Source organism: Primulina tabacum, chromosome 13, assembly GCF_025594145.1.
Source record: "Primulina tabacum isolate GXHZ01 chromosome 13, ASM2559414v2, whole genome shotgun sequence".
NCBI classification, from domain to species: Eukaryota; Viridiplantae; Streptophyta; class Magnoliopsida; order Lamiales; family Gesneriaceae; genus Primulina; species Primulina tabacum.
The window spans coordinates 7,528,100-7,672,278 of NC_134562.1; the positions used below are offsets into that span (position 1 = coordinate 7,528,100).

Below are 144,179 nucleotides of genomic sequence, written 5' to 3' on the forward strand. Positions count from 1 at the left end.
ATAAGATAATGAGTTTCTTGGCCATGAACTCACCTTCCTAGTTACGTTGTCAATAAGATCAGTATAGTCTGCTGCACATAATCTCTTCGCCGCAATTGGTATCCCAAGATATCGGAAAGGTAGTGTCCCAATCGAGAAGCCCGTGATGTTCAAGATATCTTGCTTGTTATACTCATCAATGCTAGCCATAAAGATGTTAGATTTCAAGGAATTCATGCGAAGACCAGCCATGTTACCAAACTGATGTAGGCATTGCATAATCATCGATACACTATGTCTATCCCCATACGAGAATAAAAGCAAATCATCAGCATATGCTAAATGAGTTAATCTTAGGTTGGCACATTTTGGATGAAAGGTGAAGCTTGTGAACCGAGACATTCGTTTCAGCATTCTAGATAGAACTTCAATACATAAAGTAAACAGAAGAGGAGATAATGGGTCACCTTGTCGAAGTCCACGCCTACCTTGGAAGTGCCCATGATAGTGCCCATTAATCACAATAGAATACGACGTCGTTGTGACGCACTCCATAATCCAATCAACAAATCTGCAAGGGAACTTCAAAGATAACAAAACATCGTGTAGGAAACCCCAGTCAACTGTGTCATAAGCCTTTTCCATGATTGACAATGTACTGGCTAGGTTCATCATACAACTTTTTAAGTGATCACTAGTAAGGTCTTTCTGGCCATGTCCACTTTGTTCCTCATTCACATCGATTATAATTGGGAAAATAGTCTTTTACATGTCCATCATTGGTTAACATGTTACGAAGATTTTTGTTTTTAGTTGCAATTCTAACCCCATGTCTTGTGTTTTGCTAGTCCTAGGTTTGGCTTAGCTCACGCCCTTTGTTTGGGTCTTGCACCGTGGCTTGCAGCAGAAATTCCGATTCTTGTTGATTCTGGAATGATCAAGCACAAAGACGATGCAGCGTCATCCAATGAAACATCCTGATCATTGTCTTGGAGAGGCGATATGATAATAAGACTATTTCAAATATTTTGCTTATGATACTTTAAACTAGGCCACATTGCATTTGGCAACAAAGTGAGGTGTATGCTTGTAACGTACCGTACTTTTAAACTACTTGAAATTTGCGGAAAATAAAAATTTTCTTAAATATGAAATAAACTTTCAAATTGCGATCATCCATAATCCGTTCTAAAAAAAATAACAGCAACCAAACGTTCGAAATTAAAAATTTTACTAAAGCATTTGATTAGGCATCATGACATTAACATAAAATCAGAGTATTTGAAACTTTCATAAATTCTTAAAAATATGGCGGTCCTCTGGTTTAGCCTCCCGCACAGTCCAAGCCAGCTCATTAGTCCTCACCCCTCGTCTCCTCAAATGAATCCTCACCTGCATCGATCAAGTCTAGTGAGTCTAAAGACTCAACATGTATAAACTGGGAGTAACGAGTAATATGTAATAAAATCACATGCAACTTTAAAATAGAGCGTACGTACTTGAAACTTGAATTTGCATACTTAAAAGCCTGAACGTAACATATTTGAAACTTGTGCATACATACATAAACATAGACGTGCAATCATCATAAGACTTTTCTTAAACATACTTGCATACTTGTACATACTTGAACATTCATAAACTTCATCATTTTGCGCAGAGGCATGTTTAAAAGCAAGTGACCCATACATAAATACGCCTGATCAGACTAAACCACAGTACTGGACTGATAGGGAAGATCCACTGTCACATACATGAGATCCCCGTTCATGCTTTAACGGGTGGATTGGTCACCGTTCATGCTTTAACGCTTCCCAATCCTGATCTAAACCCGTTCATGATTTAACGGGGTGGAGAGGTCCTCGGCCACGTTCACCGACTTCCAAACTCATTCATAATTTGTTCACGAGACATTTAGCATACCTCAAAAACTTAAAATATTTTCTTTTGCTCGTCGAACATACTTACTTGGCGTTGAGGGCTTCGTTAGATCTCGCTTGGGGCCGCTGCTGCAACATACTAACATGAGTTCAAACACTTATCTTTCATAGCTTAGACGTAGGTACTCGTGCTCACCACGAAGTAAATAAATAGCTTATGACATTCTAAATCTCTCGGGACTTTACCTCGTTTAATAATCGTACTAAGCCATGATATAGAACCCCAAAATAAATCCTATATTTTTACATAAATAAATTTTAACCATCGTACTAAACCATGATATAGAACCCGAATCAAATCTAAAAAAATAAAAAAAAAATTTAATTTTTTTTAAAAGAGTGTTTACACGGACCCCATGTAGGTGTCCGTATACGGGTCCGGGTAGGCACAAAAATTTTGTATTTTTGAAGGAAAAAAGACACGGACTCCGTGTCCAGGTCCGGGACGGGGTCCGAGTACATGCTGGACATGAAAATTCACTAATTTAATGATTCATTCTTCCAACCCAAGCCTAAGGACCATGAATCAACACCTCAAGACTTATCCTAGGTTGCTATTACCTTGATTCAAATCCGTACAAACATCCCAAACATCCCCAACCATCGACAAGCAACTTCAATACCACAATAACCCGTAATTCGACATCGTTTCGCTTCCTACGACTTCTATTACATCCCAAGCCAATCCCGACCCAAACGAACCACCAAATAACACCTAAACACATCCCATAACATATCTAAATGCAGTAACACAAGCTCGGCGGTGCCCAATAAAGCCTACAACTCAAACTTCAAAACATGATGAACATCATTTTCATAAGATCGCAGGTTTGAGCAGTCACACAAAAACAACCATAACTCACTCGTTTCTTGTCCAAAAATTACGAATTTTATATCAAATCGAAGATATCAAAAAGATCTACGTTTTTTATGTTGAACATAATTTCAGAAAACAAACCGAAATTACACAGGAACCTAAATGACAGCAAAAACTTCTTTTGAGATCTAAAATGTTTCAGAAATCGATTCAATGCATAATCGCTCAAACTTTGCTCATAATAATCAAACTTTCACGCATAACATATATCTAAATATCTAATATGACAAGATCGATGCATAAAATGAAAGAATATACATGCCTTTGATCTTTGAAACTCATGATACGGTGAATATCGAAGCGACACGGTGCGGGAAATGATCCGGGCGACTTGAGGCACGATTTGTGGTGCTAAATCAACGAAGGATTATTGAAAGAAATTTGGAGAGTAAGATGGTGATATGGAGGCTGCTGAAAGAGAGTTTCAAGAAAACTTCTTTTCTCCTCTTATCATAATAGAGTAAAGGAATTGACCAAGTAATGTTTATGTGTGTGGTGTGTGGTGTGGGGTGTTTGCGTACACATAATTGGTAAGTATAAGGTGTGTGTGTTTTTTAATTAAGGGAAAATTTGTTTAATTAATTAATTAATCATGTCAATTAAAATGTTAAACCAATTATCACGTTAATAAAATTCTAATCCCATAATAAATTTACTAAAATTCTCTAATTAAAATAAAATCCACAATTGATAAACTTTAAAAGTTTAAAATCTTAAAATCACCTAATATTTAAATTAGGCTTTAAAAATGTTAAAACTTCATAAATCATTTAAAAGCGTCATTTTCTTCACTTGAAATAAAATACCACATTTTAAAAATTGCCAAAATCGTCACCGGTCTCTTTCCCTCGATCTCGCTTCGAATATTCGCCTGAAACATAAACTCGAGAAAATATTTTAACGTGCATCAAATAAACATAAATAATTAAAATAATGAAATTTCATAAATCATGCATCTCTAAAATTATTTTAAACTTAAATAATTAATTTAACAAATTAAATAAATGCACGTGTTTTACGTATACTGATTTTGGGCTCTACAGTTTCTCCCCCACTTAAATAAATTTCATTCTCAAAATTAAATCTTACCAAACAGTTCCGGATAGCGACTTTTCATATCTGCTTCTGTTTCCCAAGTGGCCTCCTCCATTGATTGATTTAGCCACCGGACTTTGACCAATTTTGTCACCTTGTTCCGAAGTCTCCGCTCCTGTCTATCTAAGATTTGGACAGGTCTTTCCTCATATGATAGATCTGGAGCCAACTGCAACGGCTCAAAACTCAAAACATGCGAAGAGTTTGCTATATACTTCCTCAGCATCGAGACGTGGAACACATTGTGCACTCCAGCCAGATTCGGCGGTAGGGCTACCCGATAAGCTAGTGTCCCAACTCTATCAAGAATTTCAAACGGTCCAATAAATCTCGGACTCAACTTGCCTCTCTTCTCAAACCTCATATCATAGGTGCTATCTTTACGAATACGTGGTCTCCTACGGCAAACTCAAGATCTCTCCTCCTCTTGTCAGCATAACTCTTTTGACGACTCTGGGTGGTCTTAATCTTATCTCGAATCTTGACCACCTACGTCTGCAATCTGCTGAATAATCTCTGGGCCAAGTTCTGATCTCTCACCGACTTCATCCTAATAAATAAGCGATCTACACTTCTTTCCATATAGTGCTTCATAGGGAGCCATACCTATAGAGGATTGAAAACTATTGTTGTAGATAAACTCCACTAGAGGTAGCTTCGATTCCCAATTCCCATGAAAATCTATCACACAGGCTTGTAACAGATCTTCCAATATCTGAATCACTCGCTCAGACTGGCCATCTATCTGAGGATGGAATGCAGTACTGAATAGCAACTTAGTCCCCATGGTTGTGTGTAAACTCTTCCAAAAGGACGATGTGAATCTAGGGTCCCTGTCGGACACAATAGAAACTGGAGTCCCGTGCAAACGAACTATCTCCCGGATATAGAGCTCTGCATACTGAGTCATGGAGAAAGTCGTCTTCACCAATAAGAAATGTGCCGACTTAGTTAGTCGATCCACTATAACCCAAATGGCATTGGATCCTCTAACTGACCTCGCCAAACCAACCACAAAATCCATGGTGATATTCTCCCATTTCCACTCGGGAATAGGGAGTGGCTTAAGCATCCCTGCTGGCCTCTGATGCTCTGCCTTCACCTGTTGACAAGTGAGACATTCAGATACAAATCGGCGGATGTCACGCTTCATACCTGGTCACCAATACAGCATCTGCAAATCCTTGTAAATCTTGGTACCTCTTGGATGGATGGATGGAATAGGGAGATGTATGTGCCTCTGACAAGATATCTTCTCTGATCGAATCAACACTAGGCACCAACATTCTCCTTCTGTATCTCACAATATCATCAGACATTGTGTAAAGTACACTGCCCTTGGTCTCATCCTTCAGTCTCCATTTCTATAATTGCTCATCTGAAGGTTGTCCTTTACGGATTCGGTTTAGCAAAGAAGATTGGACTGTCAGAATTGACAGGTTGGGAGCTCTGTCCTTAGGATAAAATTCTAAGCCAAACATCTGAATCTCTGACTGAAGAGGTCTCTGCACTGACAACTGTGCTAATATTGCTACCTTTCTACTCAAAGCATTTGCCACCACATTAGCTTTCCCTGGATGGTAGCTAATTTCACAATCGTAGTCTTTTACCAACTCCAACCACCGTCTTTGTCTCATGTTAAGCTCTTTCTGCGTGAATAAATACTTGAGACTCTTGTGATCAGTTAATATCTGGCATTTCTCACCGTACAAATAATGTCTCCAAATCTTCAACGCAAAGACCACGGCAGCTAACTCGAGATCATGAGTCGGATAATTTTTTTCCATGCACTTTTAACTGTCTGGAAGCATAAGCTATAACCCGACCATGTTGCATCAACACCGCGCCTAATCCGAGCTTAGATGCATCAGTGTACAACACAAAATTGCCTTGCCCTGATGGCATGGCTAAAACTGGCGCCGAAATAAGAGCTTGCTTCAAGGTATTGAAGCTCTTCTGACACTCTTCAGTCCATAGGAATTTAGCATTCTTCTTGATCAATGAAGTGAGTGGTACTGCTATCGAAGAAAATCCCTGAATAAACTTTCTGTAGTAACCTGCTAAGCCAAGGAAATTGTGGATCTCTGATGCATTCTTCGGCTCAACCCAATTCTTAACGGCTTCCACCTTTGCTGGATCCACCTCAATATCACTGCTAGATACTATGTGACCCAAAAATGCTATTTTCTCCAACCAGAATTCACACTTACTGAATTTTGCATACAACTTGTGACTCTGCAAAACCTGCAAAACTGTTCTTAAATGCTGACTGTGCTCCTCATGGCTCTTCGAGTATATAAGAATGTCGTCAATGAACACTATGACGAACTGATCTAAGTGGGGTTGAAATACTCGGTTCATGAGGCCCATAAAAATTGCTGGAGCATTCGTCAGTCCGAACGGCATCACTAAGAACTCGTAATGCCCATATCTGGTTCTGAAGGGTGTTTTATGAATATCTGCATCTTTCACCTTCAGCTCGTGATACCCCGATCGAAGATCTATCTTAGATAACACTGTAGCTCCCTGCAACTGATCGAACAAGTCCTCGATCCTTGGAAGTGGGTATTTATTCTTGATCGTTACCTTGTTCAGTTCTCGGTAATCGATACACAGCCTCATGCTCACATCCTTCTTCTTTACGAAGAGTACTGGTGCGCCCCATGGTGAGAAACTAGGTCGGATGAATTCTTTGTCTATGAGCTCCTGAATCTGCTGCTTGAGCTCTAACATCTCTGCTGGAGTTAAACAATACGGTGCCTTAGAGATTGGCACGGTTCCTGGCAAAAGATCAATGGCGAACTCCACTTCTCTGTCTAGTGGAAGGCTGTTACGTCATCTGAAAAGACGTCAGGAAATTCTCTGACTACTGGTACATCATATAATGACGGAGTGGTTACGTCAGGTGCAGAAACAGCGCTGGCCAAGAAAGCTTGACAACCCTTGTGCATAAGTCTCCGCGTCTGTATGCAAGAGATCATGCGAGGGAAACTCCTCCATCTAGCTGGCTCAAAGAGAAACTGCTCCATGCCCAACGGTCTTACCAACACTGACCTCTTCTGGAAATTAATAAGAACTATGTTCTTTGTCAGCCAGTCCATTCCCAAAATAATATCAAACTTTGGCATTGGCAGCACAATCAAATCGGCATACACTAGGTGGCCCTGCTGCTCCAGATCGAAGTCTCTGACCACGCTAGTAGCTGATAATTCTTCCCCTGATGGGACTGTCACTGTATAGCTCACGTCGAGTCTAATAGACTTGACGTCTAGATGATTAGCGAACGTCTCCGAAATAAAAGAGTGGGTGACCCCTGAATCTATATAGGCCTTTGTGGCTACTCTCTTTACGAAAATATTTCCTAAGAGACGTTGGTACAACACAAAAACTTATATCCCAAAAATTCTAATCTTAACCTCAAGTACAGTAGAAAAATCTCTACCCAAGTCATCCAAAAAACTACTAGCACACTAATAATCCCAAAAATCAAATTCAAAACATGAATGACAAAACTAATAATGTGCTGAAATAAATAAGTTACCAGTCAACAAGGTCGTGTCTGGGATCCGCCTCCTGAGCATGCATGGCGAACACCCTTCCCTGAGTCAACCTTCCCTGGGTCGGCTGCATCCACTGTGGACAGTTCCTTCAACATGTGGTCACTGGCTCCACATTTAAAGCATTTGCCCGATCCCCACAAACATTGTCCCGGATGTTGGCGATTACACTTCGGGCACACCGGGAAATTACCAGGCCTCTGAGGAGCCTTCTGCTGAGGGATAGGACCCTTGCCCTTCGGCGGTCCCTGAAATGGCCTCTTCCCCTGCTGTCCCTGGAAAGGTCTCTTAAACTGGGGTCGCTGCTATTGCTGCTGATGAGGCCTCTTGCCCTGTCTATCATTCTCGATATCTCTTTGGTCCTGCTCTGCCGCCAAGGCTCTAGATAAGGCAACAGTATAGGAAGTCGGACAAGCAACCCTCACATCACGGCGCAAGATCGGCCAGTAACCCATCAATAAAATGCCTCAGCTTCTCCCGGGCATCATTTGCAATTAGGGGCACTGAAGTGACAGCCCCTCTCGAACTTCCTCACAAACTCTGCTACGCTGCTGTCTCCCTGTCGCAGCGTCATGAACTCCCTGGTCAGTCTGGATCGTACTTCATCAGTGAAGTACTTGGAGTAGAAAACTTCTTTGAACCCATTCCACGTCAGTGTTTGCAAGTTAACTGACACTGATGCACTTTCCCACCAAAGCCTGGCGTCTCCTGACAGAAGGAATGTGGCACACCTGACCTTGTCTGCATCCTGCAGCTCCATGAAATCAAGAATCACCTCGATGGATTTAATCCATCCCTCAGCCACCATCGGGTCAGTAGTCCCCGAGAACTCTTGCGGATCCATCCTCCTAAACCTCTCATACACTGCCTCTGGTTTGGGCCTCGCCTCTGTGTCCACTGCAGCATTGTTCCGCGCAAACTGTGCGAATAACTGAGTCATACCTGCAAACATCTGTGCTTGCATATCTGGCGGTGGGCGAGGAGGAGTGGCCCTCTCCCCATCACAAGCCTCTCTGTCCTCATCCCTTGCTCCACGGGCAACCAAATGTCTAGGAGGCATACCGTTATAAAATTTACCCAACACATAACCCATCATACAATAACCTAATATCAGTATCGTAGGATGCACGAAATTAGAACTTAAAACATGTACATGCTGAAATCGTGACTTGATGCTTACTACATGAAAGAATTTAAAACTTTAAAATTTACAGACTTGAGGTGTGACTTCGTGAGCTTCTCGCAACTGGCAGAAGGCATAACCCTTTACAAGAACACCGCTCTGATACCAACTGTAACGTACCGTACTTTTAAACTACTTGAAATTTGCGGAAAATAAAAATTTTCTTAAATATGAAATAAACTTTCAAATTGCGATCATCCATAATCCGTTTAAAAAGAAAATAACTGCAACCAAACGTTCGAAATTAAAAATTTTACTAAAGAATTTGACTAGGCATCATGACAGTAACATAAAATCAGAGTATTTGAAACTTTCATAAATTCTTAAAAATATGGCGGTCCTTTGGTTTAGCCTCCCGCTCAGTTCAAGCCAGCTCATTGGTCATCACCCCTCGTCTCCTCAAATGAATCCTCACCTGCATCGATCAAGTTTTGTGAGTCTAAAGACTCAACATGTATAAACTGGGAGTAACGAGTAATATGTAATAAAATCACATGCAACTTTAAAATAGAGCGTACGTACTTGAAACTTGAACTTGCATACTTAAAAGCCTGAACGTAACATACTTGAAACTTATGTATACATACATAAACATAGATGTGCCATCATCATAACACTTTTCTTAAACATGCTTGCATACTTATACATACTTGAACATTCATAAACTTCATCATTTTGCGTAGAGACATGTTTCAAAGTAAGTGACCCATATATAAATACGCCTGATCAGACTAAACCACAGTACTGGGCTGACAGGGAAGATTCACTATCACATACATGAGATCCCCGTTCATGCTTTAACGGGTGGATTGGTCCCCGTTCATGCTTTAACTGCTTCCCAATCCTGATCTAAACCCGTTCATGATTTAACGGGTGGAGTGGTCCTCGGCCACGTTCACCGACTTCCAAACTAATTCATAATTTGGTCACGAGACATTTAGCATACCTCAAAAACTTAAAATATTTTCTTTTAGACGTCGAACATACTTACTTGGTGTTGAGGGATTCGTTGGATCTCGCTTGGGACCGCTGCTGCAACATACTAACATGAGTTCAAACACTTATCTTTCATAGCTTAGACGTAGGTACTCGTGCTCACCACGAAGTAAATAAATAGCTTATGACATTCTAAATTTCTCGGGACTTGACCTCGTTTAATAATCGTACTAAGCCATAATATAGAACCCCAAAACAAATCCTATATTTTTACATAAATAAATTTTAATCATCGTACTAAACCATGATATAGATTCCCGAAGCAAATCTAAAAAAATAAAAAAATTAAAATTTTTTTAAATTTTTTTTTTAAAGAGGGGTTACACTGGCACAAAAATTTTGTATTTTTGAAGGAAAAAGGACACGGACTCTGTGTCCAGGTCTGGGACGGGGTCCGGGTACATGCTGGACATGAAAATTCACTAATTTAATGATTCATTCTTCCAACCCAAGCCTAAGGACCATGAATCAACACCTCAAGACTCATCCTAGGATGCTATTACCTTGATTCAAACCCGTACAAACATCCCAAACATCCCCAAGCATCGACAAGCAACTTCAATACCACAATAACCCGTAATTAGACATCGTTTCGCTTCTTACGACTTTTATTATATCCAAAGCCAATCCTGACCCAAATGAACCACCAAATAACACCTAAACACATCCCATAACATATCTAAATGCAGTAACACAAGCTCGGCGGTGCCCAACGAAGTCCTACAACTCAAAAACTTCAAAACATGATGAACATCATTTTCATAAGATCGCAGGTTTGAGCAGTCACACAAAAACAACCATAACTCACTCGTTTCTTGTCCAAAAATTACGAATTTTATATCAAATCGAAGGTATCAAAAAGATCTACATTTTTTATGTTGAACATAATTTCAGAAAACGAACCGAAATTACACAAGAACCTAAATGACAGCAAAAACATCTTTTGAGATCTAAAATGTTTCAGAAATCGATTCAATGCATAATCGCTCAAACTTTGCTCATAATAATCAAACTTTCACGCATAACATACATCAAAATATCTAATATGACAAGATCGATGCATAAAATGAAAGAATATACATGCCTTTGATCTTTAAAACTCGAATATCGAAGCGACACGGTGCGGGAAATGATCCGGGCGACTTGAGGCACGATTTGTGGTGCTAAATCAACGAAGGATTATTGAAAGAAATTTGGAGAGGAAGATGATGATATGGAGGCTGCTGAAAGAGAGTTTCAAGAAAAACTTCTCTTTTCCTCTTACCATAATAGAATAAAGGAATTGACCAAGTAATGTTTATGTGTGTGGTGTGTGTGTACGTGAATATATGTGTGTGGTGTGTGGGGTGTTTGCATCCAGATAATTGGTAAGTATAAGGTGTGTGTGTGTTTTAATTAAGGAAAAATTTGTTTAATTAATTAGTTAATCATGCCAATTAAAATGTTAAACCAATTATCAAGTTAATAAAATTCTAATCCCATAATAAATTTACTAAAATTCCCCTAATTAAATTAAAATCTACAATTGATAAACTTTAAAAATTTAAAATCTTAAAATAACCTAATATTTAAATTAGGCTTTAAAAATGTTAAAACTTCATAAATAATTTAAAAGTGTCATTTTCTTCACTTGAAATAAAATACCACATTTTAAAAATTGCCAAAATCGTCACCGGTCTCTTTCCCTCAATCCCGCTTCGAATATTCGCCTGAAACATAAACTCGAGAAAACATTTTAACGTGCATCAAATAAACATAAATAATTAAAATAATGAAATTTCATAAATCATGCACCTCTAAAATTATTTTAAACTTAAATAATTAATTTAACAATTAAATAAATGCACGGGTTTTACGTATACTGATTTTGGGCTCTACAATGCTAGTGATTCTTATTTTTTCGATAGAGGATCATTGTTTCGCCAATTTCTGCTTCCGGTTTAACTGGTTGATCTTTCATTGCATGGCCATATGCCAGAAAGTGGTGAGCAAAATTTCGATTAAATCAAAATAACTAATCAAATCGAATTAACTCAAAAGTTCGATTCAGTTAATACATAAATTCAGTTTTTGTTTTATCTTTCATATCTTACTAACATTTCAACCCTTTAATTTACTTTTTTAATGGAACATTTTTTTCTTATGTTATTTATAATAAAGTTATATATGTGCTGTAAAAAATCGTAAATTTCAAACTTGATATATTTTTAAAATATTCGAAATTTGTAATGGATGTTTTCAAGTTTGTTTGAGATTGTATTGAAAAAATTCGAAACTTCAACTAAGATACGGGAGGTCAAATAGTGAGAATGGTTGACAAATTTTTTAGATGAAAAGTCACGGGAGATATTCATGCAGGAGACAGAGAAAAAGGTAAGGGGGGATTGAGATTATATAATTGTCTATTTATGGTATACTTTTGGATTCAAAAACTAGATTCGGTCTATTTTATTTCAAATTCAATTATGTATTTCAATATCGTTTACGAAACTATATTTTCTAATATATATTTTTAAAATACAATTTAATTATTTGACTTAATATTTTAAATTGCTCATTTTAAAAGAACTAATCTCATTTCTTGCCAAATAAAAGGATACTAAGCATGAAATCATCACACAAAATCTGGATAATTTCGGAAGTTTTCGGATGTGGCATATGCACACATTAATCAAGGAAGTTAGAACCAAGGGCATTTAAATTCATGTTTCCCGGATGGTGTGAAGGGATATAGATTGTGGTGTCACGAGAACGGAGGATCAAAGATTCTCATTAAGTTTTTTGAGAATGTGAAATGTATCATTCTTAGGTGACTGTTGCAACGGAGGGTTCATCTTGAGATGGAGTCGAGTGACACATTTGAGGATCGTGCGACTCATACTGTCGAGTATCAGATTGAGTTTTGGGTACTAACAAAACATTACAAGTTGGGTATTTTAATCCGGCACGTAAATTTTATCGATTCGGATGGATTTTTGAGGGTTTCGGCAAAATTTTCAAAAATGTACGAAAATGAGATATTTTTCGGGAGTGCTTTTGGGCTTTCTGGATTTATTTTAGTTCTTAGTAGGTCCAAAATCCTTTTTCATTCATTTAATTTTAATTAGAGGCTCATTTATGCTTAATCCTTTTATTTAAACTCACCATTAGCCAACCCTAACCCTAAACCTAGCAGCAGCCGCCTATCCCCTCCATCAGCAGCCTCCATTTTCGAGAAAATAGCAGCAGCCCCTCGGTTTCTCCTTTGGATTTCAAGAAAAACCTTCCCCCGCCTCTCCGGTGCAAGCCCTACGCGCGTATCTTCAAGTTTAGAGCACGTAAACGTTAAGGCACGCCATGTATCCACTTTTTCTCATCATTCACCCCAGTTATATGCTAATGTATATGTATTTGCATGAGAAATCATGTAAGGTCCATGAATTTAATTAACGTAATCTGAATGCATGCAATATAGGATTTATTTAATTATCTGTTTAAATTATTTTTGTGCATTTTATGCATAATTATTGCATGATATGATTTATTTCATGAAATATTAAAAGTTCATGGCATTAGGGTTCTAGACGCATTTCGCGCTCGAACGAGGAACGGAGACCAGGAGAATTATCATGAAAATTATTTTTATTACTTGATTAATTTTTATTAATTAATATAAGGTGTTTTAAAGGTATTTTTCAAGAAATGTGTCTTGTTGGGTATTTTTACACGCCAGAGCATATTTTGCAGCGGTACACAAATTTTATTGAATCAGAGGACTTTTTGAAGGTTCGGCTAATATTTTCAAGAACTTACCTAACGAAATATTTTTCAGGATTTCGTTTGGACTTAACGGGCCTACTTTTAAGCTTATTGGAATCTAAACTCTTTCTAAACTTTTAAATGATAAATTAAGTCCCATTAACTTGTAATATTCTATTTAATTAGCACTAAACTATTCCTTAACCTAAACCTAATCTTCTCATCAGCCGACACCTTCCCCTCCACTCTCATCCTCTCGGTTTCAGCAGCCATAACCAAGCAAAGTCTCGACCACTTCTTTTCTTACAAAAGAAATTCACCTGACACTCGTTCTCCGATCTTCTCGCGTCTATAACATCGAGGCACGCTGTGTACTCTCATTTTTGCATCATACACGTCATATACATGCGGTTTTGTGTGCCATGTATGAAGCTTTTGTATATCTTGCATGATAATGTATGTTTGCATTGTTTTATCTCGGTTTGTGCATGGTTCTTGTGCAACTCACGTTCTGTTGTGAAATTTTGTGTAAAGGGACTGCTGGTGATGTTTTATAGGATCGTTTATGTCGAGGATCCAAGTGGTACAACAGGTGGAGTCGCGGTTGGCCGAGGGAGTGAGGGATAAAGGTCGGATCGATGGTTTCATGAGTGGTGTCAGGTAGATCGAGTGTTAGGGAGGGAAGTCATTGGTGTCAGGGTGATTCCAGGCATTGGACCTGCCTCTGATGGGTCCGAACCATGACCTGGGAGGGTCTTAACACTGCTGGTTTGACCCCTTGAGCAGCACGAACGAACCTAGTGCAATGGAGTTCGCGGTTGAGGTGTTTCGGCTCCTAGCGTGTGTGCTTAGTGTGTAGGCTGCATGGGGCTGGAGTCATGGTATCTTTGGGTCCAGAGGAGTCATAGGATGGGCTAGGGAAAGCCGAGCCGTGGCTGGTCCCATAGGTGGTGGGTTAGGACCGCAAATAAAATGTCACACCCTTTTTCTATACTTGACATGATTAATGATACTAATACTTGTAATCAAAATAGGGTTTTGAACGATATACCAATATTGTGAAGCAATTCAAACAAGGGGCATCAATTTGACGGTTTATAAAAAATTTTGGCATGATGTCCCTATATTTTGTATAAGTCAACAACCCAAGCAACAATCTCTATACATACATATAATCATACTCAAACATACACTGTATCGTTATACATATAGTTATAAAAATTGTAAAGCTTGTTTCAAACCCTGTCATAAAATTTATTATAATACATATGCGGAAGTTATACAATAAGACATCCAGGTTCTCATTGAGGTAAGACACGTCACAAGCATCCATTGGCGAACCGACATCCTATGTATATTCATTACCTGATCCTATAATACATGAGCTATGTGAGTTTATAAAACTCAATAAGTTGGCACTTATACGTGTCAATATGAATAGAAAGAACATACATATCAAGTCGTGATCAACAATGAATCTTTAAACAATTTCATACCTTAGCATATATTCATGTTCATTTTCGTACTTGAACCTCATTAGTTGACATGTACTACTGTGCTTGCTTTATTATATAGCTACTACTATGTTGGACGTCAAGGAGCACCTTTGACAACCCCACTCCCTATGAACATATATTGGCCAATAGGTTTGGTGGACTTAAAACCACCCATAATGTCAACAATCTCATATATCATATAAAAATCAGTCATTTCCCTTTTCTTTCATGTTCGTTTTCATGACATAGGACTCATCTTCAATATTCATGAATGTCTTTCATATTAATACATAACAATGGAATATGATGGTATGTTTTCATTAATAAACATACTAACAATGTACATATATCAATAATCAATGGGAAGCATTTGAAATACATAATATTACTAGTGTATTACTTCAAGAATATGCCAACTTACTGTCCAAGCGTAAGAATACTGAGTCGAGACGATGTTTCTCGTTCCTATGCTGTCAAATACATCAATAAACAAACCACTACGTCTATACTAGGTGAAAGTCATTCCCTTATTGTCCTCTACATGTATAACAATCAAAAGAGATGAAAACTTACACCCCTAGGATGTTCTTGTGATGGAGAATACAAGTCTAGCTTCAAAATGAGGAAGAAGAAGAAGAAGAAAGGAGCTTTTGGAGGAAGGTTTCTTGGTTTTCTTTCAAGTTTTGCTGTGAAAAAGGGGAGAGAAATGTTGAAGAAGCCTTGAAAATTTCGAGACTTATCTTCTTATACATAAGGCGGGGCTCAGGTGGTAATATTTTAGCGCTCGAGCACGGAACATTCTATAAACATACTGAATTTTTTGTGCACTGGCACTCGGAGGGTAAGATCTTACCACTTGGGCGCCACACATTCTGCCTCTGCGCATAGTTTCATCGAAGATTGCTCCAGAATTGTCTCTTCTCTTCATAATTTAAAAATTGTGGTAGACATGAAAGTTGTAGCCCTGTGTCTTGGCTTGCATATGCAACCAATTTCATGTCATTTGGAGGTCTGACTAAAACGTTATGCTCAATATACCAAAATGTGTCATTGTAGGAATAACGATACATACGACACACTTCGGGACGCTTTTGACTGGTCTTCCACAATGATTTGGACAAAATGCAAAACATGAAAGTTGTAACCTTATATCTTAACTTTCTAATGGTTATAGCCTCACACAATTTGGATCAATATCTAAATCATTATGCTAAAACACGTAATAACTGGCATATTTTCATCTCATTTCCTGCAGTTCCATATCAACTTTCATTACACTATTTTACCTACACATCTTACTATCACTATTTAGACATATATCCATTCTTAATACACCATGGATAATATACAAGTCATATTCAATTCTTACTATCGAGACCTTAATCAACACATGAAACATAATGAGTCCAATAACCACATAATAAATAACATAAATGCATCATTAATCATTTGTACGAGTAACCGGGCATTACAACAAAAAGGGAAAATAATGTACTAGGGTTTGTAGATAAGGGAAGGTGCGAACTTTAGCAGCATGTTGGCCTAGTGTACGAAGGCTTAGGGGTTGGGATTGAGGAGGTTAGGACATTTTAAATGTTTATAATGTGTGGTAAGAAGTTGGGAAAATTTTGATTTAGTTTCGGGTCGATCTGGGTTAAAATCGGGACTCCGGTCCAAGTTTTAAAACGAATCGGTTAAGTTTCGAAACGGGCTCGAGTTTACGTCTCAGAATGATTTTAAATATGTTTTGGGATGTTTTAAGGTGTTTGGTAAGCTTCTGGTCGGAATGTTGAGGTCCAGAGGTAAAATGATCATTTTGGGTTTCCAGGGACAAAATGGTCATTTTGCACCCTAGTCGAGATTTTTGTCCTAGCAGCTCCCCGAACACAAATTTTCCTGCTTTTAAATGTTTATGCATCATGAATATGATTTTTATGAAATTATGAAATACGTTGCATGCTTGATTTTAAAGAAAATTTACGTATATGCATGATTTTGATAAGTGATGAAAATGATGATATTTTTGAAGGATAAGAGTTAGTTGTGACTGACGATGTATATATATAAGATGACATGAGATATGATGAGCTGAGGCCAAGGCTCAGTTGACGGGTAATGTTGTCGCTGATGTCCCTGCCGTCCGGTATTGTGGTTATACGTAGATGGATCCATCGAATAGAGCTGATACGAAAGCCACAACTAATGAACTGAATTTGATTAAATGAAAATGTATACGTATATGATGACATGCTTTGACACGATATGATTTTACACGACACGTTTATGTTATGCTTTTAAGTTCATGAAAGATATATTGAGTATGGTATTTTCACGGCTGTGTACCATGTATATGTACTTGTTATTCTTGGTACATGTGTGTTGAGTCTATAGACTAACTAGGCATGTGTTATGCAGGTGAGCCTGAGGATGAGCGGACTGGAGGTGCCGAACTCTGAGTAGGCAGACCTAGTGCGGTGACACGACCCGAGGACCGCATGTTTTCCGCATTTTGATTATGAGATTTGAGAGGAGATGAATAATTTCATACGTTGATGATTTTACGGTTTTTACTCGTTTATGTTACGTTTGATCTTGGATGATTTTGGTTAACTTAAACTGCAATATTTTTACTGTCAAATAATTATGATTATTTTAAATGTTATTTCAAAAATGTGAGCTTTTTTAAATAAAAAAATATTTTCGCACTTTAAAATGAGTTGATGTCACAAATCACTTGTTCAAGCATGATGTTACGTTTATGCAAATGTTTGGCATGAACATGAACATATATTTTATACAACTCATGTTTTTCATGTTTTTGTGTAAGGGGCTGCCACGGCTGGGTGTTTATAGGCTGAAAATGATGGGGGTCATGGTGTCATGTTGCTGGAATCATGAAAGGGTTGAGCTAAGTAGGGAACTGATATGCTTTCTTGTGTACGGGTAAGGTTGGAGGCCCGATTGATGGTTATGTTGAGGGCAGCGGTGTAAGGGACGCCTCATAGACGTGAAGTATACCCTGGTGGGTATGAGTCATGGCCTAGGGTAGCTCATGTATGCTGGTATCGGGCTAGGAGAAGATAGAAATCGATTTGACGATCAGGGTTCGGTTTTAGTGTTTACGAGTGCTCGTGTTTGGGTAGCGTGCATGGGGTTGGGGGCTAAGGCTAGGTCGGTCCAAGAGGGTCAGAGGTGGGCTAGGAGGATTTGGTTCGAGGCTGGTTCGAGTTGGTTGAGAATATGGTAGAAGTTGACTTCGAAGTGTTTGAAACACCTTTCTGCCGCAGGGTTAGCGCCACAGCGCTTCCTTTTAGGCACCACAGTGCCTGGTCTTCGAAGTAGGTAGCGCTGCAGCGCTGATGCTGGGTGCCTAGGCGCTAAACAAGCGCCGCAGCGTCAAAGTGTCAGCACCTAGGCGCTAGTCCAGAGTATACGGGCTTCAGTTTAGCACTATTGTCTCGTTTGGGTATTGATATGTAACGTACCGTACTTTTAAACTACTTTAAAATTTGCGGAAAAATAAAATTTTTCTTAATTAAATAGAAACCTTCAAATTGCGATAACAATAAACTGATCATTCAAAATATTTGCAATGAAAAGATCACAAATAAAATTTTCTAAAAAAACACTTGTTTAAATATCGTAAACAACAATGTGAAATCAGAGTATTTGAAACATTACATAACTTCTTAAAAACATGGGCGGTCCTTGGGTTTAGCCTCCTGCTCAGTCCAAGCCGGCTCATTGGTCCCCACCCCTCGTCTCTTCAAAGTCATCATCACCTGCATCGATCAAGTCTAGTGAGTCTAAAGACTCAACATGTATAAACTGGAGATAGCAAGTACTACATAATAAAACCACATGCATCTTTAAAGTAGGGCTTACATACTTGAAACTTGAACGTAATAACATAAACATACTTGAAACTTGAACGTAGTAGCATAAACATAGATGTGCCATCATCATAAAAAATTTCTTAAACATACTTCCATCATACATACTTGAGCATACATAACATCATTTTGCAGTAGAGATATGTTTCAAAGCAAGTGACCCATACATAAATGTGCCTGATCAGACTAAACCACAGTACTGGGCTGGCAGGGAAAGTCCACTACCACATATATGTGATCCCCGGTCATGCTTTACTGGGTGGATTGGTCCCTGGTCATGCTTTACCGCTTTCCAATCCTGATCTAAACCCGATCATGCTTTACCGAGGTGGAGAGGTCCTCGGTCACGTTCACCGACTTCCAAACCCGTTCATAATTTGATCATAAGACATTTAGCATATCTCAAAAACATAAAAATATTTTCTTTTGCACATCGAACATACTTACTTAGTGTTGAGGGATTTGTTGGATCTCGCTTGGGGCCACTGCTGCACATACTAACATAAGTTCAAACACTTATCTTTCATAACTTAGACGTATTAGTCATGCTCACACCCAAAATGACAAATTTCTTTATGACGTTCTAAATCTCTCAGGACTTGACCTCGTTTAATCATCGTACTAAAACATTACATCAAACCCCAAAACAATCCCTAATTTTTTTTAAACTTTTTTAAAAGGGGTACACGGACCCCGTGTAAGGGTCCGAGTAGGTGTTGAAAATTCACATTTCAAAGGAAAAAGGGCATGGACCCCGTGTCAAGGTCCGGCTAAGGGTTCGTGTAGGTGCTGGAATTGTAAACCAAGGGAGAAACACTACACTTATGGCTTATTCCTCCTAACTCGATCATACGGACCGTGAACCAATGCCTCAAGACCCATCCTAGGATGCTATTACACTATTCAAACTCAAACAAATGCCCCAAAACCACTACACATAAAACAACTGCAACCCAATCTATGAACTCGACATTTGACACCAAAACGCAGCCTACGACTTCTAATGCAAACAAATACCTATCGATGCGATCCGACACACCAAAAACCATCCCAACATCATACTCAACATACTTAAAAGCAGCAGTGATCATCCGTCAATCTCCAACGAAGCCTGCAACAATAAAACTTCAAGAATACATCAAGAACACATTTTCAGAAAATCGTAGTTTGAGCAGTCCCACGAAAAAGATCATAACTCACTCATTGCTTATCCAAATATTTTTAATTTAGTGTAAAATCGAAGGTATCGAAAATTCTACGTTTTATATGTTGAAAGTTTTTCCAGAAAATTGACTGAAAAGTCGCAGTATTTAAAATGACAGCAAATTTCGAGTTTTCATATCTAAAATCATTTCAAAACCGATCCAGCAAATTATTGCTCAAAATTTTTACAACATACATGGATTTTTACGCATAATAAACATAAGAACATATAATATAACAAGATCGATGTAGAAACAAAAGATTATACATGTCTTTTGATATTTAAGGTTACCGAAACGACTGATACCGAAGCGGTAAAGATGCGAGGTTGATCCGGAACGATTTGTGGCTCGGTTTTTTGAAGAGAAATGGCAAGAATGGCTGAAATCTTTGAAGGGAGGGGGTGGCTGCTGAGTTTTCTTAGAACCTTAGGTTTTATTTAAAGATAACTGAAAAGTTTAATATTTAAGCTAAATAAAAAAAGGGACAGACGTTACAGTTAGTATCAGAGCCGACCTCTCTTAGTACGGTGTGGTTCGGGGACGAACCAAGCCGAAGCTGGTGGGCATGTGAGGCCGGGGCCGAATAGGGCGGGGGGTGATCGCCGGTGGCATGAGGTTGCATGGACAATGAGCGGCTTTTGGCAGGCTTCTAGGTGGAGGGAACATGAATGAACCGATCCCACACCGGAATGAGAGGGATTCCGAGACTGTTCAATGTAATGGACTGTACAGTTGAAGAGGGCTTAAAAGATTTGATTGGTACTACTCATATCAAGAAGGTGCATCTTCTTTTCGGTAGTTCATCACATAAGACTCCAAAGTCAAGCATGCTTGACTTGGAGAAATTTTGGGATGAATGACCTCCTGGGAAGCTTCACAGAGTGCGTGTGAGTGAAGACACAAGCATGCTGGAAAGACTCGTCTTGATACAGTGAGGACAGTCGTCGAATCTGAGGCGTTACATATTGTTTATTTGATCTTAACTAGATCAGTTGTGCTAAGTTCAGTCGAAGAACTGTGAGATATTTAGTAAACTAAGAGTTTCAGTTTTGGCAATGTTAAGTCCAAATTGAAGTGGGTATGTACAAGTTTTTTATCGATCAAAGTTTTTTAGTGCATATCATATCCTTGTGATAGAAGGGGTGACATATGAGTTATTTCAATCTCCGAACATCCATAAATCTTTGTGTGTTATTACTTAAGTTATTTATTCTATATTTCTGTCAGTTTATTTCCGCAACTGTTATCAGTTAAACTGATTGTCATAGACTGACAAGATTCCTAGTTTTAGTTTGTCACATAACTGACACTTCATTCGAAAAGATTATAAAATCGTGAGTAAATTTATTCAACTCCCCTTCTAAACACATCTCAACCAATCAACTGATCCTAACATTTTCACAACAAAAATTTCTCAAATTCTTCCTTTCTTGATGAATCACCTGTACAAGAAGAATGAGACATAAAAAATAATAATAACAAAACTCGAAAAAAAATCTAATCTTGCACCGTTCCCTGTGCAACGGCGCCAAAATTTGGTGTGCTGTCGTCGGACTACCAAACTTAAATTCCTACTCTCCAGATAAAATTAGTGTAATGGTGAGCATGGTCGAATCCACAGGGAACGGGGGATGATTTCTTCCGAGCAAAGTGCAATTAAAAAGGGGAGTTTTTGTATATGAATTAAATAAAATACAAAACTAAATTTATCCACGAAAGGAAAACAATAATTAAAAATGATAATTAATCAAATAGATAAAATGAAGAATTTAAAATGAGAAAAATTTGATTCAAGGGAATTCGACTATTTAATTATATCATTGTTCGTTGGCTAACAAATAATTTATTCAAGTTGTTCCAAACAATTAACTTTAGAATTATAGGGATAGCCGCTAAAATTCTTGTATTTTCCTAAATTGCTTGACCGAACCCAGCATCCCATCAAAACTTATCAATAACCAACTGGGCACGATAGCGTTCCATTTTAATTAACGATAGCTTTTAGATTTGTGAAAACAGTTAATCCTAAAATCTAACAACCGAGATAGCTGCAATTGATAAATACAGTTTTTTTGATTTATTTAGATTAAATATATTATGATAGCACAACACATCTAATCTATGTTACTCGTATACCAATCATTCATGACAATTACGGACCACTGAATTCATGGTTAGCAGTAGAAAATCCTATATTGAATTAAATTGTCAGATTAATCAATATACAATATTCATATAATTAAATCATAAATCAACAAATATTTGGAATAAAAAGAATATTGAATTTAATAACGAATACTTCACAGTGATAAATTAAACAGTAAAAACAACCCTTAAATCAAAAACAAAACTTAGCCTAGAGTTGTGGAGAAAATCTTCGCGCATTTCTTTGCTGCTCTTCACTGAGTTTTCTTTGGAGGGGGTTGGGAGAATTTTTTCTTGTGGATCTTATCTTTCCGTCTCCCTTTGTACTGTACGTGAATAGTAGGCAAGAAAGCTAAAGAACAAAAAATATGTCTTCTACGTGAGGTAGGGTGGCTACAAGGAAAATTCAGTCCAACAAGTTTAATAGCCCAATAATCTAAAAAAAAGACCTAATCACTAAAATTAAAATATACTTAAAAAATATCCTCCAAGAATATAGAGTTTTTTCAATAAAAATGACTCTATGTTATATTTATTCCTTGATAAGAAAATTCCTCAATTCTCACTAAGCAGCAGAGGAGCAGTCACAAGGCGTGATCATGCTTTATCCAAAAACCACTTCTGAATTTTTCTGCTCCACGTCTTCCACTAAGATCATATCGGCAACTTAAAGTGTGATATAAAATCACTCTTTTTAGCCCAAATTTATCGCAAGAGCAGAAAATTTCATTCTACAATAAAATCACACAAAAAATGTGTCAATGAAGCACGTGGGAAGTGGTAACAATGAGAGATATGACAACAAAAAATGCAAACTATTATGAGCCTATCATACATTGATGTGTTTTATCTCTTCAAAATTTTTAAATTATGCTTTGTTATGTATTATAAGATGCATATCGATTTTATACCTGTCTGAGCTTAATGAATTTGGAATGCACTAAGTTTAAAGTTATAAATCCAAATGTTCAAACTTTTGAATTCGTCGGATGATTGATGAAAGTTATATTGTAACATATGTCGTACTTTGTGACTTGTAGATTGATGTCATGAGACATTGGACCTTCACATTATCAGTCTTACTGGCAGATGTCTCTGAACTTTATGGTTCTGAGTCTCAAATTAGCCAATTTGCTCTTCCTCTCGTCAGCAATCAACAATTTCTGATCTTTATTTTTCCTTGTAAAATCTTGTCTCGTCTTTGAACCTTCTTTTCTCAAATGGCCTTTCTTTCCGTAGTTAAAGCAAGCTTGATTATTATCAATTTGATTTTTTTACGATAATAATTGAATTTAGACCGAATTTTATTCAAAAATTTTCAAATTATTTTTACAAATAAAGACATAGTCTTATTGCTTATTTGGTCAGCAGATTTTCTGCAACAAGCTTCTTTGTTAGCGGTTGGAATTGGGGCTATGGCGGCTAGAGATTTAGCTGGTTGTGAAGTGGATGAATCATTTTCTGTCCGGATCCCCTGTTCAAACTCATAGGCTTTAAGATCGGCAAACAAGTCGTGCAGCTCGAGTTTGTTGAGATCCTTAGACTCCTTCATAGCCACCGTCTTTACATCACATTCTCTAGCAATGCTATCATAACCTTCAATGCAGTTTCGTGGTTATAATATTCTTTACCAAGAGAAGTTACTTCAATTGATACTACTAAATGTTTCATCAAACTCATTAAGAGCCTCGCAGGAACTCATCTTGCCATTATCGAACTTCTAGATTGCAACAGTCAGCTTGTTCTCCTTTGTTTGATCATTGCCCTCATTAATTTTGGTCAGCTTTTCTCATTTGTCTTTAGCTGTTGAAAAAGTTTTGATTTTGTTGAACATGTTCTTGTCCAGACTCTTGTAAAAGATGTCTTTGACCATGTTGTCAAGGTTCGCTTTCTTTTTGTCATCTGTAGTCAATTCAAACTGGTGCTTCTCGACAATCTGTGATGCACCCTCGATCACTGCAACTGCTGTATTGGCTTTCAAAATCTTGATTGGACTGTTGGTGATGACATACCACATGTCATCATCTTGGGCTGTTAAATATGTCTGCATACATATTTTTTCATTATAATAGTTTTCTTCGGAAAACATTGAAATCTTGTTAAAAGATGTCATTTTTAAAATATAGTTTTCAAAGTTAAGAAAAAACCTGAACTGATACCATTTGTTGGGATCGGATTAAAATTTCGTGGAGAGAGAATAAACTTTTTTAAAAGTTTCTAAACTTTGAACCATTCTTAACAGTTTTTAGGTTGTTAAGAAATATTTTTAAACGGCTAGTTTTGCTGGATCACCAAGAATGAGCAAATGTGGAAACAGTTTGGGCTTGAGTAGTGATAAACTATATAAAGAAGTTTGGAAGATTAACAAGAAATGACTTGAAAAATGATTCGCAATAACGTAAAGTGCATAATGAAATAACACAAATATTTTTATAGATGTTCAGAGATAAAATTCCTACATCACCTTTTTTTTAACTTGTGAAGGTTTCCGGTAAAAGATTTTTGATTTTTACAACATCTTGTGTCACTTCAGCTATAACTTATCGTTGTCTAGGCTGAAAATCTTTGTGATCACTTTAAAAATCTAGATGTTTAAGAACTTTCGGTTCACCAAAAAACAAAATAATAACCCAACAACCAGTCTTGACAGCTTGAGCTGTTTGTTGTTAGCACAAAATGTTCCCTAGTGATCCAATATAAATTGATAAGAGTGTACTAAGAGAGCGACTTGAGATTGAAAGCTTGACTTTACTCGAACTTCTTATAAAATATGTAGGCTTAAGATGAATTTGTTGAATCAATAGTTTTTTTTATTTATGTTCTTATTTTTGAAATATGAATATATAGTTTAAACGCTCCAATGATTGGATTCGTTTCTCAACGATCATCTATACTATCACCCGACAGAATGAACATGTCGCTTTCAGTTGCTGAAAATATCAATAAATTCCTAATGTTCCTTGTGCTCTTTCGACTTTAAGCTCTTGATTTTCATAAAGCTGACACACCATGTCCGAAATAGTTAACTTTGTGTTATTCGGGAGTTGGTACGATCATGTATAATCATTCTATATAGGACAGACATTGAACGGCTTGTCTTGAAGTATCTCTTTTTGAAAAAATTCATTTCTGATCGGTGACAATGCGGTTGGACTTTCAACGGTTTGAATGTGTGTATTGCCGGTCATTTTGATAAATAATGACTTGCATCTAGAGTTGAATTTTTATCAGAGCGGCTTGATCTTCTGATGCTTTTATCTGAATCACTTGAACTGATTTAGTGGTCCGAAGTCCTGAAAATACAATTGAAAATCGGCTGGATCTGAAACAACTCGATGATGTTATTTTGTAAATCACAAAAAATTAAGGTAATAGAAATATTATGAATAATTTAACTACCATCTAACTAATTCTATTCCAACTATTGTACAAGTCAAAATTAACAAACTACTCTGCCCCCTTTCTTCTACACATTCTTCTTTTCACACCTTTGTTTATAAATTATAGTGAGTAAAGAACAGTAAATGACTTGGATTGAAAACTGGATTGAACCTCCAGATGTTGTCGTTAAGTGCAATGTAAATGCTGTTGTCATTAATAATTCACCGCGATTTGGCTATGGTTGTGTTGTAGGCAATTCCCTTGGTGTAGTGTTAGCTGCAATGCATGGAACATTGCGTGTGCATTAATTCAACTCCACATTGGTAGAAGCGTTATAGTATTCGAGAAGCTCAGCTCTCAGTTGGATGAAAAGCTTTGACTGTCCCAACATTATTTTGGAATTCGATGCTCTTGTGGTCATCGAGGCACTGAACAATACGCAATCAGATTCTTCTAAACTCGGCGTTAGTATTGAAGATTGAAAAAATTTCATAGTAGGGATTTCTCTTCATGTCAGTTCGTTTTTGTCATTAGAACAGCGAATCCGGCTACCCACGTTTTGGCTAGCTAGGGAAGCTGTTTCGAGCCTGGTCAGTTAGAAAATGGTATCTCCTACTTAATTTCTTCTGCAATTATTCCAGACTCATGGTTATTTCAAAAAAATAAATACTAACTGAATATCTTATTTTGAACAAAGACCCTATAATTTTTAATCGAAGAGTCCTACAATGATAATAGTGAAATCCTCCAAGAAGACCATTTGAGGAAAATCTCGTGAAATAATCCAACAAACTTATACAATATTTCTCGCTGCTGACCTTGTTTGACACATGGATGATCCACACCTCTACCGATTGACCTCTTATGTTTAGTTTGCCACTTTCGTTCAATTAATCCCTACAAATTTGACTCAATCAGACCATAATTTCCTTTAAATAAACATCACCGGCCCTATATGCTTTAATAAGTTGTGCCTCTGTAAAAGTGAATGGGAAATGAAGGAACTGTTGTCCTTTCTTATTGAAGAAGATAAAATCAGTGTGTCACTGTTATGAGCTATATATATATATATATATATATATATATATTTACGAAAATGATACACTGCTCACCCTTTGGTGAGCGTTCCGTGAGCGACAGCCCATGTGGCTGTACAAGCTGGATTTTTTTATTTCTTTTTTTTGTTTTTTAACTTTTTGTGGACATTAATATTCTTGTATCACAGCACAGAAAAAGCATTTCCCAACCGAAACACATCGCGAAGCCTTAATCTTTGTGGCCGATTCACCAACCCTGTTCGGGTTACTCCACCGGAAATCCGAGGCCAACGCCGAACGTGAGAGCGCCACCATTTGTCGACGCCAGAAAAGGGGAACGCCGAACGTGAGAGCGCCACCATCCGAGGCCAACGCCGAACGTGAGAGCGCCGCCAATGGTATTCTGCATTTTTTCGAATTTTTTTTTTCAAACTTTATACAACTACTGTTTTAAAATGAGTTTGTTAGTTTGAAATTGATGTTCGGATGACAACAATTTGAATGTAATTCTGTGATTTGCTATTTCTCTTATGAGTTTGTAAAAGGAGTTTGTTAGTTTGTAAAATCGAGATTTCTCTTATGAGTTTGTAAAATCGAGAATAATATTCAGTTGAACTGAAATAGATATAAACTACTTATCTTACTCTCAATGGACGAGAGCAGATTTTTGCTTCCAACATCTGCATCTTCAATAGCAGAGCTCGCAGCAGAAGTAAACCGTCCACGCAATAGTGTATTGTTGCCCATTTCTCTCCTATAGTTAGGTCACATATGAACATAAAATGACGATAATGTGCAGGTGAAACTTTAAAGCTTGAATATTGGGATTTGTACTAACCTAACTATTTCATTCATTGAAGCAACATTGCTCTTCTCGAGACTATGCAGGGATTCTTGAGCATTTTTCCACTGTTGGGCACCCAATTTTGCTTGTTCCATACTGTTTAGTTTTTTAGTTGTTCAGAATGAGCAACCCCCAGTGGTGGAGGACCATGAAAAATCCAACTAGTCTTTATTGTCATTGGCTACTTTGATTATTAGATCTCCTGAGAAGTTTAATTTGTGGCAGAGATCTCATGTTATGGAGTCTTTTAATTCTTGGTCAAGAATTGAATAATATAATTTTTGGTTTAGTTTATTTGTATTCACATTCTCCGTTTTTTAAACAATTTGCGTTACAATGTAGGGCAAAACATACGTTGTATTTGTTGGGCGTAAATCTGGCATTTATGACACGTGGGCAGAAGCAAGCTCTAATGTTATCGGGTATAAGGGTGCTGTCCACCAATCATTCAGAACCAGAGAGGAGGCCGAGAAAGCTTACAATGCCGCATCGGTGAAACAATCTACGTCGACGTCCTCCCAAAATACAATAAACGAAAGTTCAAGTGCAGGTTCAAGTTCAAGAGGCGAAGTATCCCAGACTGAAAAATTAGATGAAATATTGAAGTGCTTGGAGGTGATACAAGAAAATTTGAAAGCACTAAAATTGAATAAAGATGATTAGATAAATAATTGTAATTTATTGACAGTAGTTGCAACCGTTGTATTGTTTTGGTGAAGATAATATTTGACAGATGATTGTATTGCAATTCAAAAACTTTATTGTGCAGTTTATAATATTTGATGAATGTTAGTTGTATTGTTATTCAAATAGTTAATATGAGTTATTCAATTTAAGTCAAAAATTTTGCATCCTTTATTATTCTGGAAATGGCTTCGTCTCCATGGTTTGAACTAGTTGGTTCTTTTTGTGGTGTATGTATCGATGAATTAAATGTTATGTTAAAAACAATCTCCATTTTGTTGTCTTCCTATTTAGTTTCCAAGCATGTCATTTAGACAATGTAGTAGAAGATTCAAAAAGCAAAAGCTATTTGTTTCCAAGCATGTCATTCTGCTTTGTCTACTGTCATCCAAGCAGAAGCTATTTGTTTCCAAGCTATTTAAAAAGCAAAAGCTATTTGTTTCCAGCATACAAGTTTTATGTGGAAAGCAGCATACAAGCAGCATATCTGTCATGGACTCCTGAAAAAAAAACCTTACATTGTAGATGTCTACTGTATTACATTCAATTGTTTGTATTCTTAAACACCCAAGAAAACAGTAACCAACTTGGAACTGAACTTCTTATGCTTTATTCATTTGCCATTGAGATATTCTCCAGTGAGATGACATTGGCGTCTGCTTGGATCCATTTGTTGACTGTAGAATTTATTTGCAGCAAGGTTACTTCTATCTTCGACACAGATATCAAACCAAACACTGAAAACACAGATATATGAGAACTCAGATTTATGTATATTTATGTATATGAAACAAAGCACTATAAAATGGTTACCCCCATCGCACATATACAACTTGATAAAATAATAACCTTTATCAAATCCAGTTGTTAGAACCTATAAAATTCAAAACAATTATTAATAAAAAAAATATTGATGATTAACAACATGTATTTAGAGATTTAAATTACCATCTATCGATCCAAAATCTTCGTCATCTGAGCTTTGTTGTTCGTTTTTATTATTAATAGTTGACCTGAAAAACGTTGAGTATGCCACCATATATTAATTTTGATGATTAACCAAATATATACAAAAATACTAAAAATATACATTGGTGATAAACACATACCCGTCTTGCAAATTTGGACAGTTACGCTTGTCATGCTGCACACCTCGGCGTCCACACCCACGACATTTTCTTCCCTGTGTGGTTGCCTTCTCCTTTGATGACTTTAATCTCTTACCACATCCCTTTGTTCTAATTTTTTGAGGATCAACGATACCAATAGCCCTATATGTGGCTCTTCTACATTGACTTCCACCGCTTACTGTTGTAGTCATATTCAAATCTTTCATTTCGTTGCCAATATAATCAAACTGTGCGTTCAAGAAATTTGTTCCCTCAACAGTCAATGATGCAATATCAACTAATGCAGAAGCTTTATAGGATAACCTCAAATGTCTTGACATCAAACATCTTTCTGGAGCTTCAACCACATTTTGCTCATCTGTAGGAAAAAATTCTACATTCTTTGCAGCTTGCGTCCAACGTTTCAGTATATATTTATCAGGCAAATGAAAGACTTGGTTTATACGAAAAAATGCTAACATATGCCTGCATGGAATGCCCTCAAACTGAAATTTCATACAACTGCACAATATATCATCCCCTTGTATGACATGTGTAAGCACTCTTGGTTTCGAAGAAGAAGAAGCTTGAAAATTCATCACCTTGTAAATCCCAAACTCATTTCCCACAGATTCTATTTGCACGTAATAACCATGACTCTGACTCATTTCTTCTAGAAACTCCAACCATTTCTTTTTCGTGTAAACCGTCACCATCTGAGATTCCATTGGCCATTTGGACTGTAGCTTGGGACGCTCATTCATATCGATATGATCTGCAACTAACTCATTGTGTCTTTGGTGCCGAAGTGCCTTATTGAAACGAATGATAAAATCCATCAATGAGTTCTTGCTAGATATATATCTCTTGAAAAAAGCATGTGAACTTTCGGACCGCTGGCTACTTGACATACCCGCAGAAAATACATGATTAAAATATGCTGGTACCCATTTATGTCGCAACTCAAACATCAACGACAGCCAATCATGTTGTTCCAAGTTAGCATTATACATAGCAGCTTCCCAGGAACTCTCAAATTCCTCATCTGTGGAGGAATGTAGAATGTCATTCCTTATGTTTTCGTAGTGATCACGGAAAGTCACTGGGTTTAATTTCTCAGAGAATTTGTTCAGTATATGCCACAAACAATATCGGTGTGTTGTTTGAGGAAAAACTTGTGATATGGCTTTTGTCAGAGCAGGATCTTGGTCAGTGATAATCAAGTTTGGGGCACCTTGACACATGGCTTCTAGGAATTTATTAAGCAACCAAACAAAAGAATCTGTTTTTTCGTCACTCAACAATCCACAACCAAAAAGAATGGTATGATGATGATGATTAACTCCTACAAATGGTGCGAAAATCATCCCATATTTGTTGGTGTTGTATGTAGTATCAAACACAACTACGTCACCAAAAGCAGTGTATGCCCTTCTTGACACATGATCAGTCCAAAAACACCTGGTAAATCTGTTGTCCGAGTCAGTCTCATAATCAAAAAAGAACAATGAATTCTTCGCTTTCTCAGATTCGAAGAAATCGACCAATGTTTCTGCATCAATACCCTTATGCTCATCCCTAACACTTTTCTCGTAGTTTCTGATATCTCTTTCTATGAAACCTACATGTTCAGGCCCTCCAGACTCTATCTCAAATAATCTCATTTGTTGACAAGTTGGCACATTGGCTTCTGCAAATTGTTGACTCAACATTTTTTTTGATGCAGAAATACCACGATGCGAGCGTAACAAATGCACCTTCGACGGAGTCGATAATGGATGATTATGACTTTCAATGAAGGTACTGACAACCCAACCTGGACCTGTTTGTTCCTTGACAACTGAAATCTTGGACAAACATCCGGTTCTAGTCTCACCACGAGCTTTTTCTTTTCTTGGTTGATCATTTTTTGTCTGTTTGCTCCATCGAATATCATCTGTATGCCCTTCTTTAAAGCATACAAATTTCTTCCATATAATTTCGTTCGTTTTCTTACTTTTCTTGCTATTACTCATTCTCGCGCTAAAACCGGATTCTCGGGCATATTGGTTGTAGAATGAGAATGCATCCTCTAACGAATCAAATCTCATACCAATCTGGGGTTTCTGATCATCACCGACTTGGGGGATGTACGATTGTTCATCTCCACTATATTGATCCATTTCATCTACAGTGGCGCTAGGCAGATGTGGGGTGGTGCTCGAAAATCTTTGCGGGCGGTAAGGTGTTGGCGAGGATTGTCTGGGGATTAACCGAGCACGGTGGATTAGCGATGGTAACAATAAAATCATATGAGAAACGACATCAAGTATAAAATATATTTAAAAAAAACATACATCTTCTCCAGATACATAAATAGCTAGATCATCAACACCATTTCCTAGTGCAATTAGTTAAATATGCAAACTTACACTTGACAAACATTAAAGAACCTGTATGCCAAAACACTAAAAGATTTAAATGCACCAGAAATGAATAAATTGTAGGAGCAGAGACAGGGTTGGAACAAATACTACAAGTTAGTGGTAGAATGTGAACTGAGAGAAGGGTTAGAACAAATAATCCGACGGCTTTTACAAATAGCAGGATCACTGCACACAAACATTAAAGAACCTGTATGCCAATATACCGGAAACCTTCAAAATCATAAATTGGAAATTTCTTCGGAATATGAAATTTAGAACTACATCGATTTACCTTCTGATTTCGGAATATTTGCCCGCACGAGATCTCCAAAATTACGCTCAATCTTCTTAACGTAAAGATTTGAGCGTAGGTAGGAGAAGAAATTTGGGCGAAGGTGGGAGAAGAAATTTGGGCGTACGTGGGTTATGTTTCATTTTCTTGTTTTTTTTTAAATTATTTAAAAATAAATAAAAAAATACATTCCACCTGGGCGCCAGCACAGCGCCAGCTGTGCAGGCGCCCATGTTACCCTGCACCCAAGGGGTGCATGGTAACATCCCCCTATATATTTATGCTCCCAGTTGTTCTTAGTTCACTAACTGTATAAACGTTTAGTAGATAACAACACACGACTTATGCTATATAACCAACAGCCTCCACATATGTATGCCTCAAGCTTAAAACAAAAATGATTTGATGGCCTCGGGCTTAACAAAAAAAGATTTTATAATTAAATAATATTCATTTTATTGAATAATAAATTAAAATTCAGCTAATAGACAATATTATTGAATATCATAAAAAAAAATAGGCAACTAGAATCACAATTTACTAAATTTTTCTAGTCATGTATATGATTTTAGAGATTTATTAATTTATGTACTGACGAGATCATACTTTTTTACAATAGTCTTTAGTTTTTAAAAATTATTTATTTAACACATTGGTCAAACGAAAATGTCACAGAAAAGTTATAAATTTATCGAATATTAATTTATGAATATTTTTCTATATATCGAAGGAATAGATTCATAAAAAGTAAAATTGAAATACCAAAGGAACTGTAAAAATAAAATTCAAAGCTCAATGGATAATTTTGTAACAATGAAAAGGACTATTTCATGCAAATTTTCTTTTAGTTTAAGAGAATAATAATTTATAAAAATTATCAATGCAATTATTGGAATATATTTTTAAATGATTTTCTCATTTGTATGTGTTATTTTATTTAAGGCCCAAGTGACAGAGAACTTTACCTATTAATGGAACCAAATTGTCCGAGTCAAAATCTAGTGTGTTTTAATTTAATTTTGTTTTATCGTCAGAATCTTTGTATCTGACAGAAAATTTGTTCCTATCCGTACTAAATGAAACATTTTCAGGATATTTTGTTTTTGTTGTGAAAAAGTAAAAATTTATGGTAAAAAGTAAAAATCTCAAACTCTCAAAATTTACCAAACTACACACTTTATAATATTTTTCTCTCTACTCAATTGTGATTCTCTTCACAAATGAGATATCTATTTATAGGAAATCTTTACAAATAATCCAAAAATAAAATACATCATTACCTACATCATCACACACTAATTTTCAATATTTACAACTCTTATTTTCAACATTCAAATATTCAACATTCAAATATTCAATACACACATTTTAAATATTATTTTCCAATACTCCCCCTTGTGATGATGATCATGATATGATGATGTCTTCATTACGTGTTTTTGTACTGCCTCGTTAAAAACCTTACTTGGAAAAACCCATTGGGATAAAAACCATAGTAAAGGAAAAAGAGTGCAGTCACGTAAACTCTCCCTGATGTTGACAGGAACAATTCTTCACAAATTTCGTAGATTGCGCATCCCAATATTATATATGTGCTTTCTGAATATTGACGTAGGAAGTGCCTTTGTGAAGAGATCTGATGACTTTTCACTTGATTGAATGTGACGAACATCAATACATCTATTCTTCTCAAGCTTCTTGGTGAATGCGAAGAACTTAGGAGGAATATGATTAGTTTTGTCGCTTTTTATGTATCCTTCTTTCATTTGAGCAACACATGCAGCATTATCTTCATATAGTATCACAGGCTTCTCATCAGATGATAATCCGCATGAAATTTGGATATGTTGGGTCATTGATTTTAACCACACACATTCACGACTTGCTTCATGTAGTGCAATAATCTCGGCATGATTTGATGAAGTTGTTACGAGCGTTTGTTTTTGAGAACGCCAAGATATTGCAGTGCCTCCACGAGTAAATACATATCCAGTTTGGGAACGTGCCTTGTGTGGATCAGATAAGTATCCAGCATCAGCATAACCAATTATACTTGGATTAGCATCTTTTGAATACAAAAGTCCCAAGTCTGTCGTTCCTCATAGATAACTGAATATATGTTTAATTCCGTTCCAGTGTCTCTTTGTTGGATATGTGCTAAATCTTGCCAACAGATTCACGGCAAAAGATATATCAGGCCTTGTACAATTTGTAAGGTACATAAGGGCACCGATGGCACTTAGATATGGTACTTCTGGACCAAGAATATCTTCATCATCTTCACATGGACGGAATGGATCCTTTTCTATGTTTAATGATCTAACAACCATTGAAGTACTTAAAGGATTTGCTTTATCCATATTAAAACGTTTAAGGATCTTTTCTGTATAATTTGTCTGGTGAACAAACATTCCACATTCTTTTTGTTCAATTTGTAAACCCAGACAATACTTGGTTTTTCCAAGATCCTTCATTTCAAATTCTTCCTTCAAGTATGACACAACTTCTTGAATTTCTTTATTCGTTCCAATGATGTTTAAATCATCAACATATACAGCAATAATTACGCATCCGGATGTTGTTTTCTTAATGAAAACACAAGGGCATATTGAATTATTTACATATCCCTTTTTCATCAAGTGATCACTTAGTCGATTATACCACATTCGACCTGATTGCTTTAACCCATATAATGATCTTTGTAATTTCACAGAATAACATTCCCTGGGTTTTGAACTTTGTGCTTCAGGCATCTTAATCCTTCAGGGATTTTCATATATATATTACTATCAAGTGATCCATATAAGTAAGCTGTAACAACATCCATAAGACGCATTTCTAAATTTTCAGATACCGCCAAGCTAATCAAATACCGAAACGTAATTGCATCCATCACAGGAGAATACGTTTCTTCATAATCAATTCCAGGCCTTTGAGAAAAACCTTGTGCAACAAGTCGAGCTTTATATCTTACTATTTAATTTACTCATTTCGCTTTCGAATAAAAACCCATTTGTATCCAACAGGTTTTACAGCTTCAGGTGTAAGGACTATAGGTCCAAAAACATTACGTTTATTTAGCGAATTTAATTCAACCTGGATGACATCTTTCCATTTTATCCAATCCTGCCGATTTTTACATTCACCAAAAGATTTTGGTTCATGATCTTCGTTATCATTTATGATGTCGATTGCCACATTATAAGAAAATATATCATCAATTTCATCTATATCTTTTCGGTTCCATATTTTTCCAGTATTAATATAATTGATAGAGATTTCATGATTCTCGTCAGTTTGTGGTTCTGACAGAACATTTTCATCATCATGTGTTTCTTCAGGAACACCATTCTCTATTTTGTGATCATCATGTGTTTCTTCAGAAACGTCATTCTTTATTTTGTGATCATCGTGTTTCTCTATGAATTTTCTTTTTCGAGGATTTTTATCCTTGGAACCGACTGGCCTTCCACGCTTCAGGCGTTTAATGACATCATGAGTATCTTCCATTTGTTTCTTTAGAATTTCAATTCGAGCATGGGCATTTGCAGCATGTATATATGATTTAGTTACCCCTTTTGTGTCTGCAAATGCATCTGGTATTTGATTTGCTATTCTTTGCAAGTGTACAATTTGTTGTACATCTTTTTCACATTGTTTTGTTCTTGGATCCAGATGTAACAATGATGATACATACCATGTAATTTCATTTTCGGTATGTTTCTGTTCTCCCCCTAACATTGGGAAGATTTCCTCATTAAAATGACAATCAGCAAAACGTGCTGTGAACACGTCGCCTGTCTGAGGTTCAAGATATCGAATGATTGATGGACTATCATAACCGATATAAATTCCAACCTTTCTTTGAGGTCCCATTTTCTTTCGTTGCGGTGGTGCAATAGGCACATACACCATACATCCAAAAATTCTCAGATGAGAAATGTCTGGTTCTTTACCAAATGCAAGCTGCAATGGGGAGTATTTATGATATGCACTTGGTCTGATGCGAATTAATGAAGCAGCGTGTAAAATTGCATGTCCCCATATAGAAATAGGGAGCTTTGTTTTCATAATCATTGGTCTAGCAATCATTTGCAGACGTTTAATCAATGATTCAGCCAATCCATTCTGTGTATGTACATGAGCAACATGATGCTCAACAATGATTCCCATAGACATACAATAATCATTGAAAGTTTGGGAAGTAAATTCACCAGCATTATCAAGTCTAATTTTCTTGATTGTATAATCGGGAAATTGATTCCTCAATTTTATTATTTGAGCAAGTAATCTTGCAAATGCAACATTTCGAGTTGATAATAAACATACATGTGACCATCTGCTGGAGGCATCAATCAATACCATAAAGTATCTGAATGGTCCACATGGTGGATGGATTGGTCCACAAATATCACCCTGAATACGTTCAAGAAACATTGGTGATTCAGTTTGGATTTTGACTGGTGATGGTCTTATAATAAGTTTTCCAAGAGAACATGCTTTACATTGAAACTTATTATTCTGAAAGATCTTCTGGTCTTTCAGTGGATGACCATGTGTATTTTCTATAATTCTTCGCATCATTGTTGAACCAGGATGTCCCAATCGATCATGCCAATTGGTTAATATCGAAGAATTATCAACTACCATGTTTGATTCAATGGGACTTATATGTGTATAATGCAATCCAGTAGGGAGCATTGGTAGTTTTTCAATCACATATTTCTTTCCTGATTTATATGTGATAAGACACATATATTTCTCATTCCCTTCATTCATTGTTTGAGTATCATACCCATGGGAATATATATCATTAAAACTCAACAAATTTCTTTTCGATTGTGGTGAATATAAAGCATCATTGATCAAAAATTTTGTTCCATTAGGTAACAAAAATTGTGCTTTACCACATCCTTTAATCAAGTCTACAGGACCTGATATTGTATTCACCGTTGTTTTTGTTGGTTTTAGTTCCAAGAAATATCTTTTATCTCGGAGGATAGTGTGCGTTGTACCACTATCGGGTATGCAAACTTCAGCTTTGCTCATAGCATTTTCCATATTTGAACTTCAAAAAAATATGCAATGAAATAAATTACTTGCAATATATATTTAAATATAACACAAATCATAATTATACAATAAAACATTATTCTATGAATACATGAAAAATAGATTATTGTACATTTATATTCTACCATTATATTGTTCATTTTCAGAGAAATCGTTGAGAAAATCTGCAAGCATCAATATTGTTCATTTCTATCCCACCAACATATTGATCATTTCCAGAGAAATCATTCATAAAATCACCAGCATCAAAATGAGTTGAATCACTCAAACGGTCACTGCGTTCAGTGAAGTTGGTCTCCTTTTCTTTCCCCTTTAATGATTCTTTATAAAGTTTACAAAGGTGCTCAGGGGCTCGACAAACTTTGGACCAATGTCCTGGAGTACCACATCTGTAACAAGAACTTTCATATCTTTTTGAGTGCTTCTCATTAACACTTGTATTCTCATGATGCCTTTTCTGTGGATGGTTTGGGACGTTCTTTTGAGATGAGTTATAAAAATAACTATCTCGATTATTTTCAAAACCACGGCCTTGACCACGACCACGGCCAATTCCACGCCCACGTCCACGACCTCGACCTCGACCAAAACCTTGTCTTTGAATTTGATTTTGGTTTTCAGGTTTAAATTTATTTTTACTTACAGCATTTACTTCTGGAAATGCTGTTGATCCAGTGGGTCGGGACTGATGATTTCTCATTAATAGCTCGTTGTTTTTTTCCGCCACAAGAAGACAGGCGATGAGTTCAGAATATCTCGCGAATCCACGTACTCTATATTGTTGCTGTAGAGTAATATTTGATGCATGAAACGTGGAAAATGTTTTTTCAAGCATCTCAGATTCTGTGACCTCATGTCCACAAAATTTTAATTGCGAGATTATTCTATACATCGCCGAATTGTAATCACTGACTTTTTTAAAGTCTTGGAATCTCAATGTATTCCATTCATCCCGGACGGGTCGGAAGTATAACTTCTCTTATATGTTCGAATCTTTCTTTTAATCCCTTCCACAAAGCCATGGGATTTTTTTCAGTCAGATATTCACATTTCAATCCATCGTCGAGATGTCGACGCAAAAATATCATGGCTCTTGCCTTTTCTTGTGACGTGCATATGTCATTTTCTTTAATGGTCTCGCTTAGACCCAATGACTCAAGATGCATTTCTACATCTAGAGTCCATGGCATATAATTCTTTCCCGTGATGTCGAGCGCAACAAATTCGAGCTTTGTTAAATTTGACATGGTGGTACTAAAAAAAATTACGATGCATTTTATTAGTTAATAATTATTGCAATACAAAGTAACGGATAAACAACAAGTACAAGTATTTGTAAAAATAAAGAAAACGCACGAGGAGGATATTCTCCGATAAATACAAGACTCGTGAGTATGACAACCAAAATAATTAAAAATATCCTTGAGAAAGACATCTTCTTTTTTCTTCGAAAAATTTGATGATGAATAATTTTTAGAGAAGAATAGAAAGTTGAAGTGATGGAATGTGTTTGTGAGATCATATTTATAGGGCAAAAATTAGCCGTTTTTTACCATTTATGACCGTTGGGGTACAAAAAAAAATAAAGGTATGTATTTGTATAATTTTATGGTAATAATATGATATATATAATATTAGACATGTTTAAATAATTATGTATATCATATCATAATATTATAATGAGTGTCATAATTTATTTTGTTTAAAAACCTTATAAGCTTTTATACTTGTCGTATCCCTTACCGGGAGTGTGGGATGTCGTCTTAACATCCTCCCAGGATTTATAACAAGTTTATGAAAAATTTATTTTTATTATTTCTAATAATAACATTATATTGTATATTAAATAAATACACAATAAATAAATAACAGTAAAATAAATATAATTATTTTTGTTACCTTTTTCTTCTGTTTGGAGCTTGGAAAAGTATGTAGGACTTTTAGAGCTTCGTGCTGATAACGTGTTGTGAAAAAGTAAAAATTTATGGTAAAAAGTAAAAATCTCAAACTCTCAAAATTTACCAAACTACACACTTTATAATATTTTTCTCTCTACTCAATTGTGATTTTCTTCACAAATGAGAGATCTATTTATAGGAAATCTTTACAAATAATCCAAAAATAAAATACATCATTACCTACATCATCACACACTAATTTTCAATATTTACAACTCTTATTTTCAACATTCAAGTATTCAACATTCAAATATTCAATACACATTTTAAATATTATTTTCCAATAGTTTTTATTTATTTTTTATTCTTGGTGTGTTTTTTGAGCACATGGGAGATTAGGGGCATTCGGTAATCTTATTCTTTTTGAATTTTCTTTAGTTTCTTGTTGGGTTTGTTGAACAGTCATTCGTGATCTACTCAACCTTTTCGGTGTTAAAATTTTGAGATTTTTAAAGGAAATTCTTGGTGGGTTTATCTAACATTGGTGATCTGTGGCAGCCATCATTTTATTCGAACTTTTTATTTTTCTCATACTTTTTTTTTGCTTAAAAAGCTTTATTGGTGGGTTAATTCTGCATTAGTGATTCTTGTCATTCATCATCACAATCAACATTTCCTCTTTTCTTATCTAAGATTTATTTATTTATTTTTTGTGATGGAGGAGTTGAGAGCATAAAGACTTTGGGTCATTAAGCTAGTTAAATATTGAAAAGATTTTGCTTTTTCTTTAACGATTCGTTTTTGGATTGAAACGTTTTGGAGACTCGTTTTGGGTTATTTCCCTTTTGGTGATTTGGGTTCATTTCTTTGATCTGGAGCCTTTGGGTGCCACCACCACTCGGATTCTGGAGTATATGTTAAGAAGGTAAGACAAATGCATGACATCTTTCAATGTTTTTTGTATACTTTGTATTGTTTTGGACAACATCGAGCTGTAGCAATAATTCATTTGCAGGTTTTCTTATTCACTTTGGCTTGCAGTTCTCTTCTGTTTGATTATTTGAATAATTTGGGTTTTCTAAGAATTATATTTGTTGGTAGATACAGGCCGCTTCTATTGTTGTTTATTATTGTTATTTTTTAGCTTTAACTTTCAGAAATGAAATGTTGGTTTCTGGAATTGGTCATGCAGTTGGCCTTTTGTTTATGGTGTGCAGTATAATTGCATATTCTTTGGAGATAATATGGTGCATTACCAAATCCTATCTTCCCTTAGGTTTAAATTGGAATTTTGATCTTTTTAAAATGATGACAAAGAAAAGAGGACATGAGCTCATGTTGGCAAGAGAAAATGGCACATGAGAGCTCCATTTCACCTGCTCTTATGTTATTTATTTGCTTACATAAGAAATAAATTTGATTTGTTTTTCTTCTTTTTGCTGGTTAACTTGTCTTATTCTGATTTTGATTCTTCTACCTTTTAGGAGTCTTCTAGGAGGAATCAAATACTCATTTAATTCATCGGGGAAACCTCTAAATATAATCATTTTTATCCATTTAAATGCAGAAGAGTCTATGACTGGGTGATCCTGCATCAACAATAACTGAAGGGTGTGTAATCTGGACAGTTTTCATAGTCCAATGATAATTTTGCTTAAACAGAGAACATTCTCTGCTGTACACTGAAAAGGTTCATTGACCATGCGACCACTGCAGCTCTTCTAATGGGTTGGCTTAGTAAAATTTTCAAGGGCTCAAACCATAAAATTTCCGAGGGGCGGTATGATTGGAGATATGGAACAGATACGCTGGAGAATCACCCCTCTACCTCTTTTGTAAGATAAATTGTGTTCTTTAGTGTTTCTGCCTCTATGTCATATTATGGTCGGATATTGAAGTAGAGTTACAACTTTCAAAATAAAATATGTTAATTGTGCTCTTGGCTTGTGGTACTGTTGATGCTAATGGATTTTATTTATTTTGTTCAATTTCTTTATTTTTGGCAGTTTATTTAATGGGAAAACTTTTTCATTGTGAATCTTGATACAGGATTCATGGTCGGAAATTGAAGACATTGACCATGCTATTGCTCTCTCTCTTTCAGAAGAAGAAAAAGAGAAAACTTGTATTGGTGAGTTCTACAGAAGCTTAATTGTGTGATAAATTGGTAATTTATGAATTATAGCTTTATGAAGAGCCTTTTGATATGCGATGATCCCGCCAAGAAACTTAGATGGAGCAAATCTTTTTTCAGCTTTTATTGGATTGTTATATATGGTTTTTTCAAATGTAAATTTCGTACTTGTATGATGCGACATATTATTACTCCAGTGGGATCAGCTTACCCTTTTGTACAATCACATTTTCTACAACCACATGAGTATGAGGTTTTCTCCCTTTCTCAAGTATCATGGTTTACACAAGTTAATGTTTCATTTGCAGAAATATTTCACTTACAAAAACCAAATACTAATTATTTCTAGCCATTAGAGTATGTAGCACCTAGTCATTTCTAATTATTAAAAATGGTTGTATGTGTATATATATATATATATATACATACACATAAATTCTGTTTTCTTCTTTTATGTGTAAACAATTTATATCATTTCCATTTTTTGCGGAAAACTTTTGTGTTTATTAGAAATGTTGAATATGTGATTACAATATGATTTAATTTATGAACTACAAGAGGTAATTTTTTTTCTAAAGTTTGGTTACATCTCTGTTGTGCTGATAATATATTTACCATGAATTGTGATATGAATGGGATATATCATGATAAATTGCACTGCAACAAGGATCTTCACGCAGTGATATACTTTAGCTGAAATTAAAAAATAACATTTCAAAAAAATATATGTAAAAATGAAGAGAGTGATTACAAGTGTAACGTACCGTACTTTTTACCTCTTAAAATTTGCGGAAAAATTAAAAATTTTCTTAAAAGAGTAATCAAACTTCAATTTCGATAACGTAAACCGTACGTCCCAAAAGTAGTTGCAACAAAGATCTAAAAATAAAGTTTGACAAAAGTATTTGACATTTCATAAAAACTTAAAAACTTGGGCGGTCCTCGGGTCTAGCCTCTTGCTCAGTCCAAGCCAGCTCCTTGGTCCCCACCCCTACTCTCCTCAAATTTATCCTCACCTGCATCGATCAAGTCTAGTGAGTCTAAAGACTCAACACGTATAAACTGGAAGTAACAAGTAATACGTAATAAAATCACAAGCAACTTTAAAATAGGAAGTACATACTGAAACTTGAACTTGCATACCAAAAGCTTGAACATACGTGCATACATACATAGACGTGCCATTGTCATAAAACTTTTCTTAAACATGCTTGCATACTTGAACATACATAACTTCATCATTTTGCGTAGAGGCATGTTTCAAAGCGAGTGACCCATAACATAAATCGCCTGATCAGACTAAACCACAGTACTGGGATGACAGGGACGAATCCACTGCCACATACATAAGATCCCCGTTCATGCTTTAACGGGTGGATTGGTCCCCGTCCATGCTTTAACGCTTTCCAATCCTGATCTAAACCCGTTCATGATTTAACGGGGTGGATTGGTCCCCGTTCATGTTTTAACGCTTTCCAATCCTGATCTAAACCCATTCATGATTTAACGGGGTAGATTGGTCCCTGGTCATGCTTTACCGCTTTCCAATCCCATACATAAATTGGTCACAAGACATTTAGCATACCTCAAAAACTTAAAAGTATTTTCTTTGCACGTCGAACATACTTACTTGGCGTTGAGGGATTCGTTGGATCTCGTTCGGGATATTGCTGCACATGCTAACAGCAGCGCCTAGGCGCTTGCTGGCAGCTTGGCGGCGCTGCGGCGCTAGTCCTGCGCTAGCACACCCCAAAATTCTGCACACGAGTTCCCTATGACTTCTAATGCATGCACAACTTAACCAACCCGAGACAACACCTCGAAATTCACATGATCAACCTCATAGACACTCCTAAACACAGCAAGGTACCTCCGACGATTCCCAACGAAGCCTGCAACAAGAAATTCTCAAGAACACGTCAATAACAAAATTTTTCCAGAAAATGCAGTTTGAGCAGTTCCCCGAAAAACACCATAACTCACTCAATTTTATCCAAATATTTCGAGTTTACTGTCAAATCGAAGATATTGAAATGTTCTACATTTTATATGTTGAAAGTTTCTCCAAAAAGTCGACCGAAAAGTCGCAGTATTTAATTTGACTGCAAACTTCGAGTTTTGAGATCTAAAACATTTCAAAAGTGATCCAATCATTTTTGCTCAAACTTCTTCATAACATCCACATGTTTTTCATACAATAAACATAAAAATCATTACTATGACAAGATCGATGCAGAAACGAAAGTATATACATGCCTTTTGATAATTAAAAGTACCGAAACGACGATACCGACGCGGAGAAAGATGCGAGGTTGATCCGGGACGAACGTGGAACGATTTTTTTTGAAGAAAACACAACAAAACCTTGCTGGAATTTCAAAGGGAGGGAGCGGCTGCTCTCAAGGCCAAGAACCCTAGGTTTGCTCTCCAAAATAAAAAGGAAAGTGCAAGGTAAATAGTGTGTGTGTGTAGGCGTGAACATGTGTGTGTAAAAGTGTGTGTGTGCGTGTGTTTAGGTGATAATTAGGGAGTAAAATTGGCTTAATTCTACCATTAATGTGCTAATTAAAAGTTAACTCAATTAACAAATCAAATAAAATACTATCCCTACTAATCCTTAAATAAAAGTTCCCTAATTGAAATAAAGGGCACAAGCACAAAGTCTTTAAAGGTTGTAAAATCTTAAAATCACCTAATTAATAAATTAGGCTTTTAAAAATTTTACTAAAGCTAAATAAATTATTTAAAATGCCCCAACCTAAACTTAAAATAAAATACCACATTTAAAAATTGTCAAAATGTCACCGGTCTCCTTTCCTCGATCCCGCATCGAATAATCGCCTGAAACATGAAACTCGATAAAACAATTAACGTGCATAAAATAAACATTAAAATAATGCAATTTAATAAATCATGCATCACTAAAAATCATTTTAAATTTAAATAAATGATTTAACAATTAAATAAATGCATGGATTTTACGTGTACTGATTTTGGGCTCTACAGTTCGTCCCCCACTTATATAAATTTCGTCCTCGAAATTAAATCTTACCAAACAGTTCTGGGTAGCGGTTCCTCATATCTGTCTTGGTCTCCCAAGTGGCTTCCTCTACTGATTGATTCAGCCACCGGACTTTAACCAACTTGGTCACCTTGTTCCGAAGTCTGTGCTCCTGTCTGTCTAGGATTTGGACATGTCTCTTCTCATATGACAGATCTGGAACAAGCTGCAACGGCTCATAGCTCAGAACATGCGAAGAATTAGCTAGGTACTTCCTCAGCATCGAGACATGGAACACATTGTGTACCCCGGCCAGATTCGGCGGAAGGGCAACACGATAAGCTAGAGTCCCACTCTGTCAAGAATCTCAAATGGCCCAATAAACCTCGGACTCAGCTTGCCTCTTTTCCCAAATCTCATAACACCCTTCATAGGTGCTATCTATACAAAAACGTGATCACCTACGGCAAACTCTAGATCCCTTCTCCTCTTATCAGCATAGCTGTTTTGACGACTCTGTGCGGTCTTCATCCTGTCTTGGATCTTGACCACCACATCTGCAGTCTGCTGAACAATCTCTGGACCAAGTTCTGCTCTTTCTCCGACTTCATCCCAATGAATCGGCGATCTGCACTTCCTTCCATACAATGCCTCGTAGGGAGCCATACTTATAGATGCTTGGAAACTGTTGTTGTAGGTAAACTCCATTAGAGGTAGTTTCGATTCCCAAGTCCCCTGGAAATCGATCATACAGGCTCGCAATAAATCCTCCAAAATTTGAATCACTCGCTCAGACTGGCCATCTGTCTGCGGGTGAAAAGCTGTACTGAATAGCAACTTCGTCCCCATGGCCGTATGTAGGCTCTTCCAGAAGGACGATGTAAACCTGGGGTCCCTGTCGGACACAATGGAAACTGGGATCCCATGCAATCGAACTATCTCCCTGATATAAAGCTCCGCATACTGTGTCATGGAGAAAGTCGTCTTCACTGGCAAAAAGTGTGCTGACTTGGTGAGTCGGTCCACTATAACCCAAATGGCATTGGATCCTCTAACTGATCTCGGCAAGCCAACAACGAAATCCATGATGATATTCTCCCATTTCCACTCGGGGATAGGGAGTGGCTTAAGCATCCCTGCTGGCCTCTGATGCTTTGCCTTCACTTGCTGACAAGTGAGGCATTCAGACACAAATCAACGGATGTCTCACTTCATACCTGGCCACCAATACAAACTCTGCAAGTCTTTGTACATATTGGTGCCTCCTGGCTGAATGGAATACGGTGATGCATGTGCCTCCGTCAGAATATCCTCTCTGATCGAATCAACACTAGGCACCCACATTCTACCTCTGTATCTCACAATACCATCGGACACTGTGTAGAGTACACTGCCCTTGGCTTCGTCTTTCAGCCTCCATTTCTGCAGCTGCTCATCTGAAGGCTACCCCCTACGGATTCGGTCTAGCAAATCATATTTGACTGTCAGATTAGATAGTCTGGGAGCTCTGCCTTTGGGATAAACCTTTAGCCCAAATCTCTGAATCTCTGACTGAAGAGATCTCTGTACTGACAACTGTGCGATGACTGCAACCTTTCGGCTCAAGGCATTTGCCACGACGTTAGCTTTCCCTGGATGGTAGCTAATCTCGCCATCATAGTTTTTCACCAATTCCAACCATCATCTCTGTCTCATATTCAGCTCTTTTTGCGTGAAGAAATACTTGAGACTCTTGTGATAAGTGAATATCTGACATTTCTCGCCGTACAAATAGTGTCTCCAAATCTTCAAAGCAAAGACAACGGCGGCTAACTCAAGATCGTGAGTCGGGTAGTTCTTCTCATGCACCTTTAACTGCCTGGAAGCATAAGCTATCACCCGACTATGCTGCATCAACACTGTGCCTAAGCCGAGCTTAGACGCATCGGTGTATAACACAAAATCTCCTTGCCCGAATGGCATGGCTAACACTGGCGCTGAAATAAGAGCTTGCTTCAAAGCATCGAAGCCCTTCTGACATTCATCACTCCACACGAACTTGGCATTCTTCTTGGTCAATGAAGTGAGCGACACTGCTATCGACGAAAATCCCTGAATAAACTTACGGTAGTAACCTGCTAAACCCAGAAAACCGCGGATCTCTGAATCATTCTTCGGCTCAACCCATTCCTTAACGGCTGCCACCTTCGCTGGATCCACCTCAATCCCACTGCTAGACACTATGTGACCCAAAAACGCTACCTTCTCCAACCAGAATTCTCACTTTCTGAACTTCGCAATTAACTTGCGACTCTGCAAGGTCTGTAGAACTGTACTCAAGTGCTGATTGTGCTCCTCGTGGCTCTTAGAGTATATAAGAATGTTGTCAATGAACACTATGACGAACTGATCTAAGTAGGGCTGAAATACTCGGTTCATGAGGTCCATGAAAATTGCTGGAGCATTCGTCAGTCCAAACGGCATTACCAAGAACTCGTAATGCCCATACCTGGTTCTAAAGGCTGTCTTGTGAACATCTGCGTCTTTCACTTCAGCTGATGATACCTCGATCGAAGATCTATCTTAGAAAACATTGAAGCTCCCTGCAACTGATCGAACAAGTCCTCGATTCTTGGTAATGGGTATTTATTCTTGATCGTTACCTTGTTCAATTCTAGGTAATCGATACACAGCCTCATGCTTCCTTCTTTCTTCTTTACGAAGAGTACTGGTGCGCCCCACGGTGAGAAACTAGGGCGAATGAATTCCTTGTCAAGGAGTTCCTGAATCTGCTGTTTGAGTTCTAGTATCTCAGCTGGAGCTAAACGGTACGGTGCCTTGGAGATTGGCACTGTGCCTGGCATAAGGTCAATAGCAAACTCCACCTCTCTCTCTGGTGGAAGGCATGTGACGTCATCAGGAAAGACGTCTGGGAAGTCTCTGACTACTGGCACATCAGATATAGACGGGGTGGGTATGTCAGGTGCGGAGACAACGCTGGCCAAGAAAGCCTGACAACCCTTAGAAATAAGTCTCCAAGCCTGCACGCAAGAGATCATGCGAGGGAAACTTCTCTATCTGGCTGGTTCAAATAGAAACTACGATCTAACCAACACCGACCTTTTCTGGAAGTCGATAAGAACTCTGTTCTTCGTCAGCCATTCCATTCCCAGAATGATATCAAACTCTGGCATCGGCAATACAATCAAATCGGCATACACTAGGTGGCCTTGCAGCTGGAGATCGATGTCCCTGACCACGCTAGTAGCTGACAATTCTTCCCCTGATGGGACTATCACTGAATAATTGACGTCAAGGCCGATGATGTTGATATCCAAGTAGTTAGCAAACGTCTCCGAGATGAATGAATGAGTGGCCCCGGAATCTATCAAGGCCTTAGTAGCTAATCTCTTAATGAAAATATTTCATGAGAGACGTTAGCACAACACAAAACTTATATCTCAAAATTCTAACCTTAACCGCGTGCATAGTAGAAATTATACTCCAAGTCACTCAAAAATATTACTAGCACACTATAATCCCAAATAAATTTAACACATGCATGACAAAATAATACTGAGCTTAGGTAGAAAAGTTTACCGGTCAGTAATATCGTGTCTGGGTTCGCCTCCTGAGCATGCATGGCGAACACCCTGCCCTGGGTCGGGTATGTCAGGTGCGGAGACAACGCTGGCCAAGAAAGCCTGACAACCCTTAGAAATAAGTCTCCAAGCCTGCACGCAAGAGATAATGCGAGGGAAACTTCTCTATCTGGCTGGTTCAAATAGAAACTACGGTCTAACCAACACCGACCTTTTCTGGAAGTCGATAAGAACTCTGTTCTTCGTCAGCCATTCCATTCCCAGAATGATATCAAACTCTGGCATCGGCAATACAATCAAATCGGCATACACTAGGTGGCCTTGCAGCTCGAGATCGATGTCCCTGACCACGCTAGTAGCTGACAATTCTTCCCCTGATGGGACTATCACTGAATAATTGACGTCAAGGTCGATGATGTTGATATCCAAGTAGTTAGCAAACGTCTCCGAGATGAATGAATGAGTGGCCCCGGAATCTATCAAGGCCTTAGTAGCTAATCTCTTAATGAAAATATTTCATGAGAGACGTTAGCACAACACAAAACTTATATCTCAAAATTCTAACCTTAACCGCGTGCATAGTAGAAATTATACTCCAAGTCACTCAAAAATATTACTAGCACACTATAATCCCAAATAAATTTAACACATGCATGACAAAATAATACTGAGCTTAGGTAGAAAAGTTTACCGGTCAGTAATGTCGTGTCTGGGTTCGCCTCCTGAGCATGCATGGCGAACACCCTGCCCTGGGTCGGCTGCCTCCACTGAGGGCATTCCTTTAGCATGTGGTCACTTGCTCCGCACTTAAAACACTTGCCTGACCCATACAAACACTGTCCCGGGTGCTAGCGATTGCACTTCGGGCACACCAGGTATTCTCCCGGCCTCTGGGGCGCCTTCTGCTGTGGCATAGGACCCTTGCCCTTAGGCGGTCCCTGATAAGGCTTCTTCCCTGGCTGCCCCTGGAACGGCCTCTTAAACTGCGGTCGTTGTTGCTGTTGCTGTGGGGCTTGATAGGGCCTCTTGCCCTGCTTATCACTCTCGATATCCCTTTGGTCCTGCTCTGCCGCCAAGGATCTAGATACGGCAACAGCATATGTAGTAGGACCTGCAACCCTGACATCACGGCGCAAGATCGGCCGCAAATCATCCATGAAATTCCTCAGCTTCCCCTGGGCATCATTTGCTATCAGGGGCACAAAGTGACACCCCCTTTCGAACTTCCTTACGAAGTCTGCCACGCTGCTGTCTCCTTGTCGCAGCGTCATGAACTCCCTAGTCAATCTGGAGCGTACTTCCTCAGTGAAGTACTTGGAGTAAAAGACCTCCTTAAATTCATTCCATGTCAGTGTCTGCAAGTTAACTGACACTATTGCACTTTCCCACCATAGCCTGGCGTCTCTAGTCAACAAGTAGGTGGCACACCTACCCCGGTCTGCATCCTGCAGCTCCATAAAGGCAAAAATCACCTCGATGGATTTAATCCATCCTTCAGCTATCATCAGGTCAGTAGTCCCCGAAAACTCCTTCGGATTCATCCTCTGAAATCTTTCATACACTGCTTCTGGTCGGGGCCTCGCCCCTGCACTCACTGCTGTAGCCTGGTTCCCTGCAAACTGCGAGAAGAATTGCGTCATGCCTGCATATCCGGAGGTGGAGGTGGGGGATTGGCCCTCCCCTCATCTCGAGGCTCTCGGTCCTCTTCCGTAGCTTCACAGTTAACCATACGTCTAGGAAGCATACTGTTCCAACAAATACCCAACACGTAAACCCCATATGCATGAACATGATATCAATAGTATAAGATGTACGTAAATCGAACTTAAAACATGGACATGCTGAAATCATGACTTAATGCTTAGTACATAACATAATTCAAAACTTTAAAACTTACAGACTTGAGGTGTAACTTCGTGAGCTTCTTGCGACTAGCAATAGGCATAACCCTTTACAAGAACCTCGCTTTGATACCTACTCTAACGTACCGTACTTTTTACCTTTTAAAATTTACGGAAAAATTAAAAATTTTCTTAAAAGAGTAATCAAACTTCAATTTCGATAACGTAAACCGTACGTCCCAAAAGTAGTTGCAACAAAGATCTAAAAATAAAGTTTGACAAAAGTATTTGACATTTCATAAAAACTTGGGCGGTCCTCGGGTCTAGCCTCCTGCTCAGTCCAAGCCAGCTCTTTGGTCCCCACCCCTAGTATCCTCAAAATCATCTTCACCTGCATCGATCAAGTCTAGTGAGTCTAAAGACTCAACACGTATAAACTGGAAGTAACAAGTAATACGTAATAAAATCACAAGCAACTTTAAAATAGGAAGTACATACTGAAACTTGAACTTGCATACCAAAAGCTTGAACATACGTGCATACATACATAGACGTGCCATTGTCATAAAACTTTTCTTAAACATGCCTGCATACTTGAACATACATAACTTCATCATTTTGCGTAGAGGCATGTTTCAAAGCGAGTGACCCATAACATAAATCGCCTGATCAGACTAAACCACCGTACTGGGATGACAGGGACGAATCCACTGCCACATACATGAGATCCCCGTTCATGCTTTAACGGGTGGATTGGTCCCCGTTCATGCTTTAACGCTTTCTAATCCTGATCTAAACCCGTTCATGATTTAACGGGGTGGATTGGTCCCCGTTCATGTTTTAACGCTTTCCAATCCTGGTCTAAACCCTTCATGATTTAACGGGGTGGATTGGTCCCTGGTCATGCTTTACCGCTTTCCAATCCCATACATAAATTGGTCACAAGACATTTAGCATACCTCAAAAACTTAAAAGTATTTTCTTTGCACGTCGAACATACTTACTTGGCGTTGAGGGATTCGTTGGAACTCGTTCGGGACATTGCTGCACATGCTAACATGCTACCATGAACTTTAAATTCCACAACTTAATCATGCCTATCGAATGCATCACCCAATGAATTACTGACTTATGACCTTCTACAAATGCTCGGGACTTCACCGTAATAAACAACATACTAACCCCCGACTCAACTCCGAAACAAATCTTGTCAAGAAGTATGAATTTTCTCACCCAAAAGAAGGTACGGACCTTGCTTAAAACATAGTTCAACGATCCCAAATCAGACTTCATGTTATCTATATTAACTTTTAGTATACTAGGACATAACGACTTAATAGTACCCAAAGGAAGCAAGAACACCTAGATTTAAAGCCAAAAATCTGCCCGTAGCAGCGCCGCAGCGCCAGGCTGGTGCCTAGGCGCTGCCCTGCAGCGCTGTGGCGCTGCCTGATGCGTACCAGCAGCGCTGCGGTGCCCGCAGTGCGGCGCTGGTCCTGCGCTAGCACACCCCAAAATTCTGCACACGAGTTCCCTATGACTTCTAATGCATGCACAACTTAACCAACCCGAGACAACACCTCGAAATTCACATGATCAACCTCATAGACACTCCTAAACACAGCAAGGTACCTCCGACGATTCCCAACGAAGCCTGCAACAAGAAATTCTCAAGAACACGTCAATAACAAAATTTTTCCAGAAAACGCAGTTTGAGCAGTTCCCCGAAAAACACCATAACTCACTCAATTTTTATCCAAATATTTTGAGTTTACTGTCAAATCGAAGATATTGAAATGTTCTACATTTTATATGTTGAAAGTTTTTCCAAAAAGTCGACCGAAAAGTCGCAGTATTTAATTTGACTGCAAACTTCGAGTTTTGAGATCTAAAACATTTCAAAAGTGATCCAATCATTTTTGCTCAAACTTCTTCATAACATCCACATGTTTTTCATACAATAAACATAAAAATCATTACTATGACAAGATCGATGCAGAAACGAAAGTATATACATGCCTTTTGATAATTAAAAGTACCGAAACGACGATACCGACGCGGAGAAAGATGCGAGGTTGATCCGGGACGAACGTGGAACGATTTTTTTTGAAGAAAACACAACAAAACCTTGCTGGAATTTCAAATGGAGGGGGCGGCTGCTCTCAAGGCCAAGAACCCTAGGTTTGCTCTCCAAAACAAAAAGGAAAGTGCAAGGGAAATAGTGTGTGTGTGTAGGCGTGAACATGTGTGTGTAAAAATGTGTGTGTGCGTGTGTTTAGGTGATAATTAGGGAGTAAAATTGGCTTAATTCTACCATTAAGGTGCTAATTAAAAGTTAACTCAATTAACAAATTAAATAAAATACTGTCCCTACTAATCCTTAAATAAAAGTTCCCTAAATGAAATAAAGGGCACAAGCACAAAGTCTTTAAAGGTTGTAAAATCTTAAAATCACCTAATTAATAAATTAGGCTTTTAAAAATTTTACTAAAGCTAAATAAATTATTTAAAATGCCCCAACCTAAACTTAAAATAAAATACCACATTTAAAAATTGCCAAAATCGTCACCGGTCTCTTTTCCTCGATCCCGCATCGAATAATCGCCTGAAACATGAAAATCGATAAAACAATTAACGTGCATCAAATAAACATTAAAATAATGCAATTTAATAAATCTCGCATCACTAAAAATCATTTTAAATTTAAATAAATGATATAATAATTAAATAAATGCAGGGGTTTTACATGTACTGTTTTTGGGCTCTACAACAAGGCTTTGATCTTCGTTAAAAATGGGATTTTGTAGTTTAGATATTTGAATGTTATAATTTATGTAACATTGTTATTTGGGTACAACCTTATAATATTAGTTTGATTTTTTATTATGTAATGTTGCAATTGAAACATATACTTATTGAATTAATTTATTATATTTGTGTTGTAATATATTTGAAAGTGTCAAGAAATAAAATAAAATCAAACTATTTTAGGGAACAACTCATCAAATTATGGAAAAAATATCATGGCTCAAATCTCGAACACATCAGGTTCGATTCTTTATTGTGTAAAATGTCCATTTAATATTGAATAAATTGATTTGAAATCCAACATACTGAAATATTAGTTTTAATTGCATACGATGGTTATCGGGTAGGATTTTTCATACCTGATCGCTGACCCGGCATATTCAATGCGAGCTCGCATATTACCTAAGCATGGATTCTTTTAAAATGGGCCTACCCGATTGGGTCGGGTATTGAGTACCCGTATCCAGACGCCACCCAAAGCGTCACTGTAGAATTTGGTTTTATGGGATCTCTTGCTTACTTGGCAAAGACAATGATTAACGGGATATCGAAACTCCAGATTTTTCTGACTTCAAACCCAATGCATGTGGTCAGAAAGTACCTTTCTTTACTTTTCTATGTGCTATCTAAGTACTTTTTTCTCTACTATGTATTTTGTTAGGTTGTATATACCTATGAACTTAAAGTTATATTTTTTATATCTAATGTGGCATAGATAGTGAACCACAATTGGAAGAAGGTGAACAACTTGCCAGGGCTCTTCAAGAGAGCTTGAATGTTGAGTCTCCACAGCAGCAACAGACTAGAAGTGACAGTGATGCGAGAAATGGATATGGAAATGAAAATATTTATCAACCTTTATCTTTCCCGTATTCCAATAGCTTCAGGTACATAGGTTTATGACATTGCAGTTCAGACTTCAGAGCTTGTATTCGTTGAATTTCTTCGAGTTGGCCATTTTTTGATGTGCTGTCCTATTCATTTAATAATTTATATCTAGACCGAAGTCTGAAACCCAGTATAGGAATAAATCCAATTTGAGGGCCATATGCAAGCCTATTTTGCTATCAAATGTTGTTTTCTTGAGCCTTGTAAAAAACTCGCCAAACATCTTGCCACGTATCACCTCTGTATGTATGGTTGGCATTCAAGAATTTTCTCTCTACTTAGGCTTATGCTGGTGAATAGTACATAAATGTTGTTAAAGATGACTTCAATCAGGTATATGCACAACACTTTCTTATGACGGTAGAGAGAATTGCTTATTTGAGGGACCCTAGAGGTGGATGTTAACCTTTATTTGTTGGATATTCACGATAATTTCACTTGTTCAAAATCCAATGCATAATTTTTTTCGTTTGTTTTCTATTGTAGGAATTGTGCTGGTTGTAACACAGAGATTGGCTATGGAAGATTTTTGAGTCGTTTGAGTGCGATGTGGCACCCAGAATGTTTCAGATGCCATGGTTGCAACCAACCAATATTTGATTATGAGGTACAGTAAAACCTTGGCGATCAAAGTACTTGTAACTTGTTCTGGTAGCTTATCCTTTATTTCTTTACATGGTATCAGTATTCAAGAGATTGTAATGTAAACTATATGCTTTTGCAACCTGAACTTCATGCATAAATAATTTCACGTGATGATTTTGAACTTTTGGTACTGACTCACGTTGGATGTTTTCTGGCACCTTGTTGTCAATAAATGATTTTGGTACGAATTTACCAATTTCAACTCTCCAGCAGATGATGAATTGTTTCTGTATATTTAAAATGTTGTGTGGATGATAGCAAGATTAGGTAGAGTTCCAAGGCCATGCTTTTTTATTTTGTCTAAGGAATAATGATAATGCTGAAAGGCAATATTCAAGGTGTGGTCATTGTTCGGGTAAGAGCAGGTTTTGATGAATAAATTGATGATTTTACTTTGGCGAAGACCTGCCCCAATCAAAATTTGATATCCAGCCTGATCAGTTTAATGATATTCTCAAGTAGTAAATTAATCTGCTAGTCAAGAATATTTTAATGGCAGCGACTCCTTTCCAGATTGAAAACAAATAATTTCCACTGCTCTATTTATCATTTCAGGGAAAAAATTATGTAATATGTCAATGCTTATTTTATGCTTTTATTTGATCAAAGGAACAATATATTTAGTTTAGCTGAATTCAGCAAAGTATAATCCCGGCGGATAGCTATCTATTTTAGCAAACATTGTGGACAAAATATTAAAAACTTTGTAAGAAGTTTCATGGTATGTACTAGAACATTAGAAACCGAACAAAATTTAATTGTAACAATACTTTAGCCAAATGACTGTAGTTTGTAATAAAAGGCACTATTTATGATTTACACTGTGACTAAGAAAATGATTTTGCGATTGTAGTGAACCAGATTCCAAATATCACACACGCTTGAACTTCCTACAAATTTATAAACCATATAAATTTTATTTGTATGTTGTAGTTTTATTTTCTGTTTTAGAAATTCTAGGTTTGAAGTGATTAACAAGCCAAAGAACTGAAGCTAATTTTGAGACTGCTCTAAATATGCAATTACATGCACCTGGAGGTCGATAAAAATTCCATGAGGAAATTTCAAAACTGAGGTATAACTTCTGATTTCTGCAGTGGCTGGGATGTATAGTTTTTGCATCCACTTGATAAAACAGATTGAAGCAAATTTAAAAGAACAGGATTGGATCTCTTATGGATTAAGTATGGCCACCACATTCATCAATATCTAAGATTTAATAAGATATTCTTTTTAGTCCTTTGTTAGATTTAGTTTTTATGTCATAGTAGCTCCAAATTTGATGCTTTTTTTCTCTATGTGATAGTATAATTGTTGGTAAATTATAATAATAAACTTGTAAGAATCCTGTGATATAAGGGATTGATTGCATGAATCCCACCATATATGAGATTATATGTGCTTTCCTTAGTTCCATCTCTTCTCTTTTAAGTTACATTGAATTGTATGCAGTAAAGTAGAGAATAATAAAATTATTCCAGTTTCTCTCCTTTCTTGTCAACTTACATGGTATCATTAGGGTTCGAGAATGAATTATAAAGCGGCTATGGTGGGTTCTTTCATCCACCAGTGGTAGTTCTTCCTCTACCACCAGCAGCGACTCTTCTGCAAAAGGGAACTCTACTCCTAGTGTTCCCTTCACATATCAAAACCTTCAAATTACATTTGACAAGCTGAAGATTACCTGTAGTCCATGTGCAATTGAAAATTTTGCTCTTTTAAGAGGGGCAAAAAATGGTGTAGCTCACATTATAAATAATGAAGTTAACTGAATAAATGCAATTCAGAATTAAAAAGTTGCTCTTTGTTTCCCTTTATCCTTTTTACACGTAAAGTAATTAATCTCATTTGTAAATCTCCAATGCAGTTTTCCATGTCTGGGAGCAACCCATATCATAAAGCTTGTTACAAGGAGTCTTATCTACCTAAATGTGATGTGTGCAAACACTTTGTAAGTATTTTATCCTATTGCCTAATCACGATCTATTTCTAGTCTCATTGTTTGTGTCCATGCATTTTTCAGTTTCTTAAATTTATAGTCTTAGATTTAACTGGGTCAGGGTCTCAGGGATATGAAGTGTGTGCTGGAAGTTTCTAGATATTCAAAATGGAGGATGACACGGGGGGTGATTATTTAAATATGTGTGCTTCTTGAAAGGTGGTGAAGTCTGAAGTTTGGGAGTGAGATAGTGTTCATGGTGGTTAGGTTTAAAGCTGTGAGTGGTGCTAATGGATGCACAGAATTTGACTGTTGCCATCGACTTTTGCCAGCCACCGGGTTGTGGTAGTGGATAGGATGTAGTCTTGTGTATGGGTCTGGACCATGAATAGACAGATGATAGCTATGATTCTGGTAAATGCTTCATCAAGAAGTAAAGAAATTGTGCTGCATCCTGCAGTTATAACAATTAACATGCACTTGGGGTAAATGGGCTAGATTTTGATTTAGGAATCACCTCTAGATCGTTAATCCTATACCAAGCTATTCCAATTTAATTGAAATGTATGGGCCAAACTTGGTTTATAGACTTCGATCGAGGTTTATTAGGCAACTATTGTTTGTGCGGTGATTCGTTAAACTGCATGGAACATTTCCTGTGCTCCGTTTTAGATTTCAGTTTGATCGATTTTTATTAGGCTACTATTGTTTGTGGGGTGATTCGTGAAACTGCATGGAACATTTCCTGTGCTCCATTTTACGTTAATGGTTGGATTGTTGGAGATACTTACAATTTTTTCCTAATTGGATATTCGTCATCTACTCATCTGACAAGTGATAGAATTAGCCGCAAGACAACCATCGAAGACAAGGGAGCTATTTTTGATATCATTCCTGGCTAATCTGTCTTGATGCTTTTTATTTCATCTTAGCGTTATGAGTGCAACAAAAGCTGGTGTTGCAAGTCCCACAATACCTCTAAAAGTCATTGTTGAGTGGTAATTAGGTTTGAGAGATTATTAGTATTACAAAGATTACAGCTCTTTTTTCTGAATCTGATTTTAAAAAATGTTTTCCATGGCGAGGGAAAAAGAAATTTTTTTTGTGTGGCACTGTATAGTTATCCTGCCCATAATCATGTCTGCATCCTTTCTGCTGCCATTAAAAAAAATATTTAATGTTTTAACATGTGTCAGTAGCAAGTAGATGTTCCCATATCGTGTCAAATTCTTTATTAAGCTCGGATAGGAAATCATATATGTTGTCTTTTTCAACCAATTTTTTAAGTAACAAAGTTCCCGCAACAGCTTTGTGTGAGCATGAAATAATTGTTCGACATCCATTCTAGCTAGGTCAAGTTTCGGGCCTTATTTCACAATTCTAACGGCTGAGATGCATTCCCTAAGTCTCATATTTTCTTCCCTGAAGCAATTCGCATTTGCTTGGGGGTAGTGCAACGCATAAAATTTGCACTAATTTTTTCCTCCATTGAATTGGTTAACTGAACCAACACCATTGATTTGTAAAATAAAAAATTTGGTTCTTCTTCAACAGTAATTTTGCCATGCAAGTGAAAAGACATTGTATTCTTTCTCTCGATTCACCATTTCAACTGATTGGGACCAGTGGAGATAATTTTTTAAATTTATGAGACGGTTTTTGTAGAGTATAATAATTTGAAAGGCATCAGATCTGGAAGGTGGGTATCCAGCCATGACTAAGAATGAAGAAATATAGCAGAGCCTGGCACTTGACGCCAGATATAGAAAAATAAATTAGATAAAATTATATTTTCAGATATCATTATAGCTAATAACGGGGATAGTTAAAGATTAAAATGAAGATAATCTATTTTCTAGATACATCAATGAACATTCTATTCAAAATAAACAGTTGACTAAATAAATAATTTTGTTACATTTACACATCAAGCTGGATTATCCACCTGTTCTATGAAGGCAAGATCTATTCACTATAGTCACTCCAAAATGGAGGCAACTTTTGAAAACATTAAGTTTCCAGATATATGAACTTCATGCCTACTTGAACATGTCTATGTTCCACTTCACACACACACACACACACACACACATATATGTATATGTAAAAAACACATAATATGAACCACATTACTTTTTTACTTCTTTTGAGAGTTTATTTATTTTTTGTTTTTTCCAGATTCCAACAAATGCCATTGGCCTTGTTGAATATAGGGCACATCCTTTTTGGTCCCAGAAATACTGTCCTAGTCACGAGCATGATGGAACTCAGAGATGCTGCAGTTGTGAGCGGATGGAGGTAAATTGGAGCCAGATTAAAGTACTCATTGTTGCCAAGAAAATCTTAATGGTTGTTTGTTAGGGTGCCAAGTGCTAATTTATTCGATATATTACTTGATGCTCACAGTCTAGGGATGCAAGATGTGTATCCCTTAATGATGGTCGAAGTCTATGCATGGAGTGCTTAGATTCAGCAATTATGGATACTGATCAGTGCCAGCCTCTTTTTATTGATGTACAAGACTTTTATGAAGGATTGAATATGAAAGTGACACAGCCAATTCCTTTACTGTTGGTTGACAGGCAGGTTCTGAATGAGGCGTTGGATGGAGAGAGACATGTAAGATTTGTGTCTTACATTCCAAGATATTTGTTTGTTTGTTTTGACTTTCCTTTCTTGTGAAGAAAAAGTGAGATAAATGGGAAAACTTACTTTTAATTTCCTTACCTTTTCTTTCTAGGGGCATCATCATATGCCCGAGACACGAGGTCTTTGTCTCTCGGAGGAACAAACAATCAGCACTGTAAGGGCACTGTACTATCTGTCATTTGGTCTCTCCTGGGAAAAATCATTCATATGAAATTTATCACGGTTTGCCAATGATCACCAGGTATTGCATCCACCAAGAATAGGTTCTGGGAACCAAGTGATAGGAATGAGAACCGAGCCTTATAAATTAACCCTCCATTGTGAAGTGACAGCAATACTTATTTTACATGGTTTTCCAAGGTATTTTCTACATCACCATCTTATTTTGGGCATATTGAATTTTTATTAGAATAAATTTGGTCACTCAATTGTTAAAAGCTGCAGGTTGCTAACAGGATCGATATTAGCTCATGAAATGATGCATGCGTGGTTGCGACTTAATGGTATTTTTCACACGTGGCTACTTTTTATCTTATTGTCTCCTATTATATCCCTGTGAACGGGAATACAAATGAATCGAGTCAAGCTGAATATTCCTTATATTTTATATATTTAAGCTTGAATCATCTTGTTGAAATTTAAATATTGAGTTGTACTATGCTAAGCTTGAATTGTCGTTTTAGCTTCTGAGCTCATTGTTTTTTATATATATTTATTTAATACTGATAAATATAATAAAGTTCACGAGGCTCACGGGCCATCAACCCAAATTGTTTAAGCTCAAATTCAACTCAAAATATGTCAAATATCAAATAATTTTGTGCTTGCCTGAGATGCTTGCAGACAAGTTGATTCATCTGTGCCCGCACTCCTGAGTGTGAAAATTCATAATTTATTTCGTACAACAATCAATTAATTTTAATTTAAAAAAATCAGTGAAGTATGAATAATCCGATTGATTTGTAAGCATTGTTCTTAACATGCAATATCAAATCGCTGAAATGACGTTGATTTAGGGATGTTAATATTGATTATTTATGTAGGTATGGTCTCTCTCTGTCTTGATTAGAAATCTTGTTTTCTCATAGCAACCTTTTCAATAAAAACACGAACTTCGCATATTCTTTTCACTTTTAGGTTCGATATTGAAATATCTCTTTAGGTGACATAATCCGTTTGTTCGATTTCATAATTAATCCATGAGTTGTAAGTAAAATTAACACTTCTTCCTCCTATGCATCTTTCTCTGTCCCATTCTGTTCCTGATATATCGCCATTTTAATGCTAGGTTTTCAAAATCTCAGACAAGATGTTGAAGAAGGTATTTGTCAAGTTCTTGCAAGCATGTGGTTAGAATCCCAAATTTTATATATGTCTGACACCAATGGTGCATCAACTTCGTCCTCAATCCCAATCTCTACACCATCAAGGCAAGCGGGACATTCACCATTTGAGATAAAACTTGGTGTGTTTTTCAAACACCAAATTGCATCCGATATATCTATGGTATATGGAAATGGTTTTAGAACTGGTCATGAGGCAGTTCTGAAGTTTGGGTTGCAGATGACTTTGGTTCACATACGGGAAACGGGAAATTTTCCTTACTGAGTTATGGTTTGGGTTATACATTAGATTTTTTGGTATTGTGGCACTGCTCATATTCGGGTTGCAGATTTCTGTAGGTAAAATATGCGGGATGGGTAATTTCCTTGCTGAATTAAGTGCCAAACTTGGATTATATTTTCTATGAAGGGTGTGGGCTGATAAATTATTGCTTGGCATATATGATAGTTTTTCAGAAAATATTTTGGTAGTCATCCTGAGGCCTTCTACAATTCAGGTTCTTCCCGTGTACTAGAAAATTAATCAAATTCTTGTACATTTTCTTATTCTTGTCAATTTATGGATGCTCATTCAATGTTGCATAAATCTTGTCACATTTTTTTGTTGCCTACCATATTACAAATTCTGTTCAAATGACAGTGTTTGGCATGAGATTCTGGTTTAAAGGGTCCTAAAGTGGAATCTGACCCGTTTAGTAATGGTTTGGGTCAGCGAACTGGTCATGTAGCAAGATCAAGTTAAGCTTGTCGTGTTGGTATATATCAGCTCTAAAAGACTCATTTATAAAAAAGTAAGGAATTTTTATGATGTTTATTTTGATGTAATTTTATGGTTGATTTAAACAATTCTTTCCCCTTTAAAGAAAATAGAAGGTTCAGGTTAGATGGTTTGGTGAGTTCGGACTGTGGGTTTCAGGTTTTGGGCCGTTAAAGTGAGTCAGGTTTGAGCCCTGGTTTCACAAAATCTGCCCGAACTGCTTAACGTGTTCGATCTTTTTTCCGCACATGTGATATGACACAATTTACAGGTTGACACTTGACTAGGGGAGACAAGAGTGATAAAGACTTTTACTCTTTTTGTCAATAATGAAACAATATTAAATAAGCGTGTGGGAAAGCAGGTATCTCTCATGAAACTGTTGTAATTTAACTTTAAAGTGGGTAAATGTGTTAGTAAATCTAGAATATATTTGAGGATGCATCATGTTAAGTGGAAATTGAAAATACCAACGAATTTGAAAGTCAGAGAAATGCTTTTTTGTTATTCAGAAGGTGGCTCACGAACCATCTTGGGTAATAACAGTTTCTGGTATATGAGTTGCTTATTTTAGGTTTTCTATTGTCCCTGTATCATATGAGAACTGAGAAGTCAAAACCAAGCGATTGTAATGCAACGATGGATGCTCATGCTGATAACCGGGATTTGGAGGAAAAAAGAATGGAAGATATTTATGCTTTCTTCCTCATCCATGCGTAACACGTGCATCAAGATGCATAGACTTGGATTCCTTGTTTGAGGACTAGGCAATTTGTTTCTTTATATTTTGGTATTGATCTTCCTTAATTCTATTTGGTTTTATGATTTTGGTCTGACAGTGCAAGTGAGATGAATTACTTGCGAGCTGTTTGGTCAAAACTCCAACTGAGTAGTTCGAGTACTAGATCTTGTCTAGCTCAAGTAACGTTTAATCAGGTTCTAGAAGTCATATTAAGCTACTTGGGGGCGAGTTAAAATTTATCGAGTTTTTGAAATATTTATTGAATTTTTCCCCCCTAAAATTCTTTAGTAAATGATGAATAATTTAGTCATTTACAGCTGAGTCACGTTAGAGAAAGTCCAAAATAACACAAGATTTTTGAAAAAGTTGATGGGGTCTCATGACCCCCTAATAATATATCAGCTCTGTCTATGTCATGCAAGATTTAATTATCTCTTGTTAATTAGCTTTTCTGGGTTAAGAAACACTCTTGTGGTTCTATATACATTTAATGTATGTCAGTCATATATTTGATTCTAAAAGTAATTAACATATGTCGTGCATCTTATTCTTGGGGCCATTTTGGATACAAGAACACTTAGTTTTAAGTTTTAACTGTGTTTTTTCTGTTTTTTCCCCTTCAAAAAGGTAGAAAGAGAGAGTAGTGAAAAATGAACTTTCTTTCGTTTTTTATTTTTAATAAGAAACTGAAGCTAAATCTGTGAAGCCCATTCTTTTCTTACTTCTCTATCCACACACTCTTAATAGCAAATGATGTTTTGTGAATTGTTTGGTGTCGATTTTACGACCTGAATTAATTTCAGGTCATGATTGATTTTTTTTTTAATGTTTATCTTCTATTGCATTTTATTGTGGTTATGTGAATGTAATGGAATTAAATGTGAGAGTAATTCTGCTAGGTATACATAACTTCAAAAAAAAATTGTTTTGGTGGAAATATAGAAGTGATTTAGTGAAGCCAATGGGTTCCATCAAATGATCCTGGTTAATTTTTAGATTTAAAAATCTTCAGATTGAGGGCTTTGGACTTGCAATTGTTTTTGCGGTCGGAATTGAATGTGCAACATAGACGATGGTTGGATTTACTCAATAATTATAATTGTGAGATTTAACATCATTTGGAAAAGACAATCTCTAAGCCGCAAAACTTGTTGGCCATTGTTTTGAGTGGCATTTTGGCATTGCTTGAAAGTTTTCTATCCAGGTTTATTTTCTGCTAGCCTTTTATTAATATAATATTGTTTTGTATAAAAATAAAATAAAAAATTTCCTATCGAAGCGAATTCATCCAAGTGGAGCCAGAGTTGATTTCTCAGATTCGGGATGCTCTGAATTGGCAATAGAACTATGAAGTTTAAGAGATTGGCAGCTGAGGGGCATAAATTGGGATTTCAAATTGCAGCAGATGAATCCTTGCGCTTAATTAACAGGTTTTTTTCTCTCCCCACATGTTTGTCTTGAGAAATAATTTGAGAAACAATTTCTTGTTTATGGAGTTACTTTGAGTTGCAATATGTTGTTTAAATATTTGAAGCATCTACATACTTAGCACTATGATTGTTTAGTAAGTTTGTACTGTAATTGCAAACCTTTTTATTATTTTTCGAAGAATAGTTGCAAAGCATTTTAGGGCTCATTTTGTTGTTGTGTATAATTGTTTGTTCTTTCGCTTCCAATTCGCAAAATGAATTTTTTGTATTTTGACATTTTGGCAGAAAATATGATTGGATCAACCTCAGCGAATTCCCTGCTTCTACTATGTCTACGCGGTGTTTCAATAACTGGACTTATTGATAAAACTGCAGAAATGTCGTTGGCGCTGGGAACGAGGTTGGTGTGACCTAATAACCGCAGCGGCATAATTAGTATTGAATCCGCACAGTTACTACTCAAATCAATCTATTATTGGTTTATTGTTGCTCTTTATCTATTTGTGAATTCCCTTCTCAATATACTTCCATATCACTTCTACATGTGCAGCTAACTGGTTTGGTGCTTTGTTGTCATATGATGCTAATATTTTTCCTATAATTGGCGTTGGAAATTCCATGTTTCTAGTCCAGAGGGTTGGTTGGTTTTTGTTAATGCTTGATTTTTACATTTCATTCATTCTGTCCTCATAAAGTTTAGACTACTAATTGTATAGAGCCTTCACCTCCCCAATTGTGGAAAACACTTGATTTTGTTTTCCCTGTGAATAACCCGAGCCACGACTGCCAATTAATATGTTTTGTACGATTGTTGAAGCTTTCAAATGGCCGTTAGTTGTTTTATTTCTATTTGAAAGCTTTTTGAAAGCTTTGAACAGTTTCAATTTGGACAAGAAATGATTGTTGTGATGTTTGCGACGCAAGAGGTTATATAACAACTTAAACGGTCTTGAATTTGTTATTTTGCTAACTCATTTACTACTGCCCGTGTCGGATATAGAAGTTGGAAGCTTAACTTTATTGCACCAGAGGAGAAACTCGGTCATGGATTCAAGTTATTGCTTTTTTTGGGTTTATATTTCTGTATTTCAATCCTTCGTTTATTGCTAGATGATGTGGATTCACTTTTGCCTCTCAAGGTTGAGATTATGATGCTTGATATTCCTCCACGTTTTGAGGAAGCAAGGAGTGGCATGGGACGGTTAATTTTTGTCAGCTAGTTTTCTGAAGGAATGATATCACGGACAGTCAAGCTTACCTTGTCCGCATATAATTTAGCACAACCCTGATTCGTATCTCTTGGTTTTGCAAGGTCGCTGATTAAACATGTACAGATGATTACTAGAAAACAACTCATCTTAGAGTTTAGATCTAAAAATATTAACTAAAATGGTTAGTAATTTATTTTTCAATTGATAGCACGATCAATTCATTCAAATTTTGTTTTTTGTGATATGATTGTTTGGAGTGAAAAGTTGTGATGAACTTTAATTTCGAAAAAACTTCGTTTATCACTTACTAATGTAATCAGAACAGCAAAGATAATCAACAAGAACTTGTATATTTTCTTCAACCAATTCACTACGAAACCTCTGTGTGAGTGAGAGAATAGGTTTTATAATGGTCCAATTAAATTACTACATAATAAATTTGTGGATAAATTTTTTTTATATTGGTTCTGGGAAAAAAATATCAAGCGACCTAGAAATAATAATTTTATAAATAAATTTATCGAGAGATTAGGAATTATATTGGGCACATAAAAATAATTTTTTTATAGGAAGGAATAAAATACAGGAATAGTAAATTTATACTAAGTCAATTTACGCTATTATATAATAAGTTTTTTTTAGAAAAATTACGGGCCCCGAAAAAAATACGCCCTAGTCGAACGACTCTTTTGCCTCCAAATAGGAACGACCATGGTCCCACCCAAATGCTTCAATATGTTGTCGTTGACATATTGTTCATTCCTTATCATACAAAATCTTCAACTTGGTTCCTGATGACTATATGTTAGAGGTATTATTTTCTCGCACTTAAGGCGCAATAAAAATTCAAAATTTTTGTTTTGACGTTAAAAATGTTCTTTGGGCGTCGTATGAAATAAAAACATTCACATGACGTTTAGAATATTTACCTCGTGTTCTAAACACTGTACTATTACCTATTCCAAATTTTAAACGGATATAGTCCTCTTGTTATTCCATACAAATGAATCTTTATCCTTCTTTAATCGTCAAATAAAGTCGACGATCAGAAACTTTGTATCATGTATAGATCTCACTAGGGATCTAGATGAAATTTATATCGATATTAGATCACCAGAATTTTACAAATTCGGTGGTGTCGCGACGACCTTGGGGATGCACGGCGGTGGTGGAAGGGGGGTGGCCGGAAAACCTTGCGAGGGTGGAAATATTTTTTGTGTATATTTTTCTTGTATGATTATGTTAAATATTATCAACATTCAACAGCATATTAATAAAAATACATTAACCCAATTCCACTGGGACTCAAATCCAAATCCACATTCATTTTTAGCAACTACTATTTTTTTAAACTCTTTCACTAAAAAAACACTTCTACTCTCCTCACTTAATTTACAATTAAACTAACTTCCACAACTTTCATTACATGGAAGCAACTTATAAACTCCTTTATAAGCAATCTCTTTGATCTCCATCAAACTACAGTTACCAAATTCAACTCCTTGAATTTTACTATCTCGATAGGAACACATAATTCGATACTTGTGTGACTCTCAATTGTTCAAGGATAGAGCAAGTCGTGGGTTCACAACTATATTGTTATTTAGAATAACATTTATTCTTATCTGGGCTTACTCTAATTAGCCTTATTCTTTTTGAAACGTCTGCTAGCACGTTTTAAGAAAATGAGTAGCTACGTCTAGGGGTAAAACTAGTCTTTTTTATACTGAAAATTAGTAAACGTCATGACAGTGCTCTAAATGCTGTTTTTATGATATTACGAGTATTTTAAAATGTTTATGAATTTTTACATGTTAATTTATGATTTTTAAATATCCATGGATTTTTATGATTTAAGCTTGACATTTAAAATACATGTTGCATGCTTGGTTTCAAAAGAAAAATGATATTTATGCATGATTTTATAAATTGATGAAAATATGAAAACATTGATGGAAGTGAAGTAATTGTGACTAATGAGGATATGATTGAGGATAGGCCAAGGCTTAGTTGACGATCTTGTGTCGCTAATGTCTCCGCCGCTCAGTACTGTGGTTACATGTAGATGGATCCATCGAATTTTTGAGGATTGAGGAAGGTCACAATTAACGATCTGAATTCAATAAAGAAAAATGTTTATGATCATGATAAAAGGATACATGTTATGATTGAGGAAAAGGATCAAGTGAGGTTTATGTTATACATATCATGAAAATGTTATTTTTACGTAAAAAGTATTTTCACTGTTGCTTGTGATTTTATACGTATACTTGTTATCAAGATTATGATGTGTTGAGTCTTTAGACTCACTAGGTGTGATGGATGCAGGTGGGGGTGAGAGAGGTCTTGATGCTTGATTTGGCTGGACTGAAGGTGCACACAACCCAAGGATCAACGCTTCTACTTTTTCCGCACCTATGATTCATGATTACGATTTACGTTAAAAGATTTTTAAGACCATTTTTTTATGCTTTAGAGTGGTTTTTGAGAGGATGGTACATTTCACGCTTATTGCTTTTTAGGTTTGGTAAAACATTTGACTATTTCCTTTGGATTTTCAAATATTAGTTGGTTGACATTTTACATTTAAAATGATACAAAATATTTTATAAAAATATTTTCATGCACGTCGAGGGTTTGGCCTAGTGTGAAGTTTAAAAAAAAATAAAAAATTCTAGTACTTTTAAAGCAATAAAAAGGGCAGACGTTTCACTTTTCATCAACCCCATGATCAGGAACGTCAGAACTCAAGTCTAATAGCATCTATCTGATCATGGTAAAAGTGCCTAGTAGCAACACCACATGATCCTCTAGGTATCACTGATAGTGCTTGAAAGAACTTTAAATTAGCGTACAGTACGGTCCCTTCAGCTCATATGTCTCGATCGAATCTGCAATTATTGGTATATCGAGAGTTGCAAAAGAATTTGATAATGATATGATATATGTTTGAGTAACAACAGTGACATGTTATGTGCAACTTAGGAATTACATTTCAGAAATGAGAATATCTTTTTCTGGCCAGATATTCATTGAACTATCAACTTATCAGATCACATATGATATCTTCACCCATAGGCAAATGGTGAATCCCCACCTACAATACATTATCTCCTATGTATTTAGAAACTACACTCAATCTCGCCATTTGTTGACCCTCAGTGAAGTTGGTAAATAGATCAAAGTGCATGGTAATACGTAGAACCTCTACGTTGTACCGGGTCAAATGACTAATAATGTATAACCATAACCACAGATTATTCCACTCGATAAAGTAACAACCACTTGGACGATTCGATGGAGGATTGTTCAGTGTATCATCAAATAATCACTTAGCTGTATGAATGGACATCTACATTCCCTTTTCAATGAAACATGATGTTTACATCAAATATGCTAGGCTCAAGCTCAAGCGACATTTATCCTTATGTTAAGTGGCTGATTCGACTAGGAATCTGTTTAGAATATATGGTACACTTCCTAATGAGTATCATGATCGTATGTTGCGAGAAAGACCTCATTGTATTTATTCTATATTCAAGAGCTTTATCTATGCAAGTTGTGTGAGCATACAAATAGAATAAATACCACAATTGTATAAAACTATATAATATTATTAAAATAAAAATTGTTTTTACATAAGAGTCAATAACATCATGATCTTGAAGTTTGCTAAAAAAATGGTTTAACTTCATCTGTAGGACAATGCATTGGCTCTTACATATTTCGAAAATACACCCAACATCGTCACGTGATGAGCCTTAATGGAATCAGTAAACGAGTTAAAGTGCATGCTAGTACTATAACGCCCGAAAAATCATTCCAACGTAAATCACATGCATGCAGACGATTTAAATTGATTACTCGCTTTGCTTAAATGATTTTAAATGCTTACGTGATGCATAATATGTGATTAAAGATATGATTGCATGATTAAATGATATGATATCATGAGAATTGAAGATTTTGTCCGACTATTCGATAATAGGTTTTGGAAAAGAGACCGGGGACGACCAATACAAAATGAATATTTTTCAATAAATGTTTTCAAGGCCTATTAATATGATTCAAAATGATTAAATTTTTCTAAAAAAGATTAGAGTTCAAATTATTTTACGAGACAATCACGATTTTATCTGGGAAGCCGGTTTTGAGCAAACGAAGGACTTTTAAAATATCAAATGCATTATTTTTGAAAACTAATTTTTATAAACTTTTATTTTTCAATTAAATATGTATTATTGGGCCTAATTTACCTTGGATGAGTAGGCCCAATTTCTCTTAAACTTGAAAGCCCAAAACCCAAGCCCATTATCATGAAAATTAAAATATATAAAATAAAAACCTAGGTTTCTAAACCCCTCATTCAGCCGAAAACACACAAACACAACAACCACAATTTTGAAAAATTCCTAGGGAAGAAAACTAGGAGTCTTCGCCGCCCGTTCGTCTTTTTCGCACCCCACGCTGACGATCTCATATTTTCGAGCATTCTAAAACGCAAATGCATGTATCTAAATCTCTTTGATGCATCATCCAAACAATATTATGCATGTTTTACGTTTGATGTGTTTAACAATATAATGATTATTTACAAAGTTTTGACAATTTTATGCTTGTTTATTGAACGTTGTGATTTCCAAGGGATAGACTGCTAACTTGGGACGTTTTATGGATAGAAAGAGGGTGATTTAAGGTGGAAACAAGGCTGGAATCGTGAGGGCTAGGGACGGGAAAGAGTTTATGGTTTTCCTAAGGCTACTCGATAGGTAAGGGCTCGGCACCATGCATGGCTCGGTCAGGGCTTGGGTAGGGGCTGAGCTGGATGTGTATAGGTGTTAGGAAGAGTCCTGGCATGGCTAGGACTCATGTGCGGTGGCTAGGGAAGAGTCGACGCGAGATAGGACTCTTCCCATGCAACCCGAGATTGGCTCCTGCGTCGAGGGAGTCATGGCTTAGGTCAGGGTGGTCCTGGCTAGGTCGTAGGGTTTTCCAGTGAGGGTCAGGAGGGCTAGGGCTCGGTGGTGGCTCGAGTGAAGAGTCATTGTCGAGTAAGAGTCCTAAGGATCGGTCGCGGCTCTTGTCTTGTGCAGGAGGCTGTGGCGTGGGCTAGGGGATGCTTAGATTGGCTAGGCGTGGTGAGTAGGGTCCGTAGGAGGTCATGTCAAGGGATGGCTCGAGGTGGCTCGACAATGCTTCAAGAGAAACGAGGGTTGGCTCGAGAGGAACAAGCTAGGGTTCGAATAGTGAAGTTAATGGTCAAGGGTTTGAACCATGGTCCACGGGGAGTCGATTCATGGTTCACGAGGGTTGTTTAAGTATAAAAATGCTATGTTTAAAATTTGGGAAGAAAATATTAAAGTTTGAATTAATTCGGGAACTAAACGCTTCACGGATTAGTAAATAGGAAATTAAGTCGGAAGCCTCGAATTTAAGCTAAATAAAAATTTTAAAAAATAAATTTAAACTTAAAATTTATTTGGGATGGTCTAAATTCAATAAAGGTAAGAAAAAGTCAAAATCGAGAAATTTTACGTCCAGGGGCGAAATTGTCATTTTACACCTGGGTAGTACGAAAAGGGTTGGCAGCGTCCGAAGGGTTATAACGCATGTTAAATGATATTTTATGGTGTTTATGATGAAGACATGAGATTTTATAATATATGCTAAAGCTAGTGAAAATTTTACTGTTAAAATGCTGATTTTCAAATGTGGAAATGATACGATATTTTTTGATAAAAAGGAAAAAGAAAAATATTTTGAAGGATATGAATTGACTATGACATAAAAGATCTGATATATGATTTTTGGGAATATCATGAGGGAAAAAGCCCCAGAGGGAGCCCAACGATCGTATTTTAATTTTACGTCGGTGCCTAGTGCCCGTCCCCATGTGCAATGGTGAGCTAAGACTGATCAATTGACCAGAGGATAAAAGACTAGTCACTTTCAAGGATCAAACTTCACCCAAAATGATTAATGATTCAAAGCTTTACGATTTTACGATTTGAAGATTTACGATTTATTTATGCTTACAAATTATTTTGAATAAAAGTATGATTTTAAATGCATGTGCTTGTATATGTATCATTTGTTACTCATGTTTAGAACGTGCTGAGTCATTAGACTCACTAGGTTTGAATGCTGCAGGTGATGATGATATCGAAGGAGGAGCTGACGCTTGAGTGAATCGAGTCCTACAGTACACTCCCGAGGGCCTTTATTTTTCCCTATTAGCTTGATAGTTAAAAGATTTAAAGGATTTTTGTTAATAATTTTATTAGGGATTTTTATGCTTTATTTTGAAGTAGGATGATCATGTTAAAGGTTGGAGTTGAATTTTGGTAATTTACGATTTAGGGATTTTCTTATGCACTTGAGATTTTTACGCTTTATTTTTGAAGTAGGATGATCATAGTTTTCTAATTTTAATTCTCAATTCCCGTAAATCAAGAACAATTTCTTAGTTCTTCTTAAGTACTTAAGAATGTTATTCACGGCTTTCCAATGCAATGAACCAGGATTCGAGCGATATCTTCTTGCAACATATCAATGCAAATGCAATATCAAGTCGAGTAGATATCATATCATACATTATAGTGCCTATAGCAGACACATATAGGATATGACTCATGGTTTCTATCTCATCGTAAGTATTAGGGCACATAGACTTAGATAGAGTTACATCATGACACATTGGGAGATAACCTCTCTTGCACTCCGTAGAGAATCTCCTAGTATGATATCGATATAAGTGGATTGGATAATCCCTAGCATCTTTTTGTATTCATAATACATTGGATGCTTCATCCTTACATTTCATGGAGAATTTCTAGCTAACAATACTTTAGTTTATTGTAACATCCCTATATCATTTCTAATTAGTAGTATGTCATCAATGTAAACTACTAGGAATGTCACTCCACTCCCACTAACCTTCTAGTATACACATGGTTCCTTAGGGTTATTAAGAAAATCAAACTCTTTTACAGTGTTGTCAAATAGGAGGTTCCAGCTCCTTGATGTCTGTTTGAGTTCATAGATGAATCTATGAAGTTTTCATACTTTATGCTCACTTCCTACTGATGTGAATCTTTCAGGTTGAGACATGTAAATCTCTTCCTTAATGTCACTATTAAGGAACGTTGTCTTCACATCCATCTTCCATATTTCATAGTCATATCATGATACTATGGCTAGTAATATCCTAATGGACTTGAACATTGTGACTGGAGAAAAGGTTTACTCATAGTCAACACCGTGCCTTTGAGTATATCTTTTTGTTGTCAATCTTTCTTTGAAGGTCATTAACTTCCCATCTGTCTCATGTTTCCTTTTGTAAATTCATTTTCTTTATATGTGACCAATTTCCTCAGGTAGATCTACTAATGACATACTTTATTCGAACACAAGGAATCCATCTCAAACTGCATGGCTTCAAGCAATTCAGATGAATCAGCATCCTACAATGCTTCTTTTAAGCTTCTTGGACCAAATCCAGGAATGTGCCCATCTTGGCCTTCTTTAAGAAGCATTTTCATCCTCTTAGGTGGGCCTTGAGACCCTTTCGGATCTTGTAGGATCTTGTGTTTCTTCAATTGGCTGTTAGGGTGTGTGTTATACTATTTCATAAGTGGGTGGTTCTCAAATTTATTCGGGTTCTATCATTTCTGCTTTTCTAATCTAATAGAAACTCATTCTCCAAGAAGGTGACATTTATTGAAACAAATAGGTTTTTTCATTTGAGATCATAGAAATAATATCCAGTAAAATTCCTTGGATATCCCATAAAGTAGTATAAATTTGCTCTACTATCCAATTTTTTCCTCATTGCCTGTTTCACATAAGCAGGAGAACCCCATATTTTTAAGAAAGAATATTTGGGTAGCTTTCCCATGCATATCTCATACAAAGTGTTATTCAATTCATTTTTATAGACTTAGTTCAACAACATTACCACAGTTTCAAGCACAAATTCCCAAAGGGATGGCGGCAATTTTGTGAATCTCATCATAGATCGAACCACATTCATCAATGTTAGATTACGTCGTTCTTACATACCTTTCAACTGGGGTGTGGCAGATCGGGTCCAATGTGAAAGAATATCATTCTCTTTAAGGTAGTCTTGAAATTCAATACTTAAGTATTCTCCACCTCGATCCGCTTTAAGTGTTTTAATACTATTTTCATAATTGTTTATCTACTTCAGCTCTAATTTTTTTTGAACTTTTCAAAAGTTTCAGACTTGTATTTAATCAAATTCACATACTCATACCTCGATAAATCATCAGTTAAAGTAATGAAGTAGGATTGATCATATTTCGTGCTAACACTTAGCAGGCTACACACATGTGTATGGATCAAATCCAATAGATTATGTGCATGTTCCACTTTTCCTAGGAAAAAGGCTTTAGTCTTCTTTCCTTTCTGACACGACTTGCATGTTTCAAGAGAGTTAATTTCTGACATATCAAGCATATCGTCTCTCACTAGCTTGTGCATCTTTCGTTGGAAAATTTTTCCTAGCCTAGTGTACCACAAGTGTATTTGATTTAGACTATCTTATTTTCTTTTATTTGTTCGTGATATCGTGTTTACTTGGACATCATTAATTAGGATATATTTTATTTTTAAGTTACAGATATTATTTTGTAATTGATATGTTTCAATTAAACATTCATTCTTGTAAATATTACAAACATTTTTAGCAAATAAACAAAAAAATCTATCTTTATCAAATATAGAAACAAATTTTTTTTTTAACTAAGTTATAAACATATAAAACATCTCTTAAAAGTAACTTAAAATTATTGTCTAATACTAAGTAAATTTCTTATACGGCCCTCACAACAACTCTTGCTCCATTGCCCATCCTCACTAATGTCTTTCTTAATCTTCTATTTCTAGTCATCACCTGCAAATAATTGCATAGATGAGATCCATATTTAATAACAAATACCCAATAAGTTGAATTAATTGAGACATTTATTTCAGTATAAAATATACCCATGCCAGAACTTTTTTGTGCTAGATGTTCCTTGCTATTGCGCCTCCAATTTCTAAGTTTCTTGAAGTGGAATCAAACATCTTCTATCTTATTGGGCTTTGGGCCTTTAGAAGTTTTTTGAGCTTGCTTCTTACTTGGTTTGTTTTCTTGGAAAGAGCATAACATTTCTTTTCCTTCCCTGTCGGGTCTTTCTTCGTCCCGTATGAAGAGTCCATTAGGAAAACAAGTTTTTCTCTTTTAATGATGGCTTTCATAGGTAGTAAGCATGTTGAACAACTTTTCAAGGCTGTTCTCCAGCTTGTTTATATTGAAGTTTACCACAAACCCATCAAACAATGGCGGTAGTAACAATAGTAGAATATCTGTAGACAATTCATCTGGAATAACAAGGTTCAGACCCACTAGTTTCTCGATGAGTTTTATCATTTTCACACCATGTTCATGGACTGAGGCCCTTTCTCGCTGGCATGACTTCATGAGCTCCTTGACAGTAGCAAGCCTTAGTGGACGTGTTTGTTCACCATACAACTTTTGTTGGTGACCGTAAATGTCAGTCGCATTTACAATTCCTCAAACCACCTTGGTTACTTGTTTGACCTAGAAGCCAACGTATAGCTCTTGGCTTGCAAATCATTGTCCCTCCATTTCTCAAGCCTAGCCAATTCCTCGGCAGGGGCATTGGCAGCTGCCATTTTTGGAGATGTTTTTGTGAGCATATATGCTATTTTCTCATAATTTAAAACAATTTTCAAATTCCTCAGTCAGTCTATGTAATTTGGTCCGGTTATCTTGTTTTGATAAAGTATAAAAGATAGAGGATTTCGCAATGACGTAATAAATATACGAACTAGAAACATAATAAACGTTACTAACTATTTAAAATATTTTGTTAGGCATAAAATATAGAATTTTGTTTTTATGAATTTCCTCCCACTATCTTGACATTTTCACCGCTCTCGGATAAAAACGAGAAATCTAATTTCCTTATTGAGCATGCATGACCCAATTGCTAAATTATGATCTCAATTATATTGACAAGTCATTTATTCCAAAAGATAGATCCCAATTGCAACATTTTTCATCCCCTCACGTAGTTTTGTATCACGTTTGATAAGAGCCCACTAATATGGTGTCGTTTGTCTAACGTTTCGAGTCCGGCCCGTCAATGTTGAGTCATAGTGGACAGTCGCCATGAGATCCCCGATTATCTAGGCCAAAGTCATGCGTGTTCCATGTAATTCACATAAATCATGTCAGTGGAAGTGATAGCTTTCCGGCGTCCAGACTTCCCCAATTATCTGGGCCAAAGTCTGACTGCATGTAACGTTCATCATGCAACCACCATTGATGGAAGAGAATAGAATATGAAACTCTATTTTAATTTTCCTTTTAATGACCTTGAATTAAATTTTGAATTTTATTCAAAATGAGATATTTCAATTTTGAAAATTTGTCTCATCATTAATTTTGAATTCTCGTATCATGTTTGTTTGTATGATTGCCGGATTTATGCAACTCTTGTTATTATATTAATAATAACGCACATAGTGATTATTTATAATATATCACATGCATTATAAATAATCGGATTCATACAACTCTTGTTATTATATTAATAGTGATTATTTATAATATATCACTTGAATTATAAATAATAAAAGATGATCCATAACCGAGAGATAATTGATCCATATGAGCCATATATGGATCCATGTCTAAAATCTAGGTAAATGGAGGGATGCAAATGCAATATTACAGAAGTTTACAATATTTTACATGTATTCAATCTTCAAAACTCTTAAAGATCTGGGCCCACCATCTTCTAATCTTGATATCTCACTAAATCTAATATTTACACTAAATTTTCATGGTATATTGAGACACAAATTTAAGGGGTGAGAATAGACAATAAACCACTCCCACTTATAAATAATTATTAATTAATTAAAAACACGACATATAAAATATCCTAACATACATCTGATAAATTGGTCACGATTCTCGATAATCCTTTTTCATATAATATAAAACATTATATTAAATCCATAATATCAAATATTATCAACAAATCATGTATTTATAAATTTATCACTACCCGTCATAATTAGAAATTTATTAATAAGTTAAATAATTACTTTTATTTAGCTTCAATTAATTATTTAACTTATTAATAAATACATTTATCGTAAAATATATTTTAATATAAATATATAAAATCTAATTCTAAATATTTATTTTATAAGAAAATTTTCATAATTTTAAGAAAATTCCTTGATGACGAATTTGATTAAATTATTAAAAAATATCAATAAATTTTTTAATAAAATATCAATGACCCAAAAATTTTGAAGAATCAGAAAATTACATTGAGACCTCAAAAGAAACCACGTGGGGCAGGGCTACGTGAGACCTTCTTGGGTACCCAGCCCGTGCCCCTTCTACATTGCCTTAATAGTTTGGGCAGCTTGGTTACATGTTGCCTGAACTGTTCGAGCATCACCAAGAGGGCAGGTGAAACGTCTGCTTATTCGTTTTGCTTAAAAAATACTAGAATGTTTTTTTTACTCTCATAATTCGGCCCAACACTTAAACAAATTATGTAAAATAATTTGACACAATTTAAAAATAAATCAACCAACTAATACTTGAAAATCCAAAGAAATGTATTCTCAAAACATGAAATCGCCAAACGTTTTACCAAACCTAAAAAACAATAAATTTATAAGGTCTAGCACATACTAAAACCTCTCAAAAATATCTCAAAGCATAAATAAAATGTCGTACAAATCTTTAACGTAAACATAAACTTAATTGCGGAAAGTAGAAGCGCTGGTCCTCGGGTTAGGTGCACCTTCAGTCCAGTCAGGTCAACAATCAAGACCTCCATCAAACTCACCTGCAACAATCACACCTAGTGAGTATAATAACTCAACACATCATATCCTTTATAACAAGTAGTATGTATAAAATCACAAGCAATCGTGAAAAATACTTTTACGTAAAATACATTTCAGGAACAAGCATCATCATAAAATTTTTCCTTTCATTTCATATCATAAATCTTTTCATATCATAAATCATTGCATCATAATCTTTTCTTTTCATCACAAGCATATATGTTTCCTTTATTGAATTTGGATCGTTGATTGTGATTTTCGTATCATCATAAGGTTGATGGATCCATCTATCATAAAACCACAGTACTGGACGATGGGGACATCAGCGACACTTTCACTCGTCAACTGAACCTTGGCCTATCATCATCATATGGAAACACGATCGTCGGGACTCCCTCGTAGGCCTTTTCCCATAGACAAGCTCCCTTTGGGGCCTTTTCCCACGCATGGGCTCCCTCTGGGGCCTTCTCCCAAAAATAAGCTCCCTCTGGAGCCTTTTCCCCACACATTATCCCCAATCATATCATCATAGCATCATATAGTCACAATTATTTCACCTCCTCCAACTTTCATATTATCATCACTTTAAAAAAATCATGCATATAAATATCATTTTTCATTTTATACCAAGCATATAACATGTCTTTTAAATGTCCAAATTAAACCATAAAAATTCATGAACATTTAAAAATCATAATTGAACTGTAGAGCCCAAAATCAGTATACGTAAAACTCATACATTCATTTAATTGTTAAATCATTTTTTTAAGTTTTTAAAATGATTTTTGTGGTCATGATTTATTTAAAATGAGTTTTAGCGATGCATATATTTAAATTGCATTATTTTAATTTTTATGAGATGCACGTTAAAATGTTTTCTCGAGTTTCATGTTTCAGGCAATTATTCGATGCGGGATCGAGGAAAAGAGACCGGTGACGATTTTGGCAATTTTAAAATCGAGGAAAAGAGACCGGTGACGATTTTGGCAATTTTAAAATGATATTTTATTTTAAGTTAAGGATGTGACATTTTAAATAATTTATTTAGTTGTAGCATTTTAAAAGCCTAATTTGGTTATTAGGTGATTCTAAAATTTCAGAATTTTAAAAGGTGTACCTATTGTATATTTTATTTCAATTTTTAAGATGCTAGTATTTTGTGAGGAGTTAGTATTTTAGTTAGTGTTTAATTAACTTTTAATTTGGGGTTAATTTTTAATTAAGCAATATTTTAATCCCCTAATTTGACTAAGCACACACACACACCGATACACACACACACATACACGTTTTAACACACACAACACACACACATATATCAATTCAAATTTTCATATTTTTAAGAGAAGAAAACTAGGGTTCCTTGAAGCAAGAACAGCCGCCCCTCTTCTTTTAACTCTCCAGCAATTTTTCGTGAATTTTCTTCAAAGAAAATACACGTTCGTCCCGGATCAAGCCTCGCTTCGTTTCCGCTTCGGTATCGCCATATCGTGAGTTTTTAATATCAAAAGGCATGTATATTCTGTTTTTCCTGCGTCGATCTAGTCATATTATGTGTTGCGATGTTTTTATGCGAGAAAATTCATGTATGTTGTTCATAGTTTGAGCAGAAAATTTGGTTGGATCGGTTTTGAAGGAATTTTTATATCTAAAACTCGAATTTGCTGTCTTTTTTGAAAACAACGATTTTTCGGTGGCTTTTCTGGAAAAACTTTCAACATATGAAACGTACAATGTTTCGATACCTTCGATTTGATATAAAATTCGAAATATTTGGATAAAAATTGAGTCAGTTATGGCATTTTTTGTGGGAATGCGCAAACTGTGCTTTCTGAAAATTATGTTCTTGACGTGTTCTTGAACTTTATTTGTTGCAGGCTTCGTTGGGAACCGTCGGGTGATCGCTGCTGTGTTTAGGTATATGGGGTATGAGTTTGGGATGAGTTTTGATGCTTCGTTTCGTGTCGATAGTCGTTGGTTGCATTAGAAATCGTAGGAAACAATTTGTGTCAAAATTTGAGTTTATGGGTTTTATTGCGTTGCGGGTGGTGCGTTGTTTCTTTAGGAACGGTTGGGGCGTTTTTATGGAGTCGAGTCAGTGTCATAGCGTCTTAGGATGAGTCTCGATGGATTGGGTCATGATTCGTATGTTTTAGTTATGAGTATTAAGCTTTGAGTCGCGGAGTCCAGAAGACTCGGCGCCCGAGCGGTAATATTTTACCCCCCGAGCGCCGCTCTTTCTGTCCGAGGGTAGGCTTCCAGAGATCTGGCGCTCGAGCGATAATTTTTTACCGCCCGAGCGCGGCCTCATCTGTAAAAATGTTTGGTTTCTTTCTTCTTTTCAAGTTCAATAGTTAGTTCATGTCTATTATTTTTGGGAAATGTTCACATCATCACTTTAGGTATTTTTCGGAGTTCGATGTCATGGGTTAATACGATGATTTAACGAGGTCAAGTCCCGAGTGATCTAGAATGTCATAAGCTATTTAATTACTTCGGTGGTGAGCACGAGTACCTACGTTTAAGCTATGAAATTTAAGTGCATGTAGTCATGTTAGTATGTGCAGCAGTGTCCCCAAGCGAGATCTAACGAATCCCTCAACGCTAAGTAAGTATGTTCAACGTGCAAAGAAAATACTTTAAATTATTGAGGTATGCTAAATGTCTTGTGACCAATTTATGTATGGGATTGGAAAGCGGTAAAGCATGACCAGGGACCAATCCACCCCGTTAAATCATGAACGGGTTTAGATCAGGATTGGAAAGCGGTAAAGCATGACCAGGGACCAATCCACCCGTTAAACATGAATGGGGATCTCATGTATGTGGCAGTGGATCTTCCCTGTCAGCTCAGTACTGTGGTTTAGTCTGATCAGGCGTATTTATGTATGGGTCACTTGCTTTGAAACATGCCTCTACGCAAAATGATGAAGTTATGTATGTTCAAGTATGTACAAGTATGCAAGCATGTTTAAGAAAAGTTTCATGTTATGGCACGTCTACGTAATGTATGTAAGATCAAGCTTTTACACGCATGTTAAAGTTCAAGTATGTATGTTCTATTTTAAAGTTGCAAGTGATTTTATTACGTATTAATTGCTACTTCCAGTTTATACGTGATGAGTTTTTAGACTCACTAGACTTGATCAATGCAGGTGAGGATGCATTTGAGGAGACGAGGGGTGAGGACCAGTGAACTGGCTTGGACTGAGCGGGAGGCTAAACCCGAGGACCGCCATGTTTTAAGTTTTTATGAATGTTTAAAAATACTCTGATTTATGTTACTGGTTATGAGATTTTAAACAAATAATTCTGTCAAACTTTACTTTGAGATCTTTTGTGCAACTACCTTGGGATGAAAAATTGGTTTTATCGAATTTTGAAAGTTCACGATTTATTTATAAAAATTTTTATTTTTCCGCAAATTTCAAGTATTGTAAAGTACGGTACGTTACATTAACATATCAAAATTCATAAACATATGAAATAATCATATTAGGATATAAAACAACATTTAGAGCATTGCCATGATGTTTTCTAATTTTCGGGTGTAAAATGACCGTTTTACCCCGAGAAGTAAAATTTCACGTTTTTGACTTTTTTTTAACTTTGTTGACTCTAACATGTCCCAAATAATTATTTAAGCTCAGATTAAAGTTTCCATAATTTTATTTAGCTTAAATCTTAGACTTTTTAATTAATTCGTAATTAGTCGTTTTGAAAGCGTTTTAATCTCGGAAAAATTTCAAACTTTAATATAAAATTCCTAAATTCAAAGCTTAGACTTTTTATATTATTTTAGCCCTCGTGAACCACGACTCGACCCCTGTGAACCGTATTTTGATTTAATTAGCTAGGGAAAACCCTAACTTGACCCTTGAAAGTTCCACCCGAGCCATGCCTCGATTTCCTCGAGCCATCCTCGAGCCATGCTGGGCCAAACCCTGACCAACCCCCTTAGGCACCCTACTGGACCCTTGGAACCCTTAGGAACCTTCCGAAACCAAAAACCCAAGCCCCCAACCAAGCCCATTGGCTGGCCGAGAACCCCCCAATTGCATGGACTCTATGTTACTGCTGCTAGGACCTAGCCAACGAGCCCAGCCCCTGAACCAACCTCTCAAGCACCATCCTAGGACCCTTAGGACTCGCACTAGCCCAGCCTCTGAACCACAGACCGAGCCCCTTTTTCCCTTCAAGCCAGCGCAGCCTTGCGCATGTCTTGAAGACTCTCGGGTAGGAGTCCTTGTTGGCTAGGACTCCTCCCAGGCCCTGGTGTTCAAGTCCTAGCGTTGCTAGGACTCAACCCTCAACTCAACCACGTCCCTGGCTAGCCCTGACCAGAAGCCAAGACCAAGACAAGCCCCCATGATCGAAAACCGAACCCCCATGATCACCATGACAGAATTTATGCACCAGCTTGTGTTCATGATCGTGTGTGGTGTTTCGCTCGAGTTCTAAGACTCTAAACTCGTGCAAAACAATATCTAAACATATCCTAATCATGGCAGCCCCTTTATGCACATAAACAATACAATTTGGATAAAAAATCATACTTGAATTTTCATGTCATGTGCAAAAACGAAAATAAAACAAAAGTATCACTTGTTTTCCATACTTTTCATGCATAAAACATATTATGGTGTGATGGTGTTTTGAAAGAAAGAAATATGTGTGCCTTTTCCTTTTAAACGCACGAATTCTCGTTGACGATTGCGAAGAACGGGGACGACAATCTTTGGCTTGAATTACTTGAAGCTTGTTTCGAATTTTCTCCTCTTAAATTTTGTGTGTGCCGTGTGATGGAGTGTTTTGGGAGAGAATAATTATGAAAGTTGGGCGTTAGTTTATGGGGAAAGTTTGGGGGAAATTGCACTTTAAATACTTAATTATTTTACTAACAAGGCTTAAGCCTATTAAGGGTTTAATTAGGCCCATTAGCCTTTAATTAAAATACTAAAAATAGTTATGTTTAAATAAATTTTTGAATTTATTAGCTGGATTGCTATTACGTTTGTAGTTTTGTTGAAAAACCAACATCGATATAATTTACGTCCCGACGTATAAAATTACCTCAAAACTCCTTATTTTCAAAAATATGCAAAAGCATCAATCATATTTTAAATAATTAAAAATAATTATTTAATAAAAACATTTTACGTTTTTCAGCACTCGGTCTCCGTTCCTCGATCGCAACTCGAATAATCTTTAAAAGTACATTTTAATGCATGTAAGTAGAAAAACTACTAAAACATCATGTAAGCATGCCACATAATAAATTTAGCAATTAAAATCAATTAATTACTTTTTTATTTTTCATATTTCCTAGATTTGCATGCAGTTTGGATTACGTCGTCTTAATTTTGGACCTTATAATTCCTCCCCCCTTAAATAAAATTTCTTCCTCGAAATTAGAACTTACCGAATAATTCTTGATAGCAATTCTTCAAGTCTCTCTCGGTTTCCCAAGTTGCTTCCTCTTCCGAGTGATTCAGCCACTTGACTTTGACCATTTGAATGACTTTGTTTCGGAGTCTTCTTTCTTGCCTTCCCAAGATTTGGACATGTCTTTCTTCATATGTCATATTTGGAGTCAATTGTAGAGGTTCATAATTTAGTACATGTGACGGGTTCGACATTTACTTTCGCAGCATTGAAATATGGAACACATTGTGAACTCCAGAAAGCATCGGTGGCAAAGCCACTCTATAAGCTAGTGTCCCATTCCTCTCCAAAATCTCAAACGGACCAATAAATCTTGGACTAAGCTTGCCTTTCTTGCCAAAACGCATAACACCTTTCATAGGTGCTATTTTCACAAATACGTGGTCTTCCACTGTAAACTCTAAGTCTCTTGTCAGCATAACTCTTTTGTCGGCTTTGTGCAATTTTCATTCTCTCACGAATTTTGACTACAAGCTCGGCAGTCTCTTCAATCACATCCGGACCAATCTCTCTTCTTTCACCAACCTCGTCCCAATGAATAGGAGATCTACATTTTCTTCCATAAAGTGCCTCAAAAAGAGCCATTCTGATTGATGATTGATAGCTATTATTGTAGGTGAACTCCACTATAGGTAATTTTGGTTCCCAACTGCCTTGGAAATCAATAACACATGCTCGCAGTAGATCTTCCAAAATTTGTATAACTATTTCGGACTGACCATCGGTTTGAGGATGTAATACTGTACTGAATAATAACTTGGTCCCCATCCTTGCATGCAGACTCTTCCAAAAAGATGACGTGAATCTCGGATCTTTGTCAGAAACAATAGATACATGAATCCCATGCAGACGAACTATCTACCGAATATATAACTCTACATATTGAATCATGGTGAATGTCGTCTTGATAGGTAGAAAATACGCTGATTTCGTAAGACAATCAACTATCACCCATATGGCATTAGATCCCTTAATAGTCTTCGGTAGTCCCACAACAAAGTCCATAGTAATATTTTTCCATTTCCACTCGGGAATGGGAAATGGCTTAAGTTTCCCCGTTAGTCTTTGATGCTCTGCTTTTACTTGCTGACAAGTCAAACACTCGGATACAAATCTCAGAATGTCTCTCTTCATGCCTGGCCACCAATACAACAACTACAAATCTTTATACATTTTCGTGCTTCTCGGTTGAATGGAATATGGCGAGTCATGGGCTTCCTTCATAATAAGATCTCTCAAAGAATCATCACTAGGAACCCATAACCGATCACGATATCTAACTATACCATCCACCTCAGAATATAACTTCCGGCCTTTGGTTTCATCTCTAGCTCTCCACTTTTGCAACTGCTCATCAGTGGACTGACACTCGCGAATTCTATCCCTTAAAGTCGATTGTACTGATAACGTGGAAAGATTAGGGGCCTCTCCCCTAGCATAAACTATAAGCTAAAACCGCTGTATCTCGGACTGCAACGGTCTCTGAAGAGATAATTGAGTGATAACTGCTGTCTTTCGGCTCAATGCATCTGCCACTACATTAGCTTTTCCCGGATGGTAGCTAATATCACAGTCGTAGTCCTTTACTAACTCAAGCCATCTTCGCTGTTGCATATTCAACTCTTTTTGGGTGAAGAAGTATTTCAGACTTTTATGATCGGTGAATATTTTGCACTTCTCCCCATATAAGTAATGTCTCCATATTTTTAATGTAAAAACTACTGCTGCAAGCTCAATATCATGAGTAGGGTAGTTTTTCTCATGAATTTTCAATTGCCTCGATGCATAGGCAATAACTCGGTCATTTTGCATCAGAATTGCGCCCAAACCGAGTTTAGAAGCGTCGGTATATAGAACATACAGTCCTTGCCCCGATGGCATGGATAACACTGGTGCTGATATCAAGGCTTGCTTCAACTTATCAAAACTGTCTTGACACTCGGATCCCCAAATGAACTTTGCATATTTCTTAGTCAAGGAGGTCAAAGATACTGCAATAAATGAGAATCCCTTGATGAACTTGCGATAATAGCCAGCTAGTCCCAAGAAACTACGAATCTCGGTAACAGTTTTCGGTACTGGCCACTCTTTCACTCCCTCAACTTTACATGGATCAACTTCCACGCCATCACTGGCCTAAGAATGCCACTCTATCAAGCCAAAAATCGCACTTGCTGAATTTTGCATAAAGCTTTCTGTCTTGTAGTACTTACAGTGCTGTCCTCAAATGACGACTATGCTCCTCTTTGTTCTTCGAATAAATCAATATGTCATCAATGAAGACTATAATAAACTGATCCACATACGACTGAAATACCCGATTCCTGAGATCCATGAAGATCGGTGGTGCATTAGTCAGACCGAATGGAATGACCATAAACTCATAGTGCCCATATTTAGTACGAATCGCTGTCTTGTGAATGTCAGATTCTTTTACTTACAATTGATGGTACCCCGATCGAAGATCAATTTTTGAGAATATCGATGCTCCTTGCAACTGATCAAATAAGTCTTCAATTCTTGGTAGTGGATACTTATTCTTGATAGTGTCCCTATTGAGCTCTCGATAATCAATGCAAAGATGCATACTATCATCTTTCTTCTTCACAAATAATACCGGTGCGACCCATGGAGAATAACTAGGGCGAATAAAATCCTTGTCTAGCAATTCTCGGATTTGATCCTTTAATTCTTTCATTTCAGCAGGTGCTAGACGATAAAGTGTTTTAGATATAGGAACAGTGCTCGGCATTAGATCAATAGAGAATTCCACTTCACGATCGGGTGGAATGCCAGAAACTTCTTCGGGAAAGACGCTAGGAAAATCTCTGACAATATTAACACCCTCCAATTTCTGAGTGATAGCAGCATGTGCGGTAGTGACACATGCTAGAAAATCTTGGCAATCCACGTTTAATAAGTTTCCTCACACATAGACAAGAGATAATGTGCGGCATTTGCTTGTTTCTCGCCGCCTCAAAGACAAAAGATTTACAACTAGGTGGTTGGATAGAAACTGATTGCTGACGAAAATCAATCGAAGCTCCATTTGCTGATAACCAATCCATCCCAAGTATAATATCAAATTCGGGTATAGGAAGTACAATAAGAGCTGCCCTAACCACATCTTTGAATAATCGAAGCTCAAGATTCTTGACAATTTTAGATGTGAGCATTTGATCACCGGAAGGAATAGAAACTTTGAAAACCAAACCCATATCTTGAGGAGTAATATTCAGTTCTTTGATGAAGGTTTCAGATATGAATGAATGTGTAGCTCCTGAATCTAGCAATGCATAGGTAGCTACCCCTTGAATGATAATCCTTCCTGTGGCGAAAATGTCTTTTAAATATTTTCGTGTTGAAGCTTAAGGAATTTCTATCTTTAATTTCCCAAAGTTATGTGAAGATTGCGCGTTGAACATAAGCATTTCTTGAAAAATTGCGTTTTAGCACTTCAATTTTTTGAAATTTTCATTTTAGTCCCCAAATTTTTGAATATTTGCAATTTTAACCCTTATATTTTTTGATATTTTCATTTTGGTCCTTAAGAATTCGGAAATTGCTTTTTGGTCCCTTAACTTTTTCAATTTTGCACATTTGACCCCTCATAAAATTTCGAAACTCTTATAAATCCCTTAATTATGATTTTCCTTTAATTTTGACCCTAAATACTTTTATTGGAAATATTACATCCTTCACATAAATTAAGGCACAAAATTCAATACCAATTTCTATGGTTTTCTAAAATCATATCTTAAATTCCAACTAAGGTAGAACATGCAACCTAATTTCCACTAGGTTAATCTTGATCCCAATTCAATTCTAATAACCAATTTAACATTTCATGCGAATAAAAGCAATATAAAAGTGTTAAATTACTAGGTTACCCGTAATAAGTGTAGTGTCTGCCTCCTCCTCGGCTTCTTCAGCATTCATAACATATGCTCTTCCAACAGTAGTTTCTCTTTTCTTTGGGAAATCGGCAGCTTTATGCCCATCTTCTTTGCATATAAAACACTTGTATGTCCCCCACATGCATTTGCCAAGATGTGGGCGATTGCACTCCTTGCATAGTGGCCTCTCAGCAGGTTTTGGTGCTCCTTGTTGTGGTGGCTTTTGCTGTCCTTGCTTCTTGACTTGACCTTGGAGCTTTCGAGGCCCTTGAGGTCTAGGAAGACTCATATACGGCTTCTTATTTGGCTGATTATTATTCTGATGTTGTTGCCTCTTGCACTGTAACTCAAACTCAATGTCCTTCAAGGATTGCTCAGACTGGAATGCATAAGTGGTAGCAGTAGCATAATCCAAAGAACGCATCATCATAACATTGTTTCGAATGGTAGGTCGTAGTCCATCCATGAAGTGTCTAAGCTTCTCCGCAGTATCCCTCGCAATAAGGGGTACAAAGTGACAACCCCTATCAAATTTCTTTACGAACTCAGCAATAGTTGAGTCTCCCTGACGGAGGCTCATAAACTCCCTCTTCAGTCGACCTCTAACATCAGCAGTAAAATACTTCTCGAAGAATATCTCTTTAAATCGAGCCCAAGCAAGAGTTGTAATATCAATACCGTGCTCGGCTCCTTCCCACCATAAAGAGGCATCATCCCTAAACATGTAAGTGGCACACCTCACACGGTCAGCATCCCCCATATTCAGATAACAAAAGTGTACCTCGAGTCCACGAATCCAAGCCTCAGCAAAAAAGGGATCGGTGGTGCCTCGGAATTCCTTAGGCCCTAGCCTCCAGAACTGATCATACACGTCATGCTGTGGCCTAGGTGCCAGCTGTAACTGCTGTTGTAATTGCTGCTGATGTAACTACTGCTGCTGTAACTACTACTCAAATGGGTCATACCCTCAAGTGCACGTGTAGCAGCATCCCCTAGAGGAGGTGGTGGGGGTGCATTCCCTTGATGGTTCACACTGTTCTCGGCTTGATTCTCATTAACAGGGGCACGTCTATGAGTCATTTTATCTGAATGTTTTCCAAATTCTAATGTAACTAACAAATTTAAATCTAAGTTTTCTAATCATGTGACATATCCTTATTCATTTTAGCAATTTAAGCATGCAAATCATATATACTCAAAAAGCTAGTAAACATGTGTCGTAAACATATTATTCATGTAATCATGCAGGTAACATCATATTAAATTATATAAAGCATGTAAAACTTACAAATTTGAGGCTTGATGACTGATCTTTCCCGCATTGATGGTGGCACAACCATTTACAGAACCTTTGCTCTGATACCAACTGAAACGTCTGCTTATTCGTTTTGCTTAAAAAGTACTAGAATTTTTTTTTACTCTCATAATTTGGCCCAACACTTAAACAAATTATGTAAAATAATTTGACACCATTTAAAAATAAATCAACCAACTAATACTTGAAAATCCAAAGAAATGTCTCAAAACATTAAATCGCAAACGTTTTACCAAACCTAAAAAACAATAAATTTATAAGGTCTAGCCCATACTAAAACCTCTCAAAAATATCTCAAAGCATAAATAAAATGTCATAAAAATATTTAACGTAAACATGAACTTAATTGCGGAAAGTAGAAGTGCTGGTCCTCGGGTTAGATGCACCTTCAATGCAGTCAGATCAACCCCCAAGACCTTCATCAAACTCAACTGCATCAATCACACCTATTGAGTCTAATGACTCAGCACATCATATCCTTTATAACAAGTAGTACGTATAAAATCACATGCAACAGTGAAAAATACCTTTACGTAAAATACATTTCATGAACAAGCATCATCATAAACGTTTTCTTTTATCATTTCATAAAATAAATCTTTTCATATCATAAATCAATGTATCATAATCTTTTCTTTTCTTCATAAGCATATACGTTTCCTTTATTGATTTTGGATCGTTAATTATGACTTTCGTATTATCATAAGGTCGAAGGATCCATCTATCATAAAACCACAGTATTGGACGACAGGGACATCAACAACACTCTCACCCGTCAACCGAGCCTTGGCCTATCATCATCATATAGAAACATGATCGTCGGGGCTCCCTCGGGGGCCTTCTCCCATAGACGGGCTCCCTCTTGTGCTTTTTTCCATGCATAGGCTCCCTCTAGAGCCTTCTCCCGAAAATGGACTCCCTCTGGGACCTTCTCTCCTCACGTTATCCCCAATCATATCATCATAGCATCATATAATCACAATTACTTCACATCCTCCAACTTTCATATTATCATCACTTTTAAAAAATCATGCATATAAATATCATTTTTCATTTTAAACCAAGCATGCAACATGTCTTTTAAATGTCCAAATTAAACCATAAAAATTCTTGAACATTTAAAAATCATATTTAACATATCAAAATTCATAAACATGCGAAATAATCATATTAGCATATAAAACAGCATTTAGAGCACTGCTATGACGTTTTATAATTTTCGGGTGTAAAATGACCGTTTTACCCCTAGACATAAAATTTCACTTTTTTGACTTTTTGTTAACTTTGTTTACTCTAACATGTCCCAAATAAACATTTAAGCTCAGATTAAAATTCTCAAAATTTTATTTAGCTTAAATCTTAGACCTTTTAATTAATTCGTAATTAGTCTTTTTTAGCCATCGTGAACCATGACTCGACCCCCGTGAGCCGTGTTTTGATTTAATTAGCAAGATAAAACTCTAACTTGACCCTTGAAAGTTCCACTCAAGCCATGCCTCGATTTCCTCGAGCCACCCTCGAGCCATGCTGGACCAAACCCTGACCAACCCCCATAGGCACCCTACTGGACCCTTGGAACCCTTAGTAAGCTTCCCAAACAAAAAACCGAAGCCCCCAACCAAGCCCATCAGCTGGCCGAGAACCACCCAATTGCATGGACTCCATGTTGCTGCTGCTAGGACCCAGCCAACGAGCCCAGCCCCTGAACCAACCTCTCAAGCACCTTCCTAGGACCCTTAGGACTCACCCTAGCCCAGCCTCTGAACCACAGACCGAGCCCCTTCTTCCCTGCAAGCCAGCGCAGCTCTGCGCATGTCTTGAAGACTCTCGGGTAGGAGTCCTTGTTGACTAGGACTCCTCCCAGCCCCTGGTGTTCGAGTCCTAGCGTGGCTAGGACTCCACCCTCGACTCAACCACGTCCCTGGCTAGCCTTGACCAGAAGCCAATACCAAGCCCCCATGATCGAAAACCGAACCCCAATGATCACCATGACAAAATTTATGCACCGGCTTGTGTTCATGATCGTGTGTGGTGTTTCGCTCGAGTTCTAAGACTCTAAACTCATGCAAAACAATGTCTAAACATGTCATAATCATGGCAGCCCCTTTATGCACTTAAAAAACACAATTTGGATCAAAAATCATACTTGAATTTTCATGTCATGTGCAAAAACGAAAATAAAACAAAAGTGTCACTTGTTTTCCATTCTTTTCATGCATGAAACATATTATGGTGTGATGATATTTTGAAGGAAAGAAATATACGTGCCTTTGCGTTTTAAACGCACGAATTCTCATTGACGATTGTGAAGAACAGGGACGACAACCTTTGGCTTGAATTCCTTGAAGCTTGTTTCGAATTTTCTTCTCTTAAATTGTGTGTGCCATGTGATGGAGTGTTTTTGGGAGAGAATAATTCTGAAAGTTGGACGTGAGTTTATGGGGAAGGTTTGGGGGAAATTGCACTTTAAATACATAATTATTTTACTAACAAGGCTTAGGCTTATTAAGGGTTTAATTAGGCCCATTAGTCATTAATTAAAATACTAAAAATAGTTTTACTTAAATAAGTTTTTGAATTTATTAGGCGGGTTGCTACTATGTTTGTATTTTTGTTGAAAAACCAACACCGATAAAATTTACGTCTCGACATATAAAATCACCTCAAAACTCCTTATTTTCAAAAATATGCAAAAGTATCAATCATGTTTTAAATAATTATTTAATAAAAACATTTTATATTTCTCAGCCCTCGGTATCCGTTTCTTGATCGCAACTCGAATAATCCTTAAAAGTACATTTTAATGCATGTACGTAGAAAAACGACTAAAACATCATGGTGGCATGTCACATAATAAATTTAGCAATTAAAATCAATTAATTACTCTTTTTTTTTTTTCATATTTCTAGATTTGCATGCAGTTGGATTACGTCGTCTTAATTTTGGACTTTACAGCAGGGCTGTTCCCTCCCAATTTTTTTTAATAAAAATCGGACAGGCAGCGTACTACCTGCTTTAGGCAGTGATGTCTGAGACAGCAGTGCTTTCCCGGTTACACACTGCCCAGAACTATTCTGGGCAACAAATTTTTTGTTTGTTTTCGAAAATGAATTTTTTCGGGGTTGTGATTTTCTGGAAAATTCTTATGTGGTTATAAATAAATTATTCAACACGATTTAAAAAACAAATCATACAATAGAGAATAAACTATCTTTGTAGAGCCAAAAATCAGTACACGTAAAACCCATGCATTTATTTAATTGTTAAATCATTTATTTAAATTTAAAATGATTTTTAGTGATACATGATTTATTAAATTGCATTATTTTAATGTTTATTTGAGGCACGTTAATTGTTTTATCGAGTTTCATGTTTCCGGAGATTATTCGATGCAGGATCGAGGAAAGGAGACCGGTGACGATTTTGGCAATTTTTAAACGTGGTATTTTATTTTAAGTTTAGGTTGGGGCATTTTAAATAATTTATTTAGCTTTAGTAAAATTTTTAAAAGCCTAATTTATTAATTAGGTGATTTTAAGATTTTACAACCTTTAAAGACTTAGTGCTTGTGCCCTTTATTTCAATTAGGGAACTTTTATTTAAGGATTAGTAGGGATAGTATTTTATTTAATTTGTTAATTGAGTTAACTTTTAATTAGCACCTTAATGGTAGAATTAAGCCAATTTTACTCCCTAATTATCACCTAAACACAGGCACACACACATTTTTACACACACATGTTCATGCCTACACACACACACTATTTCCCTTGCACTTTCATTTTTATTTTGGAGAGCAAACCTAGGGTTCATGGCCTTGAGAGCAGCCGCCCCCTCCCTTTGAAATTCTAGCAAGGTTTTGTTGTGTTTTCTTCAAAGAAAATCGTTCCACGTTCGTCCCGGATCAACCTCGCATCTTTCTCCGCGTCGTTATCGTCGTTTCGGTACTTTTAATTATCAAAAGACATGTAATACTTTCGTTTCTGCATCCATCTTGTCATAGTAATGATTTTTATGTTTATTGTATGAAAAACATGTGGATGTTATGAAGATGTTTGAGCAAAAATGATTGGATCACTTTTGAAACGTTTTTGGATCTCAAAACTCAAAGTTTGCTGTCAAATTAAATACTGCGACTTTTCGGTCGACTTTTTGGAAAAACTTTCAAGATATAAAATTTAGAACTTTTTGATACCTTTTATTTGACAGTGAACTCGAAATATTTGGATAAAAATTGAGTGAGTTATGGTGTTTTTTGTGAGACTGCTCAAACTGCGTTTTCTGGAAAATTTTGTTATTGACGTGTTCTTGAGAATTTCTTGTTGCAGGCTTCATTGGGAATCGTCGGAGGTACCTTGCTGTGTTTAGGAGTGTCCATGGGGTTGATCATGTGAATTTTTAGGTGTTGTCTCGGGTTGGTTAAGTTGTGCATGCATTAGAAGTCATAGGGAACTCGTGTGCAGAATTTTGGGTTGTGCTAGCGTAGGACCAGCGCCGCACTGCGGGCGCCGCAGCGCTGTAGGTACGTGCCAGCAAGCGCCTAGGCGCTGTAAAGCAGCGCTGCTGGTACGCATCAGGCAGCGCCTAGGCTCCAGCCTGGCGCTGCTTCGGGCAGATTTGTGGTTTTAAATCTAGGTGTTCTTGCTTCCTTTGGGTACTATTAAGTGGTTATGTCCGAGTATACTAAAAGTTAACTTAGATGTCATGAAATTTCATTTGGGAACGTTGAACTATGTTTTAAGCAAGGTCCGTACCTTCTTTTGGGTGAGGAAATTCATACTTCTTGACAAGATTTGTTTCGGAGTTGAGTCGGAGTTAGTATGTTGTTTATTAAAGTGAAGTCCCGAGCCTTTGTAGAAGGTCATAATTTAGTAATTTATTGGGTGATGCTTTCGATAGGCATGATTAAGTTGTGGAATTTAAAGTTCATGGTAGCATGTTAGCATGTGCAGCAATGTCCCGAACGAGATCCAACGAATCTCTCAATGCCAAGTAAGTATGTTCGACGTGCAAAGAAAATACTTTTAAGTTTTTGAGGTATGCTAAATGTCTTGTGACCAATTTATGTATGGGATTGGAAAGCTGTAAAGCATGACCAGTGACCAATCCACCCCGTTAAATCATGAATGGGTTTAGATCAGGATTGGAAAGCGTTAAAGCATGAACGGGGACCAATCCAACCGTTAAAGCATGAACGGGGATCTCATGTATGTGGCAGTGGATTCGTCCCTGTCAGTCCAGTACTGTGGTTTAGTCTGATCAAGCGATTTATGTTATGGGTCACTCGCTTTGAAACATGCCTCTACGCAAAATGATGAAGTTATGTATGTTCAAGTATGCAAGCATGTTTAAGAAAAGTTTTATGACAATGACACGTCTATGTATGTATGCACGTATGTTCAAGCTTTTGGTATGCAAGTTCAAGTTTCAGTATGTACTTCCTATTTTAAAGTTGCTTGTGATTTTATTACATATTACTTGTTACTTCCAGTTTATACATGTTGAGTCTTTAAACTCACTAGACTTGATCGATTCAGGTGAGGATGATTTTGAAGAGACTAGGGGTGGGAACCAAGGAGCTGGCTTGGACTGAGCAGGAGGCTAGACCCGAGGACCGCCCAAGTTTTTAAGTTTTTATGAAATGTCAAATACTTTTGTCAAACTTTATTTTTAGATCTTTGTTGCCACTACTTTTGGGCCGTATGGTTTACGTTATCGAAATTGAAGTTTGATTACTCTTTTAAGAAAATTTTTAATTTCTCCGCAAATTTTAAGAGGTAAAAAGTACGGTACGTTACAGTTGATATTAGAGTGGTGTTCTTGTAAAGGGTTATGCCTACTGCTAGTCGCAAGAAGCTCATGAAGTCACACCTCAAGTCTGTAAGTTTTAAAGTTTTGAATTATGTTATGTACTAAGCATTAAGTCATGATATCAGCATGTCCATGTTTTAAGTTCGATTTACGTGCATCTTATACTATTGATATCATGTTCATGCATATGGGGTTTACGTGTTGGGTATTTGTTGGAACAGTATGCCTGCTGACGTATGGTTAAGGTTAACCGTGAAGCTAGGGAAAAGGACCGAGAGCCTCGAGATGAGGGGAGGGCCAATCCCCCACCTCCACCTCCGGATATGCAGGCGCATATACTTGCAGGCATGACGCAATTCTTCGCGCAGTTTGCAGGGAACCGGGCTACAGCAGTGAGTGCAGGGCCGAGGCCCCGACTAGAAGCAGTGTATGAAAGATTTCAGAGGATGAATCCGAAAGAGTTTTCGGGTACTACTGACCCGATGATAGCTGAAGGATAGATTAAATCCATCGAGATGATTTTTGCATTTATGGAGCTGCAGGATGCAGACCGGGTTAGGTGTGCCACCTACTTATTGACTGGAGACGCCAGGCTATGGTAGGAAAGTGCAATAGTGTCAGTTAACTTGCAGACACTGATATGGAATGAATTTAAGGAGGTCTTTTACTACAAGTACGCTCCAGATTGACTAAGGAGTTCATGACGCTGCGACAAGGAGACAGCAGCGTGGCAGACTTCGTCAGGAAGTTCGAAAGGGGGTGTCACTTCGTGCCCCTGATAGCTAATGATGCCCAGGGGAAGCTGAGGAATTTCATGGATGGTTTGCGGCCAATCTTGCGCCGTGATGTCAGGGTTGTAGGTCCTACTACATATGCTGTTGCCGTATCTAGAGCCTTGGCGGTAGAGCAGGACCAAAGAGATATCGAGAGTGATAAGCAGGGCAAGAGGCCCTATCAAGTCCCACATCAACAGCAACAACGACCACAGTTTAAGAGGCCGTTCCAGGGCCATCCAGGGAAGAAGCCTTATCAGGGACCGCCTAAGGGCAAGGGTCCTATGCCACAGCAGAAGACGCCCCAGATGCCGGGAGAGTACCCGGTGTGCCTGAAGTGCAATCGCCAGCACCCGGGACAGTGTTTGTATGGGTCAATCAAGTGTTTTAAGTGCGAGGCAAGTGACCACATGCTAAAGGAATGCCCTCAGTGGAGGCAGCCGACCCAGGGTAGGGTGTTCGCCATGCATGCTCAGGAGGCGAACCCAGACACGACATTACTGACCGGTAAATTTTTCTACCTAAGCTCAGTATTATTTTGTCATGCATGTGTTAAATTTATTTGGGATTATAGTGTGCTAGTAATATTTTTGAGTGACTTGGAGTATAATTTCTACTATGCACGCGGTTAAGGTTAGAATTTTGAGATATAAGTTTTGTGTTGTGCTAACGTCTCTCATGAAATATTTTCATTAAGAGATTAGCTACTAAGGCCTTGATAGATTCCGGGGCCACTCATTCATTCATCTCGGAGACGTTTGCTAACTACTTGGATATCAAGATCATCGGCCTTGACGTCAATTATTCAGTGATAGTCCCATTAGGGGAAGAATTGTCAGCTACTAGCGTGGTCAGGGGCATCGATCTCGAGCTGCAAGGCCACCTAGTGTATGCCGATTTGATTGTATTGCCGATGCTAGAGTTTGATATCATTCTAGGAATGGATCGGCTGACGAAGAACAAAGTTCTTATCGACTTCCAGAAAAGGTCGGTGTTGGTTAGACCGTTGGGCATGGAGCAGTTTCTATTTGAACCAGCCAGATGGAAAAGTTTCCCTCGCATGATCTCCTGCATGCAGGCTCGGAGACTTATTTCTAAGGGTTGTCAGGCTTTCTTGGCCAGCGTTGTATCTGCACCTGACATACCCACTCCGTCAATATCAGATGTGCCAGTAGTCAGAGACTTCCCAGACGTCTTTCCTGACGACGTCACAAGCCTTCCACCAGAGAGAGAGGTGGAGTTTTCCATTGACCTTGTGCCAGGCACAATGCCAATCTCCAAGGCACCATACCGTTTAGCTCCAGCTGAGATGCTAGAACTCAAACAGCAGATTCAGGAGCTACTTGACAAGGAATTTATCCACCCTAGTTTCTCACCGTGGGGCAAACCAGTACTCTTCGTAAAGAAGAAAGATGGGAGCATGAGGCTGTGTATCGATTACCGAGAATTGAACAAGGTAACGATCAAGAATAAATACCCATTACCAAGAATCAAGGACTTGTTCGATCAGTTGCAGGGAGCTTCAGTGTTCTCTAAGATAGATCTTCGATCGGGGTATCATCAGCTGAAGGTGAAGGATGCATATGTTCACAAGACAGCCTTTAGAACTAGGTATGGACATTACGAGTTCTTGATAATGCCGTTTGGACTGACGAATGCTCCAGAAATTATCATGGACCTCATGAACCGAGTATTTCAGCCCTACATAGATCAGTTCATCATAGTGTTCATTGACGACATTCTTATATACTCTAAGAGCCACGAGGAGCACACTCAGCACTTGAGTACAGTTCTACAGACCTTGCAGAATCGCAAGTTATTTGCGAAGTTCAGTAAGTGTCAATTCTGGTTGGAGAAGGTAGCGTTTTTGGGTCACATAGTGTCTAGCAGTGGGATTGAGGTGGATCCAGCGAAGGTGGCAGCCGTTAAGGAATGGGTTGAGCCGAAGAATGCTTCAGAGATCCGCGGTTTTCTAGGTTTAGCAGGTTACTACCGTAAGTTTATTCAGGGATTTTCGTCGATAGCAGTGCAGCTCACTTCATTGACCAAGAAGAATGCCAAGTTCATTTGGAGTGATGAATGTCAGAAGGGCTTCGATGCTTTGAAGCAAGCTTTTATTTCAGCGCCAGTGTTAGCCATGCCATCCGGGCAAGGAGATTTTGTGTTATACACCGATGCATCTAAGCTCGGGTTAGGCGCAGTGTTGATGCAGCATGGTTGGGTGATAGCTTATGCTTCCAGGCAGTTGAAGGTGCATGAGAAGAACTACCTGACTCACGATCTTGAGTTAGCCGCCGTTGTCTTTGCTTTGAAGATTTGGTGACACTATTTGTACGGCGAGAAATGCTAGATATTCACTTATCACAAGAGTCTCAAGTATTTCTTCACGCAGAAAGAGCTGAATATGAGACAGAGACGATGGTTGGAATTGGTGAAAGACTATGATTGCGAGATTAGCTACCATCCAGGGAAAGCTAACGTCGTGGCAGATGCCTTGAGCTGAGAGGTTGCATTCATTGCACAGTTGTCAGTACAGATATCTCTTCAGTCAAAGATTCAGAGATTTGGGCTAGAGGTTTATCCCAAGGGCACTGCTCCCAGACTATCTAATCTAACAGTCAAATCTGATTTGCTAGACCAATCCGTAGGGGGCAACCTTCAGATGAGTAGCTGCAGAAATGGAGGCTGAAAGACGAAGCCAAGGGCAGTGTAGAACCCGTAATCAGTAGACATATAGGCCATGCATAATTCTAGTGTTTTAAATTTAATTGACTTCATTGCATGATTATTTAAATGCATTTCTTTGAAGTTAATTATTTTATTATCTCAGTTCAGTAGTTTGATTTTTAGCATTTCGGTTATTTCAGTGAGGCCGGACTGGAGTCGGAGTTTGGAGATAGAATTTAAGATTCGAGAAATATTTCCAGAAGTTAATTTAGCTAGCAAGTAAGTTCATTTAAGTTAAAAAGGAGGTTTGAGGATTTAATTTAAGATGCTTGAGGTGATTAAGAAATAAGCTCATTTAAGTTGCATAATTAATGGTTTTATTCACTAAATTATTTAAGGGATTAGTGAGGCTTTTAAGAGTTTTTAATTTAGTAAATAAACAACACTCCCCATTTCTTCTATTAGTGGATTTCGGCCCACCCCATAGTTGCTAGGCAATGCATTTGCCAACTCACCACCCTTTGACCCATTCTTGGTTGAATTAGCATAAAGATCTTTTTATTTTTAGTCCACCTTAATTAAGTAAATATTTAGCATCATCCTAGTCTAATAAGCTCTATATTTCGGCACTATACTCTAGAAGTATCCAACAAAGAGTTGATAGCAAACCACAATTCAAATTCAAAATTCAAATGCTTGGAGACTTGGTCTTGGATCTTCCTTATATTGTGCACCCTTCTCCTCACCTTCATAAGCACTCAATCCCTCTCCCTCTCCACCAAAATTTAGAGTATTTCAAAGGTAAAAGTCGTGAGTTTCATAGCCAAACAGAAGGGAGAAAAAACCGAGAGCAAGAAAGGAAAGAAACGTTCCACTCCTCCGTGCCGCGTCGTCGTCGTTTCGTTCGTTTTCTTTCGAAACGAAACCAGGCATGTCTACTTTTCTTTCAAAACCTCAATCAAGTCCTATTATCATCTATTTAACATTACGTGATCATCTTTTATGTGCAAAAACCGAAACATGACAGAAATTTTCAGAAAATTTTAGCATGCAGATTTCGGCCCTTCCCTTACCAAGCTTCACGTTTTTCTGAGTTTTGTGGTTTCAGGTGATTGGTTCGACTCCAGGCTCCCAAGACGACATCTATACACATAATAGGATGAATTAGGATCAGATTGGTCCGTTCGTTCAAGCCCCTTGTCGCTGGAAATTCAGAAATTGACAGCAACTTCACTTCTATACATTTACGCTTTTCGAAAATTCAGTTTGGTTGTCTAGGAGAAAGGATCTGATCTTGGCTGCCACAGGGCTCATGGCCATGGTTGGACCACTCCCCTAGCATGTCTAAGACGTGACTAAGTCGCCCTTTTAGTGGCTTTGTCCATGGCTCATCGGTTTTTAATCAAAACATCAAAACAGCCCCCTATACCCTTCGGCCCCTTCCATTTTTCAGCACATGTATTTCGAGTTGGTTGGGTTAGTGTGGATCTTGGTTGGCCTATGGCCCTTAGCCACGGTTCATACCATGTCCCTAGATGTCTAGATCGTACCATGGTCAATCAAATGGCCATTGGAACGACGCAAGACATCGATCTAAGCAAAACACTACACACGCATGCACGTTGGTTCTCGGTTGGAGTTTCAGTTGAGTTATGGTGTGATGCGGGTTGTGGCTGGCCTAGGGCCCTTAGCCATGGTTCAAATCACTCCTTGGGATGTTGGTAAGAGTCTCTGGTCGGTGGTTCACGCCCCAATGGCCAGTAGTCTCGAAAACAACACAAGTTACACGATTGTACAGTTGCTGGAATTTTACAGCAAGTTGCGGTGTTGATTCGGTGGCTCGTTGAGTTTTCGATTGGCTTTTAGCCTATGGCCTTGGACTGGACATTGCTTCTTTGAGTTGGGAAGGTCATGTTTTTGACCGTTTGTGATTCGGATCATTTTTAAGGTCGTACGAGAATTTACGGTGCGATGTGCCAAATTGACTCTCGAAAGAGCGTTTCGTGTTTTGGCCTCCATTCCACCTAGATTTCGACCCTATCATTTTAGGAGCATTATTTTATGATTTTTCAGCGTATTTTAATCATGACTATACGTCGGTTCGGTGTCGGTTCAGGTTGGCTCGGAGTCATGATTAAATGCGAAGTCATTAGGCGTCATAGTCGCATCTTTTGAACTAAATTGCATAGTTGGTCAAGTTTAAGCTATTGCATATTTTTCATGGCACAGTTAGGTTGCAACGAGCCTGGGGACGATCCAATCCAATCCAGTTGGTAAAATTACGGGACATTTTCATTATGCCAGTTAATTATTTTACGTGCATTAAATAGAAAATGATTATTTTTGAGATTTATGCGATATGGCTTGTGGTTCATTCACTATGTGTGAGTATTATTTTATACGGTCGTCAGTGACCGCTCAGTTTAGTTTGGTACCACCCGGTCGCCAGTGACCGGCCAGCTCAGTTCAGTTTTAGACTCCCCGGTAGCCAGTTACCGATCAGTTCAGCTTAGTGCAGTGGCCATAGGCGTAAAATATAATCTCAACAGAAAATTTTACCAGTTATTTCAGGACAGGCTCCAAGGAGCAAACATTTTTTTTACTGTGATTATCAGTTCAGTTATGCACGTATTATAATTGCTCAGTACAGATTATTTTCAGCATGCCTCAGGACAGGATATGTTATCACATGCATATTTTAATTCAGATTTTTACTCGTTACCTGCGATATATGCATGCTGAGTCTTTAGGCTCACTAGACTTGATTGTTGTAGGTACCGATGAGGCCAGGGCCGAGGGCGGGGACCAGTGAGCCAGCTTGGATAGGCAGTAGTGGCACCCGAGGACTTCAGAGCAGCAGTTGTTATTTTATTCCGCAAACATTTTATCAGTCGTTGGATATTTTTAAATTGTGATTTTTGGCAAACTTTATTTTCTTCCGCTGCAATATTTTGAAATATTGAACTTGATTCACCAGTGATTTTATGAATGAAGCCATTTAAGTTCTCTTAAAAAGAAAATTTTTAATTTTCCGCAAATTTTCAAGCAAGAAGTTCTAGGGCCTTTGCAATTGGTATCAGAGCGGTGGTTCTGTATAGGGTTACACTACTACTGACCACGAGAAGCTCACGAAGCCACGCCTTCGGTCTGTAAGTTTTACAGTTCAACATTTTACTTATAGCATGAATTATTTTGACAGCATGCTTCCATGAAATAATTTCAACCAGATTTTCAGTATTTCAGTGTTCATTCAAAATAAATTATGGAATTATGCATGTTAGTTATGTATGGGCTATGTTGGAACAGTATGCCCCCTAGACGTATTCTAGAGCGCAATAGAGAGGAGGAGCCTCGCCGAGAGGACAGAGAGGAGCATAGACAGGAGGGAGACCTACCACCTCCTCCACCGCCCCCACCGGACATGAGTGCCCAGATGCTAGCTGGGATGACACAGTTCTTCGCACAGTTTGCGGGGAACAATGCGGTGGTGACTAGGCCGACAGGGCCAGAGGCCGTTTATGAGCGATTCATGAAGATGCGCCCGAAGGAATTCTCTGGGACATCTGACCCCATGGTTTCCGAGGGATGGATCAAATCCCTCGAGGTTATCTTCGAGTTCATGGAGCTGGGAGATGCAGACAGAGTCCGTTGTGCCACCTATCTGTTCAGTGGAGATGCCCGCTTATGGTGGGAAGGAGCGTCAGTAGCCCTGACCTTGGCTACACTTTCATGGACCCGCTTTACGGAAGTTTTCTACTCCAAGTATTTTGCTGAGGAGGTTCGCACCAGGCTGACCACCGAGTTCATGAGTCTGAGACAGGGGGATATGACGGTTACAAGGTTTATCCGTAAGTTCGAGAGGGGCTGTCACTTTGTGCCCCTGATCGCGAATGATGCCAGAGCCAAGTTGATGCACTTACTAGTGGGTTTACGGCCGATCTTGCGCCGGGATGTTAGGGTATCTGACCCTACTACTTATGAGATTGCTGTCTCCAAAGCCCTAGCCGCAGAGCAGGATCTGCGGGATATCGAGAGGGATCGCAAGGGCAAGTGCCCAGTCCAGGTACCACACCGCCCTCCTCCTCATCAGCATCCGCAGCAGAACAAGAGGCCTTTTTATGGACCGCCTCAAAACAGAGGCCAGCAACAGCAGCAGCAGCGGGGACGCCCAGCCCCGAGGACTTATGAGCACCCAGTCTGCCCCAGGTGCTCACACCGCCATCATGGTGCATGTATGTCTGGCTCAGGAAAGTGTTTTAAGTGTGGCAGTCCAGACCACATGTTGCTGCAGTGCCCTCAGAGGAATCTGCCTACCCAAGGCAGAGTTTTTGCTCTCCATGCCGCGGAAACCAACCCTGAGACTATGTTGTTGACAGGTACCTTTAAACTTTAAGTTATTATTTGAATTTCCGTGCTTTGGGAATAAGGATTAAGATTGAACTTAGAACTGTGATAGGATTGCATGCTCTACTCAGTAGTATTTTGGAGATTTAAGTTAGAAGAACTTTGACCATTGCATGTCTATAAGTTTAGTTCTTGTAACTACTGGATTCAACTTAGAGCTCCGCTCTTTCAGGGAGAATTTTTATATCTGGTTCCGCTACCAAGGCCTTGATAGATTCAGGGGCCACTCACTCGTTTATTTCGGAGGTCTTTGCTAACTTTCTCAAGATCAAGACCATTGGGCTAGACATAGCCTTTTCAGTAGTGTTGCCGTCAGGCGAGGAGATGGCAGCCACCAATGTTATTCGAGATATAGACCTGGAGCTGCACGGTAATCTTGTTTATGCGGATCTGATTGTGCTACCGATGCCGGAATTTGACATTATCCTAGGGATGGACTGGCTATTGAAGAACAGATTGTTGATAGACTTCCAGCGGAGATCTGTCCTTGTCCGACCGCCTGGAATGGAGCAGTTCTTATTTGAGCCGGACAGGTACTTTCCTTTACCGCGCATTATTCCGTATGTTCAGGCCAGGAAGCTCATGCATAGAGGGTGTCGGGCATTTCTAGCGACCTTTTTATCTGTCCCCGAGGAACCCAGCCAGTCAGCCTCAGATGTTCCGATTGTCAGAGATTTCTTAGACTTTTTTCCTGAAGACGTCTCTGGTATGCCACCCGAGAGAGAGGTGGAGTTTTCCATTGAGCTTATGCCAGGTACGGCTCCGATATCCAAAGCGTCGTACCGACTAGCACCGACAGAGATGGCAGAGCTTAAGAAGCAGATTCAGGAACTTCTCGACAAGGAGTTCATTCGCCCGAGCTTTTCACCATGGGGCGCGCCGGTCTTATTTGTGAAAAAGAAGGATGGCTCGATGAGGCTTTGCATTGACTATCGGGAGTTGAACAAGGTTACAGTGAAGAATAAATACCCACTTCCGAGGATTAAGGATCTGTTTGACCAGTTGCAGGGAGCTTCGATTTTCTCCAAGGTTGATCTGCGCTCTGGTTATCACCAGTTGAGGGTGAGAGATGCTGATGTTTCCAAGACTGCTTTTAGGACTCGTTATGGCCACTACGAGTTCCTTGTGATGCCGTTCGGTCTGACGAATGCGCCAGCGATCTTCATGGATCTCATGAATCACGTATTTCAGCCGTATCTCGACCATTTTGTGATAGTGTTCATAGATGACATACTCGTCTACTCCAAGAGTCGGGAGGAGCACAGCAGGCATCTGACCACAGTGTTGCAGACATTGCAGAAGCACAAATTATTCGCAAAGTTCAGTAAATGCAAATTCTGGTTAGAGAAGGTGGCGTTCTTGGGCCACATTGTCTCCAGCAGTGGTATTGAGGTAAACCCCGCAAAAGTTGCAGCAGTCAGAGATTGGGTTGTGCCTCAGAATGCATCCGAGATCCGCAGTTTTCTTGGGTTGGCAGGATATTACAGGAAGTTCATTCAGGGATTCTCATCCATTGTCGTTCCATTCACAGCACTGACCAAGAAAAATGTGAAATTTGTGTGGAGCGAGGAGTGTCAGAAGACCTTCGATACTTTGAAGCAAGCTCTTATCTCAGCACCCATTTTGGCTGTACCGTCAGGATCTGGTGAGTTTGTCCTTTATACCGATGCTTCGAAGCTTGGTTTAGGTGCAGTTTTGATGCAGCATGGGAGAGTGATAGCGTATGCTTCTCGACAGCTGAAAATCCATGAGAAGAATTACCCTACCCATGATCTGGAGTTAGCGGCCGTAGTTTTTGCTTTGAAGATTTGGAGGCACTATCTGTATGGAGAGAAATGGCAGATCTTTACCGACCACAAGAGCCTCAAGTATTTCTTTACGCAGAAGGAGCTGAACATGCGTCAGAGGCGTTGGTTGGAGCTTGTGAAAGACTACGATTGTGACATTAGCTACCACCCGGGTAAAGCTAATGTAGTTGCGGATGCATTGAGCAGAAAAGTCGCAGTGATGGCTCATTTGACGATTCAGAAACCTCTTCAGTTTGAGATACAGAGGTTTGATCTCGAGACTTATCCTCGAGGTAGAGTTCCTCGTCTATCTACCTTGACCATTCAGTCTTCCCTTATGGACCGTATTCGCAGTGGTCAGTAAGCAGATGAGCAATTGGCACAGTGGAAGAAGAGAGATGAAGCCAAGGGCAGTGTTTTGTATACAGTCAGCTACGGTATTGTGAGATACCGAGATAGGATATGGGTTCCTAGCAGTGATTCTATCCGAGCAGACATCTTATCAGAGGCCCATACGTCCCCGTACTCCATTCACCCTGGGAGTACGAAGATGTACAAAGATCTGCAGGTATTGTATTGGTGGCCAGGGATGAAGAAGGACATCAGGCGTTTTGTATCAGAGTGCCTGACTTGCCAGTTAGTGAAGGCCGAGCATCAGAGACCAGCAGGTTTGCTCAAGCCTCTTCCTATTCCCGAGTGGAAGTGGGAGAACATTACCATGGATTTTGTGACCGGTTTGCCGAAGTCAGCCAGAGGATCGAATGCCATCTGGGTGATTGTAGATTGTCTTACCAAATCAGCGCACTTCTTGCCTATTAAGACGAATTTCACCATGGTTCAGTATGCAGAGTTGTATATCGAGAGATAGTCCGACTTCATGGTATTCCAGTTTCGATCGTATCCGACAGAGATCCCAGATTCACTTCCTCATTTTGGAAGAGCTTGCATTCGACTTTGGGTACGAAGTTGCTGTTTAGCACAGCTTTCCATCCGCAGACAGATGGGCAGTCGGAGCGAGTTATTCAGATTTTGGAGGATCTTCTTCGCGCTTGCGTCATCGATTTCTCAGGGAGTTGGGAGACGAACTTACCATTGGTAGAGTTCACCTATAACAACAGTTTCCAGTCGTCTATAGGTATGGCTCCGTATGAAGCGCTGTATGGACGCAAGTGTAGATCTCCTGTTCATTGGGATGAAGTAGGAGAGAGAGCAGAGTTGGGTCCAGAGATTGTTCAGCATGCAGCAGAGGTAGTAGCCAAGATCCGTGATAGGATGAGGACTGCTCAGAGCCGACAGAAGAGTTATGCCGATCAGCGGAGGAGAGACTTAGAGTTTGCAGTGGGCGATCATGTCTTTGTGAAAGTGGCACCTATGAAGGGTGTCATGAGGTTTGGCAAGAAAGGGAAGCTCAGTCCGAGATTCATTGGACCGTTTGAGGTCCTTGACAGAGTTGGGACGCTAGCGTATCGTGTGGCTCTTCCGCCGAATCTGGCCGGAGTACACAATGTGTTCCACGTCTCCATGCTAAGGAAGTATATGGCAAATCATTCGCATGTGCTGAATTTCGAGCCGTTGCAGCTTACTCCGAACTTATCTTATGAGGAGAGATCCGTGCAGATCCTAGACAGGCAGGAGAAGAAGCTTCGAAACAAGCTGGTTAAGCGAGTCAAAGTCAAATGGCTTAACCATTATGAGGAGGAAGCTACGTGGGAGTCTGAGTCAGAGATGAGGGAGCGTTACCCCGAGTTATTCGGGGAGTTCAAATTTCGAGGACGAAATTTATTTTAAGGGGGGAAGGATTGTAGAACCCGTAATCAGTAGACGTATAGGCCATGCATAATTCTAGTGTTTTAAATTTAATTGACTTCATTGCATGATTATTTAAATGCATTTCTTTAAAGTTAATTATTTTATTATCTCAGTTCAATAGTTTGATTTTTAGCATTTCGGTTATTTCAGTGAGGCCGGACTGGAGTCGGAGTTTGGAGATAGAATTTAAGATTCGAGAAATATTTCCAGAAGTTAATTTAGCTAGCAAGTAAGTTCATTTAAGTTAAAAAGTAGGTTTGAGGATTTAATTTAAGATGCTTGAGGTGATTAAGAAATAAGCTTATTTAAGTTGCATAATTAATGGTTTTATTCACTAAATTATTTAAGGGATTAGTGAGGCTTTTAAGAGTTATTAATTTAGTAAATAAACAACACTCCCCATTCCTTCTATTAGTGGATTTCGGCCCACCCCATAGTTGCTAGGCAATGCATTTGCCAACTCACCACCCTTTGACCCATTCTTGGTTGAATTAGCATAATGATCTTTTTATTTTTAGTCCACCTTAATTAAGTAAATATTTAGCATCATCCTAGTCTAACAAGCTCTATATTTCGGCCACTATACTCTAGAAGCATCCAACAAAGAGTTGAATGCAAACCACAATTCAAATTCAAAATTCAAATGCTAGGAGACTTGGTCTTGGATCTTCCTTATATTGTGCACCCTTCTCCTCACCTTCATAAGCACTCAATCCCTCTCCCTCTCCACCGAAATTTAGATTATTTCAGAGGTAAAATTCGTGAGTTTCATAGCCAAACAGAAGGGAGAAAAAACCGAGAGCAAGAAAGGAAAGAAACGTTCCACTCCTCTGTGCCGCGTCGTCGTCGTTTCGTTCGTTTTCTTTCGAAACGAAACCAGGCATGTCTAGTTTTCTTTCAAAACCTCAATCAAGTCCTATTATCATCTATTTAACATTACGTGATCATCTTTTATGTGCAAAAACCGAAACATGACAGAAATTTTCAGAAAATTTTAGCATGCAGATTTCGGCCCTTCCCTTACCAAGCTTCACGTTTTTCTGAGTTTTGTGGTTTCAGGTGATTGGTTCGACTCCAGGCTCCCAAGGCGACATCTATACATGTAATAGGATACATTAGGATCAGATTGGTCCGTTCGTTCAAGCCCCTTGTCGCTGGAAATTCAGAAATTGACAGCAACTTCACTTCTATACATTTACGCTTTTCGAAAATTCAGTTTGGTTGTCTAGGAGAAAGGATCTGATCTTGGCTGCCCCAGGGCTCATGGCCATGGTTGGACCACTCCCCTAGCATGTCTAAGACGTGACTAAGTCGCCCTTTTGGTGGCTTGGTCCATGGCTCATCGGTTTTTAATCAAAACATCAAAACAGCCCCCTATACCCTTCGGCCCCTTCCATTTTTCAGCACATGTATTTCGAGTTGGTTGGGTTAGTGTGGATCTTGGTTTGCCTATGGCCCTTAGCCACGGTTCATACCATGCCCCTAGATGTCTAGATCGTACCATGGTCAATCAAATGGCCATTGGAACGACGCAAGACATCGATCTAAGCAAAACACTACACACGCATGCACGTTGGTTCTCGGTTGGAGTTTCGGTTGAGTTATGGTGTGATGCGGGTTGTGGCTGGCCTAGGGCCCTTAGCCATGGTTCAAATCACTCCTTGGGATGTTGGTAAGAGTCTCTGGTCGGTGGTTCACGCCCCAATGGCCGGTAGTCTCGAAAACAACACAAGTTACACGATTGTACAGTTGCTGGAATTTTACAGCAAGTTGCGGTGTTGATTCGATGGCTTGTTCGAGTTCTCGGTTGGCTTTTAGCCTATGGACTTGGACTGGACAGTGCCCGTTTGAGTTGGGAAGGTCATGTTTTTGACCGTTCGTGATTCGGATCATTTTTGAGGTGGTACGAGAATTTACGGTGCGATGTGCCAAATTGACTCTCGAAAGAGCGTTTCGTGTTTTGGCCTCCATTCCACCTAGATTTCGACCCTATCATTTTAGGAGCATTATTTTATGATTTTTCAGCGTATTTTAATCATGACTATACGTCGGTTCGGTGTCGGTTCAGGTTGGCTCGGAGTCATGATTAAATGCGAAGTCATTAGGCGTCATAGTCGCATCTTTTGAACTAAATTGCATAGTTGGTCAAGTTTAAGCTATTGCATATTTTTCATGGCACAGTTAGGTTGCAGCGAGCCTGGGGACGATCCAATCCAATCCAGTTGGTAAAATTACGGGACATTTTCATTATGCCAGTTAATTATTTTACGTGCATTAAATAGAAAATGATTATTTTTGAGATTTATGCGATATGGCTTGTGGTTCATTCACTATGTGGGAGTATTATTTTATACGGTCGCCAGTGACCGCTTAGTTCAGTTTGGTACCACCCGGTCGCCAGTGACCGGCCAGCTCAGTTCAGTTTCAGACTCCCCGGTAGCCAGTTACCGATCAGTTCAGCTTAGTGCAGTGGCCACAGGCGTAAAACATAATCTCAACAGAAAATTTTACCAGTTATTTCAGTACATGCTCCAAGGAGCAAACATTTTTTTTTTTTACTGTGATTATCAGTTCAGTTATGCACGTATTATAATTGCTCAGTACAGATTATTTTCAGCATGCCTCAGGACAGGATATGTTATCACATGCATATTTTAATTCAGATTTTTACTCGTTACCTGCGATATATGCATGCTGAGTCTTTAGGCTCACTAGACTTGATTGTTGTAGGTACCGATGAGGCCAGGGCCGAGGGCGGGGACCAGTGAGCCAGCTTGGGTAGGCAGTAGTAGCACCCGAGGACCTCAGAGCAGCAGTTGTTATTTTATTTCGCAAACATTTTATCAGTCGTTGGATATTTTTAAATTGTGATTTTTGGCAAACTTTATTTTCTTCCGCTGCAATATTTTGAAATATTGAACTTGATTCACCAGTGATTTTATGAATGAGGCCATTTAAGTTCTCTTAAAAATAAAATTTTAATTTTCCGCAAATTTTCAAGCAAGAAGTTCTAGGGCCTTTGCAGGCAGTGTACTCTACACAGTGTCTGATGGTATTGTGAGATACAGAGGTAGAATGTGGGTGCCTAGTGTTGATTCGATCAGAGAGGATATTCTGACGGAGGCACATGCATCACCGTATTCCATTCACCCAGGAGGCACCAAGATGTACAAAGACTTGGAGAGTTTGTATTGGTGGCCAGGCATGAAGAGAGACATCCGTAGGTTTGTGTCTGAATGCCTCACTTGTCAGCAAGTGAAGGCAAAGCATCAGAGGCCAGCAGGGATGCTTAAGCCACTCCCTATCCCCGAGTGGAAATGGTAGAATATCACCATGGACTTTGTTGTAGGCTTGCCGAGATCAGTTAGAGGATCCAATGCCATTTGGGTTATAGTGGACCGACTCACCAAGTCAGCACACTTTTTGCCAGTGAAGACGACTTTCTCCATGACGCAGTATGCGGAGCTTTATATCGGGGAGATTGCTCGATTGCATGGGATCCCAGTTTCCATTGTGTCCGCCATGGACCCGAGGTTTACATCGTCCTTCTGGAAGAGCCTACATACAGCTATGGGGAAGAAGTTGCTATTCAGTACAGCTTTTCACCCGCAGACAGATGGCCAGTCTGAGCGAGTGATTCAAATTTTGGAGGATTTATTGCGAGTCTGTATGATCGATTTCCAGGGGACTTGGGAATTGAAGCTACTTCTAGTGGAGTTTACCTACAACAACAGTTTCCAAGCATTTATAGGTATGGCTCCCTACGAGGCATTGTATGGAAGGAAGTGCAGATCGCCGATTCATTGGGATGAAGTCGGAGAGAGAGCAGAACTTGGTCCAGAGATAGTTCAGCAGGCTGCAGATGTGGTGGTCAAGATCCGAGACAGGATGAAGACCGCACAGAGTCGTCAAAAGATCTATGCTGATAAGAGGAGAAGGGATCTAGAGTTTACCGTAGGTGATCACGTTTTTGTAAAGATAGCACCTATGAAGGGTGTTATGAGATTTGGGAAAAGAGGCAAGTTGAGTCCGAGGTTTATTGGGCATTTGAGATTCTTGACAGAGTTGGGACTCTAGCTTATCGTGTTGCCCTTCCGCCGAATCTGGCAGGGGCACACAATGTGTTCCATGTCTCGATGCTGAGGAAGTACCTAGCTAATCCTTCGCATGTTCTGAGCTATGAGTCGTTGCAGCTTGCTCCAGATCTGTCATATGAGGAGAGACATGTCCAAATCCGAGACAGACAGAAGCGCAGACTTAGGAACAAGGTGACCAAGTTGGTCAAAGTCCGGGGGCTGAATCAATCAGTAGAGGAAGCCACTTGGGAGACCGAGACAGATATGAGGAACCGCTACCCAGAACTGTTTGGTAAGATTTAATTTCAGGAAGAAATTTATATAAGTGGGAGAGGAACTGTAGAGCCCAAATTCAGTACACGTAAAATATATGCATTTATTTAATTGTTAAATCATTTATTTAAATTTAAAATGATTTTTAGTAATGCATGATTTATTAAATTGCATTATTTTAATGTTTATTTGAGGCACGTTAATTGTTTTATCGAGTTTCATGTTTCCGGAGATTATTCGATGCAAGATCAAGGAAAGAAGACCGGTGACGATTTTGGCAATTTTTAAATGTGGTATTTTATTTTAAGTTTAGGTTGGGGCATTTTAAATAATTTATTTAGCTTTAGTAAAATTTTTAAAAGCCTAATTTATTAATTAGGTGATTTTAAGATTTTACAAGCTTTAAAGACTTAGTGCTTGTGCCCTTTATTTCAATTAGGGGACTTTTATTTAAGGATTAGTAGAGATAGTATTTTATTTAATTTATTAATTGAGTTAACTTTTAATTAGCACCTTAATGGTAGAATTAAGCCAATTTTACTCCCTAATTATCACATAAACACATGCACACACACACTTTTACACACACATGTTCACACCTACACACACACTATTTCCCTTGCACTTTCATTTTTATTTTGGAGAGCAAACCTAGGGTTCTTGTCCTTGAGAGCAGCTGCCCCCTCCCTTTGAAATTCCATCAAGGTGTTGTGTTTTCTTCAAAGAAAATCGTTCCACGTTCGTCCCGAATCAACCTCGCATCTTTCTCCGCGTCGGTATCGTCGTTTCGGTACTTTTAATTATCAAAGGCTATATACTTTCGTTTTTGCATCTATCTTGTCATAGTAATGATTTTTATGTTTATTGTATGAAAAACATGTGGATGTTATGAAGAAGTTTGAGCAAAAATGATTGGATCACTTTTGAAACGTTTTTGGATCTCAAAACTCAAAGTTTGCTGTCAAATTAAATACTGCGACTTTTCAGTCAACTTTTTGGAAAAACCTTCAAGATATAAAATTTAGAACTTTTCGATACCTTTTATTTGACAGTAAACTCGAAATATCTGGATAAAAATTGAGTGAGGTATGGTGTTTTTCGTGGGACTGCTCAAACTGCGTTTTCTGGAAAATTTTTGTTATTGACGTGTTCATGAGAATTTCTTGTTGCAGGCTTCGTTAGGAATCTTTGGAGGTACCTTGCTGTGTTTAGGAGTGTCCATGGGGTTGATCATGTGAATTTCGAGGTGTTGTCTCGGGTTGGTTAAGTTGTGCATGCATTAGAAGTCATAGGGAACTCGTGTGCAAAATTTTGGGGTGTGCTAGCGCAGGACTAGCGCCGCAGCACTGCGCAATGCTGCAGGTACGTGCCAGCAAGCGCCTAGGAGCCACAGGACTAGCGCCGCAGCGCTGCGCAGTGCTGCAGGTACGTGCCAGCAAGCACCTAGGCGCTGCAGTGCAGCGATCCAGCGCTGCTGGTACGCATCAGGCAGCGCCTAGGCGCCAGCCTAGCGCTGCACTGCAGTGCTAGGCGCTGCTTCGGGCAGATTTTTGGCTTTAAATCTAGGTGTTCTTGCTTCTTTTGGGCACTATTAAGTCGTTATGTCCTAGTATACTAAAATTTAATTTAGATGTCATGAAGTTTGATTTGGGAACGTTGAACTATGTTTTAAGCAAGGTCCGTACCTTTTTTTGGGTATGGAAATTCATAATTCTTGACAAGATTTGTTTCGGAGTTGAGTCGGGGGTTAGTATGCTAAATGTCTTGTGACCAATTTATGTATGAGATTGGAAAGCGGTTAAGCATGACCATGGATCAATCCACCCCGTTAAATCATGAACGGGTTTAGATCAGGATTGGAAAGTGTTAAAGCATGAACGGGGACCAATCCACCCGTTAAAGCATGAATGGGGATCTCATGTATGTGGCAGTGGATTCGTCCCTATCAGCCCAGTACTGTGGTTTAGTCTGATCAGGAGATTTATGTTATGGGTCACTCGCTTTGAAACATGTCTCTACGCAAAATGATGAAGTTATGTATGTTCAAGTATGCAAGCATGTTTAAGAAAAGTTTTATGAAAATTGCACGTCTATGTATGCATGCACGTATGTTCAAGCTTTTGGTATGCAAGTTCAAGTTTCAGTATGTACTTCCTATTTTAAAGTTGCTTGTGATTTTATTACGTATTATTTGTTACTTTCAGTTTATACGTGTTGAGTCTTTAGACTCACTAGACTTGATCGATGTAGGTGAGGATGATTTTGAGGAGACTAGGGGTGGGGACCAAGGAGCTTGCTTGGACTGAGCAGGAGGCTAGACCCGAGGACCGCCCAAGTTTTTAAGTTTTTATGAAATGTCAAATACTTTTGCCAAACTTTATTTTTAGATCTTTGTTGCAACTATTTTTGGGACGTATAGTTTACGATATCGAAATTGAAGTTTGATTACTCTTTTAAGAAAATTTAATTTTTCCGCAAATTTTAAGAGGTAAAAAGTACGGTACGTTACAATCTTTGAGACAATTGTTGGAGTATCGTTTACTCGCACCCAAGTTGCAGCTAAATTTTTGTTTTGACATTCAAAACGTTCCCTGGGTGCGGTATGAAATAAAAACATTTATAGAGCATTTATAATATTATGTTCTAAACATTGTACACAAACTATTCTGGACTTTAAGCGAATATAGTTCTTCTTGTAATTCCCAACGAACGGATCTTCTCCTCCTTCGTTCGTCAAATCAAGTCCACAATCAGAAAATCTATTCCTCGTATAGATCTCACTAGAGATCTAAAGGAAGTTTGCGTCAAGATTTGATCGTCGGAATTTTACAAATATCATGGAGTTGTGGCGACCTCGGGCCGGCACAATGGTGGTGGAAGGGTGGTCGAAATTTCCTTGTGAAATTAAAGGGGTGGCTGGAAAACCCTGTGAGGGAGGAGAGAATTTGTGCGAAATTTTCTTGTATAGTTATGTTTCATGTTATCTACCTTGGATAACATATTAATAAAATACATTAACCCAATTCTATTAGGACTCAAATCCTAATATCTTTAAGATTCATTTTTTTTCATTAATTATGTAATATGTGTGTGTGTGTATATATATATATATATACATATTTAATACATCTATATACACACAGACACACACACACATATATGTATAAACACACATATATGTAAAATTAAATAGCCATTATTTAAGTTATTAATTAATTAATCAATTCTATACCCCTCTAGAATATTCCATGAGAACCATGCGCATAGTAGTCACCATTACTAAAATTATTATTTTATTACTATATTCTAAATTTAATAAATAAAAAATTGTGAACTCATTTTAACCCCGATCGACGATCGTACTGTGTTGATGTATCGAGGGTACAAATCTTGTTCATATAATGAAAAATGAAAAATTCGATCGACAAAATTTATGCTGATTCATTTTTTGCAGCTGCAAGTTTTGTGAAATTCCACTCTCCTCACTTAATTTGCAATTAAACTAACTTCCACAACTTCCATTGCATGGAATCAAGTTATAAACTATTTTATAAGAACAATCATCAAATAACTCCTTGAATTTGAATATCTCGATGGGAACACATAATGATTCATAGATACAGCTAACATTGGGCACACAACTACATAGTGATTCAGAATAACATTTATTCTTATTTGGGCTTACCCTAATTAGCCTCATTTTTTTCATCAACTGCTTGATCGAGAATGTCAGAACTCAAGTGATAGAACTCAATGGATCATGGTAAGAGCGTCTAGTAATATCAACCCATGATCCTCTAGGTATCACTAGTAGTGCTTTCAAGAACCTTAAGTTATGATTTGCGTACAATACGATCCCTTCAACTCATATATCCCAATCTAATCTGCAACCACTGGTATATCAAGAGTTGTAAATGAATTCGATAACGACGTGATATATCTTTAAGTAATAACAGTGATATGATATGTGCAATTGGGGAAATGCCATTCCAAAATGCATATATCTTACTCTTGCCAGATATTCGTTGCACTATTAACTCATCAGATCATATATGATATCTTCATTCATAGCCAAACAGTGAATCCCCGACTACAATATATTAGCTCCTATAAATTTAGAAACTACACTCAACCTCGCTATTTGTTGACCCTCAATGGAGACGGTAAAAGGATCAAAGTGCATGGTACTACGTAGAGCCTCTACGTTGTATCGGGTCAGATAACTAATAATTTATAGCCATAACCACAGACTATTCAACTCGATAAGTAATAACTTTAGGATCAGAAAATAGTTTAGAGGGGGGCGAATAAACTCTTTGAAAATATTTGCTTTTAAAATCTTTTTTCAACTTTTTTTAGGCTGTTGAAAGTTTTTCTCAAATAGTTATAAATATGAACCACTTGAAAAGTGCGGAAAACAGTTCAAGATTTCTAATGATAGTTTCAACCGATTGGCAGTCTAATCAACAAAATATGGTTTGAAATAAAAAAGCTTGCGAAAAGTAAAGACACGGGATTTTTATGGATGTTCGGAGATAAGACTCCTATGTCACCCCTTTTTTCGCTGTAGGAAGGATTCCACTAAAAGACTTTGGCTTTACAAAACTCTTTGCAACGGTCCACTCCAATCAGGACTTATCACATTGCCTGTTTTGGAACTCTTTGTAATCACTTTACACTTCAAGATTTTAAGAACTCTCGGTTAACACGACCCACTATTAATCAAATAACCAAAGGTTACTGATGTAAGTAAAACAATCTGTTTTAGTACCACGAATATGATCTTGGAATGATCAGATATCTTTCTGTTGAGTGTTTGCTTGATGAGCGATGATGTATATGATCTTTGATTGCGCTCAAATTATTTAAGTATGCAGGCTTGTAGTAATCGCACTGTTGAAAGCTTGAAAATTATGTGTATTTCTCGCATACTTCCTGTTAGAGTAGGTGCTCGTCGAGCCAAGTGTTGGCCGAGGGTTCATGTTGAAACTCTATGTACAAACGATCTTTATTTTAATAATATTTGAAATTATTGTTTTGGCACATCTTTATCTGTATATCCATGCATGTTGCATAGATAAAGTCCTTGAATATAGAAATAGTAGAAAGAATATGAGATTCTCATATGATGAGTATCATGAAACTCATATTTGGAATACTGTATATTCTAAACAGTTCCTAGTCGATACAACCGCCACTGAGAAGGATATAGGTCGCTCGAGTTTGAGACTAGTATCTGCGATGTGAGCACCATGTTTCATTGGTAGGGGACATTGTGATGTCTGAGCATGCAGATAGGTGCTCCTAGTAGAGTGCACTGAACAACCCTCCATAAAGGACTTTCCAAGTGGTTCTCACTTATCGAGTGGAAACGTCCTAGTTTATGGTTGTACACCATTAGTCCTTATGACCCGGGACAACATTGAGACTCTATATGCTAGCATTGTACTTTGACTTGTTTACCGACTCTCATGGGGTCATCAGGTGGCAAGGTTGGGTGTTTTGTCGAAACATATAGGAGTCGATGCATTGTAGTTAGGGATTCACCGCTTACCTTCGGGTATGGATATTCTATGTGATCTCATGTATATGTAGTATGAAATCTCTGATCAGAGTATTATGGTAATTATGAAAGGGGTTTCATAGATTACACCATCGATGCAACTACGACACGACACATAGTATCGATTCTTTGACAGCTCTCGATATACCAATAGTTGTCGAATCGGTCGAGATATATGAGTTGAAGGGACCGTACTGTACGCTAACCATAATTGAATGGTTCTTGCAGGCACTATCATTTGATACCTAGGGAATAATGTAAGCGATGCTGCTAGGCGTTTAACATGATTTGTTGGGTACTATCAGACTTGAGTTATGACATTCTTATTATCAAGGAGTTGATAAGTAAGAATGGAGAAATTGGGGTATGCTCATATAAGGACATGTTTAGTCCCGAATCATATGGAGATGTGAACCCACTGCTAGTTGTATCAATGAACCATTAAGGGCCACACAAGTACTAGCTTACTAGATCCCGTTGAGAAGAAAAATAGTTCAATGTGTTGAACGGCTTATAAAAAAGTTTATAAGCATAAATAAAAATAGAAGTATATAACTTCTATACTGAGAATGTAACTTTTAATTTATGGAAGTGTTCCTAAATTAAAAGTTGGCCAAATAAATAATGTATTTGAATATTATGATTTTCATAAACATTATTATGGACTAAATTATTAATTCAAGTGTTGAATTAATTAAACACTAGTGGGCCTAGTAGTGTCCAAATAATTAAATTAATTCAAGTGTTTAATTAATTAAATAACATTGGGCCTTATAGAGCCCAATTAGAAATAATTATTAAACTAGTGGGCTTGAAAAAAATCAAGTAAAGGTTAAATGGTCTCTCAAATGTGTTTGAAACATTTAAATAAAATTCCATGGGCCTTGTAATTGTTACAAGCCCAAGTAAAATTCATGTTTGGAAGGTGAAGGGTTGGAGACAACTTTTGAGTTAATGGCATAGCATGCACATGCAACTTTTTGCTTTAACTTTTTCCACAACCAAGAAAAGTCTTCCTCCCTTCTCTCCCACAAGCACTTGGCCGAAATTTTGTTCAAAAAATTCTCTCAATTTTCTTCATCAATTGTTGAGGAAAGAAAACACTTCTCAAAGAAAAATCATCTAATTTTCTAGTGCAAAATTAGAGGGGAACTAGCTTGTTGGTGGTGGGCTTTATTTTGAGCAAGGAGTGCTCAAAGGAGGCTTGTAGATTGTCATCCTTTGAAGAGCTTAGTTGTTTGACAACTAAGTTGGAGCCACAATCAATCTTTTAAGATTGATAGTTATATTTCTCTAAACACTCTATGAATGTCATTATGTGTTTTTATGTATTTGCTACACACTATAGTGGTTGAGGTGCTCGGTTTTTGCTAATTAAAATTTTGAAACTTCCGTTGCGTTTTCGGGCACCTTAATCAATCGCTTTTCAAGTAGTATCAGAGCTAAGGATACTATTTTGTGTAGCATATACATGATATTATATTGAGGTCAATTTCTAACCGCATGAGATAAATTTTTGCAACAAAAAACAAGGCCATGAAAGGGGCATTTCGGGCAGCTTGTTGCTGCCCATTTCGGGCAGCTTAGGCTGCCCGTTGGGCTGCCCATTTCGGGAAACAAGGGCAGCCCGAGGGGCTGCCAGAACACCCCATTGAAAAATTAAAAAAAAAAATTGTTGGGTGGAATCCGACGATGGAGCTCCGGCGACGACGATGACGACTAGGGTTTTCAAAATTGTTTTAGAATATCAAAGTGTCATGGACCTTGAAGTGGGCCATTAGATGGCTAACATAATTTGTAATTTAAATGGGCCAAAATATTTTATGGTGAAAAATGAATTTTTGGGCCCTTAAGTTTAAATTTACAAAAGTTGTACATATTTTCTCAAGAAGTAAATAAATGAGTTGGATTTTAATTATTTATAGTAAATTGTGATTTAGAAGAAATTGGGTTATAATAAATTAATTAGAAAGTAGACAAAAGAGTTTGTATACTTTGTTAATTTAGTTTATAATCGTGGCGGTTAGTGATTGGATCAAGATATATAATATTGGATCAATTGATTATTGTGATAATTAATTGATGGTGTATGATATGTGATATTATGCATGAAGGATGATAAACAGCCCAAGCCCAATTTGCTAGGTGTATGCTAGGATATTTTGTGTTGAATGATTGTAATAATTATCAATTTATAAAGTGAGCTTGGTTTATGGCTCGTTTCCACCCCATGAGATGTATCCCTATTTGCCATGGATATTTATTTGTAAATATTAGTATAGTTGAATATCAAGATTGGAAGATGGTGGTTTTGATGATTATGAAGATCGAAGACATGTAAAATTGGAAGCTTATGTAAAAGTTGCATTTTCATCCCATGCATTTCCCTATGATTGGACCTAGGCCCGTGCTTAGCTCACACAGGCCATTAGTTTTGGGGTGATTGATCATCCTTGTTTAGTTTACTGTTTATAATATATGCATGATATGTTATAAATAATGAGTATATGCGTTATTATTATGATAATAACAAAGTTGCATGAATCCGACAAACATACGATCAAACATGGCGAGATTTTAAATAAAATTAATGATGATACCTTTCAAAATTAAAAACCCTAATTTTGAATAAGATTCAAAATTAATATCAAGCCCGAAAAGGAGAATTATAAAGTTGTTTATAATTTCCATGTCTTCCATCGACAATGGGTGCATGATGAATGCTATCCGTGTTCGGGGCTCGGCTCATATTATTGGGGGGCCCTGGACACCAGAAAGCTGTGACATCCATTGACATGGTGATGTGAATTACGTGGAACTCCCATGATTTCGGCTCATATTATTGAGGGAACTCATGGCGACCGTCCATTAAGGTTCAACTTTGATGGGTAAGGCTTGACACGTAAAGAAGAACGACGTCATATTATTGGGTCCTAATCAAACGTGAGACAAAAGTTTACGTAAAGGGTTGCATGGTGATGCAATTGAAAACTACCTTTTAAGAAATATGATTGGCTGATATTATTCGAGATCATAATTTGCTAATTGAACCTTACGTAATTACTGAGGAAAGGATTTTCCCGTTTTCACTAGAGGGTAGTGAAAAATGTCAAAAACAGTGGGAGCGAAAATTTATAAAGTAAAATTACATACTTTATATCTTACTAAATATTTTAAAATAGTCATTAATATTTATCTGTTTTACTTTTCAGTACAAATTTTGACATTGTCTTCGATTCGCAATCCGCTATCTGCAATACTCGACAAACGCGTATTAACCGGACCTAATTACCTCAACTGGCTAAGAAACTTAAAAATCGTTTTGAATTCGGAAAAGATAGCATATACACTTACTGAGTCGCCCCCTGTTGAGGCTCCGACTGACTGCACTCCTGAGAAATATGCAGACTTCTATGAATGATGAGCTGCAGAGGTGTTTTGAGGATACAAAGAGTGCTGCTGACATTCATTTGCATCTCAAGGAGCTTTTTGGTGAGCAGACTCGACCTCTTAGGCATGCTACCGTCAAGGAGCTAATCACTTTACGCATGCAATATGGGGCCTCGGTCCATGAGCATTGCCTAAAGTTGATTGGGCTCATGGATAAGCTCGTTGGCATGGATCTTACATTGCCTTTGGAGTTGACCACCGACGTGTTGCTCTTGTCAATACCTAGCTCATTTGATCTTTTTGTGGTGAATTTCAATAAGAACAAGATGGAGCCGACCCTTGAGGAGTTGGTGAACATGCTTTTTACCTTTGAGTCCACCATCAAGAAAGAGAAGTCGGTTCTTTATGTGGGCTCTTCATCTGGTACGAGGACTGGTCCACCTGGGAAGGGAAAAAAGCGTTCTTTCCAACATCCCAAGAAGAATGTGCCCTTGAAGAGGCAAACTCCGAGTCCCGCTGTGGTAGCTACACCAGTTAAAGCTGACAAGACTGTTGACATCTGTCATCACTGCAAGAAGCCTGGACATTGGAGGCGTAACTGCAGAGAATATCTTTCCCAGAAGAGTTTTGGAAATGGTATGTTCTATATTTAAGTAAACATTTCAATTAACTCTATTTCTTGGGTATTGGATATCGGCTGTGGCTCACATCTCTGTAATGAAGTGCAGATGATGGGAAGAAGTAGAAGGCTTAGGAAAGGTGAGACCTTCTTGAGGATGGGCAATGGAGCAAGAGTTGCTGCCAAGGTCGTAGGAGATGTTTGCTTATTATTGAACAATTATTTTAAGTTAATTTTAAGAGATGTTTTGTTTGTACCTGACTTGGTTAAAAACATTGTTTCCATTTCTATGCTTGATAAAGATGGATATTCTTGTTTATTTCACAAAGGTGTTTGCAACATTTACAAGAATGAATGTTTGATTGGTACTGGAGAACTTGAAAACGACCTCTATAACTTAAAATTGAAAGATATTCCACTAAACAATGTCCAAGCAATAACAACAACAAACAAACGAAAACAAGATACTCTAAATTCGGCACAATTATGGCATGCTTGATTAGAACATATTTCCCTAAGAAGAATGAACAAGCTAGTGGGAGTGGGCATGTTTGATATGTCTGATATTAATTCTCTCCCAACTTGTGAGTCCTGTCTGAAAGGAAAGATGACCAAAATTCCCTTTAAGGGTGATGTGGAGCGAGCCAAAGGGTTATTGGATTTGATCCATATCGATGTGTGTGGTCCGCTTAGCATCACCTCTAAGCATGGACTTGCCTACTTCATCACCTTTACCGATGACTTTTCGAGGTATGGGTATGTGTATTTGATGAAATACAACTCTGAAGCCTTTGAAAAGTTCAAAGAATTCAAAAGTGAAGTAGAGAAACAGTTGGGACGAAGCATCAAGTCACTTATATCGGATCGAGGTTGTGAGTACTTGAGTGCCGAGTTCCAAGAGTATCTTAGGGAGAATGTAATTCTCTCGCAGCGGACTCCGCCTGCTACACCGCAGTTGAATGGTGTTTTAGAGCGTCGTAACTGGACTTTGATGGACATGGTTCAGTCTATGATGGGGTTCACGGAGTTGCCGCCATCCTTTTGGGGATATGCGCTTGAGACAGCGACACTGTTGTTGAACAATGTCCATTCAAAGACAATTGATAAGACACCATATGAGATATGGATGGGTAAGCCTCCCAAATATTCTTATCTTAGAATATGGGGATGTCCTGCTTATGTGAAGCAGGCAGTAGGAGATAAATTTGATAATCAATCTATTTTATGTTACTTTGTGGGATATCCAAGGAATTCAGTTGGATATTATTTCTATCATCTTCAAGAAACAAAGGTGTTTGTTTCTAGGAATGCAACCTTTTTGGAAAAGAAATTTCTATTGGATAGAAAAGGGGAGATGATAGAACTCAAAGAGGTTCGAGAGACGCCCACAATTGTAGAACCCACACCCGAAGAGCCAAGAGAGGAGATACAAGCTCCTAGAAGATCCAAGAGAGTCTCGAGACCACCTATCAGGTATGGTCTATTTCTTGAAGAGGGCCATGATGAGTTTAACCATGGATGTGATCCAAGGACCTTCAAGGAAGCGTTATCTGATGCCGATTCATCCAAGTGGCTTGAAGCTATGGAATCTGAGATGAATTCCATGCACTTGAACCAAGTGTGGAATCTCGTGGATCCACCTGAGAGAATTGTTCCCATATGGTGTAAATGGATTTACAAGAGGAAACTTGGGGCGGATGGGAAGTTATTGACCTTCAAGGCACGATTGGTGGCAAAAAGATATATTCAAAGACAACGAGTTGACTTTGATGAAACCTTTTCTCCAGTTGCAATGTTCAAGTCCATAAGGATATTGCTATCCATAGCTGCATGGTATGACTATGAGATATGGAAGATGGATGTCAAGACAGCCTTTCTTAATGGGGATATTAAGAAAGTGATTTACATGTCTCAACCTGAAGGGTTTACATTTGTCGGAAGTGAGCATATGGTATGCAAACTTCAAAGATCTATTTATGGTCTAAAGCAGACATCTAGGAGTTGGAACCTCAGATTCGATAGTACAATTAAAGAGTATGGTTTTGCTAAGAATCCTGAGGAACCCTGTGCGTACAAGAAGGTCAGTAGGAGTGCTGTGACATTCCGGGTGCTTTATGTTGATGACATTCTACTCATTGGGAATGATGTAGGAATGTTGCAATCAACTAAAATAAGGTTAGCGAGTAAGTTCTCGATGCAGGACTTGGGTGAAACATCTTTTGTATTGGGAATACAGATCTATAGAGATAGATCAAGAAGATTGCTTGGTCTCACCCAGTCCACATACATTGATACCATCGTGAAGTGGTTCTCGATGGATGAGTCCAAGAGAGGACATCTACCAATGTGTCATGGCGTGTCCCTATCCAAGTCTATGTCTCCCAAGACTGATGCAGAGATAGCGGCGATGACACGCATTCTGTATGCATCTGCAATTGGTAGCATCATGTATGGGATGATATCTACACGTCCTGACGTGGCTTTCGCACTAAGTGTAGTGAGTAGATATCAATCGAATCCCGGTCTTCCACATTGGAAATCTGTGAAAGACATCCTCAAGTATTTGAGAAAGACCAATAAGTTGTTCTTGGTCTATGGGGGTGGGGAACTGAAATTGGAAGGCTATACCGACTCTAGCTTCCAAAGCAATATCGATGACTCGAAGTCAACCTCTGGGTTCATATTCATGCTCAATGGTGTTGTTGTCTCTTGGAAGAGTTCCAAGCATGACAGTACAGTGGATTCCACCACTGAGGTAGAATACATTGCTACATCAGCTGCAGCAAAGAAGGCTGTTTGGATAAGGAATTTCGTCCAAGAGTTGGGCGTCATTCCTAATGGAGTTGCTCCTGTCCCGGTGTTTTATGACAACACGGGAGCCATTGCTCAAGCAAAGGAGCCAAAGTCTCGTCAGAAGTCTAAACATGTATTGAGAAAGTAGCACATCCTCCGAGAGATTGTGGAAAGAGGATAAGTGTCGATTGACAAAGTCTGCTCCGCAGATAATGTTGTTGATCCGCTAACTAAGCCTTTACCTGGACCATTATTCGAGAAGCATCGCGAATCGATGTGTTTGAAGCATATGGGTAGTTGGCTCTAGTGCAAGTGGGAGATTGTTAGAGTAGGTGCCCGTCGAGCCAAGTGTTGGCCAAGGGTTCATGTTGAAACTCTATGTACAAACGATCTTTATTTTAATAATATTTGAAATTATTGTTTTGGCACATCTTTATCTGTATACACATGCTTGTTGCATAGATAAAATCCTTAAATATACAAATAGTAAAAAGAATATGAGATGCTCATATGATGAGTATCATGAAACTCATATTTGGAATACTGTATATTCTAAACAGTTCCTAGTCGATTCAGCCGCCACTAAGAAGGATATAGGTCGCTCGAGTTTGAGACTAGTATCTGCGATGTGAGTACCATGTTTCATTGGTAGGGAACATTGTGATGTCCGAGCATGCAGATAGGTGCTCCTAGTAGAGTGTACTGAAAAACCCTCCATAAAGGACTTTCCAAGTGGTTCTCACTTATCGAGTGGAAACGTCCTAGTTTATGGTTGTACACCATTAGTCCTTATGACCCGGGACAACATTGAGACTCTATATGCTAGCATTGCACTTTGACTTGTTTACCGACTCTCATGGGGTCATTAGGTGGCAAGGTTGGGTATTTTGTCGAAACATATAGGAGTCGATGCATTGTACTCGGGGATTCACCGCTTACTTTCGGGTATGGATATCCTATGTGATCTCATGTATATGTAGTATGAAATCTCTGATCAGAGTATGGTGGTAATTATGAAAGGGGTTTCATAGATTACACCATCGATGCAACTACGACATGACACATAGTATCGATTCTTTGACAGCTCTCGATATACCAATAGTTGTCGAATCGGTCGGGATATATGAGTTGGAGGGACCGTACTGTACGCTAACCATAATTGAATGGTTCTTGCAGGCACTATCATTTGATACCTAGGGAATCATGTAAGTGATATTGCTAGGCGTTTAACATGATTGGTTGGGTACTATCAGACTTGAGTTCTGACGTTCTTATTATCAAGGAGTTGATAAGTAAGAATGGAGCTATTGGGGTATGCTCATATTAGGACATTTTTAGTCCTGAATCACATGGAGATGTGAACCTACTGCTAGTTGTATCAATGAACCATTGAGGGCCGCACAAGTACTAGCTTACTAGATCCCATTGAGAAGAAAAATAGTTCAATGTGTTGAACAACTTATAAAGGAGTTTATAAGCGTAAATAAAAATAGAAGTATGACTTCTATAATGAGAATGCAACTTTTAATTTATGAAAGTGTTCTAAAATAAAAGTTGGTCAAACAAATAATGTATTTGAAAATTGTGATTTTCATAAACATTATTATGGACTAAACATTATTTTCATAAACATTAAATTTTCATAAAAATTGGGGATATATGAGTTGAAGAGACCGTACTGTACGCTAACCATAATTGAATGGTTCTTGCAGGCACTATCATTTGATACCTAGGGAATCATGTAAGCGATGCTGCTAGGCGTTTAACATGATTGGCTGGGTACTATCAGACTTGAGTTATGACGTTCTTATTATCAAGGAGTTGATAAGTAAGAATGGAGGAATTGGGGTATGCTCATATAAGGACATGTTTAGTCCCGAATCATATGGAGATGTGAACCCACTGCTAGTTGTATCAATGAACCATTCAGGGCCACACAAGTACTAGCTTACTAGATCCCGTTGAGAAGAAAAATAGTTCAATGTGTTGAACGGCTTATAAAGAAGTTTATAAGAAAAATAAAAATAGAAGTATATAACTTCTATAATGAGAATGTAACTTTTAATTTATGGAAGTGTTCCTAAATTAAAAGTTGGCCAAATAAATAATGTATTTGAATATTGTGATTTTTATAAACATTATTATGGACTAAATTAAATTAATTCAACTGTTGAATTAATTAAACATTAGTGGGCCTAGTAGTGTCCAAATAATTAAATTAATTCAACTTGAATTAATTAAATAACATTGAGGCTTGTAGAGCCCAATTAGAAATTATTATTAAGCTAGTGGGCTTGAGTAAAATCAAGTAAATGTTAAATGGTCTCTCAAATGTGTTTGAAACATTTAAATAAAATTCCATGGGCCTTGTAATTATTACAAGCCCAAGTAAAATGCATGCTTGGAAGGTGAAGGGTTAGAGACAACTTTTGAGTTAATGGCATGGCTTGTACATGCATTTTGCTTTAACTTTTTCCACAACCAAGAAAAGTCTTCCTCCCTTCTCTCCCACAAGCACTTGCCGAAATTTTGTTCAAAAAATTCTCTCAATTTTCTTCTTCAATTGTTGAGGAAAGAAAACACTTCTAAAAAAAAATCCTCTAATTTTTCTAGTGCAAAATTAGAGGGGAACTAGCTTGTTGGTGGTGGGCTTTATTTTGAGCAAGGAGTGCTCAAAGGAGGCTTGTAGATTGTCATCCTTTGAAGAGCTTAGTTGTTTGACAACTAAGTTGAAGCCACAATCAATCTTTTAAGATTGATAGGTATATTTCTCTAAACACTCTATGAATGTCATTATGTGTTTTTATGTATTTGCTACACACTTTAGTGGTTGAGGTGCTCGGTTTTTGCTAATTAAAAATTTTGAAACTTCGGCTACGCTTTCAGGCACCTTAATCGATTCCCTTTCACTTCCAGCTCTTCTTATATTAGCTGTCATTCCAACGGTTGGAAAGAGATGAGTAGCGTTAACCTGTAACCTTGGAATGACGTGTCACTATCAACTGCAAAAACATTAAATGTTCTTCAGCAAAACATTTAATGTTCTCTTTGCTAGCATAGCTTTGAATCTCGTTCCTTGAAGAGTTACTGCTGAGTTTTCTTTTATGGCAACTGTTTTTACCATCAGAACTTGTAGGATATAAGTAATCTTTCTTTTCTGGGATAGTGACATAAATGAAGATCAATATCCGGACTGGTGTAGGACATGGTTGACTTGTAGTGGTGCAAAACCATTGAGTGTCCTGAACCGGTCAATGTCTTTCATTAAGTGAGCAATAAATAGCTCTTTAATGACTCGATTTAAGGTCTTCGAACAGCCGGTTGGGAAGTAATTTAAAAGTTTGAACTTCTTCTACTTCAAACGGTTGAATGGTAGGCGGTCTGAAATTCAAGTGGTTGAAGAGTAGGGGGTTTTAAGTTTAGACGGTTGTAAGTTTAGATGGTTGAACTGGTTCCTGTTAAACACAGAAAATTGTAGTTGTTCCTTAAATAGTTAAGTGCTATTTTGATTTTGTCGATCACCAAAACTCTTAGATAATAGTAATTCCTCAACAATTTTTCCCTTTTTGGTGATGACAAAACCTAGCTGCAGAATATACAATAGTTTACAGATAATTACGGAGTTGAATAAAGGAAAATTTGTATTTCATTGAGTGAATGAAATTACAAACTCCAGTTGTTAAAAATCTGAAAAAAAAACATCTAAACAAATACATTACAATGACCTTTCTTTTGTTCTTTAATCTGTTTAGCTTATCTGCTTTGGACACTCTGTAATCCTTTTTCTAACTGATTCTTCTGCTCTCAAAAGTTTCTTTTGCCGCTCTCTTCCCCCCTTTCTGACATCACCATGGACAAGTAATTGCATGATTTCAGTGAGATGTGTTCCTTAGGCATCCATACATTGGTCAACATGTACTTTAAGACGAGATAGTTTACCTGAAAGCTCAGTGCAAATATTGAGATGTGAAGAGTTATGCCTATCTTGTCGGAGGGTAATACTTCTATTCATGGCATAAAATTCCTTAGAGAGGTCAGATTTCATCGATTGAAAGGCTTTCTTCAGGTCAAAATGCTTCCTGTTAAGAGCAAGAATCGATTGATCCATAGTCGTAAGTCTGTCCAAAATCTCCTTCTAGCAGTTTTCCTCCATCAATTCTTCTTCTTCTTCTTCAGGTTCAACTAGATCGGATGAAGAAATTAATCTAGCCTTGGATGAGACCAATTGAGAAGAGGATGCTTTTCCAGTTGACTTTAAAGGATGAGGGTCATCATGTTCAGAGGTTAAATTATCAATCACTATGTCAAATTCTTCAGTCGAGACAGAGATTGCTTTGTCTGTGGCTTCTTGTGCTCCCAGAGCGTTTGATAGAGCTTCAGATGCAGGGGATATTGGAGGCAGAGAAGCAATAGTTACATCGTCTTTCTTTGGGTCAGCAGGTGAAGACATTAACTGTTCTTGGAGAATTTCGTTAGCAGTATTATCCACAGAAGTAGACTTTGGAAAAGAAGAGTTTTCCTTTTGAATTGTGTCCTGATCAAAATCAGACAGAGATTACACAATTTCTTCAACAGAAATGGGTTGGACTTCAGAAAGACCGATATGTACCGAGAGAGGAAGCACAATGGATTTAGTCTGTTGAGCAGATGCATCTTGCTCATGAATCTTGTGAGAAGCTGGCGAGAAGCCCAGTTCATCTTGGTGGCAGAATTTCTCAATAATGGGAATCACTATCCTTGGCTGAGATTGAGTAGATCAAATGACAAATATTCAGAAGGGAATTTTTGAAGCAATACTGCCCAGCAGAATTTCGTCTACAAAAGTTAAGTGAATTTGAAAGTTCTAATCAAAGTTCAATGATCTTGGAACCTATGTTCCAACCATCATGTCAGATGAAACCCTAAAGATGCACCGTTTTAAGAAAGGACTAAATAGCCAAATTCAGTTAGCTTTGGCTATATTCAGACAACCAATTTTATAGACCTAATGGGTGCGGAAATTAGTGCAGAAACAGACATAAAGCGCCAAGATGAGGAGAGCAAAAACAAGAGACCTTTCATCAGTCAGTCTGCTCAAGGTGATCCCAAATTCAAGCGGCCAAACCATTCGAGTGGCCCCACAAAAGGAAACTTTACCAACACCGTCAACAGGGAAGAAGAGTGGTGTTCTACTTGTCGTCAGAATCATCAAGGAGAATGTTATAGGAAGACATGAGCTTCTTTTAAATGTAGAAAAATGAGACATCGGATTAACGAGTGTCCTGAGAACAAAGATAAAGGAACTGGACCAAACAAACCGAATGAAAACAAGACTAACGCTCGAGTGTTCGGTACGACTCAAGATCAAGCAGATAACACCAATGATGTTGTGGAAGGTACAGTTCTACTCAATGAAATGCCTACCTATGTCTTGTTTGATTGTGGTGCTACTCACTCATTTTTATCTAAACGATTTGCTAGAAAGTTAAAACTTGAGCATGAAACCCGTTGTGAACCGTTAAGAGTTGCAACACCTGCTAGCAAAACAATTGAAACACAAACGGTACACCGGAACTGTAAGATTTGCATCAGTGAACAAATATTCGAGGCAGAATTGATTCAATTCAATATGATTGAGTTCGATATCATTCTAGGCATCGAATGGTTAGCCAAGCATCATGACATGGTAGACTGTGAAAAGAAAAATGTCAAACTTCGGGCTCCAAATCGGAGGGAAATCATATATCATAGAAAGTCCAAAAAACAAAAATCTCTTCTATCTGCATGACAAACCTGGAAGGTCATAAAAGGCGGTAAAGAAATTTACCTTGCAATGATCTGCGAGGTCAGAGAAGAAGTTACCCCAAAGTTAGAAGATATTACAGTCATTTGAGAAATTCCAGACGTCTTTCCCGAGGAACTTTCCGGTGATATACCCGATAGAGAAGTGAAATTTAAAATTAATTTGGTTCCTGGTGATGTACCAATTTCAAAGGAACCATACCGAATGGCTGCATCAGAACTAAAGGAGTTAAAAAAACAACTTCAGGATTTATTGGATAAGAAGAAAATCTGACCTAGTGCATCCCAACGGGGAGATCCAGTACTAATTGTGAAGAAAAAAGACGGAAGTATGAGACTATACATTGACTACAGAGAGTTAAACAAGATCACAATAAAAAATAATTACCCTCTCCCAAGATAGATGATCTTTTCGATTAGTTAAAAGGAGCCAAGATCTTTCAAAACTTGATCAAAGATCAGGCTACCTTCAATTGAAGGTCAAAGTAGAGAAATCCCTAAAACAGCTTTTAGGACAAGATATGGACATTATAAGTTCATGATGATGCATTTTGGTCTAACAAATTCTCCTGCAGCATTCATGGATCTCATGAACAGAGTATTAAAGCCATACCTTGATAAGTTCGAGGTAGTATTCATAGACGGCATTCTTGTGTACTCAACGAGTGAGGAAGACCACAAGGAACATCTGCGTCTCACCTTGTAGACACTCCGTGAAAAATAACTCTACGCAAAATTCAAGAAATGTGAATTTTGGCTAAAAAGCATTGCTTTCTTGGGTCATATAATCTCCGAATTAGGTTTTTCAGAGCGATCATGGACTGGTCTCGACCAAAGACTGTAACCGAAGTGAGAAGTTTTTTGGATTAGCTGGCTGCTATAAAAAATTTATTGAAGGGTTTTCTTAGCCATTCCTTTTACCAAACTCATACAGAAGAATTAAAAATTTATTTTGAATGAATAATTTGAGAAAAGTTTCGAAACCCTGAAGACTAAACTCGCATCTACACGAGTACTAGTACTTCCCGAAGATGGCAATAACTTAACAATATATAGTGATGCATCAAAGGGAGGATTAGGGGGTGTTCTTATGCAGGAAGGTCAGGTAATTACCTATGCATCAAGACAATTAAAACCTTATGAGAAAAATTAACCAACTCATGATCTTGAGTTAGCTGCAATTGTATTTGCACTAAAGATCTGGAGACATTACTTTTTTGGAGTCAAATGCGAGATATTCACTGATCACAAGAGCCTCAAATACATATTCACTCAAAAAGAATTTAACATGATGCAAAGAAGGTGGATTGAACAATTGAAGGATTACGATTTATCAATCAATTGCCATCCGGGTAAGGCAAATAAGATAGCAGATGCTTTAAGCTGAAGAAACATTGGGAAGGTGAGCTTATCCTCTCTTTCAGGACAACCATGTCTTTGAGAATCAATCAAGTTGAAACAAAACCAATATTCCTTCATCACAAAGATTTAGGAACAACTTCAAGAAGGAAAAACCCAAGAATTTCAGACTGATGAGAAGGGTGTTCTATGGATGAAAGGACATTTGTGTGTACCAGACATCGATGGAATTAGGGAAGAAGTAATGTATGAGGCACACAAGTCAAAATTTTCAGTCCACCCCGGGAGCACCAATATGTGGAGATTTTAAAAAGAATTATTGGTGGAATGGAACGAAGAAAGATGTAGATGTCTTTGTTTCCAAGTGTTTAACCTGTCAACAAGTCAAAGCTGAACATCAACGAATTAGAGGACTTCTGCAACCATTAGAAATACCAAAGTGGAAATGAGAACACATCTCCATGGACTTCGTGGTAGGGTTACCAAAATCAAGACAAGGTCACGATGTGATTTGGGTAATCATTGACAGATTAACCAAATATTCTCATTTCTTACCAGTACAAATGAACTACAACCTAGATAAACTAGCCACCCTATACATGGACAATATAGTAAGATTACACGGGGTTCCGGCAAGTATATTTTCCGACAGAGACCCAAGATTTGTATCCCAGTTTTTGAAAAGTTTTCAAGAAGTAATGGGAACCAAAGTCACTTTTAGCATGGCCTATCACCCTCAAATAGATGGTAAAACTAAAAGGATAATTCAAACCCTCGAGGAAATGTTGAGAGTTTTTTTCCTGGATTTTAGTACAATTGGAGTGAACAGTTACCTCTAATAGAATTTTCTTATAATAATAGCTATCACAGTAGTATCGAAATGGCTCCATATGAAGCAATATATGGTCGAAAGTGTAGGTAACCTCTGTAATGGGATGAAGTCGGAGAAAAGGTTATCACCGGACCAGAGCTTGTTCAAATAACAATTGATAAAGTAGTCATTATCAGAGAAAAACTCAAGGCAGCTCAAGATCGACAAAAGAGCTAGCTGATTAAAAGCAAAGACCATTGGAGTTTGAAATCAGTGAGAAAGCTTATGTTAAAGTCTCACCTATGAAAGGAGTGGTTCCAAGGAAATTCCATTTGTATGTCTCGGATTTCTATTTCACAAACACACACACACATAACCTAGCAATTTCTAGCACTCTTCATCAGCACACGCCACACAAAATTTTGAGAGGAATTCATGCAAGGTTTGAGAAAAATTCAGCAAGCTTCTTCCCCCGTCTCTCAGCCAAAGTCCCTCGCATCGAAAGCCGTTTTTCTTGCGTAATATACGCAAAGGCACGCCTTAATATTCCTTCAAACATCTTTCACACCATATTATGTATATTTAATTATCCTTGCATGAAAAATATGATGCACTACTTGCATTTTCGTTTTTTTGGCTATATATGCATAAAACTTGAGGTCCACGCAAGGCTGAAGGCTCAAGATAAGGAAGGTGCACGGCTAGGGCCCTTCCTAGTCGTGGCCGCGTGATTTAGCCATGCACGTTCTCGTGCGTTGGCCGTAGAGGTTGGGATAATGGGATCCTAAAAGGTTTGGTCTAGGTCCTAGAAGGGTTGGTAGGGGCTGGTCCAATCGGTTAGGGTCTAGGTTTGAAAGTTTTGAGAGTGGCATGAGTTAGGGTTCGATCAATATAGGGCAGAAAATTCAGTAGCTGATATAGGCTGGATCGATGGTCGTAATTGGCTTGATTCACTACAAAAAAAAAGGCAAAAGACAACGGTTTTTCACCGTTGTCGTAGGTGAAATAAAACCGTTGTTAAAGCCCCTGTGGTTAAAGGGAGTGCTCAAAGACAACGGTTTTTCACCGTTGTCGTAGACGTCAAAGACGACGGTGAAAAACCGTTGTCGTAGGTCTTGTAAAACCGTTGTTAAAGGCCCTGTGGTTAAATGGTGCGCTCAAAGACAACGGTGAAAAATCATTGTTGTAGACGTCTAAAGACAATAATGAAAAATTGTTGTCGTAGAATTGAAAAATCGTTGTTAAACTAAATTTTGCGACGGTTTTCCTAAAAGAAGCCGTCGCTATTAGCCACTGTTTATTATATGACGTCCGTCGCAAACCAGCGACAGTTACTAATTTTCCGTCGCTAATTTTATATTAATACTGTCGCTACATAGCGACAGTTTATCATATGCTTTCCGTCGCTAAATTTTTCGATAAAATAATAAAAAAATTACTGTTATAATTTAATAAACCTAAAAAAAATTACAATCTTACTAAATTAATAATATTTATAATCTTTCACTTAGAATTTAAAATAAATTTTTTTAAATTAAAATAATATTTAAAATCTTACACTTAGAATTTACACTTAGAACTGAAAATAGCTGAAGAGAGAAGAATTTGTTCTGAGAAGAAATGACTAAGGATGCGGTATTTATAGGAAATTTGCAATTAGCGAGGGTATTTGTATAAACCGTCGTTAAAAGCGACAAATATAACCAAACCGTCGCCAAAAGCGACGGTTTTAATTGAACCATCGCTATTAGCAACGGATGTATAAATAACCGTCGCAAAATTAAAATTAGTGACGGGTTTTTTTAAAACGTCACAATTTAACAATGCGACAGTTTTGGAAACCGTCGCTAAATCTAGCGACGGTTGATTTCAAACCGTCGCTAATTTTAATCGATTTTTTTAAAAAAAATTATAAACTACGACAACGTTTTTCAAAAAACCGTTGTCGTTAAACAAATAAAACACTAAAAAACGACAACGTTTTAAAAAACCGTTGTCGTAGTTAAAAAATCATCCGAAAGACAACGGTTTACACAAACCGTTGTCTTTGACCCTTGACATAATCTTATATAGACAACGGTTTTTGAAAAAACGTTGTTGTAGCCCAAAAAAACCATCCAAAAGACAACGGTTTTCAAAAATCGTTGTTGTAGCCTAAAAAAAACGTTCATAGACAACGGTTGTTAAAACCTTTGTTGTAGCAAAAAAAAAGCTCTTAGACAACGGTTTTCAAAAACCGTTGTTGTAGAAAAAAAAACACTCATAGACAACGGTTTTTAAAAACCGTCGTAGACACATCAAAGACAACGGTTTTTATTAAAATCGTTGTTAAAAGTTAAAAACACAACGGTTTTAATAAAAACCGTTGTCTTATGAGTGTTGTTGATTTGTATTTTTCTTGTAGTGATTTGGGTTGTATATGGTATAGTTAGGTGTTATTAAGTTATGGTTCAAGTTTGGTTAAATTTCGAGTCAATACGAGTGAAAACCATGATGTACGTTTAAGTTTAAATACGAATTGGGAAATTAGTCGAGAAGCTTAAGTTTACGTGTAATAAATAATCATGGGTGTATTTTAAGGTGTCATGTTAAGTTTGGATGGATTTGAGTCGTCGTTTTAAGAACTACGGATAAATTGGGAAAGTTGGGGTTTCAGGGGCAAAATGGCCATTTTACACCTGAAAAATGTTAGACGTCCTGACAGTGCCCTGAATGCTGTAATAAATGTTAAAATGATTATTTCAAATGTTTATGGAATTTTATGATGAAACGTTGATGCTAAAAGAAATATTGCATGCTTTGTTTAAAAGAAAAATGATTTATATATGCATGAATTTTTACAAGTGATGAAATTATAAAAGGTTGAATGAGGTGAATTGATTGTGACTAATACGATGATACGATGATATGATGATACGATGATATGTAAGGCCAATGCTCAGTTGACGGATGAGAGTGTCGTGATGTCATCGCCGCCCGATACCGTGGTAATACATAGATGGATCCATCGACCTGCAGCTAATACAAAAGTCACAATTGAGGATCTGAATTCAATAAAAAGGAAAACATATACGTATATTGTAACGTCCTAAAAACCAAACCTACGTAAACCACATGCATGCAAAATTCTTTTAATTACTTAATTTTTTTATTTAATTGCTTGCATGATATTTATTATATAATTAAAGTATGATTGTATAATTAAATGATAATATGACATGATTTCATGAAATTTATTTTACCCGAATATGGGTTCCCTCTGGGCCTTGGCCCTCGCATCATCTCTACAAAATCATATATCATTTGTCACAATCAATTCAAATCCCTCAAAATATTTTTTATTTTCTTTAAAAATCATAAATCTTCACAACTTTCTAAAAATAGCATTTTAGACAGTGAAAATTGCACAAATTTTACCATAAATCATAAAATATCCATAATTATAAAATATCATATTTTCATCAAAATCATCATTTTAAATCATAAAATATCATTTAACTTGCATTATGATCCTTCGGAAGTTGCCAAGATTTTACGTATTTTTTTCCAAGTGTAAAATAACCATTTTGCCCCTAGACGTAAAAATTCTTGATTTTATTTTTTTCTTACTTTTAATGAAATGAGTTTGTTCCAAATAATTATTTAAACTTAATTATAATTTTTCATAATTTTTTTCGGCTTAATTCGAGCCTTTTCGATTAATTCTTTAATTAATTATTCGAAAGGCGATTAAATCCCGGATAAAAACAAAACTCATTATTTTTCTTCCTAAATTTTAAACATAACATTTTTATTACATATTCTACCTTTGTGAGCCATGAACCATACCCGTGAACCCATGGTTCCAATTTTAGTCTTTATATTCTCGAAATTGACCCTTAAGTGAACAACCCGAGCCATCTCCCAATTTACTCGAGCCATGGTCAAGCCACCTCAAGCCAAACCTGAGCCAAACCACCTAGGCACCCTACTGACCAAGCCCAGCCCATAGAACCTAGCCCTAGCTCGCTTAAACTCGCCTGGAACCCGACCCCAAACCTGCGCATGGCTACATCTCCACGCCTAAGACTCCTAGTGACAATAGGACTCTCCCGTTCGAGCCACCACCAAGCCACCTGACCCTAACCATCCCTAGACCACGCCCAGACCCAATCAAGCCCATCCCAAGCCATTGAACCCAAGCAGCGAGTCATCTGTTCGAGTAAACAGTAGCCGCGCACCTCCATGCTTCCTCACGTATTTCCACGAGCCACATCGAGCCACCCTGCACCAACCCCTGGCCCAACCCCAGACCACCTCCTTGGACCCTGAATGACCTACCCTGAGCCACCCAGCCCCAGAAGCGAGCCACATGAACCAAAGATAGCAGCCTGCGTGCCTCTATGCTCTCTCGCTTTTTCCACGAGCTAGGACCGAAACGAGCCACACCCCTGAGCCCAGCCCTTCCTAACCCTCCCTGGACCATCCTAAGGCACCCTCTAGACCACCTAGCCTGCACCCCTACCGAGCCGCAGCCCACTTGTGCAGCAACTGATCGGGAGTTTCTTAGGGAGAGTCCCAACTTTTGTGGACTCCTCCCCAGCCCTGATACCCGAGTCCTAGCCATGCTAGGACTCTACCAGGCCCTCACCCATGACCGCCTCAAGCCCCAGCAAGACCTGGCTGAGCCCACTCGCCCCCGTGCATAAAAACCGACCCTTATGCAAACCACCACCAACCCCACGGTCCTCTTCTGTATTTTCTCACGGTTTTTCCCGCTTGTTTTCTTTAAAAAGTTATCATATTTTGTTCATATTTTATCATGTATTGGCAGCGTACTCGTTGGGAATCATAACGTTTTTCATATAAGCGCAAAAATCTCGTATTTTTGAAAATAAACGTTCTACCGTAAAAGTTATTGAACACTTATTTTTTTCATGTATAAACAATTAAATCAAACATATTATGATCTGTATGATGTTTAAAAGGGTTTAGAAAACGTTCCTTTACGTTTATAACACTCGAATATACGATTTTTGGCGAGGGTGCGACATTGGACGACCGGACGACAAAGAACACAAGCTTTTCTTCTCCTCCTAATTTTCGAAAATCTGAAGTGTGTGTATAGTGTGTTTTTGGCTGCCACAAGGTTTAATTGTGGTGTTTTAAAAGTCTAGGTAACATATTTATAGATTTAAATAATATGCTAATAGGCTTTGGTTTTGGGCTTGCAAGTTTAAGGATAATTAGTCCTTCTTTAAATAATTAAATTGGGTTCAATAACACTTAATTAATTAAATTTAAATAATAAAATTTTATAAAATTAGTTTCCCAAAAATAATATTTTTGATCTTTTAAAATTCTTTGTTTGCCCAAGACCGGCTTCCTGGGAAAAAATCGAGCTCGACTCGTAAAATAATTCGAACTCCAACATTTTTAACAAAATTAAATCATTTTAAATCATATTAGAAAGCCTTGCAATTATTTATTGAAAAAAAATATTCTTGTCTTGGTCGTCCCCGGTCTCTTTTCTCCTGCCGATTATCGAATATTTGGTAAAATCCTTCAATTTCATGAAAGGAAAATGTTTAAGTTTATTCATATTCATGAAAAACTATTTTATTAAAAATATTTTCACTGTTGCATGTGGATGTATATGTATTACTTGCTATCATGTTTAAGATTTATTGAGTCAATAGACTCACTAGGTATAATCGATGCAGGTGATAATGATATTGTAACATCCGAAAAACCAAATCTACGTAAACCACATGCATTCAAAATTATTTAAATTTCCTAATAATTTTATTTAATTTATTTTAAATGCTTGCATGCTATTTATTAAATGATTAAAGATATGATTGCAAGATTAAATTATTATTTGACATGATTTCAGGAAATTGAAGGATTTTACCCGAATATTCGATAATCGGCAGGGGAAAGGAGACCGGGGATGACCAAGACTAGAATAAATATTTTTCACTAAATTTTTTCAAGCCTTCTAAATATGATTAAAAATTATTTAATTTTTCTAAAAATGTTGGATTGGAGTTATTTTACGAGTCGAGCTCGATTTTACCCGGAAGCCGGTTTTTGGCAAACAAGGGACTTTTAAAATATCAAATGCATTATTTATGAAAAATAATTTGTATAAATTTTTATGTTAATTAAATAAGAGTTATTGGGCCGAATTTAATTATTTTAAGTAGGCCTAATTGCTCCTAAACATAAAGGCCAAGAACCAAAGCTCATTAACTTGCAATTAAATCTATAAATATGTTACATAGGTTTTCAAAACACGATAATTCACATCTCCATCACCCGGAAAGACACTCTTCAGACACTAGGATTTTCGAAATTAAGGGGAGGAAGAAAAGCTACGATTCTTCGTCGTCCGGTCGTCCAACTTCGCACCCTCGCCAACGATCGTTTATTTGAGTGTTACATTACAAACTCAAAGACACGTTTTTTAAACTCTTTTAAACATCATACAAATCATAATATGCATGTTTGAATTGTTTATGCATGAAAAAATACGTTTGTATGATTGGTTCAACGTTTTGTCAAATATTTTCAAAGTTTCAACGATTTAATGCTTGGCTTTGAAAACGTTATGATTTCTAACGTGTACGCTGTCAATGCAAGATGAAATATGATTAGAACATGATTAAAATTCAAGGAAAGTACAAGTTGGAACCGTAGGTGGCTAAGGGGTTAACTTGCATAGGGTTTCTTGTGGAACTATTGATTCGGATTTGTGCATGGGGACTCACGGCTTGGCCAAGGCTTGGTTTGGGGCATGGGCTAGACGTGGATCAGGGTCAGGAAGAGTCCTAGCATGGCTAGGACTCCTTGGTCGCAGCCTAGGAGGAGTCCCCTAGAGCAAGGACTGCTCGCGCGGCTGTGGAGGGCAGCAGCGGCCATGGGGGCTCGCTGATAGGGCTGGGCGACTTGGGTAAGGTCCAGTAGGGTCAAGGGAAGTTGGTCAGGGTTCGGTCATTGGCCTGTGCAAGGTGGCTCGACGTGGCGCGTGGAAAACGTGAGAGAATCTGCATAATGTGTGGCTGTTGTCTTCATGTGGAGGTGCGGCGCTGGTCCAGGGTTTGGGCTGGGTTAGTTGGGTCTGGGCATGGTCCAAGGGCAGTGAGGTCAGGTGGTCTCGGTGGTGGCTCGAGTAGAAGAGTCCTAAGCTAACTAAGAGTCTTGGGCAAGGGAAGCTCACGCGCAGATTTTTGGGGTCTTGGTTGCAGGGCTCGTGCACGAGCTAGGGTCAGGGTTGGTCAGGAGTGTGCCTAGGTGGGTTGTCTAGTGTCTGGCTTGAGGTGGCTCAACCGTGGCTCAGAGGAATAGGGAGATGGCTCGGTAAGTCCCTTGAAGGCTCAAAAACGAGATTTAAATAAAAAAATCAGAACCATGGGTTTACAGGGGTGGTTCTCACAAGGGTAGTTTAGGTAATAAAAAATCTATGTTTAAAATTTGGGAAGAAATATTAAGTTTTGAATTTATTCGGAATTTAAGCGCCTCACGAATCGTTAATTAAAGAATTAAAAGCCTCGAATTAAGCTGAAAAAAATTGTGAAAAATTATATTTTAGCTTAAATAATTATTTGGGATAAGCCCATGTCACTAAAAGTAAGGAAAAGTTAAAATCGAGAAATTTTACGTCGAGAAGCAAAACGGTCATTTTACACTTGAGAATTACGTAAAAGCTTAGCAGCGTCCCGAAGGATCATAATGCATGTTAAATGATATTTTATAATTTTAAATGATTATTTTTATGAAAATCTGATATTTTTTTATTTAAGGTAAAGCTGTGCAATTTTTACTGTTAAAATGCTATTTTTGGAAAGCTATGATTTTTATGCTTTTTAAGGAAAAATAAAAAATATCTTGAGGGATGTGAATTAACTGTGACAAAAGATATATGATATATGGGGGATCTGTTTTAAGAAGGAACGGTGAAATTATGATTTTGTGGGGATATTGTGAGAGACAAGGCCCCAGAGGGACCCCGTGTACGGGGCAAGGCTCCAAAGAGACCCTGACGATCGTATTTCCATGTTGGAGCCTAGTGCCCACCCACATGGGCCATGTGGAGCTGAAGACTGATCAGTCGATCAAAGGATAAAAGTTAGTCACTTTGAAGGATCAAACTTCACCCAAAATGATAAATGATTGAAAGCTTTACGATTAAATGATTTTTACGATTTATGATTTATTTATACTTAAAATTATTTTAAATGGTTTATTTGTGTTTAAAAGATATTTTTAAATAAAATATGATTTTTAAATGCATGTGAATGTATATGTATTATTTGCTATTCATGTTTAGAACGTGCTGAGTCTTTAGATTCACTAGGCTTGTATGATGCATGATTTGATGATTTGAGGAGACGATGACGCTTGAGTGGATCGAGTGCTGCAGTATACTCCCGAGGGCCTTTTATTTCCACACTAGCTTGATAGATAAAAGATTTGAAAGATTTATGTTAAAAAATTAAACAGAAATATTTTTATGCTTTATTTTATGTTAGTTGATCTTTTTAAAAGGTCGATGTAGGATTTTTGGTTAGTTGACGATTTAGGATTTTTATGCACTTGAGATTTCAAATGTTAAATTATTATGATTTATCATTATGTCAAGTCATTATGTTTAGAAATTTTCCAGTTTACTAGTTTAAGAGAAAAAAAAGGTAGAGGTCATTTCAGATATTGATTGAGGACTTGATGGTTAAACTAGCTGGACTGAAGATGCACACATACTGAGGACCATCGCTAGTTTTTCCCAAAAAATTAAGTTTATGATTTTAACTACTTTAAGGATTTTATGACGTTTATTATTTTTATAATTTTGAGAGATTTTGAGTGATTATGATGTTTTATTCCTATTTTGAAAAATTTTAAATTTAGGTTTGATTGACGATTTACTATTTCATGTTTTGAATGCTTTCTTTTGGATTTTTAAATAATTAGTTGGTGAGTTTATTTTAAATAGTGTCAAAATTATTTATATATATATGTATAGCGTGTTCGGCCGAATGGTATGAAAAAAACATTTCTAGTACATTTTAAAGAAAAATGAGCAGTGAACATTTGATTCATAGTGATAACTCAACCTTGTTGATTGGAGATCCCAAGATCCTGGTTCAATGGGACAACTAAATTATGAAACTTAAGCAAACACTCATGAAATTTTCCTTCTCATTCCTAGGATGATGATTAATGTTGCCTACCAATGTAGTGATGTAACATTCGAATAACCAACCTACGTAAATCACATGCATGCAAATTATTTGCATTGCCTACCAATGTAGTGATGTAACGTCCGAAAAACCAACCTACGTAAACAACATGCATGCAAATTATTTGAATTGCATAATTGTTTTATTTAATTGATGTTAAATATTGATTTGATGCATATTAAATAACTAAAGGTATAATTGCATGATTAAATAATAATATGACATGATTTCATGAAATTGAAGGATTTTACCTGAATATTCGATAATAGGCTGGGAAAAAGAGATCGGAGACGACCAAGACAAGAATAATTATTTTTCACTAAATATTTTCAAGGCTTCTTAATATGATTAAAAATGATCAAATTTTTCTAAAAATGATAGAGTTCGAATTATTTTATGAGACGATCCCGATTTTACTCGGGAAGCTGGTTTTGGGCAAACGAGGAGTTTTCAAAAGATCAAAAATATTATTTTTGAAAATTAAATTTTATAAATTTTTATTTTACAATTAAATAAGAGTTATTAAGCTCAATTTAACTAAATTTAAGTAGGCCAATTGCTCCTATACTTGAAGGCCCAAAACCAAAGCTCATTGTCATGCAAATTAAAATCTATAAATTAGTTACCTAGTCTTCTAAGCAACTTGTATCAGCCATTTTTCAAACACAATACACACACATAATTTCGAGAAATTCAAGGAAGGAAAGCTAGGATTTTTCGTCACCCGTTCGTCCTTCCTCGCCGACGATCACGTATTCGAGAGTTTTAAATGCAAAGGCACGTTACTAAACCTTTTTGAAGCATCATTCAAACAATATTGTGCATGTTTTATTTATTTATGCATGAAAAATTCAGAAGTATAATCAACTTTACGGTATGATACGTATTTTCAAAGTTTTGATGATTTAATACTTGGCTCTGAAACGTTATGATTTATAAGGGTTAGGCTGCCAACATAGGATGAATTACGGTTTAAACATGAAAAAAATTAAGAGGAAACAATGGCTGGAAACGAAACTGGGCAAGGGAAAAACACCTAGGGTTTTCTAAGAGGGGCCATGCGCTTGTGATTGTCATGGGGTACGGCTAGGGGCTGTGCTGCACTAGGGCTTGGCTAGCACTGGCTGGGGCACAGGAAGAGTCATGGTTAAGGGCATGGTAGAATCCTAGCAAGGCTAGGACTCGTGGATAGCAGCTGGACAAGAGCCCACGGGGGTAGGACTCTTCCCATGCATGTATAAGGCGCGGCCGAGAGCTGTAGCAACCGAGGGGCTAAGGGCTTGACTAGGCAGTCTAGGCGGTGGCTTGGGGTTTCCAGAGAGGGTCAGGAAGGTTCGAGCTTGATGGTGGCTTGAGCAAGGAGTCCTACGTGAAGGACTCCTATGCGCATTAGGAGATACGCGCGGCTGCTGCTTGGGCAGGTGGCTCGCTGCGTGGTTCAGGGGTTTGGGCTGGGTTCGGTTGGGTCTGAGCATGGCCTGAGGAAGGTGAGGGTCAGAGGGGATCATGGGTTAAGTGGGCACGTGAGTCCTAAACCGAGTAGGAGTTCTAGGATATCAAAAAAACAAGACGCGCAGCTCGGGTCCTTATGCAGAGTTCGTGCGTGAGCTAAGGGCTGGTTCAAGGGGTCAGGGCTGGTCAGGAGGGTACCTACGTGGGTTGGTCAAGGTTTGGCTCGAGGTGGCTCGGGCGTGGTTCGATAAAAATGTAGAGATGGTTCGGTGGGTTTATACAGGGGTCAAAAATGCTAAATAATGAATACGTTTCGAACCATGGGTCCATGAGGGTAGTTCATGGCTCACAAGGTAGATTAGGTATTAAAAAGTCTATGTTTAAATTTTGGGAATAAAGTTTGTAAATAAATCGGGATTAAAACGTCGTACGAATAATTAATTAATGAATTAAATTGAAAACCTCAAATTTAAGCTAAATAAAATTATCAAAAATTAGATTTAAACTTAAATAATTATTTGGGATAAGCCCATGTAACTAAAAGTAAGACAAAGTCAAAATCGAGAAATATTACGTCTAGGGGCAAAACAATTATTTTATAATTGGGGTAAAATATCAAAGGTTGGCAGCGTCCGAAGGATCATAACGCATGTTAAATGATATAAAATGATGATTTTGATTAAAATATGATATTTTATGATTTATGGTAAATCTGTCCAATTTTTACTGTTAAAATGCTATTTTTGAAATTCATGATAATTTATGCTTTAAAACGAAAAAGGAAAAAATTTTGAGGGATGTTAATTGACTGTGACAAAAGATAGAGGATATGTGGGAGATCCGTTTTAATAAGGAACAGTGAACTTACAATTTTATGAGAATGTCGTGAGGGAAATAGCCCAGAGAGAGCCCGTTTATAGGACAAGGCACTAGATGGAGCCCGACGATCGTATTTCCATGGCGGTGTCTAGTGCCCGTTCCCATGGGCCATGCGGAGCTGAAGACTGATCAGTCGACCAGAGGATAAAATGCTAGTCACTTTCGAGGATCAAACTTCACCCAAAATGATAAATGATTGAAAGCTTTACGATTAAATGATTTTATGATTTACGATTTATTTATGCTTAAAATTATTTTAAATAAAAATATAATTTTATTTCTTGTGATTGTATACGTATTATTTGTTACTCATGTTTAAAACGTGTTGAGTCATTAGACTTACTAGGTTTGAATGTTGCAGGATTTGATGATATGAGGAGGCGCTGACGCTTGGGTGGATGTGCGGCAGTACACTCCCGAGGGACATTTTATTTTTCGCATTAGCTTGATAGACAAAAGATTTAAAAAATTATTGTTAAAGAATTTAGTAGAGATTTTTATGCTTTATTTTGATGTTAGTTGATCTTTCTAAAGGTCGATGTAGGATTTTTGGTTAGTTGACGATTTATGGATTTTTGGGCACTTGAGATTTCAAATATTAAATTATTATGATTTATGGAAATGTTAATTTATTTTAATTATAATTTTTGAGTTTATGATTTATATATTAAAAAAAATGGTAGTGGTCATTTCAAGTGAGGTTAAATATTATAAGTATTATTATTTTAATGCTTTTTTAGCTTGTAAATGCTTGAGTATTGTAGAATACTCTTAAAAAAAGACCACCTATGTAAATGTGAAGACGGGTCACTTTATCGAAACATCATGGAAATAAAAAAGTGTTTCATGACAAAAAAAGGACGTAAGCGGAAATTTTATTAAGAAATGAAGCGAATTTATTGTACAGATACCTTTGTCTGGATTTACACATATCGTCAAGAAGTTCAAGACATCAAGTTCACTTCGTGACCTAGTAAATTCAATAGTATTCTGCTAAGGAATATTCAAAGTCAAAACCACATATCTTGATGTGATAATTCTCCGTATAAACTCTCTTTTTTGAGATCACATAAATAATGCATTATTTCACTCGTGTGGGGATTGTTGGAATTTTTTAGGCTTAATAAATAAAAATTAAGCAAGAAAGTTGGAAGAAAACTCAAAACGTAGCACCGAAGGATCAAATCCAAGCTCAAGCACACATAAGAGCCGCCTGGAAAAATCAAGGCAGCATGGCCTGGACTAATTGCTACCCCAACGCGACGAGCGCTACCTGGAAATTTCAAGATAGCATGACCTGTGGTAGATGGTGTTAGATTAAATGTCCTGTAATCCAACGGTTGGCTAGGAATTTTATTGACTCAAGTATAATAAACAATCTTTATTTTAATATAATTTAACTTTTTAGGGTCTTATTTTACTTTATCTATATACCATGCAATCAGCATAGATAAAGTCATTGATTATATTTTAATACAAATGAATCGTAATTCGATGTTGATACTCATTTGTAAACACTGTATGATCTAAATTTGTTCCTAGTCGATTCAGCCGCCTAAAACATGGATAAAGGTCGCTTGAGCCCGAGACTAGCATCTGTGATGTTGTGTACCGCATTTCTTTGTAAGGACATAGAGATGTCCAAACATGCAGATGGGTAGTCATATGATGATTATACCGAACAACACTCTCTTGGACTTTCCAAGTGGTTATTATTCATCGAGAGGATAAGTATGTGGTTATGATTGTACATCATTAGTCCTTACGACCCGGGACAACACTGAGGCTCTATATGCTAGGGCCGTGCTTTGACTCGTTTAGCGGCTCCAGGAGAGTCATCAGGTGGCAAGAATGGATACAATTGCGACACATGTAGGAGCCAATGCATTGTAGTCGGGAATTCACCGCTCATCTACGAGTGTGGATATCTTATGTGATCTAATGAAATAATAGTACATGGAATCTCTGGCCAGAATATGAGATGTACATTGGAGAAGGAGTTCTCCAATAGTATATGCGATGCCACTATTTATATGAGTCACATAGTTATCGAATTCTTATGCAACCCTCGATGAACCAATGGTTGCAGATTCGTTCAAGATATATGAGATGAAGGGACCGTACTGTACGTTAATCATAACCGACTGGTTCTTGCAGGCACTATCATTGATACCTAGGGAATCATGGGGCGATGCTACTAGACGCTCTTACCATGATTCGATGGGTTTAATCAGAAATATGATTTCTGACATTCTCATGATCAATTGTTGATACATAGAATGAGGCAAATTAGGGTAAGCCCGAATAAAGGATTATGTCCTGAATCACAAGGAGTTGTGAACCCACGGCTAGCTGTATCCATGAACCATTGAGGGTCACACAAGCACTGGATCATTTGTTCCCGTGAAGAGAATAAATTCAAGGAGTTGAATTTATATTATGATATAGTAAATTCAAGGAGTTGAATTTATGATAATTAAATTTTGAGAAAAATAAAATCGAAGAGTCGAATTTATGAGATAGTAAATTCAAGAAGTTGAATTTATGAAATTTGGAAATAATAAATTCAAAGAATTGAATTTATAAAATTTGATGATTTAATTTATTAACTCAAAATTTGAGTTTATTAAATATTAAATTTTGGAGGTTATAAATTCAAGGAGTTGAATTTATAATTTAAATATTAAATTCAAATGTTGAATTTATAAGGGATTTAAATTAAATGTAATGGGTATATGTATAATGAGCTTGTATGAGTACAAGACCAACATACATATTATTAAAGTTCTTAATTGGAATTTAAAAAGATTAATGAATTAATTAAAATAGTTGGACTACAAAAATTAATTGATTAAGCCCATTAAATATTTAATTTAATTAATGAGCCCTAAGCTTATATATATGTGTATTAGACTTAGGGTTAAACACAATTAATTCACAATTTTTCGAAAAACCCTAGCCTCCACAAGACTCCAAATTTTCGAAAATCTCTTTCTCTCCTCTCAAAGAATTTCAGCCAACCTCTCTTGAAAAAGGGATGAGCCGTCTCTCAAATTTAATCTCCAACGTTGAAACTTCTTCAAAATATTCTAGTGCTATTTGGAAGAAGAACAAATCTTCTAGTCGTGGACCTGATTCGAAGAGTGAATGAAGGAGTTCTTGAAGAAAATTCATAGGAAATACATCAAAAGCTATCTCCGCTAATCTCGGAATATTTGGAGCATTGTAAATCATTCACCAAAGGTAAAAGTTTTAAATATCCTATGTATGTTTAATTATTAAAACCTTACGAGTGCTCAAACAAATATATTTTGATTGTCAAAATAAATGAAAAATTTGTAAACTTCCATTGCTTTTGGGCATGAGAAAATCGAGATCAAACAGTGGTATCAGAGCCAAGGTTTTTCTAAATCGTATGGTTTTGATATTGAATTTGTTTCTAACCACACAAGAAAATTTTTCAGAAAATTGTAGCACCATAAAAATTAATTTTTTCAAAAAAAAAATTTCAGATCTTCCCAGAACTGTTCTGGGCAGACTGCACAGCGCGCGCAGCGCACGTTGCGTCCATCGCACGGCGTTCCCACGCTGGGCGCCGCGCTACGTAGTGTAGCATGCGGAGCGTCCGCACACTGCGCGCGGCGCCACGGTCCTGCCGCTGCCCGAAACGTTCGGGCATCATGCGGGAAACTCGGGCGCTGCCTGGGAGTGTCTCGAGAACCGTGCTTGATGACGGGCTTGAATTGTTTGGGCCTAGGGTGTAATTTTCTGATTTTTCAAATTTTTTGGCAAAAATGATATTTTTGAAAATTAGTTCAATTTTTCTTTTGAAAAAGTAATAATTTTCTTGCAAAATTAATAATTAGAATATAATTTTAATTATTTATGGTAAAAATGAGTTTTACAAGAAATCAATTATTATTGATGGTGTTTATTTAATTTATTAATTTTTTTAATAATTGTGATGGTTTGTAATAAAATTATTATATATATGATTTGTGAGTTAGTTAAATTTATTTAGCTAAATTGATGTTAATATTTGATATTAAATGCATGAAAGATGATCGAGAACCTTGACCGATGTGTTAAGTGTATGTTAGGATATTTTACTGTTTTATTCATTTTGTTAATATTTGATATTATTAAAGTGGGCCTGGTTTATGGCCCGTTCCCACCCCATGAAATGTATCTCTTATGTGTCATGGCTATTAAATGTATTATTAGAAATAGTGGGAGATCAAGACTGAAAGATGGTGGGCATGATGCATAAGATGAATACTTGTAAAATATTGGAAGCTATTGTAATAGTTGCATTTGCATCCCTGCATTCACCTAAGTTTTGGACCTGGATCCAT

At 37.5% G+C, this 144,179-nt stretch overlaps 3 protein-coding genes and 1 pseudogene across 7 annotated transcripts; 2 read left to right on the forward strand and 2 right to left on the reverse strand.

Moving 5' to 3' along the window:
- The window catches only part of LOC142522591 (ubiquitin-fold modifier-conjugating enzyme 1-like), a 13,077-nt pseudogene extending 11,923 nt beyond the window's left edge, over positions 1-1,154 (forward strand).
- Positions 1,155-28,823: 27,669 nt separating this feature from the next.
- Positions 28,824-31,431, reverse strand: LOC142522567 (protein FAR1-RELATED SEQUENCE 5-like). Its single transcript, XM_075626029.1, has 3 exons — positions 29,160-31,431; positions 28,999-29,063; positions 28,824-28,924 (listed from the first exon to the last, which is right to left on the reverse strand). Exons 1-3 carry the CDS (start codon positions 31,319-31,321, stop codon positions 28,905-28,907), a joined length of 2,247 nt encoding a protein of 748 aa, XP_075482144.1. The 5' UTR covers positions 31,322-31,431; the 3' UTR covers positions 28,824-28,904.
- Positions 31,432-32,827: 1,396 nt separating this feature from the next.
- On the forward strand, positions 32,828-62,585 carry LOC142523242 (protein DA1-like). 5 transcript variants are annotated; one of them, XR_012814606.1, is made up of 14 exons: positions 32,828-32,955; positions 39,175-39,752; positions 40,395-40,662; positions 40,877-40,958; positions 52,908-53,079; positions 53,567-53,687; positions 55,593-55,676; positions 57,843-57,962; positions 58,071-58,283; positions 58,405-58,467; positions 58,555-58,673; positions 58,758-58,816; positions 59,602-62,359; positions 62,435-62,585. XR_012814606.1 is itself a non-coding variant. In XM_075626968.1 (14 exons), the coding sequence occupies exons 4-14, from the start codon at positions 40,552-40,554 to the stop codon at positions 59,919-59,921; spliced, it is 1,464 nt and encodes a 487-aa protein (XP_075483083.1). In that variant the 5' UTR covers positions 32,828-32,955; positions 39,175-39,752; positions 40,395-40,438; positions 40,544-40,551; the 3' UTR covers positions 59,922-62,585. The 5 variants fall into 5 exon arrangements, 2 of the variants coding, with proteins under 2 accessions (XP_075483083.1, XP_075483084.1); XR_012814607.1 differs by having other exon boundaries at positions 59,602-61,203; XR_012814608.1 differs by having other exon boundaries at positions 59,602-60,153.
- A 10,455-nt stretch (positions 62,586-73,040) lies between these two features.
- Positions 73,041-73,495, reverse strand: LOC142521829 (uncharacterized). Its single transcript, XM_075625005.1, has 2 exons — positions 73,392-73,495; positions 73,041-73,302 (listed from the first exon to the last, which is right to left on the reverse strand). The coding sequence occupies exons 1-2, from the start codon at positions 73,493-73,495 to the stop codon at positions 73,041-73,043; spliced, it is 366 nt and encodes a 121-aa protein (XP_075481120.1).
- Positions 73,496-144,179: the final 70,684 nt, after the last annotated feature.

What these genes read in the sequence shown, in the direction of transcription:
- LOC142521829 (XM_075625005.1), bottom strand. Translation starts at nt 73,495, where the DNA reads ATGGCAGCTGCCAATGCCCCTGCCGAGGAATTGGCTAGGCTTGAGAAA. An exon ending in TTGGCTTCTAGGTCAAACAA is followed by an intron (nt 73,303 to 73,391) that starts GTAACCAAGGTG and finishes ACGTCCACTAAG; the next exon opens with GCTTGCTACTGTCAAGGAGC.
- LOC142523242 (XM_075626968.1), top strand. Translation starts at nt 40,552, where the DNA reads ATGGGTTGGCTTAGTAAAATTTTCAAGGGCTCAAACCATAAAATTTCC. An exon ending in ATCACCCCTCTACCTCTTTT is followed by an intron (nt 40,663 to 40,876) that starts GTAAGATAAATT and finishes ATCTTGATACAG; the next exon opens with GATTCATGGTCGGAAATTGA. An exon ending in TGCGTGGTTGCGACTTAATG is followed by an intron (nt 58,817 to 59,601) that starts GTATTTTTCACA and finishes TTTTAATGCTAG; the next exon opens with GTTTTCAAAATCTCAGACAA.
- LOC142522567 (XM_075626029.1), bottom strand. Translation starts at nt 31,321, where the DNA reads ATGGATCAATATAGTGGAGATGAACAATCGTACATCCCCCAAGTCGGT. An exon ending in TGTCCAAATTTGCAAGACGG is followed by an intron (nt 29,064 to 29,159) that starts GTATGTGTTTAT and finishes AACGTTTTTCAG; the next exon opens with GTCAACTATTAATAATAAAA. An exon ending in AGATTTTGGATCGATAGATG is followed by an intron (nt 28,925 to 28,998) that starts GTAATTTAAATC and finishes TGAATTTTATAG; the next exon opens with GTTCTAACAACTGGATTTGA.